This window comes from Haliaeetus leucocephalus, unplaced genomic scaffold, assembly GCF_000737465.1.
Source record: "Haliaeetus leucocephalus isolate CR32 unplaced genomic scaffold, Haliaeetus_leucocephalus-4.0 Scaffold339, whole genome shotgun sequence".
NCBI lineage: Eukaryota > Metazoa > Chordata > Aves > Accipitriformes > Accipitridae > Haliaeetus > Haliaeetus leucocephalus.
This window is the reverse complement of record NW_010972775.1, coordinates 2,967,256-3,111,434: the sequence shown is the minus strand read 5'-3', so window position 1 is coordinate 3,111,434 and position 144,179 is coordinate 2,967,256. Positions and strand designations below refer to the sequence as shown.

Genomic DNA, 144,179 nt, shown 5'->3' with positions numbered 1-144,179 from the left:
AGACATCTTCTCCAGACAAGAAAATCTGAAGTGAACAAGCTATTACAAAATTGCCCCTTTGCACAAAAGATGTTGAAATGCTAATCCAACTATACAAATCCTACCATGTTAGGTACAACATGGCAAAATGCAGACATACAATTTCTGTACACAAAGCAAAGATTCAAAGTAGTGTCACTGAACAATGGAATTACATTAACCGTTGCCTAGCAATGAAGCCTGTGAATGACAGGACAGTGATGTAATCTCCCATTTCTAAGAACTAAAATGCTTGTTAGAAATATGGTATATTGCAAGGTGGCAGATGAAAAAACACAGCTGTGGCTGGCATCAGGCACAGAAAATATACCACAAAACTGAAATCAGAACCATTTGTGAACCCCTTTGTCCTTCTCTGTTGTGTGAAATTTAAGTGGCTTCCTTCTTTTCTAAGAAAGATCTGGTTCATAAACTGCATGAGCACATACATTTAAAGAATGCATTTCAAACAAAATAAAAGTTTAACCTTTAAAAACACCCTGTCTACAGGTGTTAGCTTTCCTTCCCTACTTCAAGCAGCACATGCATTTTAAGAAACTTTGCTCTTGCAGTTTTACGCCAGATGAGTCTGACAAGTACAGAGATTAAACACTGTCTCAGAAACTAAGAAAAGCCACACTCTGTGCTTGTTAAAAAAAAATTAGTGTTTTGTAATGACTATTGGAAAGGTAGATTTTTCTTTAGACTTCTCAGATTAAAGCAGCCTGGTCCGAAGACTTCATTAAATCCTTTCCACACATGGTACTATAATGACTAATTGCCATGACAGCATTTGGCCTTACGTTTTGCTTCTAAATAATGTTGTGGAACTGGTGTTTCTGTGGAAGAAGCTACAGAATTTTGGGAACAGCAGCGTGCATTCATATGTCTATAAACCTTGCACTAGAATCATGAGCAAGTTGAAGACATTGCCTCTACTTGATGAAGTGACCAAACCCTTAAAAATTACTGCTATCTCTTCCTCAGAATTACTTCAAAAAGGAATGTTGGGAGTGGAGGGGAGGTCCTAAAAGCAAAGGTGCCTGCTGGCACTTTCACAAGTTTTAAAAGCTATGAAGATTAAACTGTGATACACAGTAAAGGAGTTTTAATGCTATTTTTTAATAGGTACAAGACCTAGTCTATCGCAGAACAATGAAAATGGCAACAGTACCCAGTTAGCTCGAAATGCCTTCCCTTTTCCTTTCACATCATAACCACAGAATGCTTACTGTTTTCTTCAGCCTGCTCTAAACAAGGAAGGGGGGAGGTCTCTAAATCAGTATTTTAGCTGGGATTAGGAAAGTGTTTTTGAAGCAATCCTTTTTGCTCATCGTTTGATGATTTTCACTTACTAACTTCTGGTTTGCATCGCTGAATATCTTCGGAGTGCATAACAGGACTCACTTTGGATGAAACTAAACCAGAAGATGAGTGCATTTACTGTGCTAACTGCTAACAGGTGTTCAGTCGAGGGGACCAGACTAGCCTGAGGTCCTTCCTTTTTCCCTCCCCTCAACTCAGTAGTTTCAACATCAAGTCCTCAGCACAAGCGGGTTTTGCTCCACCTCCACAGTACCATGTTATATGTTAATGTAAATAAAGCATACTGTGACAACAGATAAAGACAAAGAGCTAGTTTTACCTGTACAAAGTATGCAATCTGCATTGATCAGTGATGCACCAGTTAAATGCACATTTATTGCCTGTTGCAACCTAAGAATAAAGTTGAAAACGTGCTTTTTAAAAGAGAAAAAAAACAAAACACCAAACCAGTACCATGTGCTTAAATAATTTGCTTCTCAAAAAGGAAATTATCTAGAGAAACTGAAATCTGCATCACAAGTAAAGACACAAGGATAATTAAAAAAAAAAAAAGACAAAATAATCCAAATCTCAACATTTATTATCCAGCAGAATAAACAGTAAATTTGCAAGTCTGAACTTGCTCAAGTCAAAGACATTTGACTAAAAAGCTATCACATTTACAATCATGCATTTCCTATCATTAAATGGAAGCCAAATATATGAACTGTGCACAGTTCAAGTAAGTCTTTGATAAACAGGGCTTGAAGGAAGAATTCTTGAACTTAATCTGCTCAAGGCTCTGAATAGATATTGCAGCAGTTCCTGAATCTGTGCCAGGTCACATGCATGCTCTAGGGAGATGACTGGTTATTCAGCATTCACACATCCTTTTAGAGTTGTTTGCATCTAACTTGCAGTACTGAACCTGAAGTGGCATACTCTTATTTTAGGATGAATTAACCTTTAAAAGACTGACAAGACAAGTACAGTCAATGAAGACAGTTTGTTGCAAAAGGCTTGAACAATTAGACATCCTTTTCATCAAAGGAAATTTTAAAAATACATAGGTCTCAGTTCAGAAAAAGCTTGATATTATTCCTTTGGCATGGGCCACTGAGGAGTTGTTAAAAGCCAAACAAGTACGCAAAGAACTGGAAGGAAAACTGAAAGATCTAATGACACAATGATACTTGTGATGATAAATATTACTCAAAGCATTATAGGAGAGCATATTTAAAATTTGGGGTTCTTGGAGTGAGTAAACTTCCCACCCCATCTTTGGGCTGGTATAATACAGCCTCTTAAGCCCATACCTGTTTCACAAAGTCAGTTTTCACCTTTCACAGGCACTGAGGTATACAAAGCTACACACTGTCTAGATACACCAAACCTGAAACTGTTTCAAGGTGCTTTTTGTTATTGTTGTGGGTGGATTTTTTGTTTGGTTGATTTTTTCTAAGTAGGCTGCAAACACACACCAAGAACTGTTTTCATGTTTTCAGTAATGCTCACACACTGCAGCAGTTTGAAAGCTAAAATTCTGGCTAGCTAAGATGATGACTGGTAAGAAAGATATTTAAACTACTTTTTGTGTTGATGATTTCTGTATCAATCATGGACACCGCAGCTCCATTTACAAATCAGTGCTTCCTTATACTACCCTACTAATGTTGCCCCCAAACTTACCTGATGAAAACTCGTCCAAAGACTCCATATCTTTACGAAGCACTGTCCTTCATGTTACTTTTGCCGTTTACCTTGCTATCGGATTTTCTTCACTTTGGGACCACAAGAGAACCCACAAAAAAGAGTTTTTAAAATTTTTTTTGGCACTCTTTCAATTAACTAGGCCAAAGAATAGTGTTTGTCCATTTGGAATCTGCATTTTATTCACTGTTTTAAGAAAAACACGTACTCTCTGAACAAGAAAACTAAGGTAGCAGCAAAGTATTGTATGTTAGGAGAAAACACACCTGATGTTCAATTAGGTAAGAGGAATATTCCACCTTTTTGGTAAGGACACCTACTTATAGATTCCTACTACTGCCAACTTACCATTGCTGATTGGTAAATTTTGGTAGTAATACAGATAGCACTCTAAACCCAATTATTGTTCATTCCACTACTAAAACATCTTTCATGACAGGGATTGTAAAGTACACCTATAGTATATTCAGATAGACCATGTGTATCATCACTGATAAAAAGCAGCAAAGAAAAAAAAGTAAGAAAAAAAAATCTTCCACACTAACAGTCCCTCATCTTCTCTGCCTGGATCCTGTCCTAGGACCATCTTCCCAGCCTGTGTATTTGTGTATTGCTTTTGTTATGCTGAACTTCAGTGTATCTTTGTTCTCACTGCCTTTCTAGTCTGACACAATTTTTTTTTTTTTTTTTTAAAGAAAGCATACACTCCAGGAGACATTTTTGAGAGTCTACAGTTATATCAGTTTCATTCTTCATAACAGTTACTTTTCTCCATGCATACCAAAGCCTGAACATTTCCTACCCATAAGTAGGGACACTGGTATTGTGGTTTGCCACCCAATTTTTGGGCTTCTTAGAACAGTATATTAAAAAGCGTTTTTTCCACACTACATTATTTGACTTCAGTTGTATTTCTCCGGTATTTTCAGTCCTCTCCAACACTGGAGTATTCATAGCCCAATTATTGTCAGACAGAGAAAGAATTTTCCTGATTTGCTTCTTGAAGTTTTTCTTTCAGCTATCTGTCCTTCAGAATCTAGTTCCTCAGTTTTAACTTCAAAGGCCCTATAGGATATTACAGCTGTTTATTTCTCTCACATTCTTTTGAGCACTTCGCTACTCCATTTGTCTCTCTTCACTCCCCTGGGAAACAAAACACACTCATACTTGACATTATTTTCTCTACTTGCTTAAATTGGTGCCCATCCACCTTAGAACCCAATGGTTTCCTGACACTCTTCTACTTTGTTCTCATCAGTAATAATTTAACTGGATCACTGAGCTATAACTGTCTTACAAAATCCTCTGGCAGAAAACCAGCAATTCCATTCAACTTTGTAACATCGTTAGAAATATTTTGAAGGCTTATAAACAAAGCCACATAAAATTCAAATAAGCCTGACTGCTTTGTCTATACTAGCCAAATTCAATTCTGTAACAGTATGCATAGAAACCTCAACTTCAAATGCTTTTGCAGTTAAAGCAAAAGGCTGAGCTAGGCTGCCTTTGTATCTGGCATTACATATTTTAAGTATCACTAATTGCAAGAGGCAGTGCACCAGCAGACTGAGTATTTTTTTTTACTAGAAGAAATGTTAACAATATAGCCACTCGTTTACACCTATTTAGTCATCAGGGTTGTAACTTGACCTGATGCTCCACGGTTTCCAGATTCCTTGCCCTGTGCCTCCATGCTAGGAAGTTTCACCAAGTAAAGCAGCCTTTCAAATTCCATGTACTACTCAAAGATATCACATGTAGCTTTGCAAGTTGTTTTTGCTTCTGTTAGGTATCAGCTCTACTTTTAAGCACAAGACCAGATGCAGAGAGTCCTGAAAAATCTCAGACAAAGACTTGAAACTCATCCTGTAAGGAAACATAAGTGATACTACCATCTTACTTAAAGGCAAATCGAAGCCTTACTGAATCAGGGCCTAGCCCATGTTTGCTACCTGAAAATTCATGTCCAAATATTGTAAGAAAATCACTCAGTGAGGGCACGACACTTCAAGTTTTAAATCCTAATTTCCTTAACGCACAGGATTCCACACCGTTACACAATCCTGCAAATACACTCACTTCACTACCATAGCAGCAGAAGCACATAACATTCAACTTCCACGTGCAGAAGTGACTGTCCTTCAGGGCAAAAAAGGCTTCAGTCAAGTAATCCCCGATAGGCAGCCTTTGGGATCATCTGCCAATTATAGTCTTTGATCACCAAAAAACTCTCAAGAAGTCTCTTCACTACCCCAGCTTTTAAAGTCCAGAAACAATTCTCAAAGTCCCAGTAAAACAGAAAAATTATTTGGCTTATTCATATGTGTAAGAGGAAGTGAGCTACTTTTCCTTCTACTGCTAAATTTCAATGAATTTTCCTGTTGCTGCATTTTCTTTATTCTTTTCTACCAGAAACCCAAACCACACTACATAAACAGATAGCTACAGCTTCTTCTAAGGATAGCACAGATAGTTCCTCTAAGATAATACTACATAATTTCTAATACTATGGCTACTGTACTGTGGTGAGCATACATAAGTTGTACAGTGAGCACAGAACTGTAGAAAGCATTCTTGCTGTACAAAACTGAAGCATTGAGATTTCTCTAAACAAGCATTCCAAAGAATGTTTTATAAAAGCTTAGTCAAGTGAACTGTAAAATCAATTATTTCAAGTCAGTTAAATAATTGCAAGAGCAAATTAGTTCACAACTACTGAGTTATAAAAGTATTGCAGAAGCAGAGTTCATTCCTTTTCTCAAGAAGGAGGACACAGAGGTGGCAAAAAAAAAAACCCTCAAAGCAAGCACAGGGTATTAGGTACTGTTTTAGCAGAGCACGCTGTCAAAGTACATATATTCTTCAAGAATACAAACCAGACAGACTCCCTTTTCTGAAGCAAGGCTATAAGCATCTCTAAATATTTTCTCCTTCTATCCTACATCCTAAACGTAAGCCTGAAAACATTTCCCTAGAATTTTTGTCTTTACCTCATTTCTCCAAACTGCTTTCAATGGAACTATGCAGGTCACCCAATGAAGCCTTAAATTAAGAGTTCACAAAAATACATTTGACAGCAGTCTTCAGATATTTGTTCCAGGTAAACTCATTTCTTCCTCTTTCAAATCAATGCAGACTTTAACAAAAGTTTTTTCTAAAAACCATGCTATCCTCAAATACTTTATGATCATCTTTTATTTGTAATTGGTCATCAATTCAACATTTCATCAAGATATCAAAAAATATTTCTGATTATCAACAACTATTTTTTTGTGACTACAGTTTAATGTTTTCCTGTCATACCAGTCATTCTAATCTGTACCCACTGAAAAAAAAACCACGCCACGTCCTATATCTTCAGACAGATTGGTCAACGTTGGGATTTCCACTCCACCAAAAATATTTCTGAGAATACAGGTACTAGAAGCTTCATTATTTTTATTTCTAAGATGTACTGTCTTTCACTTAACAATTACTTCCAATTACTTCCTTTCCTTAAAGAAAAGGACTTCGCATCATCTGAATGAAAATGAAGTCACTAGTTGACCAAATAGATCTTGTGCAAACTTAAGACAAGAAAGGTCAAGCAAAGGATTGTTTTTCCTTTGCTATTTATCATATCCACCCCAAAACTAATTCACAGCAGCAAAACACTAAGAAACATATTCATCTGGTCTGTATTCCTCTGATCCTTCTAAGAAGGGCAAGTTTTAACTTATGCTTCTTATCAATGCATTTCTTTGTAAAGTACCTTTGAGCTTATGCACTCTTTGCCAAATTATCCAAAATTCAAATAAGCATTTCACGCAAGATCTCTATCATGCTACTCTTGATGACTACTACTCATGCTGCTTTTTTCCTGCAGTACTTTGTTTTTAAGGCAATATATGTGTCTACAGTAGATGTACTCGATGTTGGACACCCCTGCAAATACAACTCAGCTAAACTGTCAAAGTACCACACCAAAAACTTGGGAAGGTGTGTAAAGTCCATCCAGTTTTCTGTATGCTAAACTAGCACCTGTCCTGCTGTGAAAGGAAGATAGTTTCTGCAGCCTACTTTCTCAAAAAAAAAAAAAATAATCCCGTAGTAATTATTAACATGTAGGAATGTACAGTTAATATAAGAATTTAACAGGATGCAAAAAAAAGTTTTCATGAGACTATACAGAAATAAGATGACTGTTTTGTAGTGTCAACTAGAAAATCTAGTAAGTAGCACAAGACTTTTCAAAAGGAGACGAACTTGTAGAATCACTGGCAAACTGAGTGAAGTTTGGGTTGTTAAAGTCAGCAGTCACAGATAATGAGTGGGTATGGTTATGACCTGTCAGCAAGCCTGATCTGCCTTTTTCAGAAGGCTTGAAAGAAATTTTTAAAAAAGAAGTTAGATGCTAGACTACAGAATATAACAAAAACATCTCTGCTTTTTCTTCAGCAGCAGAAGTGATAATTTTCTGAACATCTAGCATTCATAAGACAGCTACCAAAGCACTCTGAACATTCACATCCTTGCACAAATTTGAGACCGACGGCGGGGTGTGTGTGTGTGTGTTGTAATTCACTTTGATCAGCTACTCTTGCAGAACTTTCGATAGCAAACTATGCAGAAGCAACCTGCTATTACTACCGACAACTGTGAAGATGATGATAATATGCAACATTTATATATGATACCTATAGAGACACATTAAGTTTATAAATGCAATTAAATGAGGTTTCATAGTGACTTGACCAATTATAGGCAGTTATCTATTGTCAAGTCTCAGTGGAAACCTGGATGATCCAATTTTGATAATTAGAACTAAAGAGGAATGACAAGCAAAAGATTTCTGTAACAGCACAGAAGCAATTACATTGTCAACAAGATGGGCACCAAATGTTAACATACACAGTCAGCTCAGTCAACAAACGAAACATGCTAGATCAAGAATTCTTCTTTCTCTTTTACCATTTAAAAATGAAGATATACTACTTCTGATGAAAGTATGTAGATTTCCTATTTTTAGGCTATAGCTTGCTAAAGAGAGGAAAAACATTGATTTTTGTAATTCTTGCTTTGAGAAAGCCTGCCTCATTCTACATGCAGCTGATGAGCCATAAGGTTGTTCCAGCACAAGCAACTTATCTGCCAAAAAGCTATCCGCACAAGTTGACTTCTTAGGCTGGAGATGGTTTACAGAATATAAGATCAGTGCCATTTTAATTTGACATGAACTACAAGCTATCTAAATACAATCTGTCCATTTTAAATTAAGTCAAGTTTGTCTCAAAAAAAGTCATTAAAAATTCTAAGTGCTAGATAAAGAAAAACTGCAAAGCACTAAAGAAAAATCTACTTCAAGATGCCATTAAGAATGCAACTCAAACAAGCCCAGTCAAAAACTTTAAGTATGATGTAGCAGCTATTAAAAAGCTTTTTTAATGCCATTTGCAACTATTCATGTAACAAAAAGCCACACCCAGCAAACCAGATTCCAAACAAACGGCTGTACTAAAAGGTTGATTTAACTACCTCATACTTGAAAGATAAAGAATGGAGCCTATACACCTCAGCCAAAATTACAGACTCCTAATATGCACTACTTAGTCAAATATGCCTCATATTTACTGGCCATCTCTCTGAACAGCTGTATACAGAAATCCTGGTGACCCTGCACAGATATGCATTTCCCTGACGATGACTCATTTTTAGGCGCCCATGAGAGGCATTCCTTTGTAAAAAAATTAGACAACATTTATCTATCCTGTAACACTTATTAGATTTCAACATTAAATGATGTAGCTATATATACCCACATTTTTCTGTTCTACTATCTTGTTACCACTGTTACTTTTTCAAAGCTGAAATCTTTGAACAGCTGGGACAACAGATCTTCTGTTCCTGGAGCTGGGATTAGAGGATGAGAAACACAGTAGTTAAATGCAGAAAAGGAGTTCTTAAAGTCTACAGAATATTCTTTCATTTGATTCCATTTAGTTAGATTTATGTTGCTCTGACAGGCCAGTTATTACAATGAATATAATGCCAAGCTACAGCCTGTATGTCCATCCTGAGAAAGGTCGTTTACAGCAATCTACTATTCCACCAACCCGCATAAGCTTTTCTCTCACCATCAGCATGACTAGTCGTGGGAGGTTTAAGCGACGCATAAATACTAATACAACTGTGGTTACTAGAAGTGAAAAATAAGACTTGTTTTTGGACTCCTAAGTTATCTCTTTCTCTCTCCTAATTTTGTGTTAAAAATACAAGGAAGAAAACAGCGCTCCATACTTACCGCTAAGTATTTGGGACAGACGTCCTTAAATTAGGGGGCCAAAAACTAAATGGCCGTAACAGCTCTACAAAAATTAAACTGGCAGAGACCTGAAAATCTCAATAATGCCACTCAAGCTGTATTCAATTACACAAGCGTCTCTACCTCAAGATCTCTAATGCTCCGTAAAACCTTTATTGACAGGCTACTGAGGCAACAGATTCAGCTTCATCCACCTCCGAACTTTGGGGGGCGGGGGGTGGGGTGGACTGGGAAGGAAGGGACTGCGCCCACCACTGAAACACGGGGCCCCGCGAAGGGGCACAAGGCGACTGTTAAAAAGAAAGCTTTTAAATACAAACTGAACCGGCGAGGCGGCGCGGGGGCTCCCAGCTGTTGCCGTACGTGAGCGAGGACCGGACAGCGACGAGACGGCCCGGCCCGGCCCGGCAGCACCCTCAGGGCCGGGCCTCGCGCCACGGCCGGCCCGGGCCCGAGCCCTCCCCTCACCGCACGGCTGAGGGGGAGACAGCCCCGCGCTCGGAGACCCCGACCTTCCCCATCCCCAGCTGCCCCTGGACTCACCCAGAAGATAAGGTTAAGGAAGACCAGGACGGTTTTGGAGGAGGTGATGCCGCACTGCCCCATCACGCCTGCCGCCGCCCCTCAGCCTCCAGCCGCGCCGCGCCCCTCAGCTCCGCTCCGCCACCAGCCCCGCCCCACGTGACCCAGGCAAGCCCAGACGGCGGCGCGGGGAGCCTAAGATGGCGGCCGTTTGCGTCACGTGGCAGGAGGGGGCGGAGGAGCCTAAGATGGCGAAACGCAACCCCTTAAGATGAACTGCCGCCTGGCCGCGCTGGTGCTCGGCGTATGGCCCGCGCGTGCGGCGCTGAAGGGCGGCTGCGAAGCCGGGCGCGCTGTGGAGGGCTTTCCTTCCCCTCCCTCAGGAGAGCGACGCGGTTCGTCAGCCTCCATGGTAGCTTAGCCTGGAGTGGTCAGCACTCCCGTCCTCAGAGATCCCCCGTACCACAGCGAATGATATCTCTCGGTAGAAGTTTAGATCGTGAGGGAAAAAGAAACCCTACTCATTTGCACTCTGAGTAGTGGTTTGATGGCAGTACTCCGTGCCTTCAGGAGGCTGAAGGGTGGTGTCAGGCAGGGGTGCTGGGGGCAAGAGCTGAGGCAAGTCCACAAAGAGCAGCTGCCTACGAGACATCTCTTCCAAAATGACAGCATGGAGGATCTCGTGGGCCGGTTTGCCTTGCTAACCCGCTACTAGCAAAGGGTATAAGGTGGACAGTGTTGGACTGTGAGGAGATCTCTGGGTGCACTGATGGATTTTAAAGGAGAAACAACCTGGCTCCCAGTGACCATGTTATCTGTGCACCAGGCACAGCAGGCAGGGAGAGCAAATGTTTAACGAGGAGAACAGCATGCATTTTACAATCAGGATATTTGTCTAGCAGGAAGAAGGAACACTTCCAGTGAAGTAAAAGAGCACGGCTCTTGTTGCACAACCCAACAAACTGTGAGGAAAGTGCAAGCGTTGGTAATTGTTAGAACGTTTCGGACGCGTCCAAAGAGGGTGGGATTTGCCAGTGAAGAACAAAGGAGCAGTAACTTAAGAAATTATGAGAAGATGTGCATGATTTCCACAAGCTGCGCTTTTGTCAAGACTGCATGTGCGCTTTGGGAACAAGGGCAAGGTAACACCCACCCAGTATTTGCTACCCTGTTTTTTCATAAGGTTATCTTTAGCACGGCCAGGATCCAGCCCTTCATTGTGAAGGCCTTGTTTGCTGTCTTGCTAGTCAAAGCAAACCTCTCCTCCCCTGTATTTTCTGGCATCATGGTATCTTCCTTCTTGATCTTTCTTTTATTCTCTTTCTCCTCTCTAATCCTCTACTTTTCTTAGAAATACCTGTCGTTCCTGAGCTGTTCTCCCCTGCTTGGTGAGCTCACTCAATAGCTTCTCCTTGTTCCTTTTCTAGCAGATTTACTTCTTGGGTGGAAACAAAACTACCCATGTTATTGAGGGCCTTAACATTTTAGGAATCAGTCTTGTAAAGGCAGACAAGTAACAATCAGTTATATTCCACTGTTCTGTTTCCATGGTAGCAAAGTTAGGTTTTTTTCCTCATACAATTTTGGGAAGTTATATCCAGAACCAGTTCCTGGATACCATGGAGATACTAAGTCTTTTTTCAGCTTTCTTTTCAAGTCCTTATATGCTCCAATCTTGCAAGTGTTATCAGGCCATTTTCTGTCACTAAAAATTAATTCATATACCCAGAAGATACACTCAAAGTTGTTTGCACTATTAATATGGTTTTGCACTGAATTTATAGCATTTAGAGTGTGATTGTGTCTTGTAGTTTCTGCTTTTTAATATGCTGTTTGAGCTTTATATATTACAAATCTGTGACATGGTGTTTTTAACAGCGTATATAGATTATACTATCAAAAATGCCATTAAGAGTTGATGAGAAAAAAATGCTTTATAAGAGGAGTTTGATAGAAAAAGGATTAAAGATGATATTTAAAAACTCTTACAAAGATTTTTTAGTACAACAATGCTGTTACGCAATTTAAATGTTGAACTTAACAAACATAGCAGCCTGCTCTGGTTTTCTCTATTAATTTTCTCTACTTTCACAACACAGTACGTATTTTGTTACAGATTCATAGGAACTGGTGTTCAGTAAACACTCTTTGGTTTCTTTTTTGCATTTAGCTTTGATAACTGAGAATGATGAAAAGAATGCAAGAAAGGGCTAGGACTTCATGCTTGGAGAGGAGACAAGTGCTGTTACGTGAGGGCCTGTGATGGGGTTGCACCTTTATACATGCAGGGAACAAAAGGGGCTCATGGGGACGATGGCAAAGGGCACTGGGTAGAAAGGAGGAATGGAGAGACTGCAGTCAGTCTTTTGTATTGGCAGAGAGATTGTGGGGGCTGGATACGCATTGCCTGAGTTGGCAACATCAAGCACCAAGAAAAAGCACGGCTCCTGAAGAAAAGTAAACGTAACAGTGCCTGGCATTCTTCTTTACAGTGCTGTCTCGCTGTTCTCACTCATAGAAAGCTGGCTGATAGTGGGTTTTGTCAGGGTTTTTGTCAGGCTCTCGTGCAGTGAAATACTCTTTGTTCTTTGGAGAACACATGCAAAACTTTTGGGTATCACCAGTCTTTGCAACTTCAAATCCACAGACTCTCTCTGGAGTAAGGTGTAGGCCTGTACTGGCATCTCATACCAAGCATGGCATGCCAGTCAAGTGACATTTAGGGGAAAGATGGGACAGGTAGTAAGATGCCATCAGAAATTGCCCCTCCTACCTACATGGGAACGTAGGCAGGAAATTCTAGCTCTTTACCTGCACAGGTAGAGGAGGAGGGATGTCTTGCTGAACTGAGGATAGGCAATGCAGTTCACAGGAGAGTGGGGAGCAAGGCATGTTGGAAGCAGGTTGTGACAAGTAGTTTGAAAACTGGCTGCAATTTCAATAGCTGCCTTGACTGAATTGGACTGACCTGTCTCCAGCACAGCTTTGCTGCTTAGATCTTCTCCACCTTTCTTGATGTGGACAGGTAGCTTGACTGCTGAGATGTGCTTTTCTCTTTAATACAGTTTAAGCCTCTTTGAAATTCTTCAAAGAGTGTTTATTCAGCATTTCACAACATTCAGCTTGTGACTGTCATTATAGGAATTTTTTCAGAAATGTGTACCAGAAATGTATAGAAGGATATCCTGCACTTCCACTTCTTCTGAGAGAGTGAGAGCATCAAAGACTGAGGATGGGTGCAGGGCAAGAGCGGCCCAAAGTTCTCAAATGCAGAATACAGGTGTGCTAGCAAGATATTCAGTGCATAATTTGTGAACTCACAGAGGGTCTATCTCTAGCATTTAATCTAAGATGCCATTGTGGCACAGACCGCACAGGTTGGCTGAATGGCTGGATAAGGTAAGTGGCTTGAGAAGTTGTTTTGCAGACTTGGAAGTGCAGAGACAAGTGTGCAAGCAGATACAATTATGACATAGTTTGCCCATCAGTTTAATTACGCTTGATTCAACTCTCCATTTTTTTATAGAAACACTGGGAGTTAGATTCTGTGGGCACAGTGCACTTTGCATTGATGCAGTTGAGTCTAGACTTACAAATCACTGATCTAGACAGGCCTGTAGACAATTCCACAGCAGTGATAATTTCCATTTGCAGGCATGCATTAGAAAAGTAAAACTGTATTCTTGCTTTTGGGACACACAATGTAATAAATGTAGTAGAAATGAATTAACTCCATTTGAATGAACTAGGTAGTAAAGAAGAATCTCATGCTTTAGCCAGCTCCTGAGGAGATAATCATAAGCTTCTTCGATACTTTGAAGTGTATAATAGCCTGGAAAGGTCCATGAACATTGAAGGATGCATAGTAAAAATGACTGACTACCTGACAAACGTTTTCCTAATCAATCTTTTCATTCATCATTTGGAATTACAGTTAGCAAATGAGAGCATCCATTTGTCAGAGTATTGTAAACCAGTGAAGAGAGGTGGGAACTGGGACTGTCACTGTTAAGTAGGGAGGGCAGCAGTGATGAAATTCAGTCTTTCATGTGTTCTGGAGCAGGAGAGATCTCTTACCACTTTGATTCCCACCCATCTGATTTTGTAGCTCCCAGGAATGCCAGTCATGACTTGCAATCCATTAATTGCCCTTCACTGTTAGTAAATGACCTTGTAGGATTCACTCCATGCATTTCTTCACTTTTTGATGGACTTGTACATGTGAGCTTTCAGGTAGTGATCAAACGTTGGAAGCAAGGTCCATTTTATTGCCACAGAAGGGATCTAGAAGGAACCAGGAGCACCGTTCATGACTGAGGGAGGGGGGGAAAAAACATGTTGAGATTATCTTATCTTCTCTTTATATCATCTGACTTAACCTACATGAAATACAATTTTCAATAATGATGACATATATACATAGACATATACACTACATTTAAATACAATTTTCATGAACTAATTATGTAATAATATATCCTTGTTCAAATACATTGGTTGGCATGCAGGATGTTTGTGTGCTCTAATCTGATTTAATCTAACACATATTTGATACCAGTCATTGTGGTGTCATGGTAAGTGTTGGCATGCTGGAGGGAGACCTTTCAGATTTGAGAAGCACCACAGAAAAACAGTTTGAAGCTAAAAGCCTGGTGTTAGACAGAATCTGAAACAATTCTGCATATAGATCCAAAGGACTGATACAATAGTTCAAAAAGCAAGATATGAAAAAATTCCATTTAGAAACACATCACTGCTATTGGCAGCTTCCCAGAGGTACATTAACATTGGTTTTCTTAAGAAGTAGGTGTAGGTTGGCCTCAAAGTCCACTCTGATGCTGGAGAGCAACTGAATCTGTTTAGTTCATCCATTTCACGCTGTGAGAAAAAGGGAGAAACCATAGCACTGTCCGTTCTGTTCTTTGGAGTCTTTTACACCAAACTACAAATAGCACCTTCTCCCTTCTCACTCCCCCATCATTACATTTTCTGCGTGAGCTCTCTGCCAGCTCCACTCGGCTCGTTTTTCAGGATCTATATCCTGGAAAATGGCTTCAGCGTAACATTACTTTTCCTTTGGCAGCAGAGCCTGCTAACAAAGCCCTTCTGTCTCCACACCTGCAGGCATACACTCCCATCCCTGCACTGCCCCGCTCCCTTTCCAGCTGGGCCAATACAACTATTTGAAGAGACGGTGATGCTTTTTTATTCACGAACAGCTGGGTACTGCTGAAGAAGTGACTGGTGGATGGGAACTTCCTAAATCGGACCTGCTGTAAAGGAAAGGTTTGTGAAATCTCAGAGCACAGTTTGATGAGATTTCCCTTTCTGCAGCAGTGTCAGCTTCAGCAGCCTTCTGCTGGCTTCTCCATTCTCCCTAACCCTTCTTCACATGGCAGTAACAAAGGTACCGGTATAAGTATTTGTGTAACCATAGAGACCAAGAGGAGGGAGCAGATTATGGTAAAAAATAACTCGGGGAAAAGAAAGCTGTATTTTTAACCTGAATTTTTCCCCAGTCTGTTCACTGGATGGTCCCCAAGCAAATGTGCACTAACCCGCCTGTCAGGGCCATGCATAGGCAGAAATGAACAGTGGGCAAGTGTGGATTGTTTATTTGCTTTCAGCAGAAATGCTCCTCAGACTTCACCCTCCGAGAGCCTGGAATGTGTTTTACCTTACCTGATATTCACCACTTTCTGTTGAGTCTTGACTGGCAATGTAAGCTACCTCCCCAGATTGCTTCTGTGATCGATGAAAAGTGAAAGGATGGTTCATCCCATCCTAAAGAAGGTGTTTAAGATGAAATGATTCATATCCTGGAGGGACACCTCTCAATCCATTAAACATAGAGGACCCTAAATAAGCAGCTTGGGTGTTTGGCCAGATGAGCTCTCCTGAATCTAAACTGTTACTGTTCCCTGCAGCTCTCAGCCAAAGGTGTGCATGATTTCTTACAGATCTCCAGTGCAGTTATTGCTGTTAACTAAAGCCACGTATCTCTCAAGAATGATGAAAGACATGCAGGCTTTCAAACTATTTCCACTGGTATGAATTTATCATGCTATAAACAGATACTATATAAACCACCATCACTTGCTGTTTATTTTTTTTTGTTCAAAATTCAGCTGTTAAGGTCATCCTCTGTAAGCTTTTGTGCTCTTTGTACTGTGCCATGCCTGTTCCTTGCACACATTCTGTATGTCTGTATTGCCTTTTCCCTTTTACAGCATCCACTTCAAGCCAATTCACAACTCTCTCACCCTAGCTATTTAAGTTTGTGTTTTACCTACTAAAAAAGTGTTTCACAAAGAAAACAGAAGATTTTAAAGCTATTGTAAAGTTAAGACAATAAGTCAGTGACAGGCAGAAAGACAAATCAAATAAATAGGCTTCCTTATACTTTGGCCTGTATAAGCACCGCATAGGCACATCGTCCAACATGCATGTCCTGTGTCCCCATTACATGATGGGTATGACTTCATTTTGGTTAGGTGTTGGCACACCCTGGTGGCATGGCTTTGGGGACACAGGGACTTGGGGTGTTTCTGTAAGGTGTTGTGGGGTCTCCCTGCCTCAGATGCTAAGCACCGTTGTCAGAGTTCATTACATAATCTGCAGCTCAAGTGCTTTTGAAGGAAATACCATTAAGATATTTAATTCTTGTAACTGGTATTTCTTTATCTTGTTTAGAAAATCAATAAATCTTTTTAAAAAAACCCAAACTCCCTAAAAAAACAAGCTATAGTCACAAACTAGTTAGCAGGGCTGCCTTTGCTTCTGCAAAACAGCAGTACCAAACTGTTCTCTTGGTGCCATCTGTAGCTGCTATGAGCTGCTCCAAAATTTAGCATCTGTGTTTGTACACACACCTTTTAACGATGATCTTTGCATGGTTAACCCTATTCTATTGAGAGGAAAGAGGGTACTGCAGTTAAAGGACATACTCCATGGATGGAGAACCTTTCCTGGAGGAGAACCTTGCCTGGATTCACATCATGGTATTAGGAAATTAATTTAACCTTTTTCTGATTTCCTCACAATTTCCTGAGGCTGTTGGTGTACCTTACAGATGTATTATGAGTCTTTCGTTGATACCTAGGAGGTCTGGAGCTTCTGGAAAGCAGGACTCCTGTAACTGTTGAGCTCTGTCCCATGGATATTCTGCCTATCCTGTTAGGAATGATCAGGGTGCTATCTTTATGGTTACTATTGACTGGCTTGGAGCAGATGCTCAGCATACTCCTGCCGGGCTGTTAAGTGCTGTTGTTAAGTGCCGGGTGTTAATAGCTCCAGAGAATAAACACATCCATACATTCAGCTGCAGTTCCAGTAGAGTGAAAGGTCTGGAAAAAAACACTTGGTACTTTCCAAATGGGTAAGAATAATTAAAGGAGAAGTAACTCCTTCTCTTGTATCTATAAAAGCAATGTTTACTTCTGTACTCTGTAAATGTCTCTTTTCCCTTCTAGATTTTGGTGTTTCCCAGCTGGCAGATACTTAGTCCTCAACTGTTACAAGGAAAATTAAACATCTTCCTTACCAGTTGTAGTTTGCTGAGTTACAGTCTGAAATCAGTACTCCGTATACTTTTAGCAAGCCAACTGTGGCATAGTATCCAGAAGTAGCAACAAACCAAGCTGGTATCAAGTAGGTGAATCCAGCTAGAAAAAATAGAAAATGTTAAGCTCTGTGTAGTACCCTCATCATTGTTTTAGCAGCTCTGTGTAGGCCAGTTTTTCAGAGGAATAATTTATGTCGTCCAATATTATGTGTATTTTAGTGCTCACTTAATGACGACCTAATATTTCAAACAAAATTCAACTTCTGTAATGAGATACCTCATTTCTGCCAGGATGTTATTAAGATACCTGCTACAGTTATCTAATAAGATTGACCTTCATTTCGTAACAAATTGCTCTCCTCCTGAAACTATTTTTAATGGCCTTCTTGATTTATGCAAAGGGACCTATAGCGATAGCCTTCATTTGGGGAAAGAAATGATTCAAATAATTATAAATCTTATGAAAATGACAAGTTACTTTAAAGTGGTACTCTATTTTTACCATGTTACACACAGGTTGAGTGCAACATTGTGAAAGCCTCATGTGGCTTTGTTCTCTCTGCAAAGAACAAAATAAATTAGTTTAGTTCGTAACGGGTAGAAGATAAAAATCATGTAATTGCCAAGACTTGAAGGTGTTTTAGCAGCTCGCAAGCTTTCACCTTGAGTGTATGTTACTCCCTGGTGTGCTATTTGCTGCCATCTACTGGACATTTTCCAAAATTTCAAGGAGACGATCAAATCGGGGCGCTCAAGAATTTCTGTTGTCCTGATATTCAAAGCAGTAATGCATGGGACTTGTGATATATATTTTAATGAGATTAATCCTTTTTTTAAAGGGTGATGAAGGAGAAAAAGAGGAATCAATGTTCTGAATATTTCTGCTGATTGTCTTAAAATTATTTAGTTGAAGCAGGATGGTTATAGCATTTCAGAGAGAAGATGACTAGGAGATGGATACAATTGGCATTATATTAATAATAGATGCTATGCTGTAGTTATTTTAATCTGAAAAGCCTACTACCTTACTAGTATTATTTAATCCTCATCACATCCTCAGAAGTTTTCTTTTATTACATGGTACCGGTTTTATGGACTGATATCACATATCCACTGTGAGGCAAAAGATTTTCAGGCTTTGCATATGTATTTCCCATTGCAGGAAAAATAAGTGATATAAAAATTGTATGACTAAATATTTTCTTAGTGCAGCTTATGCATTTCTCCCATATTTTCCATAGTTTCTGTAGACCTCGCTGCAAATGTCATGCTTATAAATTCCTTTTCAAAAAGCCCAACACCAAGACTGTTCTGAATAAACAGTTTAACCAAAACATGATTTGAGTTGAAAGAGTAAGATGCAAATTAAACTTTAAAGGAAAGGCTCACAAAAATAACAAGAACAACGTATTTCCTCAAAGACCATACATGTTCCCACGTTAAGATAAAGAACTTTCAAGTCTGTATGTACAGCACCATCTGGTGACTTCTGCACAGCAGGTTCCCAAAGCAGGGATTTATGTACCTTGCCACATCATAGACAGTGACTCAGTCGATATCCCCCAGCAGACCTGCTCCTTATGTTCTCACTGCCAGATACAACTTCCTCACAAATGCAGAAATATGCTTTCATTCCTATTTCCAGGCTTTGGCTGTTGTCGTTGTTATTTGTGCAGAGGAGCAGGAGGATTTGCTGGTGCTTGTGGCCTCCTCCTCCTCATGTCTTACTATATAGGCATGCTCTCATTTTATCCAGGAAGGGCTCCACAGGCAAAGCTTACTGTTTACAGTCCCAGTCTTGGTAGTAGTCAGCAAGCACATAGATCATTATCTGGCACCTAGCCTTTCTTGGCTGCTGGTCTTCCTGCCTGGCTGAGACAGCAGTTCAGCCTGTGCCTTTCACTTTGGCTGCCCACTGTTCCAGTCTGTCCTCTGTTTTGCAGCTGTCCCATATAATGCCACATTCACTTTGCTACAGAACAAACACAGGAGAAATCTGTCTAGATTGTCACTTTGCTGTAGGGTGTGGATGATGTAGGGTGATGGTTGTTGGTGTTTACTTCCACAAAACCAATGAACGGGGTGATCCATTTGTAAGCATCATCCTTGGGTGCCTTAACTATTTGTGGATACATGGATTTTCAGCAGTCTTGTCACAGAAACAGTTAGACTCCAAGAGGTTTTAGTTTTCCTGTAAGCAATGAGCACATAAAAAGATTCAGAGCTTAATTCTCCAGTGCATTCATTACACCATAGTACCATTGATTTCAGTACAGTTCTATTTCATTTTAAACCCCAGGTAATTGACTGGAATATCATGTTTTTAACCCATAAATCCTCTATATCCCACACAACTCAGGCAATCACCTCAGCAGCTGTGGATCTCTGAATCACTTACATTAGTTGCCTTACCACTGAAGAAAATATGTCTCCTTTGTTTCAGTAGAATAACCCACGGACTTAACAAAAACATCATGTGTCTATGTCTAGATACAGCATATGAAATTCTTCCTCCAGCAGTAATCACACAAATGTTGCAGGAATGAAACACCATTACTAAGGCTAATTTCATTTTTTTCAGGTAGCAGCTTTCTTAATTCATTAGAGAACAGTTTCTTATAATTTAGGACAGTGAACTGAGCTGGTTACAAAGTCAGTCAATATTGTAGGTGAGAAATAGTAAAGTGCCAGCAGTTAAATGATGACCTGCTCTGCTGAAGCAGACAGGTGTACCTATTTTAGCAGTAAGGGAAGGATGAGGATCAGAGATCACACATTTGCCAATGATACTGCATTGTATAAAATCTCCCTCCCACAGTGTCCAAGGTCCTTTGCTTTCTGATGAAACAACCTGGCATGACATATATGTCAGCTTGCATGGCTGTGAAGCCTTCAAGGAGGCTGTGAGGATATTTCAGAAGGGTAGAGAACTTGCTGAATGTTAAAATATAGCTTTATACTGAGATTTAATTTGGTAAGGGGTGAACCCCATTGTAAATACAGAAGCCAGTAGCTCTGTAAACCATTGAGGAAATCTATACTTCATCATTTGAAAGCTTGTATTTTCATCTTAATTTTCATTGGTTTAATCCCTTGGGAACTTCTCTGTAGTGAAAGACATGGCATATATTAGTGTAGGCTTTTACAATATATTTATATATATGCAATAGGGAGAACATGTGCTATACTACTGTTATTGATTAATTTTGGCTAAAAAAGCAACAATAAAACCCAGTGAAAAGAGAGGCAAAAGATCAAATTTGGAAATTCCTAACTGTAATAACACAGTCCCTTTACAAGGACAGTCCTGACCATGCTGGATTTGTCCGATAAACCTTTGTTCTCTTTTCTCTCGTTGACAGTTGGGAGTACTAATGCTCCCAATAACCTGAGTGGTACAAAGGGACAGTAATCCTGTTGCTCTTTTCTTGAGGGTAACAAGCATATCCTTTTACCCACACCTAATAGAAAATGGCAGGTCGGTGTTGAAGATAGATGCAGTTTACTGACCCTGTAAGGAATGCAGTGCCAGCCTGGTCAGGTTGCTTTTCTTACCCTTTCCCATTCTGAACAACCGGAACATTGGGACATGGCAATATTGATGTGGCGCATGTGAAGCTTTCTGCTCACAGCAAGCATCCTGCTCACTACAGATCCTTTGCTCACCTCACTTTGTGTGGTGTAGTTGCTGAGGCAAATGGTTGCGGGGTGGCCAGCCGCTGAACCTTAGTACCTCCAACTGTGGGTCCCACCATAGGATAGCTTTGCCAGGGATCTGCTGCCTTTTTATTACGAGTTTCTAACTTTTGAGGTTTTATTGTTAAGTCATTTAAGTGTCATGGGGTTCCTAGGCTCATGGCCATGCTGTTTTACCATCTGATACACTCAGCACATATGTAAGAATATGTTACAGCTGCTCCTTTCATATGTTTCATCCGCACACCATAAACTGGGCTGTGAGATACTTTGAATCAGTATAGCTCTGTGGCCTTCAGTGGAGCTATCTTAATTTACATTCAGACCTCCACAGACAAAAGATGCACTGTTGTAAAATGCATGTCTCCGTCCAAAATGGAGCCTACTTATGCATGCAAACTCCTGCCAAGCCAGAGATCTGCCATATGCAGAGGGACTCTCTGAGTCTGGAGTCCAGTGAGTTACACACTGAACTTGGGCATTTTTCCTGACTGCAATTGCAATTGATTTTTCAAATCAACAGGGAAAAGTAGTTCTGTCTTTGATGTAAAACAGCAGCATTTACCACAAGGAAGGCCTTTTCTAGAGATATAAAGCATTCCAGAGCCCAGCTATGTACTGCTCGGGTAAGCACTATGGCTGTTTTGTGTTTCAGAGGGCTATGTGCAGTTATGGCCTTTATTCTTTAAGTGACCTATTCGAGTAGAGAGAAGAACTGTTCTGTACAAGGGCAGCTATTTTGAACTTACGATGTTTTGGAGAGAGGAGGAAAAGCAGTGAAGGATAGAATTAGGTCACAACTTCAGGATGCCAAGATTTTTCTTTTGATTTGCTTATTGCTTTTGTAAAGCAGGCTCTCACATTTAACCACACTGGAAGGAATAATCTTTTCTCTGCACTCACTGGATCAAAGTACAAAGGAAATTCATTGAAATCATAAAAAAATTAATTTTCTACATTTCTATGTGAAAGTATGGCAATAAAGACAAACCAATCTTCTCAGCTATGTAATTAGCATTTATGATCAAGAGATAATAAACAATCAATCAAAATCAGTTAAAGCACTTTCAAAAGCAGTTTAGAATCTCACTAAAATGGCTGAAATGCAGTGCAGCACAAGCACTTCTGTGATGAAGTCAGATTCAGGGCAGGAATAGCAATGGGATTGTTGATGATTAGTAGGATAAGAAGTAGGATTAGAAAGACCACTTTTAAAACCAAGGAGCTCAGTTCAGTCCAGACAATGTCCTGAGCCTACTGATTGTTCCCTGTAGAGAGCAAGCTTGAAATCTTCATTCCCTGTGCTATTTAGAACTAATAAATGCATCCAAATTAGAAACTAGTGAAATGTTTTCATATCATACTCCTTATTAAGACACTTTGGGAAGTGTGGAAAGATAAAATTATTAAAAAGCAATCTTAATAACTGGATGACTATATTAAATTTGCCTGCATCCAAAATGTGGCGTACAGTTTTGCTTTCAGGGATTGTGTGCACCCATGTCTCCAATTCTCTGTTGTCGTGATCGTGTACACATGTGTATGTGGGAGGGTGTGGGTAAATAGATAGTGCTTCGGAAATCTAGCCTACGTTGTGTGAAATAAGAAATTAGCAGTGACCTTGTGGCTAGTATTCAGATAGAATCTTTTGCTATTACATTATATCCCCTTTCAAAATTGCTGCAGATTTTGAGCACTTATCTAACTACATCCATGATAAGGCCCACTTCCCAGATGCGGTTAAAGCAAGCTGTTCTTCATACCTTTTCATGGGATAACATAAATTCACAGCCATACTGCTGTCTTCTCTTGGCAGTTTGGAGATGTAGGAAATATTGCAATCAGATGTTTCTAATTTAATTCAATCCCTCATTAATTTGATCTCTCCTTTAATTCAATCTCAGCCTCAGGACCTAAATCATTTGTATTAAAAATAACATAATGGCCACCCTTTCTTTTAATCAATGTTGACTGCTTTAGGCAGGTATTAGCAGATAATCTGATTACCAAATACGCAGTGAGTTGGCATTTAGTTAATAACTAACACGGAAGATTTGGAAAAGAATCAAAGGAGAAAAAATAAAAAGAGAAAGAGGAAAAAGAGAAGAGAAAAGAAGAGTTCCTTACAAAGACACACAATATTAAAGGAAATATTATGGAAAAGTTATTTTTGCCAGTGACTGTTATTGGTACAAGCCTCCAAGATGCACAGCCAGTGGTGTCAGCCATGGGCAACAGGCTCAGCCCAGCAGGGAGAGTATTGACAGAACTCCAAAAAGAATGAGGTCTATGGTAAATCTAACATCATTTCGTCTTAGCCTTATTTAAACTTACTAATGGGATTTATAGGCTAGATGCTTAGTGGTATAAGCTGGCATAGCTCCACTGAACTCTGGCTGCATCATTTGCAACCTTCTCTTTCTGACTGTAGGTAGACACCATTTGCCTGCCCAGTAGCCTTTTTATGGGAAAGCCACTCCTCTTGTTGTCCAGTGTATTGTCTGGGAAGAATGTACTACCTGGCAGAGTCCCGGGCCAGGGCAGGAGTCAGGGCTGGCAAGAAAACTTCTGATGCACAGTTAAATCCAGGTCATACATGGAGAAGTGTGGAGCAGCTCTGCAATTGCTTCATACCAGCTTGTGGGGAAGCTACCAGTCAGGCTCACTGGCCAGTTCTCTGATCGTCCCTGGCTGACTTGTGTCACAAGGTCCACAGTTTCTGGAGATGGAGAACTGCCAGCTGTAGGGCTGCCAGATCTGGCAGTGCTTGACAGAGCCTGACAGGGACTTACTTTGAGGGGACTGTGCTGCATCTTTCTTGTTTTCTTACAAATACCGTCTTGGGAATACATCTGAAGTAGGTAGTTTATTGTCCACTATCTTTTCTCGGCAAATTTGCAATACTGCTGTAACGACAGCCCTTCTGGTCAGCCAGTAGCTCCAGAGGAGACTTGTGGTTATTTTCCACCTGCCTCCCCTGTGACTGCTCCCGATGCCTGAGTGATCAGGCTGAATGGAACCCATGGTCTGCTGCTCAACAGATGGCATTTTTAGAGTATATCAGTATTGGAATGATACCCAGCACAGTATGAGGGATCCCAAGCTGTTAAAGAGTCTGCCTTTTGACTGAAGCAGAAGAAAGAGCCTTGCCAGTTTGCTGTTTTGCAAGTTACCCAATAGCAAAAAGAAAGTTTACACAGTGTCCTGACATGTTCCAATATGCCATTGCTCTCTGCCTAAGTTCCCAGTGCTCTCACTGAAGCTCTATTCAGTGTATTTTACACTGATGTGGTGATGGAAGGTATCATACACCATCTCAGAAGGGACCACGCTCTTCTGGGAAGTAATATGAACTGTATGTGCTAATCACACAAGGGCCTTTGAAGCTTGCAGTAAAGACTGCTTAAAGTCATCAGCATAATAATGTAGCAGATTTGGGACTTAAGAAACGCACAGACTGATGATACACACGTTTCTGATGGTGTGCCAAGGCAGTTGACTGCTGGACTCCTGTTCATGTTAATGAGGCTCATTCTCCATGACCTCCTTGTAAGAAAGGTTGCTCAGCAATGCTGGGAAACAGGGCTGGCCCAAGCAGGAGAAGTGCTCCAAGACAGAGTTCTCTCCTGCAAAACAGAGGTATTGACACCGCACTGGGAGAAAGAAAAGGATGGTGCAGTGGCAGAGGACACTAGTCTCACTGTAGATATATGTTGGAGCTGAAATGGATGTCAGAGCAGCTTGATCTGCTGCTCAAGTGGTATAGCTTTGAATTCCCTTCTTTTTAGAGGCAGTGTAATCTTGTTACTTTCTTGTTCGAGCAACTATTATTAAAATTGACAAAATTAATTTACAATTCTATAAAAATCATTCTGTGATAGATTTAATTGATGGAGGCTCCCAAGTCTAAGTGGACAGCTGTGAGTCAGTGGTGAATAGCATGTAAATAGAAATACTGTAGGAAATGGTTTAGTTGAACGGGCCCTGGATTCTTGCATACTTTTCCCCTCAGATGGCTGGCTATGTCCTTAAACACATTCCTTTGCCATGCTGTGCATCAGTTCCTGAATCTGTGACATAGGAATTATGCAATCCTTGTAAAGTGCTTTAGGATCAGCACAGAACTCACATTGTATTTGTATTTTACTTTTGGTGAGTGGAGAAAAAGAAAACCCTTTCAGTTGTGGATAGAGAACAAAAATTCTGTAACAGGAACAAATTCTTTAGAGAAGACATACAACTGTGTCCAAGAACTAGTCTTAGTTCAGTGTTTCTGATTGCTGATTTGCAGGAAGAAGTGATTAATCACAAAGTGAAATCTGTTCAAGATTAGCATAAATTGCAGAAGGTTGTAAAAGACTCCAGATAGATTTGAATTATGTGAAAAAGCAGACAAAAACAGCAGAGAAAATTTTGAGTCAGATGAACACAGATTAATTCCTAATAAAAAAAATAAACTAAACAGTCTAATGTGAACATGCAGAATTTTCAAAAGTCAAGGCTTTATGCATGCAGGTGTCTGCCCAGGACAAGCAAATAGGGTGCTGATGGGCTGGAGGTGAAATATGGTCTGACATTTCTACAGAAGACTGATACCCTTACTCCTAGTTCTTCAGTTCAAGCTATATCACCTCAAAAACATACAAACAAAAAATGTCTCACTCACAGCAATGAAAAGACTAGGACTGTGTGCTGAAGTTTCTATGGAAGGAGGTGTTGAAGCCTTCAAGGTGATGATATACATGGGGAGAAATGCTTCCTGCCACAGGGAGATGATTTGAGTGGTTCACTGCTGCAAAAGGATCAGTGATGGTGAAGCTTTGGGTCTGGGTTTTATGAAGCAGTGGATGGTATTAAAACATTTATTACTAATGCCATTAAAAAATTTCTCATGTGGTATCCCAACATCATCTGACATCCTGTTGCTCCTTCTTGTTTGAAGCCGAAGTACACCCTTGTGTCCTGTGATTGCAGCTTTAGCAATAACTCCCGTACAAACACAAATATGTAAGCTGGAGTATTAATATGGCAGAGCATAAACCTTTTTTCCAGTAATATAAATGGAAAAAGTTTGGAAGGAGACTTTCTTCCCTGGGTAAGAGAAGCTGCATGACTGGCTTACAGGTTATGGGGTGTTCTTTTCTTTTGATGGTTGAGGCAGCGGCTGTACATGAGCTGACTACTGGCCCATTTCCAACAGTAACTTGATTTAAATTTAGTGCCCATGTAGGAACCAGGAGAATTTTATTATCTTGATTTAATTCTCTGTTTTCTTTAGAAGTACATTTATGTCCTTTTGCACTTTGGAGAGGTGCAAAGTTAATAGCTTGCTTTTTACAGATAAACTGCAGGGATTTCATGTTTTTTAAGGTTAATCTTATGCTGTTCACTGCAGTTAATCTGGACCATTAAGACTCCAATGAAATCAGGCAAAACCTAGCATCTGACATTAGATCTGTAACTGCCCCCTGCCCTGCCGCAGATAGGTGCTGTCCCTGGGACTGTTTGTCTCTAAATGCCAGCATGGTGCTGTGCAGGGGAGTATGGGCTCTCTCCCACCCCAGGGTGCCAAACCAGGTGCTCTGGGTGACACCAGTGACACAGCACATCCCAGCACCTGTAAAATACCACGCAACAGCTTAAGAAAGCAGCTATCTCTGTATTTGTTGAACAGGGGCTACTGGCTTGTACCAAAAAGAACAGACATTGATAAATACCTTTGCAGTAAGCCTCCCCATTCTCATTTCCATTCCTTCTCCTTCCAGAGTATAAAATGTAGTAGAGAATTCTGTGGCTTTACCTCAAATGACTGTCACTTACTTCCAGTGTCCACTTCTGTGCATATCCTGACTCTACCAGCTGCAATGTGACAAAAATAACACCTTAATGACAGCAAAACAATGGGGTGAGAGCAGGAGGTGCTAATAGGAAATGCACATTCGATAGCTACAATTTTGAGTTGTCTGATTTGATACACACGAATCTGCTTCAGTCTCCAAACTGCCCTCTCAGTGGCTCCCCCCGTGTCTGTTTGCCAGACAATGACTTTTGTGCCTATTTGAAAGTGTTGAACTGATAGCAAGAAGCCTACCTCCATCTTCCAAGTGGATGGGCTAAGCACCAGGGTCTAGTGTGGCATCCTGAGCTAGCAGCAGCAGTACCAAGTGAAGTGCAGTAGATCTGAAGGCCCAACGTGGTGTTTTAATGCATATTTTTCTCCACAGAGCTATGAGTCTTAGCTCAGAATTGAAACTACAGCTTTTCTCTGCAGGATAGATTGTGGCAAATGTTTAACTTGAACAGTTTGTCTTGTGAACTAGCTGCTTCTATCCGATTCTGGTTAAAACCACTGCTGGGTGAGGAGGATGTCGTGATTCATATATGGCAGCATAGAAGCTCACTGACTTGGGCAAAAGCAGCAGCCTACAGAGCTCAAGTGATGCATGGAGATTTTCTAGAAAATAAAGGTTTATCATGTAGCTGAACGTAGATCCTTAGGGCCTGTTTACCCTAAGGTGAATTTCTGAGCTGGTGAAAAACCTGATACATTCTTGCATCAGCTGAAACTAGACGTCTGTTGGCTTCGCTTGCCACGATGTCTGGAAATGAGAATGCCAGACTGCGGTTGCTTAAGGACACCCACAAGAGAGTTTACACTGACATAACTAAATTAATTTCTAACAGATTTTTAGTTAAACCAGTATAATTATCATGTCTTGACAAGGTTTCAGTCTATTTTTGCATCTCTTTTTCCCTCCAGAGCAATGATTGCCACTGACAAATGGCATAATCTAACTCTGTTTAGCTAAGTCCATGGCACTTTGTTGAAGTGAACAGGGATTACTCTGGCAAAGCCAAAAATATCTGTCAGGCATATTTACTGACACCTCTGGAGTCAGTTAGCTTTGTATTTTTAAAAAGGATGAGGACAATAGCTTAAACTGTTTTTGAAAGGCTTTGAAACAGTGTCCAAGGAATAAATGTGAAAGGCCTGTAACAGTTACACTTTAGACAAATTCTGATCACATTGAAATGGATGACATACCTGTGCAAAGCCACTGTAACTGTGGGAAGAGTAGAGCCCTCAGGGTGCTTCTTTTGTGGTTTTTTTTTGGTGTTGTTTTTGTTTGTTTTTTTTTAAAGAGTATTTGTAAGCAGTGTGATTGTCATGCAGAAGCACAGCACTGTTCTGATGTATACAGTGTCATCTGTTCTACGCTAATAAATTAGCATCTGCAGCCACCATTGCTGCCTATAAGATCTGGGTACGAAATTGAGCTGTTTGATCTCACTGCCACTGAAGTGTATCTGCATGATCATGGAAGATGCATATTATCCCATCTGTTTTTCACAGACCCTCCATCAGGCTGTATGCTTCAAGGTAATGGATCAGACACAAAATGAATTCCACTGCAGACGACTGCCTTAGAGGCATCCTGCTTTGTCAGAGCATATAAAAATTTGATTTAAGAGTCATTTTATTCCTTCACAGCAGGTCATCTAAGCCCTGTCCACACTAGGGAAACTGCTAACTTTGGCTCAGCTCCTTTAGTGATAACAGTTGCCCCGGTGTGGACATGAGGCTGTCTCTGTTTTCATTAATGTGTCAAGTCACTTCTCTCCAAGAAAGCCTTACAAGACACTGGTTCAATCAACAGCAGCTGCTGGTGGCCAGTTTATTTTTGGGCTGCCGCTGCCACTTGTCCAGATGGAGCCAAAATAGTGCCAGCCATCATGAGACTTCTGGGGAAAACACCAGAGATGGGAGGTGGCACAGTGTCCCAAACAGTTGCAATTCCTGCAGCTGGGATGCCCAGCCACTGTGGTGGCTTGGCTGGAGGTGCTGAGCATCAGTCTTGTTGTTACCGAAAAACTCGGAATAAAGAACTTATCAACACCAATTTAGTGTAGATAAGCAGACACTTCTTTATTAACGGCTGGGTGTGCGGGCGAGTCCTCTCACAAACCACGCACACCTGAACACCAAAATCATACACCTTATATTAAACTTATTCATACATATTCATTAGATTTCCGAGAAATGTTATGCATATTCATTAGATTTCTGGGAAGTTATTAGCATATGTAAATGTCCTTTATGCAGGCGCAGTGAAGGTCTCTGGTGGTCTTCAGAAGCCCTCTGGTGGTCTTCCATAGTCTTCCTCACTTTGTCCGATAGTTGACCTTTCATGTGATTCTGCGCAGTACAATTTTTCCCATCATGTATTAGATTTACATAAAATACATTCAATGTTAATTCTTGAATTTAATATTTCTAGTGATTGGCCCTCAGTCACACCACCTTATCAATATTCTTATACTAAAACAATCATTGGTTAATCTCACTTAACTCTACTGATTGGAATTCTCGTTAATTAGATCAAAGTAAATCTTTACCAAAGCTTCCGTGGTTAACTGATTTCAGACAATACTCAAATTCTTACAGTTACACATAATACATTTTCTTAAGTTCCTAAGTTCCTATTAATTTGAAATTCTGACATCTGTTATCTAAGTTCTAAATGTTCCTACTAGATGATTTTAACCAATTCCTCCGGCCTTGGTACAGGGCCATACAGGGGATTTCACAGCAGCTGTTAGTTGTTGGTTAAATATATAAAATGCAATATATAATTTTGCTAAATAGTTCTTATAGTTCCATATTCCTATTAAAATTAAATATGATTAAATTCTAACTAATAACAAATCAGTAACATTGTCAACCGAGGCTTGTATCTGCCACGCTTGTACACTAGCTGTTGCTGCAAAGCAGCCAGCTATTCTTGCAGTAAAACCTTTTGCTGGACCTGCCACATGCATTTTCCTTGGAAATACACATTTTTGTCTAATTGCCTAGGAAGAGAGAAAAAATGAGACAACTGCAAGTTTGATTTTGAGTGTAATAAAACTAGTTTATTTACACAGTAACATGAATGCCACAGAGTACACAGCAAAGTACCACAGCAAACCAGAGTGTAACTGCCCCTGATCACAAAGGAAGGCTTGAAGTTTATATACTTATTTATATAAAAATGTGTAAATATCAATATGAAGCACCAGATAAAGCAATGCAACCAGGAATTCCAAATACAAATTACCTACAAGAATGGAGTTGAAAAAAAAAAAAAAAAATCCCTTATTCAAGGCATTTAAAGAAATCCCATTTATAAAAGTCCATCGATTTTGGAATCCCTAATTTAAAAATAAATTTCCCCCTTTTATTAAAAACAAGAACATATTCTTAAATGCTCAGCATAATTAAGTTTTAAAAGAAAAAAACCCAAGGATTTCAACTGCAAAACCTTCTAATACCAACAAGCCAAAGGACAAAGAAACAGTTTTGAGTAATTTTTGGAGATGTTATTTATGAAGTGACTATATTAAAATTTACACACTCTTAAATATATATTATATATACAATATATAATATATATATTTTCAAGCAAAAAGGGGCAAAGAATACTTTTGGGATACAAAAATTCATATACATACATATATAATAAAACATGCCCACATGCACTCATATATATATGTATGTATATATAGATATATGAACAAATATTTCCTCCATATAAAAAAAGTTCCAACCTCTTATTAATCCCTGAAATCTTGCCCTTGGATTTATGGAAAAAAAAAAAAGTCTTTATAGTCTGAAGTACAAACCAAATTCCCAAATTCTGTAGAGTGGTAAAATGCTTATGTACAGGTAGGTTGAGTACTTCATTTCTCACTGGCAACTTTGCTTGATCTGAAAGCATTCTGTGGTTTCCAACTAAATGCTGAGTGGAGCACCAATGCAAGGAGACTTACAGGAAATTATTTAAATTACATTCTACACCTATTCAAAATCATGTTCTTCTAATACTGCATCCAGGTGAATAATAAAATCCATACAAATGTCTACTTAGGAATTCTCTGCAACACAGCAGTGGGAAGGACTTGCTCCTCCTTTTGGAGTTGAAGGTGCCCTAAAGAAATTTCTCCCCAGGATTTCTTCTGAAAAGTATTTTTTGTTTATTCTTCCCTTGAAGTGTTTGGAATCCAGATGATTATTTACAGAATATTTCCACAGGTGTATTTTTATAGAGGTATTTAAAATTCTATTCTGCACTTCTTTGATGTTATCTTACTGCATAACTAAATCATCATCACATCTCTCTCTACACGGACTGAAGGGCTGTGATTGTGCTTTAGGTTTTACAGGAGTTTTAGCAGAACCAACACTATATTTGCAAAATCAGAGTAAGATAGGTGGCCTAGTCATGCAGGGAATAATGGTCATGTACTTTTTCTACAGAGAAACAGCTTAATTCCTATTTGGGGAAAGGGGGAAAGGAAAGTGCATTAAAAGGTCTGATTCAGTTTCCATTGTATCCCTCAGAAAAGTTACAATTGATTTAAACAAACAGGACTAATTTTTATTTACATATGAATTTAATTGCTATTACAAACAAAAAAAAATTAATTAAGGTAGGGCATCTCAGCACAAGAATTAAGAAACAGATACGTTTTATTTCAGCAGCAAATACTACTTTTACATGCTAAAGTTAAGGACCTACAGTGTGAAGCTGCTGAATAAATTCTCCAAGTAGCTGAACCCTAACACACATGTGATTTATTTAAAGCATATATTTTTCTCTCTAATATGTGGGAATTCCCATGTGTTAAAATGTCAAGATAATCCATTCATACCCTGTGGGTGCTGCCAGGATGTGTGGACCATAAAAGAGTTAAGGTGGAACACTTCTGTAAATGCCAAATGCATTCTTGTCTGTGGGCCAGCAGCATGATACCCTAGCTTGAGTTATTGATTTCATTGTATCTGAATATTGATATGAGACCAGACTTCTACATTTGGACATTCCAGAGGCTCCAGAATAAAATTCTGGATTCCCTCATTCCTGAAAATTTGTAGGCAAGTTTTTACTAGCAGATGCTCTTATATTCACCTGGTTACGCATATTGACTGGATCAGATCTGAGATTTGAAAGATAATTATTGAATAAGTAATTCCCATTTAAGAAATACAACCCAAAACCATTTTCCATAATATCTCAGGACTAATTTTTTTAGAACTCCTGTTTTAACAGAGGTCTGCATTTCACACCACAGAGTATGGTGTGCAGCACATCCACTACCTACAGAAGGAGCAGCACATTTTACCTTCACTGCTTCTTTCAGACTAATCAAATTCCTCATCTCCTAGAAGTTGTGTCTGCAGTAGATTGTCAAAGCAATAGGCTTCTGATGCTGTGGTCAGTCTAGACCAATTGACTTGTTATCCACTATTATTCTCCCTGTGCAGATTGCAAATCTGAAAGCTCACAATTTTGTTACTTCAGGTTTGTGCTGTACTACAAGCAACTTAAAGGAACTTGTTCACATAAACTCCAAACCCAAATCTCATTGAATAGATAACTCAGTATCATATAAAGTATAGCATTTAATTTTGTAAAGTCTTTTGCATCTTAGTGTGGGCAGTATTATTTCTAGGGCTATTAGAATAAGATTTCAAACAACTGACCAGCTACATTTTAGTTTCTTGACAAGGCACTAAACATAGTGAATCCAATCACTGTGCTCTCTCTGTAACATTAGAGAGGTTTTTAATGGCTCTAATAGGATCAGAAACCACTCATCATAATTCTTCAAACAACCATTTGATTTTTCCAGAAATTAGTTTCCATTGGAAAAATCTGTAGAGTTCATGTTAAAAATATTTGAATGACAGCTTTTATTAATAGAAAAATATATATTTACAGTCAATACTGTTATCTTAGATTTGCAGCTCTTCCTATTTCTTGAGCTCAACTGAAAGTGCGACATTGCTAAAAAATAATTCAAGATCTGTGCACATATTCAAGTAAGTTATAACATGCACAGCCAGGGGTTTTGTTCCTGTCATACACAGGATCCCAGTTACAAACAGAGCGGGTTTTTTTCCTTTTGCTTAGCAATTATGCTGTAGCATTCTTAGGATTTGTTTACAATCAGTTTAATGTATACATTCTTGTACATTTATGTGGCACAATCTGTTGCCGGGATGGAGAACCACCAGAAACGCAGTTACAATCATCAGTTATGGGCATATCTGCAAAGTCAGCCTCAGGCTCCCCAAGGAATAGCTCAGGCCAGATTGTGTTCGACTACTTTGACCATTCTTTCTTTTTTAAAGAAAAAAACCACACAACATTACAAATTGCTAAAGTTTACCCAGTGCTGCACAAGAAAGAGATTGGTAGTGAACATCTATCCATGCTTAATTATACTGCAGAGCTAAAATGAGTATTGGTTCATCACAAAAGATACAAACTGAAATTAGATAGCTAGAGATACAAAGGCTTCGGACCAGCTGCATTAAGTATGTATGGTTGTAAAACATTCAAAATTCAACTTTGCATGTGCGTTTTGACATGAAAGTGACACTGAGAACGTGTCCTTAAACACGGGAACACCTACCAGCTTCAAGAAATGAGCCCACTGCAACGGCAAGTGGTCCAAGAATTGCTCATACGGCCTATAGGAGTTATGTGAGAAGTTATGTGCGCACACGCATTACAAAACAAACACAAAACCAGACCACAGTGAACAAGAAGCCCTACTTGTAGCTCAACACATTGTGACTAATAACTAGTAGATAGTATGCAAGTGACTTGTCATGCTCGGTATATTTAAGCTATGAGAGCATTGCCCTCCTGTGTCCAGATAAAGCAGGGCTGCATTGAACGTGTGTGTGATTCTTTGTAAAGGTTATTCTACGAGCTGCTCAGCAGCAATGTAGAAACTTTCTTTCCTGATGTAGTGGAAGTACCTCAACTACATACATTGCACTTGGGCTTTTAATGCACTGTCCTCTTTTTCTGCATCAACGCTGCCATCTTAACCTTTTTGCCAAAGAGAGAAAGAAAAAATATATATCACGTTAAAATACATTATCCTTATCCTTGCCTGATCCTTCACTGATACAGGTGAATCAAACAAAAGAATAATAATCAGAAGTTTCAAAAAAAATCTTTAGAAAGGTCACAAAGACAGTCTATACTACGGCACAATCGATGTAGGCTTCCACACACTATTCAGCTTAGCTCTGATAGATGCCAGAGAAGAATAATACAGACATTTCAACCCCTCCAAATGTATGGTGTGGATCCAGAGCTAGTTTTGCTGACTTTAAGCCTGCAGGACTGTTTGTTCAGTTTCCGTGCATCTGGTCCAAGCATGCATATGCTGTATAAAGTGGCTATTTGTTTCAAGGCTGAAGTGAACTGATTCCTCACAGTTTTAGCAATTAAAATGAAACATCAATCCATAAAAAGAACACATAGATATCTGTGCATTTATGTGCCAGGAAAGTAAAAGAAGGGGCTGCAGATCTAGCATCAGGTAAAGGCTGGTGTGTAAAGTGAACACTGTAATGTACAGCTTTAAAAAATACATACAAGAATTGCACATAGATCCATAGGAGAGAAGCACAGGCTCATAACTAGGGCTGTCTGATTTCCATCACCCGGGTCAGAATATTCAGTATCACATTTTCCCCTGCATCGAGATCAATTCTTCAGAGCGATTCAGGAAACAAATCAGAGCCTAGCAATACTGAGCAAAGACACTGTCTGTACAACTGCAGAGGTTCCATACGAAACGGCCGTTAGGTCAGGGAAGGAAGTCAGCAGCGGCCTCTAAAAGTGAAAAGCTCCTTCAGGCTGAGTTTTTAAAAATTCTGTCTCTTTAATCCTAATTCCTGCTCTAGTCCAAAACTCTGTCTGCAATGCTCTTTGAGCTATTCTGACAACATTCCATGTTTGAGGTGTTGTCTATAGCAACATTGGAAAACACTAGTTACAACAGACAAGAGATACACAGCCAAACACCGCTGTGGGAAAAATGGATCACAATACTGTTAGTTGTGGCTGCCAAACTTAACAGCTCCCTCAATAATTAAACAACAGTGTTTTTGCCCCCTTGTTTTTACCCTTTAGAGAACTGTTGTCTGCAGCAAAAGTGTCTCCATGTGGCCTGTTAGCTACACACAAGACAAGCTCTAAACATTTCTATCTCCTGCCAACATACCAGCAGAGCCAATTTCAGTCCCACTTTGCAATATGGCACAAGTGACAAGAGCAGACCAAAATAAAACAGAAGAGGTGGCTGTTATTTTCATCCCCAGTTCATAGCAGTGATTGTCAGAGAAGGTTATGTACGTCCTATCCATTTCAAGTCAGGCTTTAGTACCTTTTGCAATGGAAGGGGAAATTCAATTGCCCACCATGTGTTGTATTGTTCTTGTATAAACGTGGTTATAGCTACAGTACATCAGCAGTCCAGACTGGTGAATGTCATGTAGGAAATGGGATAGACAAAGCGTGCATATTCTGCTTTTTAATGCAGAGGTCTTGAGCTAAGGGTAATGGTCTGATTAAGGCAGCATTGTTGAAATCAGGGATCTGTGGTTAGAAAGGATATGGGCGGGCAGGCAGTGAGTCAGAGGCAGAGAAGGAGGGAAGAGGCCTGAACACAGATGCTTACTGCCCACTGACACTTGCCGCAGTCAGCAGAACAACCACATCTGGACAGGAAAAAAGAACGCATGAAGCGTAAGAGATAGATCAGAATCTGACTGGTTGAGACCAAAGAAAGGAGGAGTCCAGCTCACTTCGGGGGGGACTGACTAAGCTGAGAGAAAATTTTGCACGATATGTGGAATAGATGCAAATGAGTGTTTTGTGGCATGGTGGATCATTCATCTCACACTTACAGCTAATCCATCTCTGCTTACGGTCACTGCTCTTCACCAACCAATGCTACATACGGAAATGACAGAAAGTACCCAGAAGAGGAGGGCAATTTGTTTACTGCAGTGCTAGGAATAGTGGTATCAAAGTTTGCTCTCCTTTTCAGCCAGATATTAATCAAGTTACATACTGTCTGATCCAAATGCAGTCACGTATATATAATCAATCCCTAACAGGCCTGGCAAAAATGTAAAGTTTCTGTCATATTGGGTACAGGATGCAATTTCTCCAGTTAGAACCTATTTGCTCAGAGTTGCTGGCTTTGATATCTAGGCTATTTTTTAACACTTGTACAAAGTGTGAGCCCTACGGCAGGCTTAAGTGAGGGCTGGGGTGGAGGTGGGGGGTGCTTCATGAAAAGCAACAGGCTCTGCAAACTAGTGCTGCTGCATGATTCTCACAATGCGATGAAGTGAGTCTGTAGTGGCAAAAGCCAGATATTGACAACAAAGCCAGTCTTCCAGAATAACTCCGCAGTCCCTGTCCAAAGATTTCTCTGCAAACTTGATCATCAGCAGTGTCCTTTTTATATCCAGCCAGTTCTGAAGTACGGCATCTCTCCGTGAGGGGTTGGAAGATGTACTTAGAGCATGGAACAAGTCCTCACGTGGACCCCAAAGCAAACACTGAAGGATTCCCTTGGCTTCTGATATCAAGATCCTCTCTGAAGGGTTGGGATTCAGCAGGCAGCTGGCAAGCTGTTGAAGCCCTTGAGAGTAGAGGGAACGGCAGGGAATCTTGGGGAGATCAGCACGAGTGTACTCCTTCTCCTTCAGCTCTGGATTCTCATCAAAGGGATTAGGTAAGTGCAGCATTTCATAGATGAGGATGCCAGTCTGGAACTCATCACACTTTTTGTACTGCGTTGCAGTGATGATTTCTGGAGCCAAGCGGGACTGATCCCGTAGGACCTCAGGATCCACCATGTGACTCTTCTGCTTGGCCTGGGAGAAATTGCTCACTATTAATCTGGCTGGGCAAGCAGTGTTGGGACTGGGTTCCATGGACTCAGAGATCAGAGGGCTGCCTCCTGGTCTGGAATGAACCAGCAGCAGGTTCTCTAACCGCAGATCACAGTGTGTGATATGATAGGGTTTCAGGTGCTCCAGGCCCAAACACAGCTGTAAAAGGAGTAGACAGACCTGCCTCTCATATAAATCTGGGCTTTTTGCATGGCGGGGCGCAGATTCTCGCACAAAATCGGCCACTGTTAAGTATGGGACCTCCCGCGTGATGACCACAACACGGCTGCGTGGCTTGCTGATGGTCCCCTGGTTGCTTGAGCTGTCTTTCTGTGAAGCCTCTGTATTGGAAGGAGTGTCTCTGTTCTTTTGCTCTGGCTCTTTCTCTACTTCTTCCCGCTCTTCTTCTTCCACCTCTGGTGCATCGGCATCCTCCCATGGAAGGAGACGAACTGGCACTTCAGCAAGGAAATGGCCACAGTCCTGTTGGATGTTAAAGTTGATAGCTAGACTTTGCCGGATAGATAGGCTGTGATAATACTGCTGGGATTCCTTAGCTTTGCTCTTACAAATCTGGGGGAAGAAAATAAACAGAATAGACATAATGTAACTCTTAAATTTGTAAATTCTATATCCTTTTTTTTTTTTGTTAATATGTACTTTGTTGATGGCTATCCACAGTCTAGCCCTAAACACAAGCACTGAGGAATTTTTTACTGAACTGACCTTGGCAGACTATTTTAAGGCACACGAACAGTTTCCATTGGACAGTAGGCAACTGCAGACTGATATGTGCAGGCAGTTCTCCCTGTGCATATATTATTGTCGTGGTTTAACCCCAGCCAGCAACCAAGCACCACGCAGCCGCTCACTCACTTCCCCCCCACCCAGTGGAATGGGGGAGAAAATCGGGAAAAGAAGTAAAGCTCGTGGGTTGAGATAAGAACGGTTTAATAGAACAGAAAAGAAAAAACTAATAATGATAATTATAACACTAATAAAATGACAACAGCAATAATAAAAGGATTGGAATATACAAACGATGCACAGTGCAATTGCTCACCACCTGCTGATCGATGCCCAGTTAGTCCCTGAGCAGCGATCCCCCCACCCCCACTCCCCCCAGTTTATATTATATACTAGATGTGATGTCACATGGTATGGAATACCCCCTTGGCCACTTTGGGTCAGGTGCCCTGGCTGTGTGCCCTCCTAGCATCTTGTGTCCCTCCAGCCTTCTTGCTGGCTGGGCATCAGAAGCTGAGAAGTCCTTGACTTGAGACTAAATATTATTTAGCAACAACTGAAAACATCAGTGTTAGCAACATTCTTCTCATACCTAGCTCAAAAACAGTGCTATACTAGCTACTACGAAGACAATTAACTCTATCCCAGCTGAAACCAGGACAATTATTCAATGGAAAATACAGTTCAGGCAGGTTGTGCTTTCAGTCAGAATAGCAGCTGATATATGGTAAATGCACAGTGAAGCTTACTTTACAGTTACTTGTTTATCCATACCATTTTATTTCATGTTCTTCTCTCAGGCTTGTGTGAAAAGCTTGAACAAGATAAAAATAATCAATAGCAATAGGAGATACAAAGAAACATACACAGAATATCTGAGGACACGATCAAACAATTGCACATGACTTGAGTTAGCATGGCATAACAAGTTACTACCTGTCAGCTGAATTAAGTGACTGGATGCATGCTCCTTGCCCACTGAAACTGGAAATGGAAAGCTATTAGCTGCAGCCATGTCAAGCTAACACTTCATGTCTGCAGTGAGGGACGTATGTGTGCGTGGCAGGGGCTGTCGGCAAGCGTACTTCCTGTGGCTCAGATGGTGAATGGAAACATGGTACCTTAACTGCTTTCAGTCATTCATCAAGATCCTAAGTATATGTTTTTATTTTGCCATATATAGCTGTATTTAATTTCTGACCAGAAGTATCTTGTTGATACGTACATTACTAATTGTTTGCCCTGCCATAACAACTGGCAGCTCCAACCCCCTTACAAGAGTCACTGGACAACCTCTATTAAGACCTCTGTTCTAAGGCATTTACCGATTAAAATTACAGCCCTACAAAGACTCAGACACATTGACCTCTGGATATTAACCGTAGTCCTACTGACTTCAGTGACTTTGTTCAAAGCGTATAAGATTAAGTGTATGTTTTAATCTTTACAAAGTTAGAGCCTAAGTATTCAGCTGGTATAATGCACCAACAGGTCTTAACTGCAAAGCTCAGAGGAAGAGAAAATAGGAAGGCATTTCTCTTCAGATGAAGTTACAGCTTCCCTTAGCTCATCTCTGAATGCCAGGGAAAGCCAGATAACTAAGGCTGGTAAAAGTCAGCACTACTTCTACACAGTCACAACAACCAAGGACCCCAAATCTCATACTAGCTCTAAATATAAGCATAAAGTGACTTTTCTCCCTGTTTCTCCTTTTACCCCTTCTCAGGAACTTATGTAGGATACACTATAAACTTACCTTTCGCTAAAAAACCAAACCAAACCAACAACCCCCCGCTGCCAAGAAAACTGAAAAAAGAAAATGATTTTTCATCTTTTATGTGTTTATGTGGTTAAGAAATGTAGTTTAATAGGAGAGTTAGTCTTTTATGCTTGTTGATCAGACAAGTGTCAGATAATCATGAAAGTAGACACAAGTAGTAACAGTATTTTGATCGTCCTCCTGTCTTTGATACTGTGCCTATTTCCATACTTCACAAGCATTTAAAGTTCCTTACGTATTATGTATACTATAGCTTAAACTGCCTGTTTATAACTGCCATGCAGAAACAAAACGAATTTGAAAAATGCATTTTCTAGTCAATTTTATTTAAGAGAGGAAAGTCATCATTTTCTGGAAATGTTGATAGGTACCCTCTTTGTACAGTGGCTCTTGCCAATTTAAATTTTCAAATGTATTTCATACTGTTAGAGGTGAAGTAAGCTATCAATGGAAAGTCCCCCATGCCTTCTCTCAAGGGTTACAAAAGTTTAAACAAATACAGTAAAAAACCAGCATTAACCTTTGAATTATATATGAAAAGAAAATGTCAGCTGAGTGTCTTGGAGACTGAAACCCCCAGATTTAGTAAATACTTAAAACTGCACAAAAGACAGAAGTAGAAAAGTGTTGCGTAGACCCTACCAATGTGTATCAAATCTGACTGGGAGAACAGCTGTTAAGGACAATGAAAATAGTTTTGTCTTCTATGCTCTTCAAGTCCATGGCCTTTTTCTTGTACAACCAGCCATGGGGATAATCAATTCCAACTTCAGAAAAGGTTCTATGTGTTGTAATCCAGCCTTTATATTTTAAAAATACTTAACTGACATAATCCAAAATATAAACTCATTCTGAAAGAGTTTAATTTTAAGGTCAAACTTACTTGCTAATAAGAAAAGTGTGAATACGCACTGGCCCTTAGCTATTGTATGACGTTTCATGTTACCCACAGATGATTTCTAATACCACCTGTCAACTAAAAATGATATCCTATTAGGAATATATATTCCACAGAGTATTTGCTCTTAAAACAATTAATACTTCTCAATTTGGTGAATACAAGGTCTTTTTTAAAGTTTATGAAAAGGATTTCTCCTTGCCTATAGAAAAAGAAAAGCAAAGGAATTGAGACTTATTCCTAGTTTCTAATTTTAGTCCTGGACAGCCTCTTTTTCCTACTTCAGAAAAGGGCTCTCAAATTTACTACTGGAATTTCAGTTAAAATAATAGGAGATGGGCATTGCATCTCTCAAAATCAGCCCTGGTTCACTCATTTTAGAAGATACTGCCAATCCTAGAATTGTGATAGTACAAAAGCACACTTTCATAGGCCTCTGTGGATGTGGTAATGCATCCTTCTAATTTAGAAATGGCTGGCCAAGAACATCTGCACCAAAAGGCATTCAGCTATTAGGGCAGAGTATGCTGCCTTTGCACCCATTCCCTTTTCCTCTGAGCCAGCAGAACCGGCCTGCAAGGGGAATCTGATCTGTATGTTGCCAGCTGGATCTTTCCTAAGAAATGAACAAGTCACATTATTAACTCCATTGTTACTGTGGTTCATGAAAACCTTCAGAGCAGTGTCCACTCTAAAGTCTGAATCCACAGCAGAGCCAAACTTTACCCCATGTCAGTTCTTAAATACGAGTTTTTGTTTCAAACTCCTCTCTTCACATCAACAAAACAGAAATTAAAGGCTAAATAGTATTATGATTAAAATCAATACTAAAATGACTGCATTCATGAATACAGTTTTCCCCTCCTTAGTCTACTGTTAAAGAAGATAACCAATAAAGAAAAAAAATAATCTCTATTCACACAAATGCCCAATAGTGATGGCTTTTGGACACCTTCACTTCTCTTGTTTAATACAGGGCAGTATATGGGTACACGAACATGCATCCAGTATCTACAAAGACAAGAGAACTGAGATCTGATTAGAGATGTATTTTCTGCTTCTGGCTTTTTGTTTACAAACAACATGAAGTGAGAAGTGGAAGAGGCAGCTGGGTTATTTAGAGCTGATTAAATTGTTGACTATACAAACACTAAAATTTGTACACTAGCTACTTTGTAATTGACAAGGGCAGTGAAAAGCTAGGCTGTCTAGAAGCAGCACCCAAAACCTGGAGTACGAGAACAAATCGGAAGCCTGTCTGAATTCATAAAACAGTTTCTAAAAGACAGACCTGCAGTAATCTGATGTTCCTGTAAGCGTCTGGCTACTCTTCAGAGTTTTGCTGTGAAATACAGCTGCATGAGTCCAGATAAGTCCTAGGGTTTTAGACTGCAGAGTTCAGGTTCTCATTTACCAATATCTTATTAGAATAGGGAAAATGTACTGAAAGCAGTGGAGACAAACTAAGTTTTCTTACTGATCTGTTCAAAAACAGCTTATAGAATGTAAATTTTGTATACTGACAAACTTCTTGTTCTATTTTATAATTTTCTGAGTTGCAGCTTCTACTCAGAACTCTATTTTATATTAACCATTTTGCAATAGAGTAGTGAATGCTAGTGTTTAATACCATTAATGGGTAAGAGTGCTCACCCTAGCATTTTGTATTGGAATAACTCCACTATCACCTAAAACTATCATCTGAATGACCAAGATATAAAATTTTCAAAATGGTTATAGTAAGTTATGCAACCAAAGTCTACATTTACATTTGAAAAGATTTAGGGAACAAATTGTGAAATTTGATGGCCTCATTAGCACGTGCTTTAGACTGCTTGTGATGACTTGCTAAGGGAGTAGATACAAAGCTTCTTTTCTGTTTGTGCTGTCAAAACTGTGTAAATAATATGGCCCAGTTTTCTCTGCATGATTTTTAAAGCTTCTGTCTGTTCCAGTCATCTACTCTAAAAAACACGGAAATCATGTTGCCTTTTACATATATAGTATGTTGAATTCCTATTATGGAGCACAGGAAGAGAAAAAGGTGGAAATACTTTTGACTAAAACATGGACAGAAAGTAGGATCAATCAGTCATTTACCATTTGCTTTAATGAAATACAGTCAGCTGAGCTATGAAGATATGGTATGTGATAATAGCTGAAAGAAAGCTGTTGATAAGGGCTTGGCAAGCCTTATTACTAAAGCTGATGAAGAGCTGGTTGTTCAACAGATGAAGCAATGTTGGTAAAAAGCCCTTCCATATGATGCAAGAAAGCAATGAGAAAAAAGGAGATATGAATAGGAAGGAACAGAAAGTTTCCATCTTCCATTGGAATGCACTGTCATCATGTATCTTTTCTTTAGTGCATCCATATGAACTAAACTTTGGTCACGTTTATAGGGACAGGAGAGGTTTCTTTATATCCTGCCATTTCAATTCCTGCGCCCCCACCCCCCATCCCTAAGAAGCAAGATTTTAATGTTTCAGAGCTTCTAAAAACTGTTGTGCATAAGCTTTTATTTTTCCTTTATGAGTCCAGTAGCCTACTGTGCCATCAGCTGACTTCCACTTTACCAGCAGGGAATCTCATTTCCACTCTGTCCTATGCATTTTACAGGGCATCAGTGAACTTAAAAGTACGATGAATATTGTCGGAAATGAATTCACAAGTGCTGAAAATGAGAAACACAGAAGATCACAAAGACTGCACCATCTGTGCTGCTTTGTTGTATTGCACAGAGGGACAACTGCAAATGAAATTCTGCTTAGAATGAAAGCTTGCTAATCCCAAATTGATAGCTTGTTCTTGGCACAACCTTGTTTCCCAAGGAGGCCAGTTTGATCTCTGATTGACCTCATTTTCTTGATCTGGCCTTGTGTCCTGGTTTAAAAGATACCTTGGAATACAGCTTTGACTTTTTAACGATGTGTCAAAGCACAGAATTCTATGCTGCTGTGACTGAACTTGTAATGGGCTAAAAGTTTAATGTGCATCGCTTTATTTTGATCTGAGCCATGAAGTTCTGGGATAGCCTTTAATAACACTTCTGCCAAGAAGCTCCACTAGGAAACTGAATTACCAAAAAAACACCTTAGCACACTGTGACAAACTAAACATAACTAGAAAACAATTGTCAGCTGCAACTAGGAAACTGTCAGCCACATTCAGCCCAATACTATTTACTTCTGCATTGCTCTATTTTATACTTGGGACAGGAACCTTAAGAAATCCTAAGGTTTTACTGCTAGAAGAACTTCTGCTGCCCTGTAGCAATCAAAGCAATAAATTTTAACTGCTCCTTTTGAGCTGTTTGCACCTTTGCAATTCCTGTTATCCTGCCTGAACAGCATTGCAACATGTGCCTGTGGCCAGAACGCACACACTGCAGACCATAACCCTGCTGGTTTTTTATGTCTGTATTGTTCCATGTGGACTCTGAATCATGATTTCTATGTGTCTGTCTGTGATATCATACAGTAATTTCCTTGAGCGTTTAATACTGAAAGTGGAAAGAGTTTACGTCACTGGCACAGTGATTATCTTGTCTAACTATTATTCATTCTACTTTTTTTTTTTTTTAAATAAAAAAGATCCCTATCATATCACTGCCTTACTTAGTCTGTGTAGGGATACTAAGAATTGGACTCATCCAATCCACTTTGTACAAAAAGCTGGTGCTCTCCGCTGCTTTTACTTTAGTGTAACCTTTCCACTACATATTTGGAACTACTGATAAGACTGTGGTTTCAGAGGAATGTTTATGCATATTGTCCCAGATCCACCAACTACTTAGAAGGTGGTACTGCACTTAGTGAAGGAAAAATACCTTAGGGACTGGAATTTTATGGAAGCCTTTCTTGTAAGGGAACTTCTGTTTTTTTCCATCTGGAAAAGTAGTTTTCTGATCATGACTTATTTACTGGTTTTATTTATAATGTTTCAGTCAAAGTAATTTCCATATGGCTTCCTGCAACTTTTTTGCACAGGATGTTTACTAGCAGATTAGGTGAGAGTGAAGCAAAAAGCGTCATACAATGCTTTGAAACAACACACCCCTATGAACAATGTTTCCTCTAATATCCACACCAACAGAGCAAGTTGTGTTCGTTCTCCACCAAATTTATCAGAGCATCTTTTGGTGGCGATACCACTAGAATGTAAAGGTGCGCTGGTACATTCATCTGCACAAAAGGTTCATTCTTCTAAATTTAATTCAGCAGTAGTCAAATGGATAAAGCTTGATTTTTAGCAGTGCTTTTGTCATTCTACCTTTGGAGATAACAGTATTAAAATGTAATTTTTTTTTTACTTATGCATTAAGACTCAACACCGTTTGGGGGGAATCTCTTTTTTTCTACAAAGAGAATAATAATTTAAAAATCCCATTATCACATTTTTTTCTCAAACCTAATATTAAAATCATAGAACTTAAGAAGTGTCTGAATTGTTCGCCAGTATTGCTTGGGTAGTTCTACAAAATTCAGAAGAGCTACATAAATTTACACTGTCCAAAGATGTGGCTCCATATACACTTTCAAAATGTATTTCTAAGACTTGATTAAAAATAACAGGAAGACTGTATTTTTGGTTCTCTAGGCACACCAGAAACTTTAATCTCACTATTTTTTGCCATCCTGTTTTGGGGACAAGGCATTTAAAATGGCGGGAATACATAGCTTATTTGTTGTAGGTATATGATTAAGTAATTTGGCTCAGACAAAAAATACCCATGATAGTAAAACTCGTATATTCGTTAAAGTGAAATTCCCCAAATCTCTGTGTAATGTAATAGCAATCTGTTGTTATGAGATTTTGTACAAATCTGATCCTGGACTGATAAGTCCCCACAACTTGGGGCAAATGTTAAGACAAAGTTGAAATTTACTATAACTGATTTTAGGGGAAAAAAGTCCAGTAACCACAGTTTAAAAAATGCTATATAATTCAATATTAGCATAGCGAATGCAGTAATAAAAATATACACCAAAGAAACAGACAACTGAAGAGAACCCAACTTAGCTGAATGCATACTTAAGATATGTAAAAGAGAAAATGAAAAGACATCAGTAGTCCTGTATGCCGGTCCTGCTTGGCTTATAAAGAAATCAGAGAACATTTGTAGTGAGAGTATCTTCCTATATCACATTAAGTGCTAAGGAGGGTATTTTCAAGAGTAACTTTTCCTGTCATTGTTAATGGCACAACAGCTCACGGTGACCTCCAGGTCAAGGTACTTCACTCTCAAGATGATCACACCTATTGCGTTGCAATAAATTTTGTTAGTCTGACAACTATTTTTAAGACATCTGAATTACAAGAGAAAAAAAAAATACAGCACATATTTGACCATGCTACATGGCTGTTCTTTCTTTTCACTGGCTTTCTACAAAAGAAATGTATTTAGAAGGACAGTAGGTAAGAAAACAACTACATAGGTCTTGCATGTCAGGGCACAGTTTAAGGGCACATCCATACTGTGCAAAGAGGAATCACATTAGTGATAACCCAAACCTGCCTATATAGAAAAATACCACTTTGGGTCCTAAAAACAACCATTTTTGCATCATTGCATTAAAACCAAAAAAACGCAAACTGAGTAATGCCAGACTGTTGATTCTGCAGCCAGAGTAGATTGCCAGATATATTCATGGTCTGGTTCTCAGCCATTTGGTACCACTGGATGTGGCATCTACAAAACATCCATATTTCATTTCATATCTTTTCAAAAAGAGGTCCTTGATAACTAAAGAAATATAAATAGTTATGCCCACAAATCTGCCTTACAAAGGTGGCTTTTCAAGTTTCAGAAGAACATATCAGTTGCACCAATCTTACCTTTTATTTCTTTATATCTTTCTTGTAAACAATCATGCAGGAGTGGTAACAACATTTTGTTACTGTAAAGCACCACCCTTCTGAGAATGTCAACATGCTCTATCTCTGTAAGGAATAACTGATTAGGCCTCACACACCTGTGTTGGGTAATAAATGTTCTACCTCAGTTTCAGCAAGAAGGAGTCAGAAGTTCAGTGATTTGCTCAAGGTCACACAGGAAGCCTGACAGAGCTGTGAGTCTCAGCTGCTTTCTCACTATTACCCTACCATACAAGCATTGAGAACTGTAGAGATACAGTGCTCAGAAATAATTACCTATATAAAAGTCCATAAAGTAACAACATCTAGTGAGATAGCTACCAACTATTCATTAATATATTAGCAGTAAATCTAATAAACCTTACTTCTTTTATGTGTTAGCTGAAGTATAAACTAGACACAAATCAATTGTTTGTTTAGTAAAAGGGCACCAAACTAACACTGACAAGTTCCACTTTTTTTACTACAGCTTATAAGGCAACACTGATGGCTAGAGAGAGCTTTTGAAAGGCTGGTAATGAATGCTGGTGAAAACATATGGGAACATAAAGATACATTAGCCTAGAATTTACATTTAAAATTATTTGGCTCTGACATGGAAAACTTTGAACTCTTTCTTAACTAAGAGTGATGATTTAGTATCATCTGCATGCAGATGAACCTACGGATTTTGTTATTGCAAGTTTCCAAAAAACTGCTGACACATGTTAAAATAATACATCTTCTTCTTCAATATTTCATTAACCAATGATCATGGTAAAGCCCGAGTTGTGTTGATTTTGTTTTAATAATTTTGGAGCTGCAGTAAAAACAGTTGAAACTTAAACAGCAGATACCAATGCCACATATGGTTCTTGGTAGAAGGAAGAGCCTGTATCTTGGGAATCTTACTTTTCACACAGTGCAGCTGCAAGCAGTACACATATTTAGAGGACCTATCACTACTGGGTGTGTTGCAGATTATTGTTATTTTTGTTACATTTTTCAGTGATGCCTAGGGTTACCGTTTTTCAAGCCCCTCTTACCTTGACTGCGTAATTGTTGAGAGGATCTTTTGCATAAGAAGCTGGGTAGTAAACTGCATCACCTGCCTCGCAGCATGGCTTGTCACTGGTTAGCCTGAAATCCGACCAGCTGTCCACGCCGAATCGCAACTGGTCTTTTTGTCCAGCCATGAACAAGTCTTCACATTTAAGTGCCAGCTTCTTCAGTGAATCAGTGTGAAGGCTTCGGATTTTACCTACTACCTCTTCTCGGTTTTCAATTCCTCGATAAAGTGCTTGCCTTTGCGGCTTCTGGACACCTTTGCCCTGCTTAGTCTGTGAGATGCGTCTCCCTGTTAGAGACTCCATGCTATTGGAACACCGGTCCTTAATACTGATAGTGGTTAGGCTGGAAACACTGTTAGTTGCTGAGGTGGTTGCCTTTAGTTTTTCTGTAGGCCTGTCCAAGGAATCTCCTGACTCATTGTCCAGTACCTTGAGCTCCAGGCTGACCGAAGAGCAGGCGCTGCTTGCTTCCCAGTTGGTGTCAATATCGTAGGTGGGATTGGCCACAACACACAGGTTGTTCTCCAGAGCCTGCTTCTGGAGATCTCTGGGAGTCGGCTCTGTGTTAGCTCTCAAAATTGTTTTCTTTGGGAGCGGAGGTGGTGTTGGCTGCAAGTTGTTCATTGGCTCCTGGTCTACTAGTCCTCCAAAGGCAATGGCATCATCCAAAGCTCCCTTCGGCTGTCTTGGCTGTTTCGGAGGTATCATGGCTGCTCTGGACTGTCCTGTGTAATAAGAAGATAATAGTAATAGAAGATTATAGTACTTTGCATCTGCTGCTCATATTTGCACTCTGCAAAAAAGTTGAAGGCAAAAAAACCCCAGCTGACTAGGACTCCCCCAATATTTGAAGAAAACCTAAATACATACATGAAAAGATGAACTAATAGGGAAGCAAAATGACCAAATCAGCATCACATATATATCGTTACATACAGCCAGTCTTTATTTGACCTTGGCCTATATATTAAAATCAGGTTCAGTGCTAGCAATGCTGGCATTTTACATCACATGGGCTTAATGACAAAAAGTGCAAGCAAAAACCAAATGTCAGTTTTGGCACTATGGCCAAATTCCAGTTTCAATAATTATACCCAGCCTCCCGTAATTCCTTCTGCAGTCAATCGACTATAATATTATTCCTTAGTTCCTATTGCAGTGTGCAAAAACTATGGGTTGCTGCTGCTAAGTGGCTTTGTGTACTATTTCTTTGAGCGGTGCATTTCTCTGGCAGGTGAGTTGATCTTTTTTATATATCCTCATAGTAGTCTGTAAAGCACTTGGGATCACTTGGATTTGAAATGTGCTAAAGAAGCTGAAAGCATTATTTCAGAATGGAAACAGAAAACTTCAAACACAAATAATGTAATTCAGATACTACGGCGGTCACATCAGAAAGTCAGGATTGCCTAGCAGATTCACAAGGTGAAAACAAGGAAGTTAAGCCTACTTTCACTCAAGTTGACAAGTGTGTTGCCACTGCTTTCAATGAGAGTGGGATCATATTTTCAGATTACAAAACTAGAAATATTTTTTTAACCAACAATTTAAAACTCACCCGCCGCCCCCCCCAACCGTAACTTTATCTAATACATTTCCCTTACTCACTTGCCGTCTGTACCTTTGTTGGCAATATTATGTTCATAGATAACCTGACCTAGATTCAGTCATGAGATTCCAAACAGCAGGTTACATACACAAAAGCATGGCCTTTCCACTGACAGACTGGTTTCAAACCTTTGTATGCTTCTAGGGAAGATGAACTTCCTGTCATGTGTTTGGATGGCTTTTAGAGAGGACAGTTATGTTTTATAACTGCCAGAGTCCTTGGAAATGAAGAATAAATAAATGACAATAACATACGAGAGAATAAAAAACAATAAACAGACTATACAAATGACCAACTTGCTGCTCTGGGACAATTAAACAGTTGTTACTCATATCAAAATGAGATTTTTTCCAGTCTTAATAATGAACTGCTATTTTCAGAGAAATTATTTTAGAAGTTTACTACTACTCCTGTGAGGTTCATTGACCAGCATGGTAAGGTAGGAAGACAATTTTTACAGTTGCAACACAGCAGACATGAAATGGATGCTCTGTATAATTGCAGCTGAGTGTCTTTTCTAATAAGGGAACAGCAAGTAAACAGACACTACGACTATTTGGCTATTTATATGTGCTGAATCCTTGTCAAGAGAGGACCGAACTGGAATGCCGAACCAAACTGGGAGTGCAGATCTCGGATTCAGATTTGAATTACATCACTTTGGTCCCTAATTAATAATAAATGACTTCACAGTCTATGAAAAGAAAAAAAAGATAGCTCCCTTTACACTTTAAGAGATGTTGTTACAGTTTTTATGAATACTACAGAATGTAAGATCTTCTTGGCCAGGATGCACAAAACCCTAGAATGCTGGGTTAGAATGCTGAAAAGGACTTCCTAATTTCAGAAGATCAGAGAGGACTGTATTTTTATATGTATCCACAAACAGAATAGCCTTGGCTCTTGAATTCTTAACAATCATTCTCTCTTCAATCATTCCAAGGAGATGACATCACAAATGAAAGTTGTATCTCTATCTTTTGTTTAAGCTCAAGAAACCCTCCGAAGAGCCTTATGGATTTTGTAATAACCCTAGATATTCCAATGTTTAAAAAACTGAATTTTGAGCAGGAAATTCTATTAGCTTTGTACATGCCTGATCATCAGGGAAGATCGCATAGGACTACTCCCCTGCATCGTCACTTTTTAGCTACTACAAAATAAAAATATGCAAAGGCTAGAAATATTGGAGAATCCCTGCATATCTCTCGAATCACTGTCAAGGTTGCCTCAAAACACCCGTAACACTCAGGGGACCCTCTACTGCTCCTTTCTGATCTTGGTATTGCAGTGAGCGTGCTCTACAATAGCAGCTCTTCCTCTCACCATTTGATATGCTGCAGCATATAACACTGGTGCCAGCTGAGCCGTACAGGAACTCTTATCAGGTACCTTTTGCAGAGACGAAGAGTAGCATGATTCAAGAGTCAAAAGCAGAACTGATGTCTACATGCCAGACACACACATCCAGATGCCACAGTCTTTTGCATATCCAGAGACAAGTTCATTTCTACTTTGTATCCAAGTTTCTTAACTCATCCAAACATATGTTGTCTTCCACAATTGCTTACTCTTACGAAATCTGTGACCTATGTACTTCTCCTGCTGGCAACATTCTGTGGTAAAGATCACTTGCCTGTTTTCTCATTCTTACCCTCTTCCCTGCTATGCTAAAATAGCCTAACTGCTGGGGTTTTGAGAAAGGCTACTTATTTCAGGAGGCAGTTTCCTAATATGCGATGCTTGTGTGACTTGGTAATCCAAGGACTGCACACATGCTAGAGGGAAACAGCAAGAAAACAAATTACAGCAAGATGCACATCTCAAGCAGTAGCAGCAGAAGCCCTCTCAAAGAAAGGTAAGATTTATAACAGCATTTCTTCTTGAGTCTCTTATTTTCTGTCTGCTTTAATGGCCCTATCCTCCAAAAGCCATTCATACAGAAGAGTGTTGCAACTGCAACCAGTGACTTTTGCTAGGTGTTGCTTTTGCATAGCTATTGGAACTGTGACATCAAAACATCATTGAAGGTTTTCATAACCAGAAGTTGTCTTTGCAGATATCTGGTGGGAGTGGCAGGATCCAGAGAACTGCATGTACAAGTCATTATGTAGTTAACTTTTTCAAGTATTCTCAGCGGAGGAACATGAATTTGTAAGACATGTCATGTTACAGTATAGTTTCTCCCCACAAAAACAATTTTCCATATTGAAATCTATCATCTGCATTATGTGTTTGAAAAGCTTAATATCTGGACTGTTCTTATGCTGAGTTCTTAACGCTGTACGTTTCTTTCCTGACCATTGGGCCAGTCTTTCCAGCTCAGCTTTCCCCAAGCATGGCATGATACTTCATGTCCCACATTTTTTAAAATTCATTGTCTAGCAAGAAAAAGGTTGTCTTAAATTTTGTCCCTGTCAAAGGCACAAGAATGTTCTTTTGCATAAAAGTACCGGCAGAGCATTTGCTTCCTTCTCCCCTTGCATGCTTAAAAACCCATCACTTCCTTAACCTACTGCACAGACTCTCCAACATTTCAAGGTTCAGCCTGAGCTACACTCTTGGGAGGCAAATGAAAAGGAGGAACAGGGACAATACTAGGCTGCCACTTAACAGAGATCTTTGAAGTGGCTTCCAGGGGATAGAGGATGTAACTCTTTATAGACAGCAGCTTTCTAGAGAGCTTTAAGTAATTCTACAGTTCAGTAACATTTTCCATTACAGAATCTCACTACACTATTTAAATATTAATACTTAGATCTCCAGACACCATGCAGAGGTCTGAAACTCTAAATCAGCTCTAAAAAAAAGCACTTAAATTTTATTTTTCCAAGTAACTGATTTATCATCAGACTTTGCATTGCAACCTGTTTATGTTAGCTCACAAAACTGTCAATCGGACACACTGAGCTCAGGTTTAGTTCAAATTTATATTCCATAAGCATGTTTTTCTTAGAATAATGACATGCATAATTACTGTTTAGATTTCTTGATACTCCATGTATCTTTCTTTTTTGCTTAAACCAGATCAGCAGTATACATTATCAAGAAATCTCAGAACTGTGAAGGAAAATGCTTCTTTAATTGAGAAAACAACTAATGGTGAATTAGGCAAGCCAAGTGGGTGACACATTGCATGCTTCCATCCTTCCTTAAATAGAACTATTCCTGAGATGTATATTGCTCTATCATACATAGCATACATTAGCCCGATACACCAATAACAGCAGGCTGCTTCTGTGCTTTCTCCAGACTCATTTTACTCTTGACATGGTAATCTATCCTACATTCTCCTTTATTCTTGAAAGCTTTTTTCTGATTATATGCCATTACCATCTCTCATCCAAGGATAATGTCTCTTGTGGGAAGATGTGAATTAGAAAACAGAGCTGAAAACAATACTCTAGTATTCACAGTAGTAACTAGGCTATTGCCATGATCGTTAACTGTTCTCAGTTTTAGTAACCATTGTAATACTCCTTAATCCCTAATCCCCTAGTGCAGGGATTTAGATGAATGAACTGGACCCAGAGAGCTAAAGTAGCCAAAATGACTCTCACTTCTGCCATTCTCCAACTTATCACATCAGTTTGACAGAAATTCCACGTTTTGCATTGCCAAGAACAGCAAAAATTAATAATCATGCATGTACAACATGGGTAACCAATCTTCCAAGACCAAATCTATCAAAACTCCAGCAGAACTAAAATCAAAACTGTGGACTCTCTACAGTGGAGACCAACAAGAAAGGCATTTTTAGTGGCTTTTATGTGTCTGCAGGAAACCCCCTGTAAGACAGGGCTGGGCTGACCACACTACTGGATCTTGGAGCAGTCCAACAGCGTTGGCTTTGGCAGCCTCTGCTGACCTGTTTCTCCCCACAGCCAAGAATGGAGTCAGATGTCCCAGTAATTCTCATGTCAGTACATCCCCATTTCATGTTACAAAGTCCAGTTACAAAGGCTGATTAATCACTAAGGAAAATCCACAGGTTCGCCACCTCTCCATTGTACAAACTCCCCTTCTCTACCCTTGTCCTAGTACTTTTCCCCCCCCGTTGTACTTGGATATTGATCATCCTTTGCAATCTGCATTTTTATTATAATATGGAGCCTGGAAAAGATTTCTCTGATCAATTATACTGGTCTTTAACACCAGTACAAAATACATCACTCCTTAATAAACTTTTACCCTGACTGATAAAAATAATCAAACCATGAAAAAACCCACAAATGCATAAAAGTATCTTCCAGCTACTGCAAAAGCAACCAGCATGCTTCACAGCCCCAATTCCAACAAATGCAGAACATGTACAACACTATTCTATAAGATTATTTAGTACACAGATTTACATGAATGTGATTGTTAATCCTATATTATGCTCAGTTATTTACACATTTATTGTTAATTTAATAGATAAAAATCTAACCAGAATGATAATATATAACAGAAAAGAAAGCTAACATTTGTTAAGTAACATTCATGATGCACCTCCACTTTCTCACCAATAGTTTGAGACTGTGCACAGAACTACAGTAAGATGGGCTGCAGGTATTAAATAAAAACTTCAGGTGCAACAACTTGTCTGCCTTGGTGATCTGTCAGGTCTTGCTACCCGTCCCCCATTACACCATGTTAAAGATATTACCTGTACTAATTATGTATTATAAAAAATGCATCAGACTGATACTATAATCACTGCCTGTCACTGAACTGTCACTTTCAGTCAACAATGATTTCATTACCTTATTTATAACCTGGCTAAAGCACACTGCCCTGGTCTAACATACTGACTGAGGCAATACTCCATGGCAGATGCTGTGATTTGGGATTTTTTTCAGTATCAGCAATCCTAAAACCTAGAAACTTAGCCTCCTTTTTTCCCCCTCTTTTTTTTTTTTTTGGGTGTAAAGAGAAAAATAGCTGATAATAAAATAACCTATTCTTTTTTAAATTATAGAAATACTATCCTGAGTATATTGAGAATCTCTTAATCTGCTTACAGTGATGCAAATTCAATCACGTCAATTTCCCCCAAAAATTCAAAGATAGAAAAATTCACAGATTTGTAAAGGAAAGGATTTTAATCATCTAGTCTATTGTCTTCCTTATCATAAGCTACAGGGCTTACCTGAATTAACTTCTGTTAGAATAAGGGTACACCTTAAAAAAGAAACATCCAGGCCCTACCTTACACATTTGAGCACTTGTTTCTGCATCAAGATTCAACTGATGGCCACTGGATTTTGTTAAATCTGTTGATTGTTGATACCTCATCACAGTTCTGCTCACCACATGAGCATCCACACCATGATCAAGCCAGACTCTGTTTCTTTGATAAGCTTAACAGACTCAGCTTCTTGAATTAGTCACTATAAAGTGCCTGTCACAATACTAGGCATTTTCAAAGCTTTTCTTTAGAGCCTGTACAATTTTTTTTTTTAAACATTCTTCTTGAACTGTGGTCACCAGGGCTTGTGCATGGCCATGGCAGTTGCAGGGTAAAAATGAGGTATATGTAACCTCTCTACTCCTACTGATGTTTCCTCCTGTTTATACACCCAGGAACACACTGAGCTCTTTTGGCCTATCATCATGGTGGGACCTCAGGTTTCCTAAAAGCCCCAAGTCTTTTATGCTGTAGAATCCTCTATCTTGTAAGGCTTGCCCGCATTTTTTTTTTTTAATTCCTAGATGTATGATTTTACATGTTAGATGAACTAACAAATACAGTCCATATTTTATACATGAGCTATTCTCAAATTTTGCATCTGCAGTGTGGTTCCTGACAAATACTTGCTGGCATGCTTGCCATTTTTCTGGGCAGGACTGTAAAGTGATGATGGAACGACTCCTGTGGGAACAGGGGAAGGCCAAAACCAAATATATTTAGGGCAATACCCGATATAAACTACTACCTGACTGCAGATGAAAATTCACCAAAGCTTGCCATTATTTCTGTTCATAAAATTTCATGTGACATGTCACAACTGAAGATTAGACATTTATCAAAGTAAGGACATAGTACTATCTGCTTTTCAATAAAAAACATAGAATATGTATTAGATTAGTATTTAAAAAAATGAATATTTTGCATTATGCTACTAATTACAATGTTCACATGATCTATTTTACAAACTACAAACTGTAGTATGTAGCTATAAAAAGCTAACTGTAGATACAATTGCAATTGAAGCAAGAATCAAATGTGATGTAACTTTAATTATATTACATATTCTCATATTATCCTTTCTTTCAGTTACACACATCAGTATGTGTTGATTCTACAAAATATATGATTTTGCTGCTTAGGTGATGTAAGATGTGAAAACAAGTAGGAATTATTCTATATCCCTACCTAGTAATCTCTTGATAGCTAACTGATTTAGAAAGTGAGGTTGATAAAATAAACCAGAATAAAGTTGGAACAGCAGCCAGAGAACTCAGTGCCATTTAGGGTAGCATTGCTTTTAACAACAAGCAGTAAGCTTGCCAGGCCAGACCAAGTCAAGCCTAAAAGTTAATTTAACTCTTTCATACCTAAAATTTAGTTTGGTGACAGCAAATCTGAAAGTGACCCAAGAATGAGAAGATTCTGAATAAAATGCTAAGGGGTTCAGTTTTATACAGTTTTACAAAGGAGCATTCAAACACAGGAACAACACTGACAAAAACAAGGACTGATGGGAGTGATCAGAGAATCACAGAGAAGCATTTAGGTTGGAGGGGGCCTCCTGAGATGGTCAAGTCCAACCTTCCCTGCTTAGGCAGGGTCGGCTGGAGCAGGTTGTCCAGGACCACGTCCAGTTGGGTTTTGTGATTTCCACACATGGAGACTCCACAACTTCTCTGGGCAACCTGTTCCAGTGTTTAACGATATTTGATTACATTTCCATGAGTTTACTACTCCCAGTTTGTGAGATGCTGCGGGAAGGACAGAGATCTATGGACAGAAGCATATCTAACTGTATATGATGAAGCAGCTGCCATCAGGTGTAACATCTTGCATAAGAAAATTGAGCTAAACTGAGCAAATGTTTAAACAGAATATTCACAATATCATTACTTCAGCCATGAAATGCAAGTAATCCCTTGAATGTATGAGCGCTCTGGCTAAAAAATAGCAATCTCACCATGAGGAATAAGTGATATTTCATACACTAAATTACGCCTTAGCTTGATCGTTTTATATGTCAGTCTGGTTAGCAACATGGGCTAACCATGCTATAGATAGTTTTGATGTAGCTAGATCTACTGCCTGGATTCTATCTGTAATGTAGCTACATCCTAAATACAGAAAATATATAGATACAGATATATATGTATATCTCAATGAATTGAAAATAATTCATTAGAACTTTGAATAATTCCACCATAAAAATATAAATTTTAGTTTTCCTCCTTGAAGTTACAATTTCTTGGTAGACGTTAGTATCACTCTTGGGCAGCATATTTTTTCCTCTTTAAGTTTTATAAACAATACCTAATTAGTGTTTCATTAGCAGAACACACTAAGAAGTTTGCCACTAATTCACAGTTAAGCAAAAAAATGCAACAATATCACTAAATGTCTAAGGAATGTATGCACCTGAGGGTTTAAAATTTAGTCCTTGATCCTTCAAACCTGTGTGGACATGCCAAACCCCTGTAGTTGTGAGCCATCTCAATGCAGTCAGTTCACTCTTGTCCAAATGCTTAATAAATTCGTACGCTTAGAGGATTGGAGTGTTACTGAAAAACATATATTCAGATATCCTTGAACATAAATAAGTGAGAGATTTTTGTTCTTTTAGAAAATTTGGCTGTAGGTATTCCTAAATTCGCAGTACTTCAAATCAAAATGCTTTAGAAAATTAGGCTGATCGAGAGATGCTTATTTGTCTGGCTCACTTATCTTCCAGAGAAGGCCTGCATACATGCATCTCTCTAATATGAGTCAGGAATTCAGTGATAGTTGAATGGACTGTGCAGTACCTTCAGGATATTCATATCTTAAACTCTTCTGAAGGAGCAAAAGTAAACTTTCAGACTAGGATAAGAAAGCTTGTAGTCAACAAAAGATGACTACAAATATTTTAGCAGTTATTGGTCCTCTAAAATAAAAAGTCCTATCTTTTGTTTGGAAGTTTGGAAAAAATATTGAAATCTACTTATTGTTTCTAAAAAAAAAATAGGTAGTTTGCTCTGTATTTTAAACCTCTCTGATAAAAATTCCTCCAACAGATAAAACAATGTGTCTTTTAAAAGTATTTGAGATGTTTATCATTAAGGGCAAGTCAAAGATAGTTTTAAAATCATAGGAAAGAAAACCTTTGAGTTTGTTGAATCTTTGCTTTCTTAGTTGTGTATCTCACAATGAGACAACATCATTTTATTTTCTATAAATGAATATTAAAAAGTTTGTCTTTAAAAACTAATCCTATGAAAGTGTATGGAGCTGTTCAGAAGCCAAGGTTCTTCACAGCCTGGAAAGGTATTAAAAATCTGGTCTAATTTAAATTTTCTTCTGTGAGAATACACTTACCTAAATTGCTGTATGTAGCACTGCAAGGATTTAAGTCAGGAGAATTTGAAACTTCTTCCTTTTCTTCCTCCCCTTGTGGGACACGGACAGATGATACTGGTATGACCGAGGCACTGCCGCCATTATCCTGCTTCACGAACACAGCTCTAGGAACACGAGGGGACAAATCCTCCAGTGTCGTGTCATCAGGCACTTGACTGAAACAAACAAAGCAAAATCACCAGGAGACCAAAGCTGGGTGCTAGATCCTACTGGCAAAATACCGAATTAGCCATTAAATATCTTCAGGAAAGGGAATGAACTGGTAAAGAAATAAGGTCCTTTCTCCCTCCCTTTTTTAAGAGCAACTTTCTACAATATTTATTTTCCTTAAGAAGAAACAACCTTTGACTGAAATAGTAACATGTAGTAGTTCATGCCTTTCATACAAAAGGGATAATAAAATGTTTTACAGCTGACTACAATCACCATATGTACACATATATACGCAGGCATGATTCTGCATAAAATGTGTAGGACTCGTAGGACAGCAGCAGAGTTTAAGGTGCTTTTTACCAATCAGAACAATTTTGCTTTAATCACAGATACCAAAGTATAGCAAAAGGGCTGTTAAGTCTTAATAAATGCATAAAACTTTAATGATACATTTTCATCTGCTGGTAGAATTTGGAAACAGACACTTTGGGAAACAGACTAGTAGCTCATCTAAGCCAATACTTTACTTCCCATATAAAATTATCCAGGATTAAAATCCATATGCATTAGGCCAATTGCAAAAGGCCATGAAGACATTCCTCTGTGCTTGCTCTTAGCTATGAAGTTTTAATCAAACTGTAATGGCTTATAGCACAAAACTGAAAATCACAGATTCAGTCTTTTTCCATGGATGTATTTATTGCAGTATGATTTAGAAATTATGTGGGTTTTTTATATACATATGTATAAAAAAAATTTAAAAATGTTCAGGTTTATTAAAAAAACCCAATCCTATTGAAAGCATAGCAGCAATTATCAATAATATGCCACATAAAATGTCAGAGCAAAAATATTTCTGTGTCTTTATGCTCTCTTACTTGCAGAAACAAATACTCATTATAGGCCAAATCTCAAAAGCATATGTCCTGTTCACTAGTTCTCATTATTACAGCCTGATCAAATAGAACAGCAAGAATTTTAAGTACTTGTGACTTCCTTAAGGGATAGGACTAACACACTTCCTTCAAAAGATGATCGCCACATCACATAGCTGTACAGATATTTAATTTCTGTATTAAAGATTTAAAACTTAATATAACTTCTGGTGGACAGAAACAAAATTTATGCATTTTTAAATAGGCAGAGCAGCTGAGGTTCTGTAATACAAATCCTTATAGTGGAAAGAGAGATTATATCCTCAAAGAGTTAACATAAATTATAGGCATGTCTCTCTATGCCAAAGCCAAAATACCAAAAATCATGATACACAGTCTGCTAGCAATCCTAGTCTACAAAGATTAAAACATGCCAGTACTTCCCGTACAAGACCCCATATACGGTGCAGCGCGCGCATGCTGTTTCTACTCAGACTCTTGGATTTTAACTGCAGGCTGACACAAACAAAACTCATTAGAACTTGTTAGTAAAAGAGAAAAAATGGCATAAGATCAAAAAGATGTAATCTTTAATCAGCATAAAATTTTTTATTCATTTTTAGTACCATGCATAGGAATGGTGTGAAGAACATTCCATGTGCCATAAATATATCCACATTAAAGAGTTAACCTAATATAATTTCAGAATAAAGCATACATAAAATTAAAGCAGTAACAAGGCTCTCAAGATGATGAGAAATTAAACTAAAGACTTGTAGTTGCTGTAAATCATATACATACCTGCATTCCTCAATAAGAATGTTTTCTTTAAGAAGAAATAGGTTCTAATAGCTTTACAGTTCTGTCATTGCCACAAACCAGGAATTATCATATCTCAAAGTAATTTTTTTAGTATCAATTGGTGAGGTACAGAACAGACTCATTCTCCAAACCAGACACATGCAAGCACATACGCTTAACCTAAGCTCAGAAGCATTTTGCCAAAGTAAACCAACAGCTAGAAAGGAAGAAAGAAAAAAATACCAACTCACCCACTGTACTCACTCACACAATTCCCCATTAAAGGAAATTCTTTCAGGGCCTTCTTGAGTCTTTTAATCATGTCTTGAAACTCTGGCGAGCCATTGATTCCACAGTGTTCTGATGTGCTACAAGTTGTGCAAGCTGTAAGCAACAGGGCTGAACTCTGCACAGAGTGATACACCTACTGCACCTTAATATTTACCTTAGGGGGTTGGTCCCAGGGACTTGCCAGAGCGCCCCAGGAAACCAGTTAGTTACAGCCCTGCCTTCTTAACTCTTCCACTGCCTTCGTGGATGAAAAATAGTTCACAGTCTACTACATCACTGTTTTGGTATGACAACTATGGTCTTAGTCACGTTAATTAGTTAAGGAAAAGCAGGCTCAAATTTCAAGAAGAGTTTTAAGAACTTAGACTAACCTACTGTTAAAAAGTACGTGAATATCTCAAATCTGTATTCCAACCAGTTTTAGAGTCTGAATTGAATACTTTCAAAATCACAGTAATTAGAAGTCAGACCATGAAATCTGTGGGAAAATGCTTCCCTGTATCTTAACAGTAAAGACAGAGAGATCAAGCATACACACGCAGTGCAGTGACTCAATGAGCAAAAAGCCAATCCGACAGAACACAGAAGGAACAAAAGGCAAAAACATCCTCTCTCAGTAAGCTACAAGAACCAAATTACCAGTTGCTTTTGCTTCATGAAATAGTCTAAACAGTTAAAACTAGTAGTTTTCAAGAAAAGTAGAGCAGCTGTTAAATAAGGGCTCTGAGATTAGAACCATTAAAGCCTGATAACTTTGTATCTGCTTGTTGATAGCAAGTGATACTTAAAGCTATCTCCTTATTTGGGATATTTATAGATATTTTGCCAGGATGGATTCTTTGATGCCTTGCATAAAAGCACATATTTAGCTTTTACCATAGTGGGCACAGCTTCCGCTGTCCAAGCCTTTTTCTCTTCCCTTTTTTATTTCAAAAACAAACTTCATAGAAAATGAACTACCTCTGCTCCTTGGGCACATGTGGCCAAAACTAAACTATTCACTTAATGGAGGGAGCAGCCCTCTGCACACAGAGAACACATTTGTTTTCCTAAAAAGCTGAGATTATGTGCAGCAAAAAAATTTTCTGGAAAAATGACTGTCCTTCAGATAACAACCCACTGAATTCACATACTTGTCATTCACATGTCCACAAGCTCAAAATTGGTTCAGAAGTGTTTTTTTTCTGCAGGGACCAATGCCCCTAACTCCTTCCCACAGGCTCTCCTCCTTCACAGTTTTTGGAGGATAGCCAAAAGATGATGTGGTCTAACTTGCCTCGGTCTTTTGGGAATAGTAAGAACCCAGAAAGCAGCCTGTGTAGTGTGTTAATTTTTGTAAGGACAGTGGAATCACAGCTATTGTGTGACATGTATTTTCCTCCAATCAGAGCATGCCTTCTCAATTAGAGTGATTAATAAACAGCAACGAATATGAGGGAGATAAAGTGGAATACTTATAAAGAAGTGATTCTGAGAGTGCATTCCTGAATTAGGGTCAGATCTAGAGGTCAAGCTGAGTGAGTACAGTTCTGTGTAAGACGGCGCATAAATCCAAGTGGCAGAAATTAGTGGCAGAAACAGAGAGAAAAGCTGATGGGGCCTTCAAGCCAGCTGAGACTCTGCTCTCCTCCCTGAGTGGACATCAGCAAAGCAATAATCAATGGTAGTCGTACAGTTTGAGATGAGAGAGCCTGACAAGGAAGATGACTTAGTTTTACACAGACACACAAAAAAAATCTGTGTTACTTGTAGATATATTTAGTTTCAGAGATCCCTTTGAGATCTCCTCAGGCCCTACACTTCTAAGCTAATAAAGCTAATATAAAGCCTAAACTAACTGAATAATGCTTGAGGAAAAATGCAAAGAGGTTAATGGCTTGAGGGTGGTCAAAGGCCACCTTACACAGGAACTTCCACTCAGAACACAGGCCACTTCTGCAAAACACTGAGCAAAGACGATCTATGCCCAGGTTTCAACCAGAGTACGTTATGGGTACAGAAAACCCATTCCAGTGGCTCATGCAGTTCAGGTCCTTATCACCACCATTAGCCAGAAATAGTCACTTAAGAGGAAAGCGAAAGAAACTTCTCAGGTGACAATCTGAAATAACTAAGCCATAAAGTTTATTCCTAATTCTTATTGTTTAGAAGTTGGCTTAGTCCTGAAGCGTGAGAATTTTTATATATATATTTTTAAATCTTGTATAATGCGGTGTTTGCATAGATAAAGGGAACACATTTGATAATCCAGTAAAGACATCCTGCTAAGCTCTTTAGTGTCAGTGAAACTTAACGGCGATGAGTTCCACAGATTAACTGTGCATTACAAAAAAGGGCATTTTTCTTTATCCATTTTAAGTTCTCAGTCTTTCCATTTTACAAACAGTATTAGAGGAGTTAAGAACAATAATACATGATTTACTATTTCTTAATCTAAATTTATAAAGTAATAAATGGTAAATCCCTTCTACTTGATTCTTTAACAGTCCTTGGTGTTTACAAATCTTCACATAAAATGTTACCAAGCATCTTGCTTAATGAACATGCATAATTTCTAATTCTGTTAGCATAGAGATGTTCTAGAGAAAAATCTCACGTAAGTTTTTCATTGATGAAACAGGGTAAGATACATGGTTAATGCTCTTAAAAGCACTGTTGAACACTGCTGAGTAAGGTAAATAAACCTTGCTGATATCTAGAATAAAGCAAATCAAGATAGATTTGGGGAGAAGGGGGAGTTGACAGTCCCACCTGAACTTTTCAGGTGAGAATTTCTCCCATTTCACTAGACTTGCTCAAGCAATACTTTTCTTTTCAGGTATAACATCCTTGAGTTCTCCTCACCAAGCTACACCTAAAAGGTTTTGGAGTCAGGTGAGAACCTTACCTTAAGACTTACACAAGAGGTCCTCTAAACTGGGAAGGACTTTGTTCTAACAGAGCCCTACTGTGATTTAAAATATTTTGTTCCCTTCTCAAGTCATTTCTGAAGCAGCTGTGGAATCTGCAGGATTGGATCAATGATTGAGAAAGTGGAATGTGGCAGTGGTGGTTATTCCTGCCTTTCTCTGAATGTGATCCTGATCTTAATATATGACTACATTTTTGAAGAACAAAGATTCCATTTGTTTTTACCAAGTAATCTGTTACAACATTCATATTCCTCTAGATATACAGAGCACTCAGAGTAATTTCATGGCTCCTGTCCCACTGAATTAAGAGAGCCTACATGTAAGCTCCATTTCCTATGCTGTTCAGGTTCTCAAGGTCCGGGCCACAGATGATGTGCACTGTGGCACACCCCCAGCCCCAGTCACCTGTATTTTTTTCCTTAAGTAACAGCGGCATAACAGAAATGACTAAAAAACCCACTGAAGAGATAATCCATTTGGGGCCTTTTAAGTCTTGGTGCTCTAAATCACCTCACCGGAACTGTCTTTCTCCATTGCCTGTATATGGAAATTCAATGTCTAACTCAGATTCTTGAAATCACATTTGGCTTACTGTAATTTAAAGCAAACAGTGTGAACAGTCGTCAGCAAGCTCAAGACAATCAGCACAACAGAATGAAATTGAGGATCACTTACACTACTGAAAAGCTTCCATGGCAGGCAGGAACTGTGCAAGTTTTTGGCCAGTTTTCTAAAAGATTCTCATCTGTCACTCACATTTATTTTAATTTCAGGAGCAGTAATCTGGCTGGAAGTTATTTAAGGGGAACTATTTGTACTATGAGCACAGCACTGGGGTAAGATTTGAAGAATAACAAGACAATTTCAAAAGCTTTAATATCTATGTCCTCTGATAAGTATAGAACCCATGAAAGTGTCCAGTGAAATGCCCAGAGGCTATTTTAACAACAACAAAAAAGCCTTAAAAGAATGCAAATTACTGATGTAGTGTGTAACTGCAATGGAGAAGCATGCTTTTTAAGAAAAACATTCAAAACAAATCTTTAAAATATGTATAAGCATTTCACTCATTTTGGAAGGAAGATACAACAATAGGATAGTGATCTTCCGTAGCTATGAACAACAGAACTTGTACGAGCGCAAATCCCTTTGACAAAGTTAATGTCATTTGGGATTACCAATGTAATTCCTAAACCTTAGCTATGAAGGAGTCCTTTCTTACCTAAACGAGAATGGAATGAATATACAGACCTCACTACTTGAAGGAAGTATTTCAGTAAACATACAGTTTTATCTTTAGTTCATCCAAGTCTGACCCAAAGATCCTATAAAAGAAAGTTATGGCTGACTTGTAGCTATGAAAGGAAACTATTCAGTTTAATACATAACTGAAATTGAAATGGCTCTGCACAAATCAGTTGTACCTTGATTTACAAAGGCACTGCCACCTAAAACAGTGCTGAATGAGGTTTTAGTTCAGCTCTGATGTGGTTTATGGAGATAGGAAAGGAAGAATCAGAATGCTGTGCTACAGTTTTCTTTTAGGAAACGTCTCAATCTAAAAAGCTGGTACTGGGTATGAGCAGTGATCTCTCAATGAAGAAGAGAAACCTTTATCTTGTGAAACTCTAAGAGCAACAGTCTGATCCACTAAATAACAAAGCCTTTGAAGAATCTTTTTTTTAAACTTCTGTTCAAAAACTGTGCTGTACCACCTTCATCAATTACAGTGACTTAGGCCAGAAATAGCGTCATGTTATCATTTTTAGAGGTCAATTTTAGGTTTTGCTTGAGAACAACTGCTGCATTGTGAACTACAGGTGTTCTAAGAACACCTGATTTTCATTGCAGTTAATGATAAAGCTGATGTGACTACTGATTTTTAGCAAAAATTAATCTAGCTACAAATTTTTGGTAAATTTAATACATTAGTATTTGCTAGCTCCTTTTGAATGACCATATGTGCATCCTGGCATCAAACAGAAAGAAACAATCACATGGATAAAACAAAACCAAGTTCTTTTGCGTAACAGAGAGATAGTTTTCAGCCTTCCAAAGAAAGTATTTTGCAAGTGCCATTCAAAGGGAAAAACTGACCTTTATAGTGATAACTTTAAATATCTTCAGCCTTGTTTTGTCATTATGGTATCAATCTTTAGCAGTTCTGTAATCCATTGCAAGGTAAGGAAATATTGTATCTTCGTTTAATCTGCTTTCAAGACCCCCCTCCAGTAACTTGACATTTTTAAAGCTTATCTTATTTTCCAGGTCATTGGTTTGGTTTTTCAGTGAGCTTACTGTTGTTGGCATTTTGAGTTAGAAAGTGTCACGTTCATTGACTGCCATCTTCATGTCTTCTGTTTTCCTCTAAGCCTCTGCAAGCTTAACTGAAGATTTTAAACGTCTTTTCCATGCACGTATTTTAGCCTGAATTAACACTAACCTCTTACTAATACCTAAAGAGTTAACACAGAACAAGTACAGCATCTCATCTGTTAGGTCTCCTGCTTGTGCAAAAATGAAAGTTGACAATCCTGATTCTCGCCTACTGGGATATTAAAAACAAAAGCCAAAATCCTTAAATAAAAAAACCTTCATTTTCTGGCACTATAAGGTTTCACTTGGTCTCCTTAACAATATTAAAAATTAAGTAAAAAACCCAAATAAGGCATCAAATTGCATTAAGGTAACTGAATATAATAACTGAAGGATAAAGATATCCATTGGCCAGTGTTCCCACAACGTATTTCTCAGCACCTCAGTGTATTTTCTTTGAAATTTGTAGAAACCATAGAACAATACTGTTAGAAAGAAGAAATTCCAATTCTAACATTTGGAAAATACCAGTTTTCACCAGGGAAAATTGTGAGATATGGTTTTCACCAATATCATCATGACTTGCAGAAAAATACAGAGTAAAAATACTTTTTGGAATAAGTGAATGAGACAGGGCAGAATGACCGATTGCCTTCAATAGTAAGGGCAGAAGGTATTCCAGTAATAGTGCAAAAATATAAAGCATTGTAACAGCACCATCTCTGTCATAGTCCAAGAACATGTGCCAACTATGACCGCAGCCATTAACCTGTTATTGCCCCTTTACCACAGAGATAAGCAGCTGCTCCTTCCTGACTGGTCCCTTTGTCACATCAGCAAATTGATCTGGCTGACAAATAACTGCAAAGCTATTTTTCACTTGGAGCACTCCCCCAGTCTGGTTCACCACAGATGACCACATGAACTGTCTCGCCAGCACAAGAGTGGGGCACTAAGGAGGTGGGAGCAAGTGAATCTCCTGATGGCAACGTATTTGGTAATGCTGCTAAAAAAAAATAAAAAATGTTGGTACAACCTCATTTTCTCTAGGTTCCCCTGGAGATAATAGAAGAAATGAGTTGCTCTAAGGGCGATTGAGAGCACAAACTTCTCCAGTTCTTTAACTTGCTCTCTAAAGCTGCCTACTTCTCCCCATTTAATTTGGGGTAAGTCTAGAGAGACTAGACTCCTATCAAGGGTTATTCTAGCCCTGGGTACATTCCCCACTGTCTTCAGCCTTAAACTGTATTATGCACTGTAAATACAGGGGAAACCCCCTTTTGCCTTCACCCACACCCCTGTATTACTGTGGTACTGTACATCTTGCAGAAATGCTGAATGCTTACAGCTCCTACTGACTTTAATAGTTTGTGAAAGTGCCTAATGTTTCTGAAACCATCACCCACAATTTGTACTGGCATTTTTTTTAAACTCTACTTGTTATGTTCATGTACTCTTTTTGTTTTTAAGTAAAATTCTTGACCCTGAGCTTGCAGTTCATGCAAGTCTGCAGAAACAGACAATACACTACGGTTTTGGAGACCATCCTATCTTGTATTTGAGGCAATTACTTCAAATGTAAATCTACAGAAACTGGCTTTACATCATACTGTAATAAACCCTATCACCACCTTACGTTTCAAACCCCAAACTGTCCATGTCTGACAAAAGGTAAACTGTCTGAAAAGTAGTCCTGATCTTCATGAGAATGCTACATCAGTGTTCCCAAGATGTGATATAAAAGTGATTTAATTACACTTGGTGCAAATAGTCACTCTTGGTTAGTTTAAGACATAGTTATTTTACTTTAAGACAAGCAGCAATCAGTTTATGGTAAACTCAAACTATGCTCACACAGAGCTATCTATTAGTTTAAGTCAACTTTTAAACCATTTTAACTAAAAATCATTGCAACTTTCTTGTATAGACAACGGAGAAAGAAAAACAAAGAATACTGCCATGATACATTTTCTGAGGCTCACACATAGCTAAAACTTTTAAAATTTTTAATCTCCTACCACTAGGTTATTATAATGAATTAATGCAAGTTTGAAGCTATTTTGGAATTGGTTTGTATAATAACATTGGAAGACATAGTTCTAATACATCCACAGCTGTGGTCTGTACCCAGTGAAATGCATACTATGCCCACCTGACTGACTGCAACAATTGTCTCCAGCTCTCTTAGGTTATGCACTGTCATGAGCTATAGGAACTCAGTGGTATGTTGAAAACAATGCATATCTGAAAGTAAACATGGTTCTTTGTGTTCAGAGACAACCAGGAAAGCATGTGTACCCTTAATAAGGGAACAAACAGACCTTTAAACCAAGAGACACACCTAAAATGTTCAATTACCATGAACTTACAGGAGTGAAGTAAGTATCTGCTGGCCAAATAGTTTCACAGAAATTGAAACAATGAATCATTTTAGTAAACGCTGATTTAAAAAAAAAAAAAAAAATTAAATCACTGAATAAAATTGTCAGGCAGAAATGGAATGACCAGGTCTGCTGAATCCAATACTGTTAGGGGGCAAAGTATATTCATCACTAAAGGCCTTGCAAAATGGAGATAGATTATTTTATAATCTATTATTACTTTTTTACATGGTTTATTTTGGGAGTGCTGCAGTAACGTTGCAGTGTAGCATCAAGTTAATTAGCATCTCTTGTATTCTTGGGTATGTGAGACAAAGTTAGCACACCACCTTTTATGAGTCACGGATTTTTTAATTTCTATTATACTTTTCTATAGTTGCCTTCTATTTTTGCAGAGAAATTCTTTAGTTTCCCTAACATAAGAACACTTTCTTAAACTAGACATTCAGGAAATGTATCTGATTCAACGTGACATGGCTATTGTGACATATTAGTGAACCTGCAATACAAACTCCAAATACCAGGTACTGTTTCTAATAATTTTTTTTAAAATCTTTTCTGATATCCAGTGTAATGCAAAGATTTAAAAAATATGCTTTATGTTACCTAAAATAAATACACTTTGAAAAAATTACACTTAATGTAATTACACTTAATTTCTCCCCTTTTCAGCAGTATATACAAGACAGTTCACAACTGAATAAGTGACTAAAAAAGATTAGCAGATTACCTGGGGATTTTCTTGGGAATCTGAGGTGGTGATGAATGGGTCGCTATTTTCTGTTCAGAGCTCTCTGGAGACTTTTCCTGCATTTCTCCTTTGTCTTTTGCTAGTGCATCTGTGATAGCAAACTCTGCTCCACTCTTGTTTTGATGATCAGCCTTTGGTTCAGCTTGTGCCGGTTCACATCTATACATGAAAACTATCGACGGCTTCTCACTGGAGTCTGATTTTGCCTCACTGAACCAGTGATGACGTTGAACTGGAGGAGGGGGGAGCATATGTATAACAGTTCCATCAAGACCCACCAATTTTCCTTTCTCTCTTTCTTTCTCTTTGTCTTCCTCATCATCAGTTTTCCTGCGGCGGAAGAAGCTCTTAAACGATATCCAGCGTTTGGGTTTCGCATCAGCAGCTCGCCGACCTTCTGAATGAAGGATTGACTCAGCCTCTGTTGACCTGGTGGGACTGTTTGGTTTGGTCCAATTGCTGAAATGTCTTTGCAACAAGTTACTTGCATGATAGGGTGAAGAAGTGGACCGTGGAGGAGGAAAGGGCGGTGCTTGCTCTGTTTTGGGACTTGTGGTATTTGGGGTGGCTCTCACTAGCTTTGGAGAGTGAGTGGCAACTGGCTGTGAAAGTGAATCTTTCTGCATTTTAATGGCAGTGTTTTCCACTGTCTTGGATGACTCTATCTCAGACTGTGACGTAAACAGAGATTTGGGTCGTACCAGGGTGTTTTTAGTAGCATCTGCATCAGGGGGTAAGGAATACAGTTCTTCTACGCTACAAGACTTGGGTCCAGACTGAGGCGTTTCTGGAGGAGACTGTGGAGGCTGGATAGAAGCCACAATCTGTGAAAGCACCGTGCTTGCATTCTCTCTACCGCTGCTGCTGCCAACAGAAGCCTCTGGTGTTACGTCTATTTTTGCTGCAGGCTCTTGTGTTGTCTTTTGAACTCTTGATGGGGAGCTGTGGTCAGAACTATGACTTCTCTGTGGTGATATCGGACTTTTACTGAGACAGCTATTAAACTCTTGGACCTTCTGAGCCACAGAACCCAGCCTGCATTCAGAGCTATTAGTCACTCCCTTCGCTTGGGAAAATTCAGTGGGTTTACTTCCTATGGCTTCAGTCATTTTGCTTTCTGTTTCTATTTCTTCGTATGTGTGGCTTATTACACTAGTAGTTTTATCTTTGATGGATAGCTCTCCACTGGTCCCTAGAAAACTTTTATAGATAGCCAGGTTATCATATGCATTTGGGTTGATTACAATGGGAACTTTAATAGCATTTTTTGAACTCTTAGCATAAGTGGGCTCATCATGAATGATAATAGGAAAAGGTGGCATGCCAGCATTATTGTAGCTGTTGAATTTTATCTCAGATAAATTGGGAGACTTAACCGGGATAGTTTTTGAAGAAATGTTTGTAGCTGTAGGTGAAGTAGGGGCTGACTTGTGGCTTGTCTTCCTGGGAGGAACAGAAGGTCCTGAGCTGTTAGCAATTAACTCCACCTTAGGTATCTTCTGTCTCGGACTAGTACTAGAAGTCCACACCTCTTGATACCTGATTGCACTGGATTTTTTCAGATTAGTATTTACTCGTACAGGTGATGCTACAGAAGATGTAATAGGTGTGCCTGGAGTTACTGGTGAGCTTGGGTTAGACGATGTATTTTTGGTTTCTAAGGTTTCAGTCTGATTCTCCTTACATTCATTGGTCATGGCAGCTGATACATCTACTATGGTATAGGGCTTGCAAACTGGTTGTTCCATATTCACCACCCTGTAAGGTTTAGCCTGCTCTTCCACAGGCACCAAATTTATAGTTACAGCTTGTCCAGAAATATCTGAAGAACTTTTATTCTCTTGCTTATCAGTCTGCACAGCAATTTTGCCATCCTTCTCTTCCAGTCGAAGCGCAAGGACTGCCTTGTGAGTTTCTAGACTTTTTGGAACATTTCTGGGAGCTTTTGACACATCCTGCACTTGTTGATTATCACAAAGACTTTCATATTCTGGTTCAATCAATTTGAGGTCCTGAGGAGTACTAGGAGATAACCCTCCATTACAGAGCTTCTGTGAAGAACTGCTGGTTGTTCCAGAACGAGACTCTTCAGTCAAAGAAGAATCAGGAGATGTAGAATCAGAAGATACCATGCTCTGCATGCTCTCTTGCCCATAAAGAATCACAGTCTCTTCACCATAACCATTTAAAATTTCATCGTAACTGTCGTCATAATCTACTGCACAGATCCGCTGGAGAGACTTGTTTCTAAGGGGCACAGTATTCCATTTTTTGTCAACACAGAACTGAACAGGAGATAGGGTGTTAGCTCTAAAATTAGCAAAGCGAGGTTGGCCCCTCATACGAATTTCCATTGCTAGCAACTCTTCATCACTTTCGTCCCAGCTCTCATGCTCTTCTTGCATGCTGCCAAAAAACGTGTCATCCTCACTCTCATCTCCGCTAGAGAACTCTGGATAACAGAAACGTCCACCTTCATTACTTATTACTTCAGTGCTTCCACTCAGAATAACATGCTTACTGTGTGAATCCTTCATTCCACCCATCATGCAGCTTGGAGGGATCTTTCTTTCTAATGATCTTTTATAACAATTATTTATTCTTCCCAAAAAGGTTTCTCTTGAGTTCATATCATTTCCAGTTAGCTGAGGTGTGGTATCCAAACCCGCAATCTCCTTCAAAACTTCTGTCAGTCCATTATTATTGTTATTCGGTATCTTACCTACACTATCATTATTGCCATAAGGCCTTTGGACATGGCTATAACCTTCAATTTCATTTTCATTATTATTGTTCAGTGTTTTTTTGTTCAAGACAGCTTTGTTTCGGTTCCAACCTGCAGGCACTGATTTATTCTCGCAATGATCTGGTGTGCTGATTTCACCACATACACCCTGTCCATCTACTACCATCATGGTGGGTTTCACAGCTATAGTGGGTTTCTTTGCCACAGGTGGTCGGAAATTTCCTGTATTTCTCCCACGATGGCTGTTACTTTGGTTTGCATTGGATTTCAGATTTCCATGTGAGAGGGTTTTTTTTTCAGATACTGGGGGTAACTGATGCAAGCTTTTGGGCTTGAAGCAGTTCTTACATTCACCAGGTTTCCAGACGTGTTCAGTGAAAGTGTTGCAAGCAGACATTTTCCCAGAGTGTTGCGCTTGATGCTGTGCTGTTCAGTGCATGGTAAGAATTTCATCCATATGTTTCCACTCTGTTCACTTAGTATAGCTACTGTTTTGAGCAGCGATCATTCTGAAACAGAAAAGAGAATGAAGATAAGAACGGGGAAAAAACAGGTTGTTCATTATACTTATATTTTCTACACTATTAACAACTTGGAATAAGCAAGTAGCCTTTTGCTGATGTCTTAGCTCTTTCTACCTAAATTTACAAAACTACGTAACACAAAAAAAGTTGCAAATATCACTCTTCTCATACAGAAAGAATTAAAACTTTGGCAGCTAAGCCCTGTATTACTGAAAGCAGAGAAAGAGTGAGAGAAATGGCAATGACTGAGAATTTAGAATAATTTTCTTGTCTAGTTCAGGACCATTGACCTTTAATTTTGCCCAGTAAAAAAAAAGCTAGGAAGAGGATATAAAACGGAAGATTAGTGCACATTGCTTTCAACATAACTACTTAAACATGAGACAGGAAAGTAAGAGTATGCTTACTCTCCTAAATGCAGTTGAGATCATGTGTTTTAGCTTCAAATGTAAATGAGCTCAGCTTAACTGACAAAATATATTCAAGCAATTCCAAACTCTGCCATTTTAGCACTTTTTAAATCAGAGTGAAATTATAACTGGACAGGTATTTTGGTTGAAGGGACAGGCTGGACTGCTATCCTGGAAAAGTCAGTGTCATGGTTTAACCCCAGCCAGCAACTAAGCACCACGCAGCCGCTCACTCACTCCCCCCCATCCAGTGGGATGGGGGAGAAAATCAGGAAAAGAAGTAAAACTCCTGGGTTGAGATAAGAACGGTTTAATAGAACAGAAAAGAAGAAACTAATAATGATAATGATAACACTAATAAAATGACAACAGTAGTAATAAAAGGATTGAAATGTACAAGTGATGCGCAGGGCAATTGCTCACCCCCCGCCGACCGACACCCAGCCAGTCCCCGAGTGGCGAATCCCTGCCCCCCACTTCCCAGTTCCTAAACTAGATGGGACGTCACATGGTATGGAATACACTGTTGGCCAGTTCGGGTCAGGTGCCCTGGCTGGGCATGAGAAGCTGAAAAATCCTTGACTATAGTCTAAACACTACTGAGCAACAACTGAAAACACCAGTGTTATCAACATTCTTCACATACTGAACTCAAAACATAGCACTGTACCAGCTACTAGGAAGACAGTTAACTACATCCCAGCTGAAACCAGGACAGTCAGATAAAAAATGGTAGGGAAAGCTCTCTAGAAAGTCACTGTTTCTTCTCCTTTAGCTTACAATAGTGGCAATAAACCGTTCTCATATCCTCACAACAAAGCTATGGATTTTAGTCCCTGATTTGTTTCACGTGTAGCTTTTCTACCTAACCCCTCCAGAAATAACAACTGAAAAAGAATTGAAAATCTCTTTCAAAGCAAACCTTTTTATTTCCTGAAACGATCAGCCTTAAGTAAAAACCAAACATGAATCTGCTGTGCTTTACAGTCATTGCAGTATCCAGGATTTGAGACTTTCATGAATTAATGCCTGAAGATTTTAAGCCTTCTAAGCCAATCCACAACTCTGGTCTCTTCGTCACTGTTGCATAACTCAAATTATTAGAGACATTTTACTGAGGTGAAAGAATCCGTATGTCCACTGATACTTCTGTAAACACAGGCATTGAAAATCAATGATTTTATATTCTTACAGGCTTCAGGTAAAAGTATACTTGCTGATCACACAGGTACACTGAAAGGGTATTAATAAACCCATTCAGTTAAAGATGCAGCTCTCTATAGAGCCCATGGCTAGTAAGCCGGCAGCAGCACGGCTATGCTGGAATTCACCATGGGCACAACTGCTTTCCATCAGTGTAGCAAACAATAGAAACCATTAGTAAAACTGACACTTGTATGAATTTGTCAGTCTCCTCACATACTGTTCTGTGTTTTGGCAAAGGGCTGTCCTGTGCTGGAAAACTATAATATAGCAATCCTGTTCTAACACCAGATGGGGCTGAAGTCTAACTCTATTAAGAGGATCTTCAGACACATTCATGGTACTAGGGCTATCATATTTCATACATTGACTAAATACATTTCCAGACAAAGCTTTTTGCCAAAAAAATCAGTGCCAAAAGCTTTCTCTCTATGACCTAAGAGATAGAAAGTCTGCCAGATAGAGATCTGCCCAAGCTTTCAGCCTTTGTTTTATATATACGAAGTAAAATGCCTTTGTATTTTTTTGGTCTCTGCCAAGATTTGTTGCTTCAAGACTTTGCAAGCCCATATATTGTAAGCAGAAAAATTACATTAAGAAATAATTCTCCTAAAATCAGACAGAGAGAGAGAGCACAAGAATGAGTGCACATACTAGAATTTTATACTCTGGTTAGCTCCTTCTTTTCATGTATTTAACAAATAAAAGGAGTAAAGTTACACTAATGGGAATCTAATCTAGATGTTTTCTTGGAAAATATTTCTCCATTACATAAAACCTCTGAAGAAACAATTTAAACAAAAGGGTTAGTGTGTATGTGTGTGGTTTTTAAGATTTAACTGGGTGATATTATTTCTCCGAAACTGCATAAGCTCACTTGCTCTAGAATCCTATCACAAACCAGACAGCTTTATGGCCTTCCAGACTAAGCATTTTCTGCTAATAACGCTGGGGTAGAAATGAGAAAGCACTCTATTGCACACCTTCATATGACTACATTTCTATGTTTTACCGCTGGCTGTATGCACTCTCATTTGCTCACATACACCGATACTAATCAGTTCTCCTCTAACTCAAGTGAGTCCTACACTCAACATATGAATGTAAACTATAGGAAACTTAACAGAACCACAACACAATGCTCCAGAGTAAAAACTATGGCATTGTCGTAGCTCTGTGCAAACATATATCCCACGTTCCAGGAGTACCACCTGCAGCAATTTAACTTGAAAATAAAATACATGCTGACAGGTCCATTGTAAATGCAGACATGCAACTTGTGCACAGAAGATACATAAGACCTGTAGAGATATTTTAGATCTTTTGCTCTTCAACACCTAATGGAAATGGCTTAAACACAACCATGCTCTCCAACATGACTTTTGACACAGTCTGTGAAACAGACAAGTGCCACTGACTTTTCTCAGCATTATAAACTACAGCTGGGTTTCCAGTTGGCTTCCGCACATGCAGATGAGCAGTTCCTGTAGCATGCTTTGACGCTGCCTGCAGCTGTAACAAAGGGGAAATGAGCACCTTCAAACAAGAGGAAATGTACCTTAAGAGAGCAACCAAAGAATTCCAACATTGTGCTACTTTCATACTTTGAAATCAGAACAACTCCTGTGCTACTACAAATTAAATTCATAGTGACCTTTATATATCTAAACAAGTATTTGCATTCTAAAAAAGATTCAGGCAGTTTCTTCATTGTACATTTTTTTTCTGATGTTTTCTTCTCCCTTTAAAGAAAATATATTTACTGTTTCAACTACAGACTTGCTATTATGAGTGATAACTGTAGTGAGAGTGATTATGAGTGATAACAGATATGAAGTCTTCTTTCAATATTAAAAAATGTAAAACATACTTCACGTGTTCAGGCTATTGCTTCCATTGCTGTTAACAGCAGCTGCAAATTGGTAGAGGGCAGCAGAGTCCACTGAAGATAATGAAAATGCACACAAGTACAACAAGAAAAAATTTTCCTGACGTTGTTCATTTCTAGACTCTTACCCTACTCTCCAAAACAAAAAAGGTCAACAAGAGATCCAGGCAGTCACACATCAGATCTCTTAAGCTGCTAGCGATTAGGTTTCTTTCTTCCATAACTTCCCAGCTTCCATGACAGCCCAGGTAACTGCTAAGGAACAAGAGGGAATGTGCAGAGCTCCTAGCTCTTCTGAAATGACTAGTTTGGATGACAGAACTTACTTGAAGATACACAATCTCCGCAAAATCAAGGCAATAATAACCTTGGATATTAAATACAAAACAGCATTAGGCTTCTAAAAAGAGCATTAACAGTAAATACACAATATCAACATTGTGCATTTCATCCCTATATCTCAAAGCCTTTTACTTAGGTTGATAAACATTAACTACTCACAATTTATACATGGAAACATTGCAGTGCAGTCACATTAAGTAACTTAAATTCACCAAGTGAGTCAGTGACAGGACAAGTTCTGCTCCTAATGTGGTGTTGCAGCCAGCAGATCGTGATACTTCATTCACTAAATGGTTGAATCAGCACAGATAGTTTATCAGCTTTAAAGGCCAAATCACTCTTTGTGTAAATGACAATAATGCTCCTCCTTTCAGCTGATGCACAACTGCATGCAGGAAGGCTCAGTCTGGCCATGTTAGGCTGACGTCAAACAAACAGAAACACAAAAGCATATTTCACTTTCCAGGTCAGAGGGAGAAAATGACAGATTCAGAGTTGCAGTGCAAAGATGACGAAGTAATCAGCTGAGATATCCACATCAGGAAACTGAACCTTGCATAGAAATGCAGAAGTATTTTTGTGGCTTTTATTTGTTGACATCATCTTTGCCGAGTGCACAAAGATAGTAATAAACATGCATTTCAGGCATTTTCCCTTTGTTCTAAGTAATTTCAGGCTGGCGAGTCTCCTTTAGATGTATGCTGGCTGAATCACAATGAAGGCCTTCTCCAGTAATACTTTATACTAACATAATCCAATTAAAAGGAACTTAATTGGTGTGCAACATTCCCTACAATTTCAACATTTTAAAAATGAATAGTCTCAGTAAGTACCAGATGGTGACACGCACTAATTAATCAGGCCTGCTCAATGAATGAGCATATTAAAATGAATGCACCTATTAGACATGTGTTTTCAATGCTGTACGCTGCAAAAAAACTCCCCTTAAATGAATGCCTGCCATATTACTGAGCAATATGCACAAGTGTGCATTTCATCATTTGTAACCGTAATGCTATCACTCTTGGATCTCTTCTTAGATCACTAGATACTTGGTACAGATTTCCTTTTGTCTGTCCTCCTCCAGGGAAAAGGCATTTAGCTTTAGCACTGCTATCCATGAAAATGGGCCTGCAATTTTTATGCTGCAGAATAAATTGCATTGATCAGCCTTCTTATCGGACAACAGTCCAATAAATTGCTACTGAACAACCCATGAACCTCTCACCATTGACAGGTATGTCCTCAGACTGAAAAAATCAGCAATGTGAATCCAACCTAGGTTTCGCATATAGGAGTGCCCGAACACCACAAAACCACTATGGCTTTGTGGTTTCGTCTGAACCACTTATAGGGATCTGGACAGTCACTGATCATCATAAACAACAGTGCAAGTCTAACATAACAAGAATAAAGTGATGGTTATTCTTTGCCAGTATCTGATTTCTGTTTCTTTTAAACTTTAACATAATTATAAACATTTTAAAAGACTTTTTGGGAAAACCAAAATGCTCCAACTTCACACATATGGTTCTGCTTGGGTCGCAATGGGCTGTGGAAACACTCAATCTCCCAGAGAGTGTCAAGACTTACTGACTTAGGCCCACTGAACCATCTAGCACAGATAACTGGGACCACAAACAGATGTGACGTGCTAATTAGTTTTTTTTTCTCCTTCATGCCATAAAAAAAATGTCATCTTAAATTTTACATTATTCGTCCAACTTCAAAGGGGAGCAAAACCCCAAGTGAAGCTAACTGCAACATCTGTTAGATACATGAAATACAACGCAGAGAGAAGAGCTTCACAGCCAGAGAAGTCATGGTCCCAATTTGAAGGCATGTTGAGAAACACACTTGTTTACATTCAGTAACCAGCAGCACTGTGCTTTGAATAACCTTGCAGCACTTTAATTAATGAAATGTATATCAAGAACAACAACAAAAAGCGCTATATAGCACCACAGCAGAGTTTGGAAATAAAAGCTGAAGTATCAATATTAAAAAACGTGAGTAGCGCAGAACGAGTATTTTATAATACAGATTTTTGTAGAGAGGAACAGTGACTCAACAATTTGGTGAAAGATCAAGAAATAGACCCTGACTCTTAAGTGTGATGCCCAGTTCAGTCATGGCACTTACTTCACAGGAGGTATGCCAGGGAAAAATGTGAAATTAAATACTGGCGAATGGCATTATGGACTGCCACAATTTTATTCCCAAAGTGGACTAATATTCACTAATATTGGATCATTGTTGTAACAAGCCAGAACTGTGACTATGGCAGACAGCACAGATGGAGATTTCCATAAATGCTAGGCATTATCATTTCTGTTAAAAAAGAAAAGTTCTATCTTGTTGCAGATAGTTTTGATTTTTTTCCTTCCAGTTAGAACCGAGTGCCCTGGTAACTGTCCAAGGCCATAAAATGACAGTTCTGCAGAAAATGCAATGAATCTGCAGTGGATATTGAGAAGGCAATGACCTTGACTAAAAAGTTGCCAACATACTTTAGAACCACTCTTCAGCACCATGGTACTATGCTGCTAAGATATAAGGGGTATGATGGATGGAGAGAACAGAATCACTTCCACCCGAAGTACTGAAAAAAAAGCCTAGTTGCAAACTTGCTCCAAGACAGTATGAAACAATCAGGAAAACAACTTCAAACTGATTCTGTTTTTAACCTCTCACACTGTATTTTCTCTCCTTTAAAATGAGTTTAAATTACATAAATATTTCATAAAACTAAGTTAGTGAAGGAAACCCTTGAATATGTTTTTTCTACCTAAAACTTGCAAGAATAAAACTTCATGGAAATAACCAATGAACTGGAGCAAAAACCTGCCTAGGGCTAGACAATCTGTAACGCTTCAGAAGAAAACAGGCATTTCTTTACGATTTACCTAACCCAAACAGATAATGCCACAGATCAGGGAAAAGGCAAGAAATACCCTCAGGATCTGCCCAGGTAATCTGATTAGATTCTGCATCATCACACTGAGAACACAAAAAACAGTAATAAGGACAAGCTCTCACATTTGGTGCTGAGGCCCAATAGAGCAGCCAAGGCATGTATTTGAATATGAACTCTTCTGAGTTCCAATAAGAAGAGATTCTTAACTGGAGAAAACTAATAAAAAATTTTTTTTCCCTTTTGGAAAAATCATCATTTAGCATTAATAAAACTTAAATTTATAATGAGTATTTGGACATATATAAATATGATCATGTTACAATGATCATTCAGACAATGTAGCACAGTATATTCTTTAGGTATACTTTACTTGCACAGAAAATGAGTTTTCATTTTTTACCTTTTAAAAAGAAAAACCCAGTAAGATAAGCCAGACTTATAATTAGTTTGTTTACCTTGCTTCCTAAAAAGGGCTGTGTACAACATTCCAAGATCTAGCAGCAAATTAAGGGTAAGCACATCAGCTGACAGGAACAAGCATGATAATTATAATTTAAAAAAAAAATTTAAAAGTCCTCAATTTCAGTGCACTTAAGTTTGTCCCAACTCTATTTTAGCAAAGTTATGAGAATTAAGCCCTTCACAACATATTAAAAATGCACCCCTACGACTATACCTTGACCAATCCCATTATCTTTGATTTACCTTTCCTGGGCTCACTGCCCTTTGATCTTTTTTGCCCATTGTTTAAGCACATGGAATCATCTAGAAGAATAAACTTTACCAAACCTTTACTAAACCTCTCCAAAATGTATTCACAACAAAGAAAAAAGAAATACCTGAAAAACATTATACTGCTTCTATAGTTACAAAACCCAGTAACAGCAGTGGTTATCCTTCCGCTGAGCACAGCTTGAGAATGAAAACAGTGTATATCATCACTGTATTATTGAATTCATCAATTCTGCAACTTCAATTTACTTAAAACTCTCTCCCTTGGACTACTGCAACCTCTGGCTCCACAGATCTTTATGCTGAACCCCTGATGCAGCAAAAACCAATATTGCCAAAAATACATCAATTTCAGTTTAGCAAAGTAACTTGTGGATAGCAAAATACAAAAGAGTATTAGAAAGGATATGAAGGACCTTACTAAAAAGTAGCTAAAGACAAACAAAACACTGTAGTGTCAGATGCAGGTAACTTATGAGAGAACTAGTGGATTGCAGCCAGTGTAAGAGGTCAGCTACAACACAGAAGATAGAAAACACTGCAGAGAAGCCAGATGAGTACTCCATCAGTCTCAAACCCCTCTGCAAGAGCCTTATGAGTTATTTAATAAAGACTTGAGAAAATTAAGTTTAAAAATACAACACTATCAGCCATTATAAAAAATGAGATATTAAAAATAACTCATAAATTAAGAGCAAAAGCACAGGAGGGCTGGACTGTGTAAAGCCAAGAACTGTGGAGAAACTTGAGAACCAGGTGGCTGAGCTACACATAGAACTATGTGGTCCCTTATCAGAACCAGGCATCAGGACAGCAAGGAGCTAAGCACAGTATGAATGGGACATGGTTTTTATCATGACTTCTGTGAAGGAAACTTGCTCTTCTTCCCACCAAACAATGAAATAATGGGCAAAAGGGAAACGGCACAATTTTATTTTAAGTTTTTTAAAAAGTTCTCACAAATTACTAACTGTAAGACATGCAAATGGTGCAACATAATATGCAAGGCAACCACCAGATCACATGCTTTCAGTGTAAGAAAATCAATGACATGATTTACTGAATATTGTGTTCACTTCTATTTATGACATCTCAGGAGGAAATGCAGCATTAAACAACCACAAAAATATTTTTAGGGATGAAAAGCTTTCCATATTAAGTGAAACAAAAAGATTAGGATAGTTTAGTTTAGAATTGAGACAAATAAAAATAGTATTATATTAAATGATCCATCACATAAAGAAGATAGACTGGGTGTTCCCATTTAGTGTCCTTCTCAAAAAAGAGAGCAACAAACTTAATGCAGCGTATTTACATGAGTAAAAAGGAAATTATTCCATATAAAATGCTTCCTGAAACAAGCTGGCACTGAGATCAAGAGGTCAGCTGGATTCAGAAAAAAAGATTAGACTTCTATACACAGGATGAGACGCTGACAGTTGTATTAGGTAGGGTAAACCCAAAGCTTCCAATTTCAGTGCTTAAACAAACCATTAACTATTTGAGAAGAAAATTCACTCATTAGGAAATAATTTCTTTATTGTCCATTTAGGAAGTTTGGGCAGCGTGAAGGACAGGGCCACTGCTGGCATCTGGGTGCCAGACCACAGCCAGCACTGTTTCACTGCAGTACGCTTCCTGGCACTACGCTGCAGCTGCATGCAAGGTGCCCGTCTCATGAAATCGCGCACCCGTTATCAGTCCCTTCACACTCGCACATCCTGTTCTCCCACTTCACCAGATCCGATGCATCAAACCACAGAATACAAGGTGTTGTCTTAAAGATTCCTGGTCTATACTCCTCCATCCAACATGCACTACATATCCCTTCCACCTCTGTATCCTATGCCCCTTTTGTTTAGGATTTTACCTATGTAAGCTTTCCTTTGGCAAGGGCCTTCTCAAAATTAATCTCTGATAACAATATGATTCTGTTTCTTCCTTTTTATCAGATCCTACTCTTCACTTTCAGTGTTTTTAGTTTAATATAGCAAAATAACTAAATGGTGAAATAATACTAATATCCCATTATCGCCCAGTGGTAAGGCATTTCTCTTCTCATCCCACACTTTGTTTTGTCACTCTTGTGCCAGGCTTATACCTCAGCCCTGGAAACATTCTTTGTGTTCGTTTCTACTTTTTATGACTACATGACCATGTTTGATATTGGGCAACTGGGACCTCAGGCTATAAAGTACTTGGGCCAAGTAACTGTGTGTTACACTAGCACATACCTTGCAATGATCCATACAAATCCATAGCAATGCATAAGTAAGATGGTGGCAATTACAAAGCTAAGGAAGCCAGATGGAAGTCTTACAAAAGATTAGTACTGTTTGAATGTTGTCATGCTACTACAAAATAATCAGGGTAAGATGACAAAGGAATGATATAAAAGGGATTTTTTCTGTACAACTAACCTGAACAATTTAACTTTTCAAGACACATACATTACTAGTTTATGGTGGAAAAGATAAATAAAAATAAGCCACATACTGATATCTCATTCACTACTTGGGGGAGCAAGTGCCTGGAAAGGGCTTGAATCTTTGTAAAAACTCCTTCAGTTTCCCATTCCACAGCAACCATCTCCTCCCACTGCCTTCCACTTGGTGCAGTCATTTTGCCTTGTTCCTTGCATCTGCGATCAAAGACAGGCATTCTAATTTGAGGATCTCTTTGATAATCTTGAGAAACTAGCTACAGGTAATTTTTTGGCCATCAAAGCTAGTTTAAGCAGCTTATTCTCACTCAGGCTGCTCTTGTAATTAGTATGTCATTTATTCATCCCCAAAAGCTACTTTACCAGGCATGATGAATGCAAGAAATTTTAATCTGCAGTCATAAGCCACAGCAATGAAATGAGTGATGAGCTGTAAGTCAGGTTAAAGATATTATTGTTTACTAGTGTTGAAGTTAAAAAGAAAACAACGACACTTTACAACAGACATTCTTCGGTACTCCTTATGCTTTGCCTAGAATCCATCCCCATAAAATGGGAAGCCACCACTGATGAGAATGCTATTAGGGATAAAAAGCACCACCATAGGTGAAACTGAGAAAGGAATTAGCAGATACTGAAAATGTATGCTTTTAGCATTCATAATAAACAAGAATTAATTTTTTACTTATTCTGATGATTTAGTCTTGTGTCTGACTCTGTTTTAGGATAACACACCCCTAAACACCAGGATTGCGTTCTCCATAGTTTCTCTATGCATTACCCTGCACAGATTTCCACTACGCAATGCTGCTTGCAAAGCAGTATCAGTCAGAAGTAGGAAAAGATGCTATTCTATACCTCTGTGTGCACAGGTTCTCACAGAGAACTCAGTTGTACAGAGAAAACAAGCCTTCTGCTAATACAGAGCCTCCTGCTTCTTTTTACCATTTGGTACCAAAGTGGATTTACCATAATGGTATTAAATACAACTACCTACATTATAAATGATTCACCAAGTACAAAATCCTAGTACGCTTGTAACAGCAGTCTGGAGACAGACCCAAAAGCCAAGAAAGTCAACACCTTACTTAATTTTAAACACTGCATTGTGGACCATTGAGAAGAACCCGGTAGTTTCCATGCTCTTTAGCCCAATTGTCAAGTTAGCAATATCGCAGCCTCTGCAAAATCTTCAAGTCCACAACACAGCAGTGTTCCAGACACCTTGGGAGGGGCTCCGGGATGCAGCTGTATCCCTCCATGGTGACAGAAAAGGACTAACAGCAAAACACAGGGCATCTAACAGTCAGTAGTCATCTGTTTAGGCTACCAAAAAAGATGTGATGTAGGGCGGGGGGGCACCAAAACCCAGTAATTTATTTTAGTCGACAAAATCTGATTCCATACTTAAAAATAATCCATACATGGAAGAGCTATGCAGTGACAGAATTAGAAAAGAAATGCAATAGAAATTCTGTATTAGTTTTTATCTTTACATTCGATGACAGTTTTTTGCAGCTAGGGAATTTGCTCAATTTACTTCCTGAGAGAAGAAATAGCCTTCGTTTTCAAAGATAGTTGTTTAGACCTATTGAGTATGTAAATCACTATAATTTTTACCCAGCGCTGTAAGACGAGGAAAGGGAAAGAAGGAATCGCTTACTGCTTCTGAGAAGGCTGACTTCATGCAGGCAAAACCTACCCTAAGAACCAATCTGCTTTGTGGGCAGCAGGAGCATCCAGCTGTGTCCAGCCACTTAAAAAACAGGTGGCTTATCACAAAGAGCAACCGCATCCAGAGTTGAGCCTGGCACACCACCACTGCTCCCACAGTCCCTTCTGCTCCAAGCGTTCCTGTGAGCCCAGGCTGCCCATGAAGCTGCTCCTTCCACGTATGAACAGCCATGCTGTCAGAGCGCTCCGATACTAATTAAGAGGCTCCTGATCATACTTGAAAATCACAAGCTTGAAACCTAGCCAGTGCTCATTCATGGGTCAGGACACAGTGTGAAACAACAAAGCTGAAACACTGTAAACAAGCTCTAGCAAAGGAAAGAAAAGAAAATCAACATGAACGTTTGTTTGCAGAAATGGCACTCTTAAATTCTTTTTCTTTAGCTCTTCTTTACAGATATAAATGTCTTCCTAAAGGAGTTGATTGCTAAACGTAAATTCTGCTACCTGTGCTTGGCGGAATCCTAAAAATGCAAAGCTTCTTCTATCCAGAAAAAACACAGTGTGAATTTTCTAGTCTTGTACTGCTAAGATGACTCAATACTAATCCACAGGGATCTGAAGGTAAAAGCAGCATCACACTCATCTGAATTCTTTGCCTTTCAAACAAGGTTTTTATGACAGCATACTTTATTAGCACACAGGACCGCTATGAGTCCACAATTATGCAGGAATGGATTTCACAGAAACCACACTAAGCTCAGGGCAATTACATTCTGTCACTGCCAACCTGAGTGAAATATGCAAGGCTACTATTACCTGCCTTCTTGGAGGGTCTTGAGGGAGGTTTTATTCCTACCATATGCAACACTATGCCATTTTGAACTAAGTTGTTAACAATACTAAGAACCAGTCTAAGAGAAACTGAGAGACCAAGACCTACCCCCCCGTCCACATAAGCAGCATCAAGTTGCAAGGCAGTGGCAATACTCTTCCCACTGCTCCCTGTTGAGGTCCTGGGCTCGGCCTCTATAGACAGGTCAGAAGACAGTATCAATACTCCATCAAATAAAAAAAATTGCTCAGGAATCTAAATCATACTTCCTTGATGCTGCTTCATCAACACTATGCACAAGAAGGTGATGTGTATGCCAGGTCTCCCAAGTATGGTCCATAGAAGAGACTACAGGCTTTCTGTAGTACTTAATCTTGCAATTTTTACAGAAGAAAAAACTGTACAGCAGATTTCAAGGTTATGGGCTCAAACGTGCTTAATAACACATGGTGGCATATGTTATATAAACAGTATATGGGATCCCAACTGTTAGTCAAATAGTGAATTGCGATGGTAACTGCAACAGCTATGCAACACAGTGTTACTCCTTCCTCTTGCCCCCATATTTAAGTACTACTGGTTCTACTTTGCCTTTTTTTAATAACAAGCTGCTCAAACCTTTAATCACTAGTGACTTTTGTGAATTGTTATTAGCACCCTTGGACTCTTGCTCCAAAAGACAACACAGCATTCCTGGAGCTTCATACGCGTGACAAACACAATGGAAACAAACCCTTCCTACTCTTGAAATAGATTCCTCTGCATGTGGAGTCCAGGCACTGTACTTTTAAGTCCAGACTGTTACCCGGAACTCACGACAATACAGTGGTCATGACTTCCACAAGCTTTTGAGGATCTTCACTTCTCTCAGTGGAGTCAGGCAAGCCTGGCCTAAAGTCCTTATTCCCAGTTTACAATTACACATAATAAATACAAATTATTTGCGCTCAAGCCTTTTTTCAATGCAGTCAGTGAGTATCTCTGCTTTCAAATTTTCTGCTCTATTTAAATTTTTTTTTTTCCCAGACTACTCATAAAAACCCCTTGACTAATTTTAGGACAAAGATTAATACACAGCATCCCATGCCAACTCGGTAACAACCTCCTACTTAGAATCAGTTTCACACCTATCACCTATAGCCAGGCCTAATCCACGTAATATATACTGCATTTTTATAATTTTAATTTCTTAACAACATAGCAAAATATGAAATGAAATTAAAACATACTGTATTCAAAAGTTAATTTAGCCTTCTGTACACTTGTTAACAAAGATACCTATTCATAGCTCACTAAAATTCAGCATCTGGAAAGAAGACATAGAGAGGCATGAGGAAGAAAGGACACGTGGTTTTGCAAATACAATGAATTTGTGTTTTATTTTAAAGCTATTTTAAAAAGCAAACCTTTTGGTTTGCAATAGTATCAGGCAATTATTTAACAGAAAAAACAGTCTGAGTAATTTGCATAAAGATTCGAGGTTTAATTTTTTGGATTTCCAGAGATTTGCAGAAATATTTTTTGGCATAACCAGAAAATTAATCACTAGCTTCACCTTCTATGGCTGTTTTAAGTACCCCGTACTCAAATAATTTCTGATATAACAGTCACTCAGAAAAGCGTCAGCTTTTTTAAGTCAGCTGTTTTAAAAAGCCTTTTGCGGAAACCAAGTATGCTAACGGTGATCCCAAAGCCTTAATTTTGGTAGAAATTGCAATATGTCAAACTCAACAGAGGCAGAACTATGATTGGATGCCAGAATGCAGTATGTAAAAAGAAATTAAATTACAAAATTCAGTAATAGGATATTTATCAGCTGCTTATCACATCTGTATGCAATTGTAGGACTCAACCCCTGTGTTGCTTCATACAAATATGCTGAGAAACTACAGCAGATTTGCTCTGCATTGCGTGGGTTTTCAAAATACATATTAATACAAAATTTTTTGCTACATAGAAGTTCTGTCGTTTCCCCCCCCCCCTTTTCTGTAGAGAGCAAAATAATTTCCTTACTTTCATATGGTATTGCATGGACAGGAAGACTAAAGAGAAAAGTGGAAAGACAAAAAAGCTAACAGCATTTTTCAGAATACAGTGGTGGTAAAAAGCAGTTTCATATAACCTCTCATTTACGTTCACCTCTAGTTCTGCCAAAGCAAGATATTGCCTTATAAAATATGGCAGCATTCAGCAGGCACCACTGCGATAGAGCCGACCCACTCTGCTTTAACTCTCTGAGTTTCTCTAGGCTGCTGTCAGGAAGCAGGTGTGCAGCGAGTTACAGTTGCACCATTTTAGTGGCGCTTCTGCTTTGCTCCAGTTGACTGCTGTTCTGCTGCCAATCCTGCTGCATTTTGCCAAATGCAATTCAGTACCAACATACTATACGTCTGTTCCAGCAGAGAATTCTTCCAAGTCTGATATAATTCAACATGATTAACAAAAGGACGGTTTCATAACGCTAATTAGCATTGTGTAGTCAGAAGATAGACTGTAGGCCTGTATCTCTAATGTCCTACGTTAAATTTGTTCTCTAGACATAAAAGACTGGTACATTAACCATGTCTTATTTTCACATTTTTCTTTTCAGAGAAGCCTGGATGAATTGTAATGCACACAGATAGTCTGAAACACTCAGCAGATGATTTCGCTTAAATCTCAAGTAAGACAAATTAGACGAGATCTTCAATCACTGCCTTGGGATGTGTGGGCGATGTATTACATTTTACAAGTAACAGCATTTGGAAAAATTCAGTTTTTACTCTTCAGCTGCTGTACTCTTTTAATTACATGCTAAAACTTGGAGAAATAAGAACTGGAAAGGAAAGGAGCAGAAGAGAGACTTCACACAGATAATGAGATGGCTGCTTGCTGAAATTAGGCAACACCATCTTTAATGTCTGCAGCACTGAGCTAAAAGAGGAAAAAAGCAGATTCCTCATACTGCCCAGTGCCTTCTCTTCTAGCAATGGAGTGTTCTGTAGTAACTAGTTTTAAGTGAGATAGGAAGCTCTAGCAGCAAGTTCACTACTTGAGTGAGGGTTTTTATTTTATATGGTGTGATGGAAGAACTAGTTTGAGGCCATGTAAAAGTAATAAATTCCGCCGCAAATCTTGGTGAACCTTTAATATGCCAGGATCCACAGACAAATGAAAAGTCTCAAAAGGTCCCTGGAATCTTACTGCTTGGCATGCCTATTCATTTCCTGGTGCACACTTTACTTTTACACTCTGAAAATAAAGTGTAAAGAAAGAAATGAGGAAGAGCTGTCAAACTAATTTTTTTTTAAAGTCCAATTTCAATCTTCCCTATGAAGAATGTGATTGAAAAACTCTTGTAGTTATTGTTGTCCAAGGATTATAGGTTTTTTAAGCTGTTTGGATGGATTTAATAAGTTCTTCCAGAACAATATGGACAACACCTTTGTTTTCTTGTAGATGCAAATATTGGATTTTTATACCAGATGCAGCATTACTACTACTGCTAAACATACTCAAACAGATCTCAGGTGAGTACATACTTTTCTTACCCTGGTAAGCAAGCTGTGAATCTTACGTGTTCAAAGGTTATGCATCAGGTGGCTGGCTTAAAAGTTTTGCACAACTAAAGCACAACTGAGAGTATTATTTTCCTTCAATATTATTATTGTAATAGATGTGGATAAATGGAATACTGCAAGTATACAGCTTTAATTGAAACGTAAACTGCTTGTTGATATTGTCTCTTTCAGTTCTCCTTTTCTAATCATGAAAATGATTCTAAAAATTGCTGTGCCCAAAACATTTGTGAAAGAGATTGAAATCACTATCTGAAAATTTAGTAGTAGTAGTTTAGGGGTTAAAGTCACATAAATAGTGCCTTCTTTAAAAACACACCTGTGTAGTTTGTATATTGTAGTAGCAGAGAAGTATATGTTATACATATGTATAAACAAACACAGAAAAAGGAAGAAATTCACAAATATGAAATATGTTGGTATATTTCTGAGATCTTCAGATTGAGATCTATGTAAGACATACACATCACAGGCAGAAAGCTAAAATAAGTGTGATCAGATAAAAGAGGACTTAGAAGATATGATTTAAAAAAAAAAGAAAAAACTATACTACTAACGAATCCCAGGAAAAATTAACGTAGACAGCCAGCTTATCCCACTGAAAGATGTAAACCTACTGAATATTTAAAACATATCTCTACAGAAACCAGTCTATCAGAACATCGCTAGCAACAATACACTAAAACCCAGCTAGTCACTCGTGGATACCTGTTGTACCTGACTCCCTCTGAGATTATATGGCTTTGCCCACAGCAATGGTTTTTAGAACTATTCCCACTGTTGCCTTCGCAGTGGGTCTGCTGTACCAACACTAACATCAGGAACATTTCACCACCACACCTTTTGAAACATTCAAAACAAAATTTTCGCCCCTGGTGAATGTAAGCAGCAACAGCTGTTTGCTGTAGCACTTCGGCTGGTACGGGTGGCTGAAGGAGGTTATTTTTGTGCAGTATTTACTGAAATACACTCATTAATACAGACCTACACATCATTTACAAAGTTCTAAAAAATAACTTCCGATACAGAAAATACAATCCAGCTTTTAAACAAGCACTGTAAATCTTCAATTAATATAGTAGCTTTGTGGACACAAGCACATGCAATTTATGGCAATTTCTTTCTTTACTAGGAGGAAAGGAGAGGTTACAATACAGTGTTAGGAGCAAGAAACTTCCAAATCCAGTTCTAAAATTAGCTTCAGCTTTGATAAATCAATAAACTCTTTCCCGCCCTTCCCTTTTGCCTATTTCTAAAGTCTTTCTTCTTTCTCCTCTCCTTAGACTGCTCATGTGCTTAATCTGATCAAAATTCTTTAGGGATGTCACAGGGATAAATAGCGCTATTAACAGCTACTAGCTTCCATTTGCTTTTCAGAAATGGGTGCATCACACTTTGAGGCATTATATACACTATTAGGTATTCACAGGATGCACTATTACTGAGAGACAATACACAGAGAAAGAAGTGGAGACTAAAACAATTTTTGCCTTAAGAGGAGGATCCTCCAAGTGTTTTGCAGAGTGTGCTCCAGGGCCATTCAATTGTTCTACAGCGTTAGTATTTCAAGCAGAAGACATTTAACTCTGTTTCTTCCAGGACCAAAGTATAAATACAGGGAATCGGGTATTTATCCAATGCAGGTAACAAGATTTCTACCTAGCAATTTTATGCAACTTAAATGTAAACGATGCATGAAAAATGTATTCTTAATAAGTGTTAAACACAAGTGTTTTAAACAGAGAAGTAGGGAACAGCAATGATCTCTGTGTTTCGTCATCACTGACAACTGCAGCCCTACAGCCCCGAGGAGCCTACAGTTCTTACCAATCTGTGATCAAATTAATAAAGAGCAAGTGCAGCTTCAAATAAATTATGGGTACTTTATTATGGGCATTCTGAAAGAGACAGCTATGAAACATTGCCTTGCTAAACATTATACAAGTTCTTACAAATATTCATGCGTGACATTTTACTCTAAGCATTTAATCATTTCTTTACAAAAAAGGAATGGGGGGAAAGGGGAGAGGAAGAAGTTACTGTTTCCTCAGTTCCAAAACATTCAAGGCAACAGAAAAGACAAACTTGTGCACAAGTGCTCTATAAATTAGACAGCACCAAAACCAGAAACTTAAAAATGAAAAATTTTTCAGGGAGATTTTTTTTTTGTTTTTAAAAAAAATTACACCTGAAGTTTTAGACAGTTTGCAGGTACTAAACTAATGATTTCCTGATCATGTGAATTACTTGAATTTTGATCATTTGAATTTCTATGTCATCAGCTTTTGAAAAACAAGATTGATCTATTGCTTCTGACTTTTGTATGAAGACAGATTTAGTTGGCTATACTTCTCTGCATTTTGAAAACCCTGTTGTCAAAGACAAACCTAACGTCACAGCACCAGATAAATATGGCTGCTTTGCAATGGCGAGGCACTGTGCAACTCAGAAACTCGATCCATCAATACACAGCTATTGTAAGCTAAAACAGCAAAACTGAAAATCCTGCCATCACCCCTTGAAAGCAGTGCATTTTTAACTATATTCTATGGCATGCAGCCTCTTGATTAAGCCTCTCTGACTTAAAGTTTATCAATAGTACTGTGAATTAATATAGACTGCAGTAATACATGCTGACAATACAAAAGCCTGTTCACAAGAGCCTTGTGCACAAAAGAGAGAAGACTGAAATACAGCTTTGACATAAAATTATAAACCTAATATAAAAGCTAAAAGATGTACAGTAATAACATTGGAACTCCTCAGAAATCACACAAGCAGAGACAGCAGTGAGGGACCGGCTTGGACCTCCTGCCTCGCTGTGATCCTGCCTCCAAGCCAGACCAAGATAACTGACTCTCTGCCTTTGACATGCTTTTACCTTCCTTTTTGTACCAGGAACATCACTTCTTGTCTGAGAAACGCGTTACACTATAGCTTTGGGTATGACTATCTTTGCAGTATCTTTTCAGATACTACACTCTGGACATACCTCCCCATTCAAGATGCTATAGCTATAGGGGAAAAAAAAAATCCAAGGAAATGCTTATTAACATAGACCCAACTCCTTCACACATACCTTGGCTGGCAAGTAGACCTAGTGTTGGCTGAACAGGGTGGTAAAGCAACATCGATAGCGGAAGAGGCTTATTGCTATGGTACTTTTGGTTCCCTCTTGTATCAGTCAAGTCAGATTGCTGTCAGATGTACCTGACTCTGCTCTCAGGCGTATCGGACAAGTCTCAGCAGAGTTATTCAAAGCACATAATCATGTTTAGAAATACAAAGCAAAATGAAAAGTGGTGCTGCCTTTTACTTCCCTCAGGAAAACTGCCTCTTGCAAATGGTTTTATCATTTTCATTATATCCTGTTTGATTTGCTTTACCATCTTGACTGCAACAATAGCTAAGACATAATAGGAAAAGATTTTTCCACAGGCTGGTTATAATTACATTAAATCTCAAGTGAGATAGGACATTTAAATAAGAAACAACTGCAGAGTCTGAGATAATAACATACCAAGATACTAGGCTTTTTGAGAGCACTGTTAAAACGACGCATTGAACATTACAGTGTCCTCCAATCACGTTTCAACACAAAAGCCATTTCTTCTGTGGCACACCGCTGTAGAAAGAGGTCAGCAGTTATTGCAGTCAGTGTTCAACTCTGAACAATTATGAAACATTATCCCTCATGCTGGAAGTTACATAGATCTTTGCAACATGAACTGCGAGATACATGCTTAAACTTCTGCATGAGGTGAGGCCGCTGGGAACGCAGGGTCACTGTAGGATTAATAACCCTGTGAACCACAAAGAGTTGAGGAAGTTTTGAAGAGTTTCTGGATTTTGTTGCAAGTTGTACCTTTAACATTTTGTCAGGATAATTGAATTCTTTTAATGTGCTTGGAGAACATATCATCTTTAGATTGTTGAAAACCACTGAAATATAAACATGCTAAATGGAGACTGTGGCTATGTGGTCTATAAACACAGTGAAATCTGTCATAGTCCCAGAGTTTATATGTTTGATGTTATAAGCCACCATGCAGCTGTGCCTCCAGTATTGGTGTTTGTGGAACCCTGCAGCAAATTCCCCTGCTGGAAACCAAAACTGAAGAAAGGGAACTTATGTGGGGAGGGAAGGAATATAATTACCCCCCGGCACCTCCCTTTCCTTTGGCTAAATGCTAGCCCAGGCTAAAGGGAGGGAGAACAGTTGGCCTGCAGGAATGATCTGGACAAAGGTATCAAGTGCACCCTCAGTAAGTTTGCAGATGACACCAAGTTGGGAGGGAGGGTTGATCTGCTTGAGGGTAGGAAGGCTCTACAGAGGGATCTGGACAGGCTGGATTGATGGGCCAAGGCCAATTGTATGAGGTTCAACAAGGCCAAGTGCCAGGTCCCGCACTTGGGTCACAACAACCCCATGCAGCACTACAGGCTTGGGGAAGAGTGGCTGGAAAGCTGCCTGGCAGAAAAAGACCTGGGGGCACTGGTCAACAGTTGGCTGAATATGAGCCAGCAGTGTGCCCAGGTGGCCAAGGCGGCCAACGGCATCCCAGCCTGTATCAGAAATAGAGTGGCCAGCAGGAGCAGGGAGGTGATTGTCCCCCTGTATGTGGCACTGGTGAGGCTGCACCTTGAGTACTGTGTTCAGTTTTGGGCCCCTCACTACAAGAAAGACATTGAGTTGCTGGAGCATGTCCAGAGAAGGGCAACCAAGTTGGTGAGGGGCCTGGAGCACAAGTCTTAGGAGGAGCGGCTGAGGGAACTGGGGTTGTTTAGTCTGGAGAAAAGAAGGCTGAGGGGAGACCTTATCGCTCTCTACAACTACCTGAAGGGAGACTGTAGTGAGGTGGGGGTTGGTCTCTTTTCCCAAGTAACAAGCAAGAAGACAAGAGGAAATGGCCTCAAGTTGCGGCAGGGGAGGTTTAGATTGGATATTAGGAAAAATTTTTTCACCAAAAGGATTGTCGAGCATTGGAACAGGCTGCCTGGGGAAGTGGTGGAGTCACCGTCCCTGGAGGTACTGAAAAGACATGTAGATGTGGTGCTTTGGGACATGGTTTAGTGGTGGACTCAGCAGTGCTAGGTTGATGGTTGGACTCAATCTTAAAGGTCTTTTCCAACCTAAATGATTCTATGATTCTATAATGCGGGAGGACAGTTCATCAATTCCCTTTGCTCACAGCTAGTTACTAAACAGACTTAACTAACATCAGACCATGTATAAGTGATTCAGTAGTGTATGGCTAGAGCCGAAAAAGTTATGTACATATAGATTTGGATATCAGTTACTTATCTGTTCAGCTGTTTTTCCATAGTCATCATAGTAAAGTTTCAAGGAAATTATCTAGATACTGAGGATTAAGAGACTTAGTTTCAGTCAATAAACAGAATCTGTGATTCTAAATTCTATGCTTAGAGAATATAAACTTTCACAGCAGCAGTTTGGTAAATAAAGCATTCTTGTCTAAATAGCAAAATGCATATTAATTCTCTATTAATAACATAATCAAGTACACAAAAGAAAATTGAAAATGTTTATTTTGGCACACAAAATTTATTTTCTTGTGCGTATATTCTATACTTCAGATTTGCAACACTAAAAGTGCTCTGATGCACTAATTACCTATGTTTGTCTAGTGAACAGTGCCACAGCACTGAAGAATAATTGCTCATATGCAGAAAGTTGAGTAATAACAGCTACATGACCACATTGCAAAAAACACTTTCTAAATGTAGCTCAGAGATACCCGCACAGCCACTGCTGGACATGCCTCTTTGAACAGATCTAAATCTGAAAAGAAAATACAGACCCATATGAAGGTAATCAGTAAAAGACACATGCAACTGTTACTCCTTAAGAAAATGCTTAATTTGCCTTTAATGAAGGCGGCAGCATTTCACTTGTACATCTTCCTCTATCAACTATTGTTTTTGTTAACTTCCTTTAGGCCCTTACAGGACATCTGTAAACTAAAATTACTTGAAGATGCTCACCTTCACGTACCCTCACCACTTCTCTTGTACTGGCTCTGCTGTTCTCCTAACACCTCTGAACAGACTCAGCTTTCAAACTGCAGCAAATCAACCTGTGGATGGGGAAGAAGAGTCGTTTTCTGTCAGGTCAGCAAGTTGAATGGGCTCATGAAGATAAGCAATAAGCAACAAACATTCAGCACAGAGGGGACAATGCTGCATGGCTAGGAGCAGCACTGAGGTAGCTGTTGTAGCTCTATTACCCTCTGCACCCCAAGAAGCAGAGAGATTTCAGCAGATGAACAGCAAGTTTTATGTAGCCATCATGGCCTACAGACAGGTACTGTTCTAAAGCTCTTGGGCTTACATTGACTGACTTATGGTGTTGCATAAAACCTTTCCATTCTGTTCAAGTATACCTTTCAAATGAATACTTCAGTCATTTAAAATTACCGAGCAGTCACCTCTGTTGCAAGGGCCATATTAGCACCATTCTTCTGTCCAACAGATTCCCTAGGGCCAAATGTTTTCCTTGGGAACTCTAAGTGACTCAGGTAAATTACAAAAGATGTGACCTTGTTTTACCGGTTCTCAAGATACAGACTAGTGTACTTCACGTGGGGCTATGGACTGGTATTGCCTATTTACAGACGCTTTTAAAATATAATTTCATTGCCTGCTTCCCCCCCGCCTTTTTTTTTTTTTTTTGCACAGTTCCTGGCATATACCTTCCACATTGGATACCACTGAAATACCAATGTGTAACTTTACATGCGAACTAAACAAAAGGTTATTTCTTCCCCAAAAAGAGTAATAATTTGAAAACTTGCTAGTCTTGTTTATGAGTGGAAATAAAGACTGATAACAACAGAGGCTGCACAGAGCACAGGTCACGATGACCCAAGTGCTGAGGAGAGAAAGCAAGATGAGGAGTGTTTCCTGAAGCTAGGACATCCATAAAAGTGAATGCCAGTACTGCAGTGCTAGTAATTCAGCAGCATAAGGACAAAAAAAGGGAGCCTTACTTCAACAAATTGGATGTGATATATCGCGCTTTCAGTGCTGTATCCCATGGCTACTGAATTACTGAATCTTCATTGACTGTTTTATGTCACATGCACTCCTGATTTGCTATCCAAGTTTCTTCCTACACAGACTGGTGGTCTCTCATTAAGACCAAGATTTACAGAGCACAGATTTCAGATTTTATAGAACCCACTGTCCTTTCTAAAGATCCACCTTTTCTTCTAATCAACTGAAATAACACTTTTTGGCTATGACTCATGGTGGGTTTTTTTCCTTTTTTTTTTTTTTTTTTTTTTTTTTTAGATTTGCAATGCATATTTCTCAGTCAGACCTCTAAGGATGTTGATAAGATCTGTGCAGTCTCTCTTAGTATGTGCCCCCCTTTAATTCTTTGAGATACAAATACTTTTATGTTACAAGAAATGAGGACAACAGAAAGCTGCAGATCCCATGAATGTAAAAATTGTCTTGAAGGCATGGAACAATTCAGCCCTAATTACAGCCAGCTGGAGTCTGCTCTCTTTGCAGTGATACTTAGATAATTAACCAAATACTGACTGATGCAAGACTCAAGTATGTCACTACCACTCAGATATTCAAGGTTAATTTTTGTATTCATCACTGAAATCAAGCTTAATGGATATTATCAGCTAAAGTCTTGAGAATCAGTAACACACAGTCATACAGTTAGGCAAGGATTATTTTTTCCCTCAGTGATCTTGGCGCTATCTTTCTTAGCTGCAGAAGAAACGTCTTTTCCCTTAAAAAGGCAAACTCATAATTTTTTGTTAATTTAATACCTGTTAAATTCACTTAGTTTAAGCCCTAAACTTAAATACACTGAAGCCACAACACTGATGTAATAAAATAACCCCCAAAATGTTCCGATAGGCATTACTGTAGTAATACACATTTATTTCTCACAGTATGCCATCTTAAAATTTGTGGGTTTGTGTTTCTTCCTAAGTAAGCTTTATATGGATGTTGAAACCAAACAGTACTATGCCAAGTCAAATATACTGATTTGACTGCCAATGCATATACTCTGAAACTATTACAAAAGAGGATGGCAGAGATAGCGTTCAAGAAGTCTGAAATGTTTGGAAGGCAAAACTGCTAACACATCCCTCCTTCTGCTTGTAATGAAATATTTTTTTTAAATTGTTACGTACCTGAATTGTATTTGCAGCAAAAAACAGATTTGAAAGAGGAAGTCAGTACGAACAAGAGAAAGTTGTCTTTCCTAATTCTATTTTCAGCAGTCCTTTCCCTGAAAATATGAATTTTTAGACAGATTCAATCCCTCTGATTACACAGCTAGTTAGTGCTGCACTGATGAGAAGAAAACATTCTGTCACTGCTTTTTATCAAGTGGTAGCTCCTGCAACTTTTATTTCTAATTACTAATTCAAGAAATCTATTGTGAAAAATTTGAAATATTTTAACCTGCTAAAGATGTTTGTAAAAACAGCGATACACCACAGAAGTTGTTGGTAGAGATACAGTGCAACGAGAAACATAACTAATCAATAATTGTTAGATCTTGGGTGGGGCTATAAAGAAAAAAACATCATGCATCTCAGTTGCATACTTAGAGTGTTCTTAAAAAATCTGGGTGGGGAGGCAAGAATCTAAAGAATCTGGAATAGAGATCCTTCATTTTGTATTTTATTTGTCCTCACACCTTCTTATCTGGTATTGAAAAATAAACAATCCCAATTACGTTTGCACACTGTCCAACATACTCCTTCAGCAGGAAAAGTCTGAATTTTGTCAAATGTCTTTGGAATGCCACTGTAACACAAATCACAAAGTATCACCACAACAGTGCAAGTTAAAGTGTAACCTGCAGTTTTACTCTGAAGAATACACATAATTTTTATTACCAGAAATGGAAAGTAATGGAATAAAAATAAAAGCTTAGCAAAAAAATAGGTTAACTCGTATAAAGAATGAAATACAAGACATGGCTGAAAAAGAAAGCAAGCCAGGTATTTTTGGAATTATTTTGAAGTCTATTAAAATCCCTACCTATTCACTTATGAAGCATTTTTCCTTAATATATGTGCTAATGTTCATATTCAAGATAGTGATGATTGGGCTGAAAAAAATCCTGCTTTGTAAGAACAAAGGAAGAAAGACTATGCATAATCAGCAATTGTTTCTGAAAGCATTTTCAGAGTTATACCGAAGAGAGTTAAGGAAATTCATGTTCGAAAGGAAAAGTTGCATTCTGGATTAATTGCTGAGAAATCCTTTGAACCTGAGAAGCCTCCAATATTCCTATTATTTTGTGTTAAAAGGTGAGATAAGAGATGTTGCTTATGACTGTATGAGGTGGACGCTGTAGTGTACAGGGGGAACCTGACTCTGCCCAGAACCTGAGGACAGTGGGACTACCTGCGCTGCATGAAACACAAGCAGCTTCCAGCATTTCAAATGCATGCCTAGGTGACTGCATTAAGGAAATGGCTGTGCTGCAAGAAGTGAAGACACCGTCCCTTAACATAGCATGCAGTGCTGCTATCTTACTTCTGTCGCTCAGGTATATTTTTAGATGTCGCTGCTTTCTGTTCTCTCATTCCCTCACTCTGCTCTTAATATTAACAGACAGGCCAGAAGGATGATATTTACATAATTGCCTATATGCCATTTCCTAATAGGGAGAGTATGGAGCTAATGTAATGTCATGGTTTCAGCCCAGCTGGTAACGAAGTACCACGCAGCCACTCGCTCACTCCCCCCAGCCATGGTGGGATGAGGAGAAAATATAAAGAAAAGCTCGTGGGTCAAGATAAGGACTGGGAGGGATTGCTCCCCACTTATGGTCAGCGGCAAAAGACAGGTTCAACTTGGGGAAGAAACGAAATCAATTTAATTTACTACAAATCAAAACAAAACAAGGATATTAGGAAGTAAAACCAAACCTGAGAACACTTTCCCCCCAGCCCTCCCTCCTGCCTGCCTCAACTCCACTCCCGGTTCTCTCAACCTCCTCCCTGCAGTGGCGCAGGGGAACAGGGGAGGGGGGCCGGGGTCGGTTCCTCACATGTTGTCTCTGCCGCTCCTTCCTCCTCAGGGGCAGGACTCCTCACTCGTCCCCTGCTCCAGCATGGGGTCCCTCCCACGGGAGACAGTCCTCCACGAACTTCTCCAACATGAGTCCTTTCCGCAGGCTGCGGTTCCTCACAAACATCCCCGGTGTTGATCCTTTCCACAGGCCGATCTTCAGCGACAAACTGCTCCAGCACAGGCTTTCCCATGGAGTCACGGCCATCTTCAGGGGCATCTGCTCCCCCGCTCACCTCCATGGGCTGCAGGGGGACAGCCTGCCGTCTCACCACGGGCTCCAGGGGCTGCAGGAACCTCTTCAGGCGTCCCTCCTCCCCCTCCTTCCTCACTGACCTCGGTATCTGCACAGGGGTTCCTCTCACATCCCAATCCCACTACTCACTACCGGTTCCCCTTCTTAAATATGTTCTCCCAGAGGCACTACCGCCGTCACTGAGGGGCTCGGCCTGGGCCAGCGGCGGGTCCGGCTTGGAGCTGGGGAAGCTTCTAGCAGCTTCTCACTGGAGACACCCCTGTGGACCCTCCCCCGCTACCAAAAAAACCCCATGCCACACAAACCCGTAACATGTAACAACTTTGATTTACAGGTTGCAGCAAAAAAATAGCACCAATACTGTAGGCTATAACTCCTGAGTATCTGGACAGCACTTACAGAAAAAAAATCTTTTTATGGCAACTACATACGTAATCTTTTCCAACTCAGTAAGAAACTTATTCATACAAAATGATTCTTGCTTGCAGCAGGTTCAACTGTGTTGATTATCTTTGTCAACCCTAGAAGTCGATCATTTTCTTAATTAGCAGGATCTGAGATGTGTTCAGTACTGTTGTGGTTTTTTTTTTTTTTTTTTTTTTTTTTTTTTGTAAAGAATGGGAATGTGTTTCTTGCCAAGACCACATCACATAATAATAGGCTAGAGAAGAATGAAAGGACCTAGCATGAAAAATACAAACTAATTATCACCAACTGAACAGCTGATAAATGAAATGACCAAGTACCATACACTAGTTTCACATGATGGAAATTAAGGCGGGGTGAATTTGTTACGAACATGGAACAACTGAAAATTACACACCTCACCATAAGCAAGGCCTCTTATCTCCATCAATGAAGATTCACTGCTCCCACAATAAGCAACCTACCATCCCATCACAAAACAGCTAGAAGATCCAGTACCCAGCAGCAGAGTTGTTTTGATGTAAAATACAGGAGCCTGTTCATTTTGAAGAGCAGTACTGGTTTGGAGCTTTACAAATTTATGAGATGATTTTTCCATTTTGCCTGTCCTGCTTCTTTGAAGTTTCCAGGGACAGCCATCACACCAGCATGAATTTAACAAACACAAGCATCAGCCTCCTTTTATCAGATGAACCAACAAGGACAATATTTTTAACATACCTGTGATGGGACAGATTTCATAGATAAGCATAACTGAAAATGGAGACTAATGCAAGCTAGTGAAAAATCAGAATTGCCCTTCGGAAAGAATTGCATGTAGGGACATTTAATAAATATTTTGATGTTACTGTTGCTTACTCTGTCAATGTTTCCATTTTGAATCATCACCTTCAGACATTTAAACCTTAAGTGAAAAAGCCTGATTGGACCAGAAAAACTAGCAAGTCAGGTCTCCAGGGAAGAATAAAGTCTTTTCTTAACCCCCTCAACCCAAACATCCTGAATTTAGTATCTTTAGCTACTTTTGAGATAGAGCTAAAAATCTTGGGTTTTGAGTCTTTCTTTTGTTCATCTGTATTGAAGTTAAAATGTCACCCTATCTCTTCCCTGGTTTAGTGATACAATTCTGTGATTCCTACAGCACTGATGGGGAAGGCAGCCGGCCTTCTGGACAAGAAGCACACAGAACACAGCGCCTATGCTCCCAATGCTTTTCAAACTGTAACTACAAAGTAATTGATACAGCAGTTGGAGTTTGGCAAACTGTTCAGGAATGCACAAAGGAAATGCAATATAGAGATGTAAAATCACTAAAGGAATATTGTTATGGTTATCTTAAAAACACATTTAAGCCAATAGCCACTCCCTGTCTTCTGCAGGTACCTAGCTTTATCTACAGTATACACCAATCACACCAGACTTGGCTTCAGTGCCAGTATTCTATGTTCCTTCCTCACTCTACGTGCCAAGCCAAAGAGAAGAAACAAAGGCTGGTGTTGTTCCTGAAAAAAAAAAAAAAGGGTTCTGCAGGAATTAGTGGGCAGTTTCCTTTCATGCAGACATAGGCTTGCATTCCCTATGATGAGTTAACCTATGCAAACACATTCAATAGTGTAACGTCCTTTTCAATGGAAAGTGTCCCTACAGAAATGTGTGTGGGTACTGCATGTGGGAGAGGAGGTTGATAATAGTTTCAGAAAAATTCTCTCCGATGATATATTACTGTGTGACTGGAGAACTAGGCAGGCTGTTGAACAGAGGTGTTCAGCTGCCTACAACCTTCCATTGTTGAGAAGGTGGTGACTTCCCTGAATCTTTCCCCTTATTTTGCTCTTCCTTCCTGATGATAAATGAATTTTTTTATTACTCTAACCAATTCAACATTACTTTTAGAAATTTTATCACTCATTTAGATTTCACTCAAGTGAGTCAAGTGGAAAAAATGTGTTCTCAAGATGACAGAAAACCCTCGCATTTAAAAACCCTGAGCCAAGAGCACCTCCCATGCAACATCCTCCAGCTGTTCTCAGAAAGAATCTGTTCACGTGGCAACCTCAATCAGTTCCCACTTAGGCTGCTCCAGAGCACCGCCAGCAAAAAGGAGATCTGCCCAAAACAGCAACCCCTGGCTCTTCCTGGGCCTCCTCCCGCTCAGCTCACCCAGCACTTCCCCAAACTACACAAACCTCCTGATGTTCAGCCTATTAAGATCTTCCTGTGCCAGAGAAATCTATCACATAGCATTGGTATTCCTGTTCCAGGGCCACTGATTGTCACTTTTATCAGCTAAATAATAGTAATTTGAATACAGCAACAATTATGGGAACCTATTTCCTCAGCTGAAGCCATTATCCCTGGTAGATCTACAGTTAGCACTGTTTTGACAAAGGCTGGATACATAAAGAAAAAGTTGCTCTGCCAGGCAGCAATGTACAAGGTAAAAACCAAAACATCACCTTCCAGTTTTCTAACAATTTTTTTCTCTAAAACAATGATGACTGTAAACTATTTGTATCTTCTCCTAACCTGCTGAATAAAGACATTCCAAGGTGGTACAGTTTCCTTAGTAAGAATGAGTAAGAGTTAGTGATTAGTATTGCTTTTTAACTTGTGCTGCTAGTATTTCTGGGCTCTAAAGTGTCTCAGAAATGTGAAAGCACACTAAGGTGCCCCAGCTCCACAGCTTTTGCAAAAGACAGACATGAGAATTGGAACTGTCTTTTCCTCTTGTTCTCATTAGACATATCAATGAATTAGAGATCTCCAAGTATATATGCACACATTCAAAGAGGAAGGACCACAAAGGTAAGAAGAAGAACAGAGAAAAAACATTAAAAAGAGCACAGTAAGTTCAAAAACCTTTTGAAAGAAGAAAACCATTTTTCTTATAAGTACTTTTTGAGCTTTGTTTGCCACCACTGCAGATGAATGGAATCTGCAAGCCCTCCCTTCTTGCCAATACAGTAGGAGAAATAAAGTATGCAAGCAACTCTTGCAACAAACCAGAGAACTTGTAAAGATGGGAAATCAGGGAAAAACCCCATCAGCCTATTGACCAACTGATGCACTGGCCATGCCATAAGTTTTCCGTTGAGAGGCTCCTAAGTGCTGGCGTGACTGTTCTCTCACAAGAGATATAAGGAGCCTTAATGTGGATTTCAGATAGGAACTGTTATATTAATGCTGAATAGTTTCTAAAATCCTGCGTTTAACTCTCGCAGAAATTGGGACAGAATTATTCTAAGGCACTAACAGTTCTCCCATTGAAGTTTTGACACTGCCTATGATACACAGGTGGACGAAATACTTTACCTGGACTGGCAAAAGAGAACAGCTATACTTGTAAGGTTCAGAAATGCAGTACTAATTTTTCTACCAAAAGCCATGTAAAAATACCATCAGACCTGTTCCCTCTCCCTCTGAAGAACAGAGGGTAGCATAAGAAGAAACCATTATAAACGTCTGAAAATCTGAATTAACATTTTTGAAATTTTAGCAAACAAAACCACAACACATACAGATTTGCTTTTTTTTTGTTCATGTCAAATGGAGGAAATGTGGCGATAAGTCATTTTTGATATATGCAGTTACATTACTGTTTTCCATCAGTGTAACCAAACTAGGGAAAATTCCATTGTACACAGGTTCAGCCAGGCTTTGAGAAGAGCATGAAGACCTTCTTTTACTCTCTTCTCTCAAGACAATGAAACATCATCTTGGTCTACTAAAGGTGTGTTAATTCCTCCCTTCCCGTAAACCACCTGTTTTTAGTGACTGGTTACACTGCACCCACTTTACAAAGGGACAAAGCCTACAACTGGATAGCTAGGACAAAAGGAGAAGCTAGGGTCTTCCCACTCCCACTTTTTAAAGTAGCACATTTTTGTATTCCTGACTAGTACATTGACCTGGTAAAGACATAGTACAGGTCTCAAGTATAAGATAAAAGTACTTTAGATGTCTCATACCCAATTATGAATGGATGAAGGGCAGAGAACAGGATGAGCAAATAAGAATAGCAAAGAAAATGGAAAAAGAAAATAGATTTTTCGAGGAAATGTTGATTATTAGCAGAACTGAGCAACCTTCATAGTGTACTATATAAGTGTGTCTTTTTGTATGTTTCATAAGTCACACAAATTACTTACTACATAACTAAAAACATGTACATACATGCTTCTACAATTCGTTCCGAACTGCAGTTTTGCTAGGCGTTTGGTAGGAAAACCGTTACTAACAGAGTAATAGCAAAATCTTATTTTGTTTTTCAATAATGAAGAGATGGGATGAACCCTCAGGAAGACTTCAACTACAAAGTAAGCCATTAGATACTAAAATTCCAACTTCTTGCTAATAAACGGGACTCACAAAATTACAGATTTGTCCAATGTTTGGCTGTTGTAAGATTACTCTAAACTCTGGTAGTAGTAAAACAATATCCTCTACTATCCATACAAACTATCTTATGATACTGTATTAGGGAAATAAAAAAGATGTCAAAAAAATTAGTTACCACTTAAGTTTGAGGCATTCTATCCATTCTAATATCAATGGTTGGCTTTGCAAAACCTTCTGCAGCTACTGGCAATAAATCCCACTGAAAATTTCAAAACTTCCTACTGCTCCAGACAAATTTGCTTCACCCCCTTCTCTTCATGACTACTGGTCAGGACAGCAACATTTTCTGTGAAAGACAGACAATGATGTTATTTCAAACAAATTTCAAATGTGATTTATTGTTAATATGCCTTCTTTAGCAACGTCGTGATCTCTTAAATGCTACAAGAACCGCATAGGAAGACACTTGAATTCTTTTCAGAATTCTGGCTGCATAGCTGGCACACCAGATTTTTATCCTCTTCCTTAGTGTTCAAATTTCTTTTCTGAACCCCAGGAGCATACTGTTGCAGTCATCTTTTAATTTTATCTGTTATATAGCCACACTACTAGCATTGCAATAAAAGCATGGGTTGGAGTGCACACTGAAGAACAGCCTGTAGAAGCTAGCTGGTATAATTAAGGACTTTTCCTGGTAAAAGGAACAGGCTATCGTAGCAATTTCCTTATTTTTAATTACAATTTCCAAACAAAGTATAAGGAGTGAGCTAGGAAAAAAAAATGAAGAAAACTAGCTACATATATGTTTTAACAGAACGTAAGCACACAGGTTTATGTCACTATAAGCAGTTCATGGTGGTTAGACCTTAATTCCAGTAAATTATTCAAATAAATAACCTGCACCTTAATCCAGCATAACTGAACAGAGACATTTATAGGCATGCTCATCTCCTGATAAAACAGCAGAGAAGTATTTGTTGGTTTTCTGACAGTGTCAAGGCTGTGCCTTTAACACTCCCAGAGGTCTTTTGAGTTATTCAAGTAGACAATACGGTCTAGTTTTTTGGTTTTGTTTGTGGGTTGGCTTTTTTAATCCCTCCCCCCACTCCCCCCTGGTATTCTGCTTCCATGACTTCAAGTATGAACATATTTGTGGATGACAAAGTTGGTGGAAAGTAAACAGAAATGCTCACAGAAATTATCTATATTATGAAAGCCACAACTAACATGGAGCAGAGGGCTTTATAATTTCTGTGAAAAGAATTACAGTCTGGTGAGCATACACAGACTGTACAATAGCAAGACAGCACTGATGAGCATGACAAGCAAAACCATCAACTGCTGAGCAGCATAAGCAAAATGCCTTAACAACGGTTATCACAACAAAAACATTTTTTAGGACATTTGAAAGGAAGATACTGAAATAGCTTTGCAGATGAGCAGCAACAGGTGAGATGAGGAAAGTCATCATAACAGAAAACACAAATTATGTGCAAAATGTAATTAATGAGAAGGGCGAATACCCTCCTACTGAAGACAGATAAAGGAATAGCCACTAATTTAGTCTTGAAATTTCAACTTGTGGCTCATCATCTAAATGGAGATATTGGAGGTAAGTCAAGAGCTTACTCTGGATGGAGAAGATTTAATGTTCTCCTCCCACCCTGTCTGAGAGTTACCAACCAATTTGCTTTGGCAGGTGGGATTAGCCAGAAATACAATGTAGAGGAAGAACAGAAAGGAGAACAGAGCTCTGCCAAGCCTCCAGCAAGACTGGTGACAGAATACCACAGTCCTCAGTGGTCTGAGAACCTCACTCGGCAGCAATTCTTTTTGCATAGTATAGAGTTATTTGAATTAAGAAAAAAACAGCCCTGAAGAACAGAGAAATCAGCAAACGCTTCATGGCACGAACATATAAAGTCTCTCAATAAGGCAATGTGATTGTGTAAAATTTTAACCCCTTCTAGAATATTTTTTTTCTGGCTAGAAGAGCAAGGGAATTGGAACTTTGTGGATTTAGGCAGCATGCTCAATTTAAAGAAGCTTGCTAGATTTCTCCTCCTTTAGTACTTGAGGTGGCCACAGCTCCACCAGCCTGCAGTATGTGTTCTCAAATTGTAGGCACCTCTGGGCACATCTCTATAGGAAACACTGAGACAGGAAAACATGGCCATAGCCATATCTGTGTCAAAATAGATAGAATGATGGTAGAAATCATACTTAATGCATGGCAATACTAAAATTCATCAAGGGCTAGCAAATAATGTACATAACATCCTCACTGCTTCCAGGACTGTTATCCCAGAAACTTACCTAAACTAAAAACAAAACTAACAAAACCTTAACTAAATCAAATGTGATTACATTTCTAACTGTGCTCCTTCAAATGTAGATAAGCTAGAATATTATAATAAAATACCAACATTTACATCCATTTCCTAATGGAAGTTGCATGCAGGCATTTTTACTTCTGTCCTAAAATTCTGCGGGTTTTGCACAATAGTAGTGAAGGGGTTTGCTTGCCCTTTGCCCTTCCTTGCAGAATTGCACTCCAACAGCTCTGGCACAGCTTCAGATGGCACAGATTCACTGCCACAGCTTTATATAAATCAGGTGTTCCCATGGCTCATGAGGAACATTTAGGTGGTTTTTAAAGCTGCCATTACATTATATTTTATAGGTGCCACAGAAAACATTTTATCTCCAACATAAGCATATTGCATATTAAAAGATACCTAAGTCAACGAGTAGTATGGAGATCATATATAAACTTATTAATGTACTCACAAACAGCATGCTGACTTAAAAAATGCGATTTACCACTTGAAAATAATCAAACTGTGGCACAAACGCTGACCACTCTATATTTACTTATGTTTCAGTGCTCAGTACTATAGAATAATTTACAACATTTTAAGTTAATTGATAAAGATGACATGAAATCCTTTCTTTTAGCTGCTGCTCTTATTAGACAATCAACACGGATGGAGTAACTGAAGACATGGATAAATCCCTCTCTTCATTGTTTCCCTTGGCTTTCTGCAGAGGCTGCAGGCAGTAGAAACTCAGTATGAAAAGAGCTGCCATGTGACTCAGTCCCATACAAGCTGTCCTCACAAAACAAAGAGCGAGGAATGCTAAACAAATGAATCACAAGCCATTTCTGCAAAACATCCCCTACTTTCTAGCAACTGCCAACGCTGGGAGCTATCTGTCCTGTCAATCTGAGTGACAGCCCATGGGCACCTAATTACAAGATTAGTAACAGGAAGTCTACATTTCAAAAACCACCATACAAGTTATGATCGCTGACTGTGTAAGGAGGCAAAAACTGAAGCAAATCCACAAGGAAACAAAGCCATGATTTGGAAAATATTTTTCCTATTAATGTTGACTGCAAGTGAACTCTTCATGGGCTGTGAATGACTAGTGATTCTGTACATTGCCTGACTTTTATCATAAGAACTGCTCTTGGCTTTCAGATGGCTATCAGATTTGCCAAGCTAGTAGGATTCTGGCAACATTTATGCTGTTTAATGTATCAGCATGTTGATATCTTGGACACAAAAACCTGTAAAAATACATAATTATAAATATGCATGTTAGGTTATCCTCTTTGTGTGATACAGTAAAGAGAGAGGAAACCGATTATTTCCAAATTGACTGTATCAGCAAAGCATAACACAATATCAGAGGGTCAATATCAACAACCAAATCATTTCATTAAACCATGGGATTACCTTCAATGAAATTTCACAGGCCTCCCGCACATAACAGCTGCATAACAGCTTTGCCAAAGAGGCTGCAACAATCACCTGGCACAGAAAATACTGATCTGAAGACACAAATTTCCAGAGCTCCCTCTGAAGTGCAAGGGGATACTGCAGTTAGCTATTACTGTGCACGTAGATAGGCTGCTCGGGTGATGGCATTTTAAAGTGGCATTAGCTAACGGTTGATCAGGTAGTAAAGAGAGATGCATTCTGTTTTCGGAGACTAGTAACTTCTTCACTTCAAAATTGTCTCCTTGAGTGAAGAAATGCTGTAAACAGACTACATCCACTCTTAAAGGAAATAGAGAAAGGGAATGAATCAGTACAGGCAATGTGCCTTCCTTTCCAGATATATTTATATTTTTAATACAAATTCATAGATATACAGGAGAAGACTCAGAAAAAGGGAGTTTAAAAGTAAAAACTTTTTTTAATTTTTAAAATATTAAACGTAGCATGAATATAGTTTAAAATAGAACTGATTCATGGAGAGAAAGGAAGTAGTACCTCAATGACTTGCTCATGCTTAAGGACTCTTAAAAACAAGTATCTGTTACTCACACATTTGAAGAATTTGCTACTCCTGAACTACTGATTTGAAAGGCTTTTGATACCACAAGATGAAGACATATCCCAAAGGGCTACCATGTAGGCTGAAAGTCTATGTGCTCTCAGAACACTATTCCTTTCATTGAAGAAAGGAAAGATTAGCAAAAGGAGGAAGAAAAATAAAGGCATTAATTGCTTTGGTTCTGGAAATGAGGTGAAAGTAAGGGTCCCTGCCCAGAAGAGCCACTAGCTATCTTTCTTGTAGTCTGATCATCCAGGGACAGGTTAAAACCAAACTCTGAATATACACCTACCTGCCGTTCTGTGACCCCATCTAGCCGACCCTGAACAGAACAGAAAATACTATATCTTACAGCCATCCTAAGAAGTTGGAAACAATTCACTGTAATAAAACTGACTTTCCAGAACACAAACCTGCCAATAGTACCTGGAAGTGATATCATCTTCGGTACATTCATTGGGAATATATTTTCTTTTATCAAATAAAATACCTTGCCATGAGCTACCATGATGAAAAGCCAAAGCTCAAGATATTTAAAGTGGCATGTCTGAATTGAAATGGTCAAAACCAAAAAACAACTACCCTCATCCTCCCACCAAAGACCCCGAAACAGTCACGTCAAGAAGAACTAGTGATTGAATTCTGAGACCATCAGGGACCATTATCCAGGCCCTTAGCGGCATCTTTCCTACTGCAATTTTTATTCATTAATTTTTAGCCTAATATTACAGATATAATATGCTTTAATAAGAGGAGAAAGTTAGCAGAAAGAAGACAGAAGGTACTACTAGTCATCCATACTTATGAATGAATTATGTAGTACAAACTTCTTTAATCTATAAGAAACACATGTTTTATTAAAGCTTGGAAGCGAGCTTCAAGCTTAGCCAAAAGGAACTTACTAAATTCACAAAGAGCTATACAGTCCTGTGAGGGAGGCTATGTGGAATAGAAGACATGAACAACAGCAGCACCTGTCAATAAAGCAACAGAAGGCTACTGCATAATTTTTACTGTTCTTTGCTGTAAGATAAGAAATTTTTCTTTTTGTTAAGTTACTGAAAACATAGGCTTTTACTGGTATTTCACATTCACAAAAATCTTATGAATATCTGAATGTGGCTTTCTAGGAGGACTCTTGGCACAGCGATACAAGCCTCAGGTAGCAACAGGGCCATAGGGATACAGGAAGAAGGAAAAATCAGCAGTACCATAGCAACAGGAAAAATTGAAAGCAACAATAAAAACCCCACCCAACCCCAAACCCTCAAATGGCTGTTTATGCAACTTTCTTTCACAAACTAAACCCAAAACTTGCACTGGGATTACCATTTGAATTTCAATCCACTCCCCCACCCACCACCACACTCCTTTGCTGTTTGCCGAGTTTTATTAGAACCATCTGTGAGATCCTCCCCTTCCAGTTTCTTATGTCTGTTAATCTGGCAGCTGCACTTTGTCATCTATTTAAAAATCTTTGTTTCAAAGTTGTTGAGACAGAAGGTCTTTGACAGGCTAAAAATTATCTCTAAAATCCACAAAGAAACCACATCATATGCTGTGCTTTACAAATTAAAGGGGAAGAATGGAAGTTGGAGAATATATATATTTTTAATGGGAAGATAAATGAAGGTTTTAGGGATCAAGAAAATTTTTACCAATACAATTTATCTGACAAAAAACACAATTTACTGAAGTTCTGCAAGTTGCCACTGCAGAACAGCTTCAAGATTATCATTATCATAGATTGACAGAAGCAAAAGAAATGCAGAAGTATTTTCTTACAGCAGCTTGTTGGCAAAAGATAAGGAAGGGGAGGGCTAAGAGAAGAAGGAACATTGATCAAGTATAGTAGCAGAGTTTGAGTGATTTCCTTTATACAGGGTACAATTTTTACAAGTTTTTGAACACGACAGTCGTGGACTTCAGACTTTATTAAGTGTACCTCAGAATCTAATTGTCAATGCAATATCCCATACGCACCTTGCCATAAATCCTGAAAGTTGTGCGTGTGTTTGTATACATGGGTCTACAAGCATGAAATTCTTTCTACTACACCTTTTAAAGTGGGTTAACATAGCAGTATTGTTTGTACACACACCAGTCATCCCAGGCAAGATCCATTCATCAGTTAAATAAAGGTATACCATAGCAACATGCTTTGCAATGCTCTCCTTAGCTTTATTAGCCTGTGTGTGCTGCTGCTTCTTAAGCTTCAATCTTTTTATACAACCCTCCTGAACTGTATTTGGTCACTTGTATGTAGAGATCTACATATTACCACCATGAACTTGATCATGACAGGGTAACTTCTGCCTGCAGCATAAGGCATGCCACATCATCACTGATGAAAAATGGCAAAAATCCTCATGGCTTTAATTTGTTCTGATATTTTTCTCCTCCAAAGTGTTTCTGCAGAAGCATTTGCCTACTTGCACAAGAATGGCACAACCTTAACTTTTGGGGGATTAACAGAAAGACTTTTCTTCCAGGTTTCTCCAAATCATCTCATAAAACATTTTGTTAATACAGAAAATGCACTTCAAGTATGAACACAAAATATTCACGTTTTTAATATTTGAGGAACACTACCTTCTACTTTTTGGTTTATAATACTATGAACATTCTTTCTTTTCGCCCTGCAAATAAATACTTTGCTCTTCCCATGTTGTTGCTATTTAAAAGGTAACAAATATAGACAACATTAAACTGCCATCAAATAATGTTTGTATGTGTGTAAATTTGAAGAATCAGAGAAATTAACTGGACTTTTAAAAATTTCCCCAGAGTTACCTCAATACTGGAAATAACTTTCTCCACATATGCATATGAATTGCATTTAACTCTATAAACCATACCCGAGACACACACTTTGTTGTCATCTCTCATGACCGTTCTGATTCTGTTTTATACAACTTAAAGCCCACATCTTCCCTGAGCAAATTCTTAGTTCCTTGTTGAAATGAACAAGATCATTTAAAGTTTCTCAAGCGCTCACACTTTGACAAGAATTCTACAGCTTCATACACTGTGATTTGCCATTTTTTTCCCACCCTTTCAATCATAACGGAACTTTTTTGGTTTTAAATAAATGTATTAAGCAGTATTTAAAAATTGTCATGAACAAATTGGCTTATCTTCTCCCTTGAACTTCACCATAAAAAGTAGACAAAGATATTTTATTTGCACAGGCTCTGCAAAAGAGACACAAGTGTAATATTTTGAGTTGACAGATCATGCAAGGCAGACTTTAAAGGTGGTTTTAGAAGCACTAGAAACAGTATTGTTATAACCTAACTTGATAAATTTTATATGCAAATAAAAATTTAAAAATAAAGTAGACCTGAAAAGATTTACATTAAAAGGAAATCCATATATATTTTCAAATAATAATATAAAAAAAGTAGATCTGCTCTTGAGAAGTGTCCTGGAGTCTCTCAGAAGAATTAATGAAATAACCACTGAGTGTGTACATGTGTGATGAGCCAGGAGGAGAGATTTTTATTAAAATACTTAACATTACTTTTGTTAGCATATACTTCACTCCACTGGCTTATTAGCAATTCTGGTAAAAGTAAGACCTCTTACAAAAGTAAGAACTTCGAACAAAACCAAAGTTTGAGAGAACAAACTTCAAATTTCTCTTCCCCCCCTTCCCCCCCCCCCATCATTTGTATCTGAAAAACTATCTTTTGGATGAAAAAAAAAAAATCTCTTACACACCCTCTTTTCAGGTCACCTTTCATCTTTACAGAATATATACATTTACATAAGCTAGAAACAACAACAACAACAAAAGCAATTTAACCCCCCCACACACCTCTATGTATACCCCTCTTTCAAGGTATCATGACTATATTAAGTCAAAAGTGCAAACAAAAGAATGCTCGGGACCATAAAAATAGCATTACACCCTGCTGCAAATTGCATTTTTCTTGCTCTTGAATACATAATGTTGATTCCCTGGTTTCAGTTCAACAGAGATGTGAAATGGCAGTGCATTTTCTGATGTTAAGTCCAGGGCTGCATCTCAAACAAGCCTACCATTAATGAACTGCCTCAGACTGGGCTGTCAGCTTCAAATACCCTCCCCCCACAGGAACAAACACTCATGGATGTACGACAAAGGTTATCAGAAAATCTCACTGAATTATGATATGAAGAGAAACTGGCAAATGGAATGCATGCATGGCATTCTCCTTATGAAATCTGTTCACATAAAATGAATGAATTTCCTGAGAAAAGAGGAAGACTGTTTTAGGCCTGCTAAATAGGTTAATACCACATACAACAGCAAAAGAACAGTCCTTAACATCAGCGTACTTGAAAGAACTTTTGCACAGTCTCAATTTGAGTACCAAAATAAACACAATATGAATTGTAACACCCCCTTCTTGGGCATACCACTTTCAAAAGGACAGCAGGTTAATACAGCACTCTGCAACCCATTTAACTTGTAGGGATTGACTGTCAATTATGCTGTATGCATATGTACTGTTGATTCATTATGCAGTTTGTTCTTTCCTTTCGCTAAGATAGAAAATCCATCCCTGTTGATCCTCTGTGTCCCTTGAACCAAATTGCAGACAAGCAAAGACACCACCAGCATTTAGGACATGAAGTAATGTGGCAGGAAGCCGGTACATATTTTGACTGACTCTTAGCACAGAGTTTATCAGAGCATTCACTAGTTAATTATAAAATTCCTGTAAAAATTCTGGTGGATGACAATCAAGTCATATGGTGGGAGAAACCGAAAAGCGAAAAAAAAAAAAAAGAAGAAAAATAATTGAGATTGATATTGGATTGCAAATGTACATGATTTGTTGTTAAACCAGGAAGTTTAAAAAAAAAAAAGAGCAATTCTCAATTATGTATTTTTAGGAATGACCTTGATGGCTGTCAGAATGGAATCTTGATTTTTCAATCCTGCCATTTCCCTGGCTTGTCAAACACACCGTTTCCTGATTCACTTAGACTGAAACAACCCTTCTCAATGTGGGTTGCCACAGAAGTATTTAGCCCAGAAAACTGACTTAACTTTAACACAAAACATCACTTGAGCCCAGAAAGCCAGCATGCCCTGGGAGAGAGGGCTCATGGCTGCAAGTGGAGTGCGAACAGCATCCTGGACAAAGCTGGAAAATTCCAGAGATGTGTTGCACTGAGCTCTTCCCACAGCTATAGCCAGACAAAGAAAACTTAATTCAGCAGGAAGCTATAGAGAAATGCTTTAGCTGAATTTTTCTAATCACTAAAGTCAGAAATGCAATCTTTACTTAAATGTTAAGCTACATACACAGGCCATTAGTCAAAATTCCTTTTCTTTGTAATAGTTTTACCAGCTTTGAAATTTCAAAAGTCTATTATTTTGAGTCTGGTCTGGACAAGAATTCACACTAATATTTAGGAAAATTATTTTCAAAAGACTACGCTAAAATATCTTCCATGCATTGCTATCATTTGTCAAAGTTTTACTTAAAAGCAGGTATTAAGATAAATGAAATGGATCAAAAATGGACTACTTCCAAGAATGTAAATGATGGTTAAATTAAGTTTGTGACAAGAGCCAATCCACACATTTTGGCTTCTCAGTGAAGTACCCTTTGACCTTGCAATGAGAAAGGCACTAATATAATATGTAAGTCCAAAGCAAGAAACTACAGCAGGAAGCAAACTGAATTGGTCAGAACAGCCAGAAGACAAATGCAACAAATACTCCTGGCATTGAATAAGTGAGAAAATGTCCGAAAATGAACATCAGCTCAGTTAAAATGACCAGAACTGTAGGGTCAGTCAACAGTATAAGCAGAGCTTGAAGAAAGGTCAAAATTTACAGTGCTTTGAATATAAAATCTAATCGAACACTGACAAATTTAGCAAAGTTAGTATGTGCTGAAACACCATCTTAAGGCAAACAGCACTCAGCATGAGAGTTAACACCCCACAGCAAAGGTCTGAGGGCATTAGAAAGAGGCTTTGCGATTTCTCACTGTGCTATTTCTCTCCCCTCAAGTATTTTAAGGTACTTTTTCTTGTTCTGACTGCAGTTTAAAAATACTGATGGAAATAAACTAGAGCTGTAATAGGGAACTGCAAGTAGTACTTATATTTCTGAAATATTAAGATACATACTAGGCATCTAGATGACACAAAATTCCGCAAGTATTCAATGGTTCAAGTTTTTTGCCCCTAAGTTATCTGAAATTCTCTTGCCTGTGACCTGTACTGTCCTGTCGTCTTACTTCTTCAGTGTGCACAACATAGCATTGCACTGTTTAAAACCAATTGTTCAGCCACTTCACCACAACATACAAATTGAACACACCAGGGAAATTTTGCATCATAATCTAAAGCATCTCCATCTTTCAAAACACTGAAGCAAAGGAAGATAATTTCTTTAAACTCTCTCTTACTAGAAGGCAGGTTGGGCATTAAGTGGTTTTGGCAGCTACACAGATTGAGCCGTATAAAATAGCTGCAAGCTGGAAACAATTGGTACTGTGCAATATTGAAACAGGCAACAGCAGCGGACAATACACAGCAAGTATTACTCTAGTTCTGGCTTGTCGTTAGACTAACAATACAGCTTAGCTGCAGCATCACTTCATGCTTCTGAATAGGGCAAAGCATTTTCAGATTTAAAAAAAGAAGTATTAAAAAGATGATAGCTAAGTATAGTATTAAGTTTAACATAAGTTATACACTTGCGTTGATATGGGAACTCATATGAAAAGGGACAACCCGAGAAGCTTGAATTCTAAACTCTCTTGCCAGAGAAAAATGTTTATTTGAAACCTTCAGTGAAAGAAAAACGAGACAAAGTTAAAGTAGGGTAGTAAAGTACTATCAAAACAGTAATGCGAAAGGAGTGACTTGATAACATGCACAGCTGAAAATCCATGCCTGAGAAACAGTTCACTGGGAATACACAAAAAGGAGGAAATAGGTTAACAGCAATAAAGGGGGAACCCTGGATCAAAAATCAGAACTGCTGCTGAATAAGAGCAATTTGACGGGCTGGTGCAGACCACAGGGCCAAAGTAACATGGCTTGCTTAGCTAAAGAAATTGTCTAAAGAAACTGTCCAGGGTGAAATGACATTAATGAATGTTATACTTCAATAAAACAGTTACCAATGCTACAGACAAATCTGTTAAATGCTCCTCTAGAAAATAATTTTATTATATGTTCATTCAGAATTAAACTCCAAATTGGAAAAGCTGAAGTAACAAGTTACTTTTTCAAACATTTTACTCCTAAACATAAATTTAGGGACAGAGGAGTTGACTGTCATGGAAAAGTAAGAGTGCTCCATCTGTGCAGGATAGATTATTAACTTACAGTACGTTATGAACTGACCATAGTAGACTTCATCTAGGAAGGGATGATGCGATTCAGCTGATGACATTTGAAATAAGAGGTAACAAACTGCAGATTAAGCAAAGTTGCCAAATACCAAAGATGTTGAAAAGAAGATCAGCAGGATTATAAATACCCCAAGGAAAGCCCCAGAGAGAACAAAAACGGTTTACAAGATGACAGCAGCCTAGCAGATCAGACCAAAAGTCCAGCTCGTCCATTAGTCTGCTTCTGGCAGAGGCCCAGAGCATAAAGTCATGAACAGCAACACTTTCTCCAAACTCTCTCCCCATCTCCAGCAATTTGCAGCTTAGAGACTTCTTATGAAAGAAATGGTGTCTTTGTACTTGATAGTCTTGCATGGAATTTTCCTTCATAAATGTATCCAATTACCTTTTGAACCCATGTACAATTTTATATCCACAACATCCTGTGGAAGGACATTCCACAGCTTAACAGCTTTGTCTGAAGTACCTTTGTCATTTATTTTGAGCTGCCAGGTTTTTGCTGGGGGAGAAAAAAAAAAAAAGAAAACAGATAAGAAACTCGTTTCTTTATATCACCTCTATTTACTTTTTCCTATGCCATTATGATCTGTGATTTCTTTTACAGGCCTTCCTCAACCTATCTTCCAGTTTGAAGTGTCCTGACGTATGAAGTCATTCTGAGTGGATGCTGCTCCATACCTCCAACTCTCTGCCCTGCATTCCTCTTTTGCATTCTTTTCAAGTTAGACTGCATATCATATTCAGATGCTTTTGAGAAGAAGGTGAAAGAATTCTAGAGGAGTGAGAGGCATGTTTAAAGGTAGAGAAAATTTTTTTGGGGAAAAAACACATCAAAAATAAATGAAGGTTCACTGTAATGCTACATATTTGCAAGCAACAGAACTGTTCAAGCATTATTAAAAGAAGATTTAAAACAGGGAAAAAACCTTTAAGATTTGTAGTAGAAATCAAATCATTTTTCTGTGCCTTCATGCTTTACAGAGCTGAAATAATTTCTGTCCGCTCTGTTTCCCCCTCAAATGAGCACTTCACTGCATTTTGTAACTTTCTACCCCATCTATAAAAAGACAACCATGCTAGAGGCAGTACACTAATGAGACTTCGTATTCTAGTTGTATTTGTATTTAGCAAGGAAAGAAAAGAAATAATGGCAATGAAAGAGATTGCAAATGAACGGACAGTGGGTGGTGGTAAAGGAGGATGAAGAATGATTACTAGTCATCTTATACTTTAAAAGTTGTAAGTGTAATACCTGGAACTTAATTTATTTTCCAGTATTAAAAGTCAACTGGGATCTTTATTATTCACTTCCAAAGTACAAACTAGTCACAAAACATTTGAGAACGCATTTTGATCTAGTATGCTGTTCAGTCTCTGGAAGAAGACTCCCCTCAGACTTGGGATGCCCTCAGGTCACTGTTGTCCACACTGAAACACTGTGGAGCAACCTGTTACAGGCTGTTCTCAGCTTAATACTACTACCTGATTGTACGCTAGTGATAAAGTAGGAACCAGCTTGTTGCAAACTGTTCTTTACTGAAGGAGTATTTAATGAATTCCAGCTGAGGTCAGGTAAGGTCACTACAAGTACAGCCCCCCCTGGGGTAAACATCTTCTATTAAGAAAGTGCTTCAAATATACCCACAGGCTCTGCACACACACATTCAGATTTTTCCTCTGTTCTAAGCTTCTACACAAGATCAAGTGTGAGTGCAAGAGGCTTGGTAGTTCTAGAGATTGATATTGTTCATTTGCTGCTACAAAATGTATTCTATTAAGATTTTTGAGAAACTGCCCATTTCTAACCTCCAGTATCTCAAAAATACCAGAGAGTCTATTATTAAAAAGAAAAAAAAAGAAGAAAAAAAGAAAATTCCTACAGAAGACACACAGAACACATTCCACAGAAATTTTAAGGTATATTTCTTCAGATCAAAAATGGGCTCATAAATGCTGTCAGTTGCACTAAAAATACTGGTTTCCATTATTTAATAAAAATTACCTGCAGGTGTCATTCATAAGAAAGTTTTAATTTTCATAGTCTGCCCAAGCAATCTCAATTTTTTGTTGTTATTAAGTTGCAGCAAGTATATTTCATATTTTCCCAATAGTAAGATAGTGGAGAGGAAGAAAAGATTTTTCCAGTGCTACCATATCACACCCAAACTTTCCTGCTTAAGAGTTCACTTTATAATTGAATTTAGGTGGCTATAAAATTTTTGCTGTCTTCATAAAATCCCTCTAATTTGGCAGTTATCAGGGTTTAATTTTTTTTTTTTTTCCCCATTTTCAGTAGACTACATGAAGTGTTGATAAAATCAAATATTTACTAAACACATCTCAGGACCCTGGGAACTAGGGAAGGAGTATTTGTCCTAGAGCAAAGCAGGACAACACTGGAAGAAACACTAAGTTTTCCACATATGACTGACTGTACTTGAAAATATGAACATACATGGGAGAAAACCCACTGATATGTGCACACTACATAACACTTCTGGTGTTTTAAAACTTTTCAGCATATGATTTCATGAGCGTAATACTGCTATGAACAACTACATTACATTAGCAGTCTGTAGAAATAAAATGGGTGTATTATGCTGGTGCTTCGCAATGTCTGCAGCAGGGAATTCTTCACGTCTCCGCTGCCCACTCTGCATAAACGTATCAAAGTCTGAGGTGCTGCTCTGCCACAATTTTCCCACTATAACCTGCTGCCTATTATTCTCTCAAACCCCATCTGCAGGTCATTCTTCTATCAAATGAGCTAGTTAAAATTATTTTTCCTTTTTTCTTTTAAACCTAGGGGAATTTCAAATAGTCCAGCACTAACTGACAGGAATTTATTTTAACCATTTATTTAAAATACCAACGGTTTTGTATTGCTGCAGCTTCACAGCTCTGATTGGTTTAATGCACTCTCCCTTCTCTTTTTCAGATACGTACATTAGCTTGCTGGGTGCTGAGAAGTATGGCTGAAAGCATATTTCCATTATTTCCTTTTAAGCTCAGACCTGTTTCCACACAGAATTTTGAGCATTACACAAAATTTATATAGAGAGGAAAGCACATACCATTGTGAAAATAGCTACTTAACAAGTAAAAATATTTAGAAATGTATACTAAGGTAACCATAAATCCTTTCCCTTTGTAATTTAAGAAATTTGAAGGTGATTTTCCTTATGTTAGGGAAGCAAACTGATTATTCCCCGACCTTTGAGGAAGGCAGTACTTAAGAGTTAAAAATCTGTGTATACATATTGAACTGAAGTTCTTTTTCCTGTACAAGATATCGCTCTGAATAAAAGCATCATACTTGTCAGCATTCTCCTCCATGCCAGAGGGCTGAGAGGGAACTTGACCTGGATAGGATTGTTTCCTAAACTTTGTTTTTAAAGTGATCTAACAGGCCACTTGCTTTCATGCAGACTGACTAGTTTCACACAGACTGCCGCATATAATCAAACTTTGCATTTAAAAAGAAGCTGTTTAATGTATTTTTGCTGACCCATTTGAAAACCTCTCTTGTAGGAAACCAACAGAACAAAAACCAATGGAAAACTGTTGGCTGTAACAGGGCTTGCAAGTAATGAAGTTTAATATTGCTTACATCTATGTGTTACAGAAGAAAGGCAGAAGACAGAAGCCATGATAGCTAACACTATCACAACATGCTCCCCAGAAAAATACAACATTAGGAGCAGAGTGACAAAGCTACCTAACCAAAAGTATCAGGTGTCTGTACTTCATTGCTCATCACAAACACCTATTTGTGAGTTTCAGAACTTAAACTAAAGGTTGCTGCTTCACGGTAAAAATCAATTCCAAGAAGTACACAGTACATGCATTAGGGTCCTTTCTCCTTTTAGCAAAAAGTCCTTAAGCTATTGTTTTGTAAGCAAAGGGGAATGTATTTTTTTCCTCTTTGAATTATGAGCTATGCACTAGCTTACAGTTGTGTTTTAGCTTGGCTATGCACTGTGTACTTCTTAGGTAAAAACTGACAGGGAAAAACAAAGGGGAGGAAGACAAGTAGGAATTATATTCTGATCATTTGAAATCAAAGCAGGAGCTCTTGGGCTAAGATCTGAGCATGAATAACCTGGCTGTAAGCAAGGAGGGGCAGATGCATGGAGACCACTGCCGCAGCACAGATGCCAAACAATGGGGAAAGCTGTGTCATGAACATCCTCTCATTTATTTTATAGAGATTTTAAAACTGAACCCGTTTCCTGATCTGGTTTACCACATGGCTAGAGCATCATCTGCCATGCAGCAGTTTCGGCACAGCTCATTAAACCCAACAGTGCACCGAAAGAACACTTCCAGAGGACAGACCTGTACCTCAAAGTTGTCTTGCTCTCCCTTCACAGCAGATGACAGTACCTACGCAGAGACTTCTTCCTCTCTTATGCTAAAGCAGCCTACTGAACAGCAACTCAAATAATCTGACAAGGAGAATGATGGTAAAAGGAATACTCTGTAATAACCACTTCTTCCTCTATCCTGTTTTTCAATAAAAACTCAAATTGAGCAGTCTTGGTTTGGGTTTCACTGGTTATCTGGACTTCAGAGAGTTCGCCAACGTAACAGTATACATCTTAGCTTGCTTTCTCACTTCAGAAAAGTTGACTGCAACGTTAATCGGGTTCCTCCTTAAGTGTAATATATTCTCTAATAACTTCTTCCTAATTCTTACCATTAATTATCATACAAAATCACTTAATTCCAGTAACTTTAGGACTGCTAAAAAAATCTTAGCTTTGTTTCAGTATCATAGGTGACACAGCACAGAAGACAGCCTTTGCAACAAAGGCCTATAGTTAGATACCTTACACATACCCAGCGTTACTGGCATAAGCAACGCGCTCCTTATCTATGTTACCTGCATCATTAACAGTGAAGTTACACAACGCTGTCCTTACAGTTGAAAGACTGAGGATTTGCTCCTTTCCCTGCCTTTGCTGTCAGCCATGTGGTTCTGCCTCCTCTTCTGTGCCCATCAACTCACTAACACAGCAGAAAACTATCTACTTTTGCCCCGTTCACGTTCTGCCGAGTTAGTGAGTTAAATCAGCTGACAAAGATCTGAGGCCATAGCACCAATGTGGGTGGGGAGGAAGGGGAAGGGCAGAGTGCTCAGGAACTTTCTTAGCAGCAGCAAGCTGCTAGATTGGATTATGTCCTTACAGATAACTTCACTTTGAGAATACTTTCTGAATTGCTCTATTTTAATTCTATTACTATTATCTGCAAGCCATACAGTAGTACAAGCAAGTGCAAGTTTGTCTCTAGCACTAAGAAAAATGAAAAATAAGTGGCAAAACTGACAGTGAATACCTGATCTGCAAGGAATCTTTCTCCTCCTCATTTGCCCTGATAGACCTAAAGCTAAGCCAATGGAGCAATGTGCTTATAAGTACAAACACTGAAAACCTGCTAGTGTGGTTCAGCTGGCGGACCCCAGTATACATGGGCTGCACAAACTTCAGCTAGTGACTTACACACCTGCATTTCAAGTATCAACTTCTACAGTGTTCCTGAAAGAGGCTGCAACCTGCAAACCTACTACCTGACAGAAATTGCATCGGAAAACCTTGTTGCAGTAAACTTAACTTCAGTAATCAAGTTGTTTGCCTAAGCCTCATCAGCATCACTCATATGGGTATGCTTTATTTACTCAAGAACACTTCATTGATTTAATTTAACTTAGTAAGGAACTGACCTGGGCTAAATCAACACAAGGATTTGAAATAAACACAAGAATATGCACTAATAAGTGGCAATCCTTTTTATTTAAACCTGGTCATGACTTTTTGGTGGGGTTTTTTTTGTTTTTGTTTTTTTTTCCCCTCCCTGATTTTACATATCACTTATTTTTAGGCAAAACCTTAATTTTTAGGCTGTGGCTCCATTATAATTTTTTTCAGCAGAACAAACTTAAGAGAACCCCTACCTTTTCTCCCCCAGCTGTTTGTTCCTATGCCAGCCTAACCACCCAAGACAACATTGCTTTATGCTGGCAGTTGGTCTTTTTTGGCAGGGTTTTCCTTCTCCAGTTGAATCCCTTCCCTGATTCGGTTCACCACACGGCTGCACAAACACATGTGCTGGCACAACACATGGTGCAGTGCAGAAGTGGAATCAATGACCAGGAAAGGATGGGAAGTCAGGCTTTACTGGGCTGCAGTGCCACCATAGACGTAATCCTAGCTTTAATGTGCTTTCTGTTCTCCACACAAGATAAGCTAAAGAAACATTAAGAGATGGGAAAGAGTGTCATAAAACCAAAAAAGCGAGGGATCTGGCAATGATGAGCAGGGAGCAGATACAGAGTGAAAGTAGTTAAATTATTAAATATTGAGATGATAGCTTTTAAGCACTCCACAAGTCACAAAAACTTAAACACATTTCACTTTGCCAATGCATATATACTGCTTGATATCATGGTCTTCAGAACGGTGCCATGTAAAGTTGCCCAAACTAATGATTTACTACTCAATGCAGAGAAACATTTTGAGATTTTGTTACATTCCAAGTTTGGCTACATTATCCTCTGGAATGTACAAAGACAAAAATCTCTTTTGTGAATAATGCCATTGCTGAATGGCATTATTCAGAAAATTCATGAAAAGATATATCAATTTGGTTAAACACCAGATTTTAAGAAAATGTCTTAATTTAGAATAAAAGGTGGTTTTGGAAGAGGACAGGAATGGGTGTGGAATTCAGTATTTCATTTCTGAAGACAATATGCTTTGGTGTTTGCAAGTATGTTCTCAAGGATGCCTAACTGCCTGCTTGACAAGTTACAGAACAGCTAAGCAACATCCTGGCATTTGTTACAGCAAACAACAAACTTGTCCTCTGCTGCCATTACACACCAGTGGGTGTCAAGTCCCATGAATGGAATGTTTTTCCAAGTTTCCAATGACTGCTGCAGTCTACCAGGCAGTATAATGGTGACAGCTAGCCGCCTGGAAGTCAAGCTGTAAGAAAATCCTTCCCAATCCTCAAAAGGCAGTTCAGAAGGTCAAGTTGGCTCATCAGAAGGCTAACATTTCCATAGATCCAGAGCTTTGCATGCTGATAGGTAAGAGATACGAGTTACTGGAAACGTTACTTAGGAAATGATCTAGCAACAAATCTAGGCAGAAATCCTTAACAGTCTCATCTGAAGTTCAACTTTAAAATTACTCCAATGAGACATTTTGACATCATCCAAATCTTGTGGAAGCTTTGCAGAAGGCTTCTGAGCTTCTCAATGATAAATATGGTTGACAAGGAAAACCAGAGAAAGACCAACCAGAATGCCTCACACCTATTAGATACTGACTGCCACTTTGCTGCCTCTAAGCAGTATTTGTTTTCCTGTGGTCCTGTCATTAAGTGTCAAAGCAGTCAGGACAAGCAATTGCAAAAATGAAGACTTAACTCCATTTTACTCTCAGTATTATTGTGCTATAGTAATTAAGATCATGTTTCAAACTGAAATAAAAAGGTCAGGATATACTTCAACAGTCAGTCAAAATGGAGTTTGTTTATCCAGATTTTGGTTTTATTCTAATTGTAGCTGTGTCAGAGCTATGACTGACTCCATGTATCATTTTTTTTTTCTTAAATTATTACACACTCAGTTAAACCATCTGCAATTTCAGTGACCTCTGAACAAACCATTTACAATCCTCACTGTTTTAACCTGGCAGTTCCCTCTAGCCAGCACAGGTGGACTGCAAGTCCTGTACCCCAGCCAATATTCTATTACAATTACTCCACTTTTTATTTGACATTTAATACAAATGCCTTGATCCATTGTATCCTCCTCCTTTCCCTTTATCAGTCATTACACTGTGAATTTCTGAATATACACTTTTTTGTGTTTCATGATGCACCTACCATGTCTCAGATGTTATGAGAAGTAAACAACAACATATAAAAACAATAAACATTTAACAAACATCAGCATTTAATTTAGCACATCATCTAAGCCATGTTGTTCAAAGAAGTGGTCATAAACTACAGAGTTTTATGACTAAACTGGATCTTTTATGACAACAAACTGAAAGTACAATGGACATAGCTGATTACATGCTGGAAACTACAGTTATTCTGTTAACTAATCCACAGGATTTCAACAGTTCTAAGCATACAGTGGCAGAAGGTCCCATGCTTATGACTCATGCTACAATTTTGCTCTCTCCCATTGTTTTGCAAATTCTCTGCTTAATCTAAAATCCATTTCAACTAGAAACTTCCAGGCTCAGCAAAAACTTGCAGATAATATATTCCAAATGAGTGAAGTTTCAAAAGGGTGTGTGTGTGCAACATCTTAAATCAATCTAAATCTGGGCTGGCAAAGCCCTACCCCTGTCACTGGCTTCTGAGCTTCTGCCCCTTCCTATGTACATACACAGATGCTCACATGATCCCACAGTGAGCCAGTTCAAGGACCTGATTGAACTGGAAACTGTGCAAGTCCCACCACTAGGAGCCAGGGGGATTGGGCACGTGGCAGTGGGGTGGGAGTGATACAGGACATGTCACACAATAAGGTTGTGGCAATCCAGATTTAGATAGGCTTAAGTGGAGATACACCACCGAGAGCCATTAACCATCCTGAACGAGCCAGGTCTTAAAGTAAATTGGCATTCTGAGGCTTGGGTTTCATTTTAAGGTATTGATTTATTTTCATAAAATATTTTAAGTTTGTACATTAGCAGAAAAGTTATCCTACATATACTAGTAATATATTCTCTTAATGGGATACATAATAATGAAATTTTGTCTCAATAGATCTTTAAGAGCAGGTTCAAACTTGAAGGATTATGAGTTCAGTCAGAATAATGCCTGCTTTCACTGCCTTATGGCTGGCAATAATGCTTTGAAACTGGTTTTGATAATATCTGGGATACTAGAGTAGCCATGCTGAAATCTAGGACTCTCTTCTGCTTCATTGCTTTAGCTTTACTTAACAGCCTGTTTTTGTGTGGTAAAACAGTGATAGAAATTACAATGTATTGATGAAGATACGCTAAATAAAATTGTACTGCTTTTACAGGAATACACCTCACATATCAAAGTTATAATAAAAATCTCATGGGTCTGTAAGAACAGTAAGAGGGGTGCAGGACAAGATTCAATCAGTGATAACTTTTTATGCTGGGTACCCCATGGCATGAGTCCAAACAAACACATCTTCAGAAATAATTGCACAAAATGGCAAATCTTTTAACATTGCCTTTCCATGCAAATTATTTCTATCAGCCTACCGCCCTTTTTCAGACAGGGAAATTCCCACCAAGTCATCAATAATAAATACATTCAGCTATCAGTTCAACTACGAATGAGTAGCTTTTAGCATACAGCGCCTATTCGGAGAAATCAGGTCTGGAAGATGAGAGCATAGTCTTTAATAATTTACAAGACTCATTAATCTTATCCCAAAAGACAAACAAACAGAATTTGATATCTACTCAGATTTCCAGACCAAGATACAGCATTTCAGGAGCCATTAGGATCTATCTGTCAATAAATACTCTTGAAATGTTCTTCTGTGGAATAACTTGTCAGCTGACATCTTAAAAAGCCCATATTATTAGAGACAAAACATCAGGAACCTTAAGAAACTTGCACTGCTGAATATTAGATCAAAAAGGTTTGAAAATTATTCAGTATGGCAGACCCTAAAGATCTTTAAAATTTGCTATTTTAAGTAGATAATATGTAGGTCTAGTCTGGTTGTGCATGGAATAAAATACCAGTACTCTACAAATGTTAAGTATGCCCAGAGACAGAATTCACATTCAACATAAAATACTCACTTTGACGGTACAATATAGAGAACTAGGAGAAGGGAAAAGATACCCTTTAGACTCATCCTGGGAGTAAACACTCAAGTTCTTGGCCATACAAGTGTTCATATTCCTACCATGTGTTAGTTACAAAGGGCAACACAGTGGTTGGTAAGAGTATCTGGAAAAGAAGAATTATTATGCAATAGCTAGGTCTACTTGTTATGACCGGAACTGCAATGTATGTCTAAAAACCAACAAGAACTACCCTAATATAAGGTGCTTAGTTTTCTTCGTGTCTCCTGCTGTGAACATGCACCTATAAAACTGCTTTTTGCTCTGCGCACTCACTAGTAATGAGGGTTTGCCTACAGAAAAAAGTTATCTACTTAGATCTCTACCTGGTACCTGATCCCATACTTGTTTATGATATTCTTTCTTCTGTTTTTAAATCCACCTAAATGAGATAATCTAAATGCTAGAGTAGCTGGCTGGAACACTCAGTCATACTCTGTGGGAAAGGAGGGAGGTCCTGTGTTCTTCTGCTGGCTTTGTCAAGCAGGCGTAGGAACAGGAGCTAGGGAGCTTTAAGTGCTCCAGCTCATTTCTCACTCCATTTAGATTAATCATATGCTCCTAAGTCCATTGGTCTTGGATGGGTTTTGTTCTCCAGGCGTTGTATATGAACTATTGTACCTTCCCTTCCTTATGTACGTAACTAGCAAAGTCTCCCTTCCACCACCTACAAAACCAATGGGCAGAACTACTATATGAAACAGGACAAAAATGCTTAAAACCCAGATGTTTCTTAGAGCCCATGCCTGTTACATTCCTACAAAAAGCAGGACATAGAACACCATTTTACTGTAGATCATTCTGAAATGGCAGTAATTAAGGAACATGCCATTTCCTTAATTGCCATTTCCTTTTTATAAAATAGCCCTTTACTCACATCAGTTTATATCACAAGCAGTGAACCACAGCACTACACTGCTTTTTCAAAGCTAAATGTGTATGACACTTGTTCTTTCTTAAAGTTCTCTTTTACCACAGTAACATTTACCTTCCACTTAAGGCTTTTAAGCAGCATGTCATAACACAAGGAGTGTTCAACCCATCAGGCTATTTGATAATATTTTGGGGCTACAAGGAGAAAAAATGTCACTAAAAAACTATAAAACAGAAGAAACATGAAATAAAACAAGGAAGGGATAACTATAAATTCTTTAAAATAGTACTGATACAGATTATCAAAAGAATAACAGTTATCCTCCTGTAAACACTGCATATTCTTTTGAAACAGGACACAAAGATGAATGAATAGGTAGTATCTTCTTTTGCAGCTAGAGTGTACCCACTTAAACCTAATTAAACTCACACCAACTAATTCCAGGCAGTTAAGAAAAACATCTTAGAAGAAAGGCGATCTGGTGGGGCAAAATTATTATTTCAGTGTATGACCTGAGACACGTTGAAGATTTAATATTAGCAGCATATGTTCACTGAAGAAAAATAAGAAGATGTCCTGTTAAGAAATACAGTTTTTCCTTCTGGCTCTTACGAGGTTATAGCAAGGTCATTATGTATAAAAACTTGAATACTTCAAAATAAAAAATTGTATATATTAATTTGTCAGTCTAGCACAACAAATGTCTCAGCCTATAAACATCACTCCTTGACCCACATGATTCTGGCTAATTAAACATTATCCTATTTAGAAAAAAAGTTACTAACCTCCATTCCTCACTATCTTTAAATTAGCAGCTACACTTAAATTTGTTCATCTAAAATGTCGCTCTTTAAGTGCCTCCTGCCCGCCATATAACTCTGGATGATTTGCAGCATGTCAGAGACTCACAGTAACTCGAAGCCAGTCTCCTAAAACTGCTCCCTACTGCTTAGCTGGGATAGTCATCCTGTTACTCCTCACATGGATGGATGAACATACAAAATTAGAGTGTACAGTGGATGAAGTATAAATACTGTAAGAAAAGCACGCATTGCCAGATTAACAAACCTTGGTTTTGTGAACACTAAGAAATCTACAAGGTTACTTTTAATCAAAAGTAGTACACTGAAAACAGTAACTAGTGGAATTTATCTGGACACATATTCAGCTCACACCATATTTCAGTTTCAACATACAACCTTTTTTCCACTGAAAAGTGCTTTTCTAATATCCAGAAGTAAAAGAATTTTTGAAAGACCATTCTGTCTCCAAAGAGACCATTAGGATCAGTTTTCCATTCTGAACAGAAATTCCTATCTTCTCAAACAGCTCCAGCTCCTCCAAAATAACCAAACTATCCTGAGCTTTCTAGCATACTTACCTGCCAAAAGAAACACACACTTCTAAAGGAGGAACACTAGAAAACCGAGAAGTATTATTTAATGGCGATGAAGTTTGAATGAGCGAAAAATATTGTTCCTTTTCTTGGAATTACAATTATCAAAGGTTTAGCCTAGAAATGCTCTTTTTTTAATTAGGCTACTAAGATGAGTTGCCTTTACCAATTTGTTTCTTCCACAGATTGTTATCTTTACAGATCTGCTATCTGCAAGTTAGACAGGATCTGTGTTAACACTTTAAAGATTCCTATCTGTGCATGTGAATGCTATCCTGAATTTTGTAAATCAATATTTCCCAAATTTGGGGGTTTTCTTGCCTCAAAGTCTCAGTCCTCATTAATTTTTATTTGCACATCCCATTACAAAACTTTTGATTTAAAATCTTAAAGACAACACAGTCCTGTCAGGCACTTCCTAAGACACAGTAATGAGCCACATACTCCAGCTATTTTGTGCTATATGTAGTCAAGAAATACACATACCATATATACTTACATGGAACAGAGTGTAAGTATGCACCAGAGTATCTAATGTTTCACCTTCCCAGCCTGCATATTACTCAGAAGGGATTTGTGCAGTTATGAGCCTTATTTTTCACATGTACTCCTCATCTCAGACACTACAAGTTTTAAAACAACTTTCTCATTCATAACAGGTCAGAACATTTTGACTACAGACCACACACAAAATGCACAACTTTACAGCTCAGGTATTTCAAAGACTATTTGATGCTGCTGTATAAATTACAAAGGTCATGGTGCTTTCAGCTGCCCTCTAGGAACTGCCAAGCTGGGAATGCTAGAAAGCCCCTCTTCTAGTTCAACTGCAGTGGAAAATAGGGTTCAGTATGCACATTTATTGTCCTGAAAGTTACAGCACAGAGACATTAATTTACAAGGTGCATAGAGAATACGGGGTATAAATTATCCCTGAAGAGTCCCATGCTTTCTTGTAGACAGGTGAGAAAGATTACATGTACAAATTACTTTCCCCACTGGCTTTTAGTCCAATATTTTTAAATACTAACATTTCATTAGGTATTTCCTTCATTAAGTTATTGACTTAATCTTTTCCTTTCTTTCAAAAACTGTGGGGATTTTGTATTGTGTGGGATTTTTTGTTGTTGTTTTGGGGTTTGTTTTTTTAAACTGGGGAAGGTACGTACTCCCCGAGGATCTTAAGTTACGGCATCACTATAGATCAACTTTCTCTAGTTTTACTCCTTTATAACTCATTCCTCTGTTCGAAGAGATTTTTTTTCTCCACTGATGAAAAACTAATGTAACATCAGTTGTAATGCTACACTTTTCTCAGCAGTAAGAGAAAGTGATACGTGAGATACCAGATCTTTTATACTGGAAATTTGTACAGTATTTTGTGATATAATTCATGGCACAAAATCTTACAAAACTTTAACATTTTCTATTTTTCGATTTGCAGTCACTGTGTACAGCAATAAAAGTAATTAAATATATAACATCTTTATAAAAAAAAAATCCAATGTTAAGTTCTCCATTTTAAACATAACATATAATGTAAACTCTTATGCAAATGCCAGAGTCTTTCTATCTATAGACACACACAAGATGATTGTACCGCTACCTCTTTCCTCCATTGAAGAAAGCACTGAAATCAAATAGGAAGCACTCTGAGGTACAACTGTTGAGGTGTTCCTGAGGGACAGTTACAGTTTCATGGCTTAATCACTCCAACTTTCTATTTTGTTAATAACATAGCTGAATAAAAATGATCTGATACTCCTTGAGCATTCATTTTAATGAGTCCCTGGAAAGAAATGCCTGGAGTGAAGCATGCCCAGATCTCCTGAATAAGCAGGAAAATTTCTGCACAAAGATTAGAATCATCTTCCGTTTATATACACCAATAACATCTTTTTGATCCTGAATCCCTATTCTGCTCTAAAGGAAAAAAAAAGTTTTACAGAAAGTTTCTTAGTTAAATATGAAAATCAGTGCCTGAGCTAACAAAATCCTCCAACCCCAGCTTCCCCTTCCAAGTCTTAGTATATTAATCTGCTTTCCTTTTAGCTGCTCCAGTTCTTGCGTAACAATGCCATTTCCTGAATTCAAATCTCCACATATAAACCTTAAAGCTGAGTAATACTTTATTAAGCCCTATGAATATTCCCTTAAGCAGGACATCTTTTTAAAACTGGGGTACACTGTCACAGTTCAGCATCATTTTCTTAGCACTTTCAGAGTAAGAATCAGAAGCACTGCAGCAATGAACAACCTAAAGGTCTTACTGCAACGTAAAACTACTACCATCTCCAGAGGAGATTTTTAACGAGATACCAATGTTTTGTTTAAATTCTCATCACTCCACGCAGCAGCCATCTATTTCTCTGTGCATGTGTATTTGGGCAAACTCACAGGGAAATCCTGTACAGATATTTTTAAAGGAAGAAAAAGCATGCTGCCAGCATCTTCCTCCTTTCTGTACAGCATGAAACCACATACCTTTCCCAAGCATTCAAATTGTCAACACTTAAACCTTAATGTAAGTGGTTATTCCAGTAAAATAGGAAAATTAAAACAGTTCTTGATCTACAAAAGATGCTCAATTTTGATCTGCCTGCTAGGTAGTTCCTTTCATTACTGGTATTCCTAGTGAAAGTGCTCACTAGAGGCTAAAACCAAATGCGTAATTACTGTGTTCAAGCTCCTACCTGAACACAGGCTGGAGTTTCTGTGTGTTAGACATTATCTAAAATGTGCTACCTGAAGCATGACTTGCAGGATGACGAGGATGGCAGTTGATGGCAATCAAGACTGTAGATGTACATGGTCGAGAGGACACTTTTGACTAAAAGTGCATCACAAGCAGGGAAAAAATAAATCATCTTGAAGAGCAACTACTATGGGGGAAAAAAATGTATTGGACTTGAGCGCAAAATTTATTTCAAAATTAGGTTCATTAAAGCAAACTATTCACTATCACAGTTTTATAATCTACTCAAGACCCATGAGATCTTTTCTCAAAGGGGTTGGAGAATAAAGAGTATTACTAAGTAAAGATTAATTACCTGTTATAGGTTTAACACTTTAAAAATGTCTTTGTAGTAATCCCCAGTGAAAAACACTGAATGACATTCAATAGGACAAGACAGTGTTTTGCACATTGAAACTATAAAAGTTCATTGCACAGGGAACAATAAGTAAGGACTCAAACAAGAAACAAAACAACACAGTCTTTCAATGTCCCTAGTCTACCTTGGTGGTACCTTAAACATTTTTTTAATCAGTCACCCAGCAATATGCATACTGGTCTGCCCCCAAACATACTAGTTGCTTGATGGAGCAAGTACTCAGTACCTTTATAATCTCAATTATTTAGCACAGCAAGCGAATGCTGAGACCAGAGTATGCCACAGCAAGATGAAATGCCAAGTAGTGGAAACAGCTGAGCCAAAACCATACTGTGCCAATCCAGCCTAAGCAGCACTTTTCTAAGGAATGAGGAACAGAAACCAATGCAATTTTTAAAAACTGGTCTTGAAAATATACTCATCAGGAAACAGCCTTATGGCTCTTGGAGTGGTGCCACTATGAGCAGCATCTCATCACCTCCTTCCCCATGCCCTGTTTAAGCTAAGTCCTTGAACATGAAAAATCAACTGAAATGGAAGTGAAGAATCTAAAATGACAAATTAGATCTTAAGGTATAACTATCTAACCAAAAAAAAAAAAAAGGAAGCCTGAAAACAAAATTACAGTTTAATCCACCATATTTCAGCTCACTGTTATACTGACATCTCTAATTCCTACTACCTTAGAAGTCTTGACATCTGTATCAAACTTTTAATCTGAAGCCAAAAATTGTGTGAAATTTATGTAGTACAAATACAGCAGTATACAAAACATTATAAACAGAGCCTTTTTTAGCTTGCAAAGGTACAAAACATGTTTACAGGGTTTTCTGCTTCAAAACATCCAAACTTATTCAGTAATAAGTTTACTTTCAAAATTATCTATTACTGCATACCCAAATATGTTTAAAGCAACAAGCTTTTGGATCTTTGTTTTTGTCTTTAAACAGTACGCAAGCAGCTGAGCCTTTCTGAGCCCATCAGCATGTTAACAAAACATTTCTTAAGGTGCAGATTTACAATTACAATCTGCATTAAGATAAAAATCTGCACTTTCAGTAGAAGGAACTATCCCTCCACTTCTTTGGCTTGTGTTCCCAGCTGTAGCTGATGAAAGTGCTTGTGGGTTGGGTAATCAGCTAGATAGATGTGGTTTCTAATCTGGCTGGAAACTAATCCTCCACACAAGAAAATTTCCATCCAGATTAGGAACTTGATTCAGATGGTCACATCTGCACACATGCTAATACTGCTGAGACCCCCTTTCTTTAGCAGTACTGCCTAAGATCAGCTTAACAAAATCAAGAAACTGCATCTGCCGAACCACAGTTAAGTACCTCTGGGATGTTCACTTGTAAACAGCTTCATGCTTTTAATATTACTCCACTTCAAGATTATACAGAAGCAGCAACTGTAATTTCCTAGCATGCAATTTCATCTTTTTTGCAAGTTACTGCTGACCATAGAAACACATTTAGAGAAAACAGTCTTCCAAATGTTATGGTAATTCTTAGGTAAAAACTTGAATCGGGCATGGTATAGCAATGTATTTTTAATAAATTCTAAGACTTACTCCATTGTACTAATTTCCTATAAACCACATGTCCATACTGGTATTCAAAGAAAATGACGTTTGTTGCTATGTGTCCTTCCTTAACAACCACCCACCAAATAGAAAGAGAGTTAGGACTACAAACGCATCTTTAAATCTGCAAATTTTGCAAAAAGTACCAGCTAGTAAAGGCAGAAAGAATCAAGGTAGTGTGCTGCTGAGGAAGACTTGATGCGAATTCAGTAATCAAGTGGCCAGCCAAACACGTCTAACATGTACAGCTCCAGCCTAGCCATAACCCTGCTGTCTCCTCCTTGGTAGGGGTGACAAGAAGGCCATGGTGGGATGCACCGGGTGAGACAGAAGGGGACAGTGGCAGTGGGAATGGACTAGAACGGGGAAATGATGAACAAAAGGGCAAATGTATTGGAAATTAAACTCTCTACTCACAGAGATGGTTAAAAAAAAAATTATCCCAGTTTTCCAAGATCCTGGTTTTTGCCCCAAACTGAGAGGAGTAAAAACTTCTTTTCAACGAAATTAGGTAATCCATAGCATTTTCGAGTTTGCTGCTTATGCCAAGCAATACTACCACACTAAACAACTCAAAATTAAAAGGTTCAACAAAATACATTTCAACTTTTTTTTATTTGGGGGGGGGGGGGCAGACACAGGACGGCGTGGGGGAACAGGGAAGTGTAAAGTAGCTCAGGAAAATGAATACGCTTTGGTGAATCATTTTAGTTATATAACTGACATTTTTCACTGCAAAAAACCTTCTATCCACCTTTTCCAAGCATGAACAAATAGACTAGTACTTCCACCCCAAGTAGCCTTATCTTTCCACTTAAAATTTTCCAGTGACCTCAAGCGCTTCTATTTCCCTCTAAGTCCCAAAAGGTTAATCAATACCATAAAAGCTCCATCTGAACAGATACCAGATCCATTACTGTATAAGCTACTGGATAACTGATCCCACTGTAGTTAATGCATATGTAGCAACCCAAGATGGAAAGAAAAAGAATTGAAAGCTACCAAAATACAACTGCTTCAATGCATTATATCAACAGGTATTTACAATCGTAGCCAAAATTATTTGTTAATATGTAGTGAATATATTTGGCAAAGCAGAATGAAAATTGCTAAATAATCCTGCCAAAATATTTTTGAGACAAAACTCCTTCTATGAGAACCTGATTGTAAGCAGACAGGCTTTTTATTCTGATTTTCATTAATAATGCAAAACCAGCAAGAATGACCATCAACTGCAACAAGTTACAACCTTACTTGTGAAAAATGAACCATTCTAAATACTATAAAGATGATCAAAATTATCTGAAGGACAATGCAGCCTAGGAGAAAGACTGGTTTTGAAGATAGGGATTACAGTTTGACAAGTTTCACTTTTGTTTATATGCAGTAGAAGAGTACAAGTGAGAAGGCACTCCAACAAGCAGTTTTTTCAGTTTATAAAAAATAAACAAATCTTTTCTGTTACATTCCTCATTCCATGAAGATGAAACTCCTAAAATTTTGAATAGTGGGGAGCATTACTTTAAACCCCCAAAACCTAAAGAAAAATGATTTTTCCAGACCTGCAACAACACTTGCAATATACTCAGAAGACAAATTCTGCTCATGTTTTCCAGCATTAAAAAGCAGATGTTTTTTCTTACATTAACAACACTTGATTATAAAATAAATTTAGCCTCTGTGCAAAGAGAGGAGTGAACATAATGGCTCCCTTAAGGCACAACTTTGAGGTGTGAGGGATATTAGTTCAATTTCTTTTTCAAATGATGTAGAGAAGGATGACAGAAAGAAACAGCTTCCAGTTGTCATGCTTCTAATCCATCTAGTCTATAGATGGCTTTGCTTCAGAATTCTCTAATAAGCTCTATTACAGTACAATACTTCACTGTCCTTATAATATGCATACTGCAACCTGTGTAGTCTAGTTAGACTAGTTCAGGGAAAGCATTTGAGGTTTTGAATTATTATTTTTTTAAAACCTTGGATAGCAAGAGAAGGTCATTTCATTTAAAGAACCCACAGGAATCTCATAATATTTCAAATATTTTTATTTGTGTGTGAAGATAGACATTTGTGCGGCATGTGGTGGGGAAATTTTGGGTTTGTCTATTAGTTTATTTTGGGCAGAGGAGGATTGCTAGTTTCCTACCAGTGTTTTTGCTAGATTGTTTTGCAAAACTGCCTATAGTATCGATTGCCTGTTAAAATATTTAACTTGTGGAATTCATGAAGCAAAAGACATCAATGTAATTGGTCAACAGCAAAAATTATCAAAAGGGGAAACAAATCTACGTTGTCTGGGTGTGGGACAATAATGAGTAAGTAACACTGGTACATTTAAATAGAAGAGCTACATTTAGGGAAATAGACTGCATTTAAGCATAAACAGAAGGAGGAGGAAAAACAGGAAGAGGCATAAATAAAGGGCAGAGGAATGAACAGAATGAAGACTGATTGGGTAACAAAACCCATGCAAAGTGGACCATCTTGGAGAGATCTGATCTAGCCTGCTGCAAATTCTTCGGCAAAGGACAGATAACGCTTACAACAGTACGCAGGACTTAAAATTCAAAGCATGCTGTTTCACTAAGCCCAAGTCCTGAAAATAACTTTATTTTAACCACATCCTAGATTTTGTCACAAAAGCTACGTTTAGCCTATAAATGTTTCATTGCATTTTTAAACAACAAATTACTATGTCTCCAACTTTTTTTTTAAATTCAAATAAAAGCATCAGAAATGTACACAAATCATCTGAGAGTATGGGTAAATAATATTTTCCTTTGTGACAAACTCAACTTGGAACATTGTCATCTCCCCACCCAGCCCTCTCAAATCCTGCTGCCACCATTCTGCAGATTTGCTGACACACTCCCCATCCCAGGTACTAAGCCCACAATGTTTTCCATGGCCTGCTTTCCAGGGTAGCCCCTTTAATCTGCTTTCAGCACAAATAAGGGGGCAACAAGGCTGTGATAAGCAGATGGGAATGCCAATATGGCTAAGGAGATGAAAAAAACATAACATAACTCATTCTCAGTGATGCTGACAACTGTCTGCATGGCTGCAGGTTGGACTGATTTGGGTAAACAGTAACTCAGCTAAAAAAGCATCACTCATTCCCAGTTTTTCTGGGATCCATTTCTTGACACAGCTATACTAGTACATGTGCTAGCACAGCACAAAACCAAGAGCTGAGGGGCAGGAAAGTAGGACAACTCTTTAAGATGGCTTATGCAATATCTCTGCCAAAACACTAACCAGAGACCGAGGGTGCACATTCAGGTGACAATTAAAGGATTACATGGCTAGCGACAGCCAGAATTGATAGTGCCCTTTCCTTCTCTTCCGGCCCTGGAACATGTCCTGACTCAGGTGAACTCTTTCAGGGACAAAAAGCAACATAAAGCTTTAACAAAAGTTATGGTTGAGCAGAATTAACAGCTTACTGTTATTTCATTATATTCAATATAGGGATATTGCATAGGTCCTGCCCCCTTACCATATTCCTGGTGCCAGTCTGACCCCCTCCTTTGTGCTGGTTCTGATGTTTATGAGCCTCCTCACTGAGCCAATTTGAATCGCAAACCTATTGCTAAAACTGTCTTTTCTTCACTGGATTAATTGTCTGTTGCCTTAACAAGTTGAATCAAGTTCAGTGGAGGGCCTACAGGTGCTGGTGACAGGAGAAGCAGAAGCATGCAGCTGGGGAGAGGAGGGAAGATGGAAGGAAGAACTAGGCTATTATTTTTTGATTAATTTAGGTGCTGTTTGATACTACAGCTGAGAGAAGGAAAGGAAATAAGATCTATAAAGAGAAAAGTACTGCTGCAGGGTAATTAAGACCTAGGAGTAAACATACCAAATGGTGTTTGCCACATGACAACAAACAAATGTGAATCAGTACTTGAGCAGAGGAAGGAATGTTTTCTCTACTATTCAGGAAGAGCTTCCATTGTTTGGAAAAGGTGTGAGTCATTAACTCCCACATGTACAAGTGAGACATCCAGAGCTATAAATACCTGACATACTTCAAGGGATCTTTGGAATGGAAGAATGGAAATCTATATGTACATACAGAAGCAAGAAGCCATGCATCATTTCACAAATTTTGATTTGTTGTGTTTAGGCTCTTCTGAATTGCATTATCCAAGCATGACGAGCTATAACCTTGAAAGGACCCGCTTTCTTGCTTCTGATGCTTCTGATAGCTCAACAGCTATTTGGGATAAAAGATGAGAGGTGCACTGGACTTGATGGTATGCTATTTTAATGCAACATTTTTGTATGTCTGAATTTGGAGCTTATCATAGCCATTAAGTAAAATTACCTTTCTGATGGCAACCAAGAATCTCATTGGCAACAGTTATGTGTCATAAAAACAATCCGCCTCCTCCTCCTCATTCTCTTTGATTTCATGTCCACTTCTAGGAGCTCAGCATCAAGGCAGTAAAGTTTTACTGCCATCTCGCAACATTGATCTTTATGGTAACTGTAGGATTCTTCAGACTATAACACACTCGAGCTCTTCTTAATCTGTTTATAACTCCTAAAAATATATTCATTTTAAACACAGGTTAAAAGGCTGGTTGGACTTCATAGGGGGTTTTCATTCTCAGGTGAAAACCACCACAGTATCACAAAACACCAGTGCATTAGTCCATTAGGATTATCAAGCACTGGTGAAGTTCGTAATCTAGACTTAGTCTGGCTGCTTAAAGCCAAATATTACTATAATAATCAAAGTATAGATCCTGTTCCTTCATATATGCAGCTTTAACATTTTTCCTTATGAAAGTCATCAAGTTGAGGTGACATTAAACTCCTACACAATCCTTCTAGAGAAAAGTATGTTCTCTCCACATGATGTGTTCTTCAGAATGATTCTTGCAATACCTTCTACCTTGGATAAAAGAGATTCCAAAGAATACTGATGGACTATACATGATCATGCTACAGGAGCCTTCCGGAAGGGAATCATAAAACACCCAAGAGTTCTGGTTAACTCAGGTTCAGGGAGTCAATGCACACTACTCGGTGACTGACAAACTTCTGGGAAAACTGATCGCACAACAAGAAGAGGGCAAAACAGGGTTTAAGAGCTTGGATGCACATGAGATTCATTCATTTACCCTGACCCCAAATCTCAGAATAGAAATACACAAGAGGAACACAAAAAATATGCTTGGCTTTGTGTAAGCATGTGGAAAGTATGATTTTACAGTATCATAAATATTTAATTACACTTTTATATCACTAGTGATATCCTTTCTTAATTGAAATTCCTTTAAAAATTCCTATTAAAAGCCTCTTTAGAACTATATTTCTATTTTCCTTAACTTAATAAAGAGACTTACAAAAGAAATACTTTTATGAAGAACTTACCCTCCCCCCAATCTATTTAAGTTATTTTGTCTTCACAGAGATTGATCAGGTATCATTAAGAGCCAAGGCCATACAAAGTGATCTGTAAAACTTTTTGTTCCTTTGATAAAGAGTTTTTTGGAATGTAGAAGCCTGACTGCCCAGACTATTGTTGCATTTGAAACATTGCAGTCTGCATTTAACCAGTGCTACACTCAATTTCATTACTGTTGGGAAACCAGTAGAATATGAGGTGATATCCCTTCCTTTGCTAGTAAGTTCCAAGTTTTGTTAAATTCTCTCACACGGTGCAGGCTTTTGGCTGTTGCACACTTCATATTACAGTCTTTTCAGAAAGTGAGCAACTTTCTACACATTTGATAAAAAAATCTGTTTTAAAAACCTAGAAGTCTGAAACAAATATTCACACTTACTGCTTCAGAGCAAGTAAATCAAGAAACACTGATGAGCTCATCATCAAAAGTTCCTGAGTGCCAGAGCCACCCAGACTGCAATATGATAACAGAGAAGATCGCAACTACAGCTGCGTTATCCTATTGATACAGTATTTGTACATAGGCACCAGGGTAATGCTAACAATTTGTGTAATAAAAGACATTTAAAGAACATATAATTAGCTTGTACTATGCCATTTATGAATCTTATCTCTCCTATCATCCCAGGAAGCCGAAGCAAACTGCTACTGTAGTGAGACCCGATGCAGTTGCCTTTGTTTAAGTGTCTGAGGGACAGTAAGGCTTAAATAGCTGTTGCTGTGAAGTCATGAGCTAAATTTGCAGCACATTTCATACAGTGGTTCTCTAACACGGCAGCAATAAGAAAAACATCAGTTTGTCTCACTTTCAAGAAGTCTAAGGTACAGCTTTTCAGACTGGAATCACAAATCACTTAACACTGTGCAATTTAGAAAGAATCTAGAGGATGCGGGTTTTCCACAGCAGGGCCTCGTCAGGCTGTTGAGCCAGCTAGCAATCTTCCATGATCTCCTTGAATGCACATTCTTGGACTAAAATGCACGAAGTGGAAAAAGCTAAATATGCAATGAAACAGACATACACATATAAACTCATCTAAATGTTTAAGAGAACTATCTCTTAAAAAAAGTCTCATTCAAATGATGGCAACATACTGAAGTGATTCTTCTCAAAACAACGAACCTACCACAGAAGCACATTTCTGGGTTTATGCAGTAGAGGTATACTGTCAAACAGAGGAGGCACAGCCAGTTGTTGTTAACTCAGCCTAACAACTTTTGTCTTAAAGAAGCAGGTTGATAGGTTTTCCTACTGCATCCACATATTGTTTTCTCACATTACCAGTCATCTGAAGAACGGAAAAAAATACATCATTTGAGAGTGGGCTGAAGGTATCAGTCAAGAAGTAAAAACTTGCTCTTGTCAGATGGAGTGATTTATCAAGCTACTCTCAGTGAGAAAATGGTGAATGACTCTGCAAGCTCATTTCGGTGCAAAGTAAAGCAAGTTAGGGTTAAGATGTTTAAATCCCTAACAGTGATGCAGACTAATCTGCTTCACTCTGTACTGAAATCAGCTAAAAAGGTATTGTATTGCAGCTTCGTTCTGCATCTCTGATGCAGGGGCAGTAACCTGCAGCGGAGGGATGACTGAAAGGCAAGGGACAATATCCCCTTCATGGGTTCCAACCTGATCTAGAAAGAGTTTATCAGTCTGCACCAACAGAGAGCAGAACCAAGTTGAGGTAATGTGGCTGGCAGTTGTAAGAACTTCATAAATATCCGAATCAAAAATAAAAGTATAGTTGTATTAAATATTCTAAAAAATCCTTATTAACCAAATTTTATTTTTTGGTAGTAAATGGCCTAATTTTTAGAAAAAGTAGTGGTAATGAGACACACACAATGGTTAGCAATAGTCATCCACAAGAAAGATTTTGGAAACAATCAGTGCTCCAAGCTCTCAGCTGTACCCCATTCCATTTTCTCTTTGATGTCAGCAAGTTGTCTATCTTATTAGTTCAAGCTTTATCTTTTGATCAAACTTTTGTAATACAGAATTTGGAAATTAGTTTCTTAGACGGACAAGAGCTGTCAAATAGTAACCCATATCAGATCAACCCCAACAAAGTGGTAACAGCTTAGGACAAGCCAGAGCCGAAGTTGGAATTTCAGAGCATATGTGCAAATTATTATTTTTTAAAAACCACAGTGTTGACATTACAAGGGAAGAAAAGAGAGAAAAGATCATATCTTCTGAGCCCTTGATCAAATTACTTCATAATTCACCCATTAAACCTATCCCCTTGCTCCCATAAGAGACAGCAATCTGAGACAGAACAAGCGTTAGGGGAGAAAAGGGAACTACAATGTTGCAACTAAATCTCTAGAGAATGTAGAAACATTCAGAGATATTTTAAATAAAGTAATTTTATGGAACTTTTCAGATATAAAATAAGGGGTCAACTTGAAACTACCCACAATCTGTATGCAAGATATACAAACCAGGAGCACAGAGCTATATAGTGTCTACAATTTCCTATGGTTTCTCTCAGTGAACTTTTTTCCAAAGATACTAGATTCCAGTATTTTGAAGATGGTATCTGGTAGTTCTTAATTTATCCTAGCCTCTCATCTTTGAAGCAATTCCATTTCTGTCTCGGTGCCTAATTTCCATTTTACACATCCTATAATTGTGTTTGTCCTTTTGTCCTTTAAAGTTGACTTCTAAAAGATTCCCATCATTAACACATCTACAAAGAACAAACAACTTGCTCCCTTTCGGGGTCCTTTGGTTGAGATATAATTATTAAAATTATAATTATTTTTCCTTACATATTTTAGAAAGTTGGAAATCGCTTCACATTGCTCTTTTACAAAATGCTGTAGGCTCGGACATTTCTTTCTTCTGGAAGGAATGTATGTTTTGCAGAGGTTTCAGATCCTTAACCTGTAAACCGACTCGTTGCATGAGTTACTGTTCACTTTGTGTTCTATCAAGTCCTGGCTATTTTTGGTCGTATTTAAATTCTTACAGTATCCCTTTGCATATTTAGGAACTACTCCTCTCAGCCCAGAAATCTTATGCAGGGTTTCTAGAACTCCTTACTATGATTTTTAAACATTTTATTTCAGCCCATCTACCTTCTCTCTCCTTTCTTAAATGTACAGTGTTCTCTTATTTTTTTAATGGGTAATGCATGATCTTTTTCTTCTTAGGATATGGACATGCTAACACTTTTTAACCTGTAAAGCTAAAAGCTGGCAAGTCTTCAGCAAGATTAAAAAAACGTGAAAAATAACTGGCAACATTGAGCTATGCATATTTCATGATACAGACTCTTTTCTAATACAAAAGTATAAATAGTGTCCACAGCTGTGCAATTTATCCTTAGCCATTAAATGTCTCCACAATCTTACAATTTCTAAAAGTGTCTGCATTGCCTACAAATGAGCTGCATTAATATAAACAGCACATGAACAGCCAGAGAGCCTATAAAACAACAGCCGTAAGCACAGAACTTAACTAAACTTAAAAGCGTCACTTTCAGATTTAAAAAATAAAAGCTCATAACTATTTCACAGTTGATCAATTTGCCAAGAACACTTTCCAGTGTTTTGATCACACAATCTTGAATTCCTGGTTTTATACTCCTTGAGCAAAACTGAGAGCTTGTTTGAAAACATACAGCCAACGATGTCCTCTGTACTCTGACTTGTCAGCATGCTTATGTACTGGACATACTTTGCATACTGCTGAAAGTTTGAGAATTGCCTAGTTTAACTAAAACACCCAACACCCTCCTGATAGAAGAGATGATGGACTAACCTGGAAAGACCAAAAGATTAAAACAAAGGATCAGTCTAACAGCTAGACATAGTAACAACTAAACGTGGTTTCATTGTCTCAAGTCCTAAATAAACAAGTTCATCATATAGACTATACTATTAAAAAACCCAACACAGTTCACTTACAGCACTTTGCATAGGAATAAGCAAGACTAAAATAAGATGTATGTTGTATCTTATCTCCATTTTAAGAATGAGCAAGTTTCTTAACCTCTTTGTCTCAGTTTCCAAGGCTACAAGCGAGGCACGACAAAGGCAGGAAGAAAACTCAGATATTTTTTGGCTCACTTTTTTTTTTTTTTCTCTTCCCTTTTTGCTATTCAGCCATCTTATCTTGCTAAAGTGCAGGCTTTAGTTATTTAAGCATACATCTTATTCTGTGTGCAGCCTGTTTTTTTGGTAATTCTAATCAGCTTTCCTTTTTGCAAATCTGGCCAATTGTTTGGTGATTAAATTTAATCACTTCTTGCTCATAATGCACTTGGAAATAATCAAGGAAACAATATCCCAACCAGTATTAGCTGAGAAAAGGACGCATTCCTATAAAATGAAATTAAACCGAACTATTTTTAAAGGTATGCAAATGATGTGAGAGAAGACAGGAAACCACATTTAAAGTGTAAATCAAACTCATTGCTTCGTAAAATCTCTGGAAAATCTTTGAAAAATGGCTTTTTCTACTTTTCTCATCCAGATTTTCTTTATTCACTACAAAAGGAAAAACAAAGCAACAGGAAAATAAAGTGATGTCCCTCCTCTGCAGAGAAGTAATGAAGTCTCCTCCCCCTTCCAAAGGGGATCACAGTTTGCCAGCTTTGGCAGCGACTGTAGTATTTAAAATAGAAATGAATCCCAAAATGTGATTTGGCAAACAACTGCTGAAATATTCAGTAAGTCTGTTTTCCCTCTTTTCCACTTCCTTTCTACCATTCTAATGATATCTAGAGAAGCTTTCAAACACCTCAAAGATTAAACACACACATAGCTAACATTTAGACAAAGAGCCCCATGAACTTTAACACATATGCAACATATGAATCAGACAGACCTATCTTTGTAAGGAGAGTGCTCCTTGTATGGCCAGTTCCCAGACTGCTGTGACATTTCAAACAGCTGTTCTTATTCTTACATACAGCTTGAGTTTTAAGGGAGGCATCCCATACGCCTTCTTCGACCTGAAAGCATGCATTGATTTGTCATTAGTAAAAGCCAACACTATCAAATTTTGTAATGGGTTCCATCAATTTTTCAGCACACATCGGCAGGACTAAGATTTCTAAAACACAGGAAGTTTTCACCTACAACGAGGCGAATCCTACAATCCCAAACACACAATATTTTATAGATATTTTAGAGAGAGCGTGCAATGCTGTGTTGAAAGAAAACACACAGGCAAAAGATGGTAGATGAATCAGAAAGATATGAACCTTTCACAGGGATTTCCAAATGTGCTGCCAGACTGAAGCACATTAGCTGGACTCAGCATGCAAGAAACCCCTCCCAAAACAATTGTTTTTGAAAAACATTATTTAATATGAAGCACAACTTGGCACAGGGTGGGAATAATAAACCAGTTGTCACAAATGTCTGAAGCAACAACAGAAGCACATTTTACTAACGTAGGTAAGAAACTAGATGCAAGGAAAACATCACAGTTCTGCTTTAAACAAATGTTTTCAGCAAGAGGAGCAGATCATGTGGCAGGTATAACCACTATCTCATTGGACTTAAATCTTTAAAACCACTGACTTCTCACTAACTAGGAACCATTGTATATAAATTAATCCATCTTATGCATTCACAGAATAAAAGCAGTTAAGTATTTCTGAATCCACAAAATGTTAGTTTTAAGATACAACTAGCCAGCCAGCAGACTGCTTCATGTAGTAGTTTCAATTTCTAAGAAGGGCAAAATGTCTTCAATATATTTATGCAACAGCATTACATTATCAAAACATTCCTGTTCAGTATCTTGCAGCGTACCTCCAGAAAACTTAAGGACAAAAAATTTCTCATTCAAAGAGTAGAGAAACCTTCCAAGCATTTTTAACCAACATTTTGTCTTCTGTATGTTTTAAATTTTAGAATTTTTGTAATCCAATCCTGAGGCCTGGCAGTCATTTCTACTTTGACATCAATGAAATTGTTCAAAGGCAGCATCAGGAAGACTCATAGATTGATTTCACAGATCATTGGTCCAGGCAGTGTTTGTAAACTGCTGACCCAAAACCATGGAGAATTGCTAGGGCCTTGTGGATGGAAGGGAGACTTACAGCTTGCTAGACAATTTAAATTGATTTGAAACCCGAGGTTAGCCTGTCAGTTTTTCCTAAAAAAACTTTTAAAAGAGTTCATTCTAAATGAGTCATATTAGCCCACACAAGCAAATCAGCACATTGTTCTGATTTCCCCTCCCTCAAAATGCATCGTGTTCTCTCAGTACAATACTACTGCACAAATAACTCAGGACTTGCCAAAAGCTACCACCAAACTCTAATTACAGCAGTCCTATTCTGTGTATTCTTAAATCAAACAAAAACTAAATCAGCCTGCTGAAAAACAGCCAGTACTTCAAAATCTCCAATGTAGATTAAGAAATAAATCTCTGCAATCAAGTATTAGCCAGATCAGCCTGCTTCAGAATCTCAGTGCAAAAAGAGCCTCATTTTCTTGCTTCAAGATAAGACTGTGGTGCACACAGGAAAACTGCTATGCAAAAGAGATGACAAAAAGCATCCATTAATCTCACCAGGTTATTTTAATGCAGATCATTGCTAGTAACTGTTTCAGACAACTTAATGGTGTCTCCACTTTGCCTTTTTGGCTGCTGTTTCCAACTGTTTCAGCTCCGCGAGTGAGAATGTTTGCATTGTCAAAGTTTTTGTCACAGTCAGCATTCTGTTGAGAACACTATGCCTTATTTTAGATTTCAGTATATTTTACAGAAGAGTTAAAAAAATTATGGGTCCATTGTCATTCTGCCAATCATTCTCATCTTATCAAGCTGTAGTCATGACCTGACAATACCAAATGACTTGAATGCATTTTACTGTTTTGCAGACAGCCTGTTTGATCCCTTGTCACAAATGATGGAAAAAGTGATCTTGAGGTCAAGAATGAAACTTGTAAAAATGAGGCTTCCTTACTCAAAAGGTATTTGCTCAGTCTCTGCCTTGCAGTTTAAAGGCAGGATCTTCCATGCTCTAAAAATAGCAAAACCCTATTTACTCTAGCTGTTGTTCCCCTACCTTAAAATTGAAATTTCTGATTAAAACAATCTGAAAACTAAGCAACAAACTAAGCGTCATCCCAGTTTCCAAGTTTTTCTTGTTGCTGAACAATACAGAAATTAATTCCAAAGATTACTCCCAAATCACATGCAAACTTTAAGTATGCAGCCATGAGAAAAGTAAATACTCATCAGCAGGTTTGACTGCAAGATTCTGATCTGCAGTGTAGCTCTTCCAACTCACAGAGAAATATTTAACTAGCAAAACGCATAGTTGCTCTGAACAGACCGTAACACATGACCTGGCATGTGCTTTGACAGCAAGTTATACAAGAAAGATGACAATACAACAGAGTTACAAAACCCAAATATAACAGTGCCAGGATAAGCCTCTAGAAACGCACTTTGTGATATAAAGCCATAAATCTTTACCATTTGAACTAAAGACTTAAAGCTCTTAGAAGCAGTAGCCTAACTCAGCCTAACAACTGCTGAGGTCAAAAGACATACCCATACTGTATTATGGCAACTAAATATTTACCATAGCTGTTTTCAAAAGGCTAGGTTAGCAAAGTGAGTAAGACTATGAGAGTGTTCTGGGCCCTCTTTTCAATGCTGGAGTAATTGACTTCAGGCAAGCTTTTAGTCCTCTTATTTGTTAAATCAGTGAATTATGGAGTTTTGGGTTTTGATTGGAGATCACTGAAAAAAGCCATTTCACTCTACTGCCTATCTGCTTCCAACACACAGACAGCTGGGATGCTCATTAAGTGTTTCCTCAACCAGCACTTTAAAGGAAAAATATTTTAGCAAACCAAAGTCAGAGCAAATTTATGAAAGAGGTGGTAATTTTAGTCACACTCCCCAGACAGTGAAACACTAGGTTCATATGCTGCTATGAGGAATTTTTAAATCACCGTTACCTTCTACTACACTACTCTGCA

General features: G+C 38.5%; 2 protein-coding genes across 4 annotated transcripts in view; both read right to left on the bottom strand.

Annotated features, from left to right (window-relative positions):
* TSPAN3 (tetraspanin 3) overlaps positions 1-10,014 on the bottom strand; it is a 24,335-nt gene extending 14,321 nt beyond the window's left edge. Inside the window, exon 1 of the mRNA XM_010571652.1 lies at positions 9,878-10,014. Coding sequence (XP_010569954.1) covers positions 9,878-9,940 — 63 coding nt within the window. The 5' untranslated portion in view covers positions 9,941-10,014. The remainder of the gene's footprint in view (positions 1-9,877) is intronic.
* A 19,993-nt stretch (positions 10,015-30,007) lies between these two features.
* Positions 30,008-102,573, bottom strand: PEAK1 (pseudopodium-enriched atypical kinase 1). 3 transcript variants are annotated; one of them, XM_010571649.1, is made up of 6 exons: positions 102,423-102,573; positions 67,856-71,131; positions 59,477-59,593; positions 57,355-57,551; positions 47,198-47,946; positions 30,008-37,443 (listed from the first exon to the last, which is right to left on the bottom strand). In XM_010571649.1, exons 2-6 carry the CDS (start codon positions 71,017-71,019, stop codon positions 36,286-36,288), a joined length of 5,385 nt encoding a protein of 1,794 aa, XP_010569951.1. In that variant the 5' UTR covers positions 71,020-71,131; positions 102,423-102,573; the 3' UTR covers positions 30,008-36,285. The 3 variants fall into 3 exon arrangements, with proteins under 3 accessions (XP_010569951.1, XP_010569952.1, XP_010569953.1); XM_010571650.1 differs by lacking the exon at positions 102,423-102,573 and adding an exon at positions 92,907-92,947; XM_010571651.1 differs by lacking the exon at positions 59,477-59,593.
* Between the last annotated feature and the right edge of the window lie 41,606 nt (positions 102,574-144,179).

Coding starts and splice junctions, on each gene's coding strand:
- PEAK1 (XM_010571649.1), bottom strand. CDS start 71,019: ATGTCTGCTTGCAACACTTTCACTGAACACGTCTGGAAACCTGGTGAA. Junction 59,594..67,855: donor ATTCCCAAGAAAATCCCCAG/GTAATCTGCTAA, acceptor CACAACTTGTAG/CACATCAGAACACTGTGGAA. Junction 47,947..57,354: donor TGCTACATACAGCAATTTAG/GTAAGTGTATTC, acceptor CTTATTACACAG/GACAGTCCAGAGCAGCCATG.